The 121896-nt window shown below is 49.1% G+C and overlaps 2 protein-coding genes across 2 annotated transcripts; one reads left to right on the top strand and one right to left on the bottom strand.

Moving 5' to 3' along the window:
- Positions 1 to 64115: 64115 nt before the first annotated feature.
- Positions 64116 to 71014, bottom strand: LOC138294015 (calphotin-like). Its single transcript, XM_069233267.1, has 5 exons — positions 71003 to 71014; positions 67980 to 68141; positions 66884 to 67861; positions 65704 to 66723; positions 64116 to 65543 (listed from the first exon to the last, which is right to left on the bottom strand). The coding sequence occupies exons 1-5, from the start codon at positions 71012 to 71014 to the stop codon at positions 64116 to 64118; spliced, it is 3600 nt and encodes a 1199-aa protein (XP_069089368.1).
- A 2070-nt stretch (positions 71015 to 73084) lies between these two features.
- LOC138293689 (transmembrane protein 176B-like) lies at positions 73085 to 120225 on the top strand. Its single transcript, XM_069232997.1, has 7 exons — positions 73085 to 73263; positions 80982 to 81188; positions 83257 to 83367; positions 89773 to 89829; positions 93128 to 93364; positions 117542 to 117661; positions 119950 to 120225. Exons 2-7 carry the CDS (start codon positions 80991 to 80993, stop codon positions 120046 to 120048), a joined length of 822 nt encoding a protein of 273 aa, XP_069089098.1. The 5' UTR covers positions 73085 to 73263; positions 80982 to 80990; the 3' UTR covers positions 120049 to 120225.
- Positions 120226 to 121896: the final 1671 nt, after the last annotated feature.

Raw genomic sequence — 121896 nt, forward strand, 5'->3', positions numbered from 1 at the left:
GTGTAATGGTGTCCCCGCACTCACAAAGTCCGGGGAATTGGCCCTGAACAATGTGGGGGCACCTTGGCTAGTGCCAGGGTGCCCTCACACTAAGTAACTTTGCACCTAACCTTTACCAGGTAAAGGTTAGACATATAGGTGACTTATAAGTTACTTAAGTGCAGTGTAAAATGGCTGTGAAATAACGTGTACGTTATTTCACTCAGGCTGCAGTGGCAGGCCTGTGTAAGAATTGTCAGAGCTCCCTATGGGTGGCAAAAGAAATGCTGCAGCCCATAGGGATCTCCTGGAACCCCAATACCCTGGGTACCTCAGTACCATATACTAGGGAATTATAAGGGTGTTCCAGTAAGCCAATGTAAATTGGTAAAAATGGTCACTAGCCTGTCAGTGACAATTTGGAAAGAAATGAGAGAGCATAACCACTGAGGTTCTGGTTAGCAGAGCCTCAGTGAGACAGTTAGGCACCACACAGGGAACATACACATGCACACCTATGAGCACTGGGGCCCTGGATGACAGGGTCCCAGTGACACATACAACTAAAACAACATATATACAGTGAAAAATGGGGGTAACATGCCAGGCAAGATGGTACTTTCCTACATATATAATGAAACAAAAAAACGTAAATTGGGCCTGCTTTTTGTTCTATACAAATATATCATTGTACATATTTTGTATATATAAAATATGTCTGAACTTGAAATTGTCAGGGCACTTATTCACTTCATTCTAGTGGGAGGTTATCATCGCTCTGGACACACAAATACCACACAAAACATATTTGTAGGATGTAGTATGTGACATTACTGCCAGATGTGCTGCATCATGAACCTAGATTTTTGCCCTAGCGGTTTTGCAGTCTTTAGAACTCTGTGCATTTTACCCCTGCTAACCAGCAGTAAGGTGTCTGCGCATCCCCTAAACCTGGGTGAATTTGCATACTCCTAATTGGCATTTCTACTTTGACTATAAGTCCCTAGTAGATAGTAAAATTATACCCAGGGCCTGGAAGGTAATTGCACTAGTGAACTGCAGCACCATTTTTCCCTTCAACTACAGTGGGAGAGCAAACGTCTTCATGCCTGCCATTGTAACCTGACTATAGCAGTGTAAAAATACAATTTAACCTGTCAAAATAAACCTTTTTGCCGGACCAAAATCATCCTGTCAAATGTTAATATGTCACCCATATGCAGGCCTTGTAGCCCACACAGCAGGTTGCATAGTATTTAAAAGTGACTTATTACCAGTTAAGTTAACATGTCCTTATATTGACTAGCACCTCAGAGCCATTTTCACTGCCTGAAGGCTTCCGGGCTCATGCAGAAACACTCGAACAAAATATTAAATACTATTTTATTAAACACTAGTTATAGACTGGTTAGAAATATGATTCAACAACTATTTTGAATAAATATTATGGAAAAGTCATTTTTAGAAAGTTCAGAAATTGGTCCAGAAAAAGTTCTTAGAAGGGTACTGGGGGTGACACATTTATGGCTGGCACAATCTGGTGGGTGGGGGGTGACTCTTGGCTCATCTCTAAGCAAAAGAATGAAAATTCTGAAGAGTAATTCTACACGCTTTTGCAATAGTTTTTGTGTGCACTACTGCAAATAATCCCACAACAACCTCAATCCCTAAATCAAAGATGTAGAAACCCTTCTCCCTTTGTGCAGAGCATGTGTGCCCACCCAGAGGTGTGGTAGAACTTCTGGGGGCAGCTTTCCCCTACTAGGTTTGTAGGCAGCATGACTGGAACTACAAACGAAGGACCCTGTTCAGGTGTCATTGGACATCTGCTTGTGACAGGGGAGGACCCTTTGTTGAAAAATAAGTGCCGGAGGAACAAAAAAGTAAAATACATCATCACTCCTTGGCCGTTTTCTGTGCTCTGGACACAGTTATCAAACCTCATCAAAGCTATTCAGTAGCTGGCTCAAAATTGGAAGACTCATGCAAATCAGGCTTTATGAGCTTCAGGCATGGGAAAGTTACATTACTGAAAGTCCCTTTTCATTACTAAATATTAGAATTCCATGCTGAAAATGTTTTTTTTAAATAAATATTGAAAATAGTGCTTAAGTGTTTTTCCTTGCTGGTCCCTAAACTTACAAATGCAGTTTTACTATTTAATATAGCTTGTCAGTGTTTCTCTATGGACCAGCCAGCCTTCCTTCAATGAAAGTAGCTTTTGGGCAGTAGTGACTGTAAGGACATATTGGCCGTGATTTAAAAGCCTAGCGCCACTTTAGTTCGCCTTAGCGTAATTGTTTTGGACGCTAAGGCAGCGCTAGGATGGCCTTTTGCCCGTGCCAGATTTAGAAAGTGGGCCAATGCATGAATTGCCCCACTATGTAACCCTTTTGCGCTACATTGTCCCTGCGCCAGGCATAATGTATGCAAAGAGGGTGTTCCCCCGTTACGGGGGCCAAAAAAATGGCACAAAGAAATTTAAAAGATTTCTTTGCGTCATTTTTTTCAGCACTTTTAATGCCTGCTTAGAGCAGGCATTAAACGGGGGCACACCATTGTTTACAAATGGGCCCCTACGTACTGTTCAGGGTTAGCGCCAAAGTTTTGGTGCGAACCCTGAACAGTACATCAATAGCATCAAAAATGTTGACCTTGGTGCCCCCTACCCTGCCCCATGGTGCGCTGTACCTTAGATACGGCGCACACATGGTGGCGGTATTGGATGCAGCGCCACTTTTCTTAAATCAGCCCCATTATTTTAAAATTGTAGTACATCATATACTTCGGCTTTATGTTATTTATGCCACTTACGACTGAGCCAATTTATACATGTTTTAGGTGTGCAAGCACCTGCACTCTTCCTACAGTATACTAATGTCAAATCTTAAATTAAGACTCCCAACAGAGTTAACATGAACTTTATGCAGAATTATGTGTTTTTTTGTATTACTAAATGTTATATTGCCTAATTGATTAATTCCAGTACAAAAACTATTCCTTAGAGAGCGCACATACCCCTGAACTATGGTGCAAGAGTGTGTGTTGACAACGCATGGCAGCCAAAAGTGTACTAGCACAGGGAGAGAGGGAACAGCATCACACCTTAGCAGATATTCTGGTCTCTCCCTTTCACTCATCGCTGTGCTCTGTTGCACTACTTGTTAGTAAATCTGGGCCTTGATTTTCATAAGGAACATTACTACCAAAAAACAGATTTAGGAAAATTCTGTAGATATCTCAGTAACATTACTTTAATGTTAGAATGTTCAGAATAAAAAATATACAGATTAGGAAGAAGTATACTAAAATGCTTGCAGGAAAACATTTAAATACACACAATTACTGCTTTTGATTACTATCACTTTTACATTTTAAAGAACCTTTGAATCTTCACAATGTGACAAGTAAGAGGAATCAATCATATGACCAGGCTACAATTAAGGTGATAAATCCAAAAACAAAAGAGCGTACTAATACTTTTTTCAGATAATTGTAAAACAGGCTTTGCTGACAATGTTGCATATGCTGTCTTGTACTACGTGGAGCTATGTGAATTTTAAGAAATCTTAAACAAAATATGAGAAGATGTATGTTTTATATACAGTTACCCTGAGATGTTGTAGGAACGTACCCTCTTTTTGCCATGGTTACCCCCATTTTCTGCCTGATGTCAGTGAGCTTGACTGTGTTCACTGGGTTCCTGCTAACCAGGACCCCAATGATTATGCTCTCTCTCATCTAAATTTGGTTGTTGCATACTGGTAACCCAGTATTTCACCCACAATTGGCATACTGGAACCCCCATATAAGTCCCTAATATATGGTACATAGGTACCCAGGGCACTGGGGTTCCAGGGGATCCCTAAGGGCTGCAGCATATCTTTTCCTACCCATAGGGAGCCCATGCAAAGGCTTCTGCAGGACTGCCATTGCAGCAGGTGAAAAGGTGCATGCACCCTTTCACTGCCATTTAAACTGCACCAGGTCACTTATAAGTCACCCCTATAGCAGGCCCTCCAGCCCTGAGGGCAGGGTGCAGAGTACCTGTGTGTGAGGGCACCCCTGTACTAGCAGAGGTGCCCCCACGACCTCCAGGGCCATTTTCCCAGACTTCATGAGTGCGGGGATGCCATTTTACGCATGTACTGGGCATAGGTCACTACCTATGTCCAGCTACATAATGGTAACTCTGAACATAGGCATGTTTGGTATCAAACATGTAGGAATCATACCCCCATGCTTTTGCAAGCATTGGTTGTATGATTCCATCCACTCTGGGGGCTTCTTAGAGGACCCCCAGTATTGCCATTCCAGCATTCTGAGGTTTTCCAGGCAGCCACAACTGCTGCCACCTCTCAAACAGGTTTCTGCCCTCTTGTTGCTTGAGAAGCTCAAACCCAGGAAGGCAGAACAAAGGATTTCCTTTGGGAGAGGGGTGTTACACCCTCTCCATTTGGAAATAGGTGTTACAGGCTTGGGAGGAGTAGCCTCCCCAAGCCACTGGAAATGCTTTGAAGGGCACATTAGGCGGCCTTCTTGCATAATCCAGTCTACACCAGTTCAGGGACCCCCAGTCCCTGCTCTGGCGTGAAACTGGACAAAGGAAAGGGGAGTGACCACTCCCCTGTCCATCACCACCCCGGGGGTGGTGCTCAGAGCTCCTCCAAAGGGTCCCTCGGTTTTGCCATCTTGGATTCCAAGTTGGCAGGGAACTCTGGGAGCATCTGAGTGGCCAGTGCCAGCAGGTGACAACAGAGCCCTCTCCTGATAGGTGTTTGCCTGTTTACCTGACTAATCCCCCTTTCAGGGCTATTTAGGGTCTCTGTTTTAAGTGGTTCTTCAAATTCGGATTGCAAGACTCCAGCAGGAATCCTCTTCATCCTCCAGTTCACCTTCTCACCGAAGAAACTGCATCTGGACCCTCCAGGAACTCTACAAACTGCAACACACAAGCAAAGACGACTTCTGCAACATTGCATCTTCAGCTCCTACCAGCAACTGCAACTGTTTCCCGGTTGTGCATCCTCAGATGACAGCCTGTCTTCAGCCTGCACCAGAAGAGTGAAGGAATCTCCCTTGGAGTGAAGGAGTCACTCCCCTGCTCAGCAGGCACATCACTGCATCGACGACCGGCTGCGTGGATCCCCTCTCCTGATGAGCTAAGTAGATCCTGTATCACGGATGTTGGACTGAAGTGGTCCTGACGTCCTACTGTCCAACTTTGGTGGAGGTAAGAGCTTGCCTCCCCACGCAAGACCGTAATCCCATGCACCGCGTGTTTTGCTGTTGCTAGGGCTTGTTGGCATCCTTCCATGAAGTTCTTCGTGCACCGTGCAGCTGTGGCCCCCAGCACTCTATCCTGTGACACACATCTTCCTGAGTGGTTCTGTTGCAGCGTGGGAGCCTTTGTTGTAGTGCTGCATGGGCCTTCTTTTGCACCTCCTTTGTCCCCGTGCCTTGGGACTTGTGTGCATGCTGTCTGGTCTTCTGTGGGCTCTTTGAGTTGCTGAGAGCCCCCTCTGACTCCTTCTCCTGGGTAGAGTCCACCCGGTCCTTCCTGGTCCCGGACAGCGCTATTTTCCGCTAACCACGAGCTTTGCGTGTGCCAAGGCTTGTTGACGGACTCCAGAGATGCAAACCAGACTGCAATCCTCCATCTGGCGTGGGACATCATCTACACCAACCAGGAACCTGATTCCGTCTTCTTGGGTGCAGTACTGACTGTTCTTCTTCAACAGCACCTTCTTCTTCTTTTGCACCTTTATCCGGGTTAGCAGCGGCTCCTGTTCTCCCTGGACTCTTCAGTGCTTCTTGGACTTGGTCCCCTTCTTCCACAGGTCTTCAGGTCCAGGAATCCACTGTTGGTGTCTTGCAGTCTCTTCTGGTTCTTGCATAATCTTCTTTCTCGTGTTTCTGTGTGTTCTAGGAAAGTTACTGTGTTTTACTCCTGCTTTCCTGGGCTCTAGGGTGGGTTCTATTACTTACCTTTGGTGTTTTCTAATACTCCCAGCGCCCCTCTACACACTACACTTGTCTAGGTGGGAAACCGACATTCACATTCCACTTTCTTAGTATATGGTTTGTGTTCCCCCAGGCCCATTTCTAACTATTGTGATTTTCACTAATTGCACTGTTTTCTAACTGTTTTTTATGTGCATTTCTGCATACTAGTGTATATAATTGTGTAATACTTACCTCCTAAGGAAGTATAGTCTCTATGGTATTTTTGGCATTTGTGTCACCAAAATAAAGTACCTTTATTTTTGTAACACTGAGTATTTCCTTTCATTTGTGTGAGTACTGTGTGACTACAGTGGTATTGCCTGAGCTTTGCATGACTCCTAGATAAGCCTTGGCTGCTCATCCAGAGCTACCTCTAGAGAGCCTGGCTTCTAGACACTGCCTACACTACACTAATAAGGGATACCTGGACCTGGTATAAGGTATAAGTACCTGTGGTACCCACCACAAACCAGGCCAGCCTCCTCCAGATGTTGGTAATTCCTCATGATTGGCAGTGTCTGTGCCTTCTCTGCCAGTACCCACCTCAGGGGCAATGAGTGCTGCCACCAATACTTAATTTGGGCAGTTGGTTTCTGGTGCTTGGTGCTAGCACTTTATTCTCAACACCGGCTCTAATGACAGTTCACCAGATACTTCTCTTGTTTTATCACCCAGAAATGTGCAGGCCAGCCCAAAGAAATCAAAATGTAATTCTTCTCCTCAGTGGAATTCACCTTTGTTTTTCTGCTACGCTCCTGGGCAGCACCTTGTTCTTGATAAATATTCTCCTAGGTGGTAGGCTCTTCCTTACTTGCCATGGTGAATGTGCAAAAATGTTGCATCAAATTTGCGTTGTTTTCAAAACTGAAAAGTGATGTGAAAACCTCTTGTGTGATGCAGCACTGGCTTTCAGCATGCAGGTCCTATTTGCAGCAAGGGTGAGTTGTGTTACTACACGTTGTGCTACAAGGCAGGGCTTAGTGTGCCGCATGGTAGACATGGCACTCTCCTGTTCCAAAAAACACAGCACAACTTTTTCTGATGCAACACAGCATTACATCACTTTTTGTAAATTTGGGCCTAATTGATTTTGCCCAGAATGCAGTATGTTCCACCAAGACCACGATTCGAACATGGGGGCATATTTAAAAAGTGGAGCAGGGCAGTGCATGCGCCACAGGGTAAGGGCAGAAATGCACAGTATTTACAAAATACGGTGCATTCCTGTCCTTTCCCCCTGTGCTGGTGCCCTTTTGGCTGTCTAGCACCAATGCAGGCACCCTTGCACCATGATGCAAGGGTGCCTGTGTTACTTGCAGGATTGTTTTTGTGCTGGAAAGGACACCTTCCTGCACAAAAACTATCCAGGGAGGTGTTTTTCTCTTCCTGTGTGTGCTGCAGCACGCAGCACACATTGGAAGAGGAACAATTAGGAGCGAGTCAGACATTTCTCCTCGTTACGGCTCCCCTGAGGCGGCGTGCAGTTTTGACGCATTCCCAGGATTACACGTCCTTGTAAATCTGGGAATGCGACTTGTGCTGCATTGCCTTACTCCATATCTACGAGAGAATGAAAAGGATCTTGTAGATATGGGTCTGCAATCTGCGCTGCCAGAGCGTCAATAAACCTGATGCTCCAGTGGCGCACGGGACTTGTAAATATGCCCCCTGATTTCTGAGGTCCAGAGTCGACTGCTTTGGCTGTTATGCAGCATCTCCTCATCTGTGTGCAGGGACAGCGAAGACCAAGCCTTGCCTGTCTTCTGTGGCTGTAGTGAGGCCCAAAACCTCCAGATCCAAACTGCTCCACCCCAAACTCTTCCCCTCCCCACCATACTTCTGGTCGCTGTTTTCTGTTCATCAGTCATGTTGTTTGTTATTTTCTCTGGCTATCGAAGTTTCTAAAACTCTTATTTTCTATATAGCTAATAGTATCGACATATTGTGCTTCTTTTATGTATGACCAACATGTAACAGTGCATCCTTGTGGCACAGCAACACCAGATGACTTTTCGCTTCTCTCTAATACTTCTGCTCTCTACTGATGGAGGGTTAAACCCAGAAACACGTGTCTAGTGATAACAGCACTAACTGCAGCAACTTTGGTGAAAAACTGCAGCAACTTTAAAGTAAGCGCAATTCATTTACCGGTGTGCACTGGAGTGAACTGTGCTGGGATGAGAGGCAGTGTGCTTCCTCCCCCTTGTGGGACAGAAAATAGGTCCGGGCACCAAAATGAAAGTGGCTCCCTTTAGTAAATTAGAAGGCTCAAAAAGTGTTTCACATTTGCAATTCGGTCAACTTTCATGCTATGTATGCATGCATTTTTGCTTGCTGAAGGCAATGTTTGTGGTACTATCACGAAAATCAACAATAACACGCATTTGCGGGTCTCACATTACATTGAGTTAGCGCTATTAGGGTTGTAAACTCCGAACCGGACTTTTCTTGACTCATCAAATGAAAAAAAAAAAAATGAGCGCCATCACGCTGCGAAATAAAGAGAAAAAGTAGTCCAGAAACCATACGGAAAACATGGAGCCTTGTACGTTTCCAGTAGTTGGTCCGTGCTCTCGAGGAGGGCTAAACACCGGAAAAGGTATGACATACGCATGCATTTCACGAATGAAAACAAGCCGATTTTAAAAGGCAAGCCCACGATCCAATGAAAGTGACTGAAGGTTAAAATCCCCCTAAAGAGAGATTATAAGAGGGACGGAGCGCTTTGCCCTCGCCCCTTAAAACAGGCCCACAAACCCAGACCGAAAAACAGCCCAGACACTGACCTGTCAGACCAGCCCCTTGGGCACTGCCTGCTTTCCTTATAGGCCGATTTAACTGGGGCAGAACCCCAAAACAAATGTCAAACTTGGACAGAACATTCCAGCTGAAATGCCACAGGCTGGATACCTACTCATATATCGTACTTTGTTATCCATAATTAGCAAGAAAAACAGTGATAAGGACTTTTCATTCACAGGCATTACCACAAAGAGTGTATACAAAGTTGGTATATTTGTGGCGCGTTCACGCCCTCTAGCGGTCAATTTCCAAATAGTTGTGTTTTTCAACTACTGGCTATTTCAAGCCAAATTTATCGCGTTACATGTAAATTGAAGTATTAGAAAGTTCTTACATTTAACAAAGGGTTACAATTATATAGCCTGGTACAGTTTGACTTTTTATTAAACACATTTGAGGCCAAATAGATTGAGAATGTTTACCCCTGTAAGAAATGTTTGTCTTGCTTTATTTGTTACATTTTTTCGGGATTTTTCCGCTTTAGTTCGAGCCTGCCAGACAGCATGTCTGCCTGGTTGGAAAAGGCACTTTGTGGGCTTTCGAGGAGCACAGAGGGGCTGGCAGCAAACCCATTTCTATTGCTATTACGTTTATAAAGTGCGCGATTACCCGAAGGTGCCCTGGCGTGAAAAAGACAGATCTAGATAATGGCAAAAAAACTATGAGAGTTGTTAAACAAAAAAGTTTTCAAAAACTTACGGAATCTTAACAGGCTGACCTCTGCCGGAATGCCGATAGGAAGTTTATTCCAAGCGTACCCTGTAATAAAAGAAAGCTTGTCCACGTCACCTCGCCTCTATTACACACAAGTGCGCCATGCGCAAACAGAGAAAGTGCGTCCTATCACATTCCCCCAGGAAAGCTGCGCACTCGCCCTTCTCGGAGGGCAGCGCAATCAAATGAGAAATGGAAGTGCATAGAGCAGCCGCTCCGTGCATCACTGTGCAGTCCGCAACCCGTCTGCACTTTTAAGGGGGATTTGAGATCCCCTTGGAGGCGAGTGCAGTGAATGGCTGCACCTGTCTGCAAGGGGATGCTTTCCAGAGGGCTGCCATCAGGGGGCGCACTGACAGTGTGCCACCTTTTTAGGTTGCGCACTATCAGTGCGCCTCCTGACTGCTTCTTTGCCTCTGGACCCACATTTATAATACAGGGCAGGCGCAGAGGCTGAGAAGCAAGAGATTTGCAGATTTTGGCAGGGCAAGGATCTAACGGAGAGCCTGAGTAAATCTTGTTTATTTTAGGAAGATGGATACCATCTGTCAGGTAGCAAACATTGGACCAGGTGGAAAGAACTGAGCAGCAGATCCTGTTTGTGTATCCAGCATTGGCTTCAACGCCGGAGACGATAATAAATTAGAGATCTCATTAAGAAAGATTCAAGTAAAGTTTATGGGGGAGGGGGTTTGGTTTTGTTAACTTCTCCACCCGCCAGAGATCTATGGACCAATAGTAGCTCTTTAGTCTGATTTGCAGCTGAAAAAACTCTCATTTGGTAGCACTGAGGTTGGACAGTGGAGTAAATTCTTATACGACCTCAGTTCAGCTGGGTGGGCTATTTTATCTTCATGCGTAAAAGTGTGCCTCCTGGCTCTTTCTAATTTTTTACTCTTGCTTTTGCTGAATACTTAGGGGCCACTTTTCTTGCGCCCTTTAGTGCCCCCCTACTGCCACCATGTCTGCGCCGTATTTAAAACACGGCACACCATGGCACAGTGTAGGGGGCAATAGCGTCATTTTTTTACGCTATTGATGTACTCTGCAGGAGTAATGCCAAAATGTTGGCGCTACTCCTGCAGAGTACATAGGGGCACTCTTTTAATGCCTGCTCTGAGCAGGTGTTAAAAGTGCCGAAATAAAGAATGCAAGGGAATCTTTTAGATTTCCTTGCGCCATTTTTCGGCCGTCCTAACGGCCTAGTGCAGGCATAATATAGTGCAAGAGGTTACAAAGTGGCGCAATGCATGCATTGCAACACTTTGTAAATATGGTGCAGCGTTTCTGGCCTTCTAATGCCACATTAGCGTAACAAAATTATGCTAATGTGGCGTGAGAATGGCGCTAGGGGCTCTTAAATATGCCCCTAAGTCCGATGAGTACGATGGGGGAGAGGGAGTACTGTGGTGTCAAGTACCTGGTTTAAAAGGAAAGACTTCATCCTGAGTTATGGTAATCTAGTTGGTAAATTGATCTACTGCAAGATTAAAATGTATATGAAATTGCATATCTGGTTTCAATGCTTGTAAATGAATGCTTACCTTTGGTTGGCTTTACTGTCACTCTCATGTGCTGACATTTTATTCCATGGCTTGCCTTGTCCATCTTGTGACTGTCCTTCCCTGAATTTACTTGTGTTCTTCCTCTGCTCATTTTTAGGGAACTACTTTTCTTTTGTCTTAAGCACTCCATGGGATTGTATTTGCTTCCTAGCTGTGTCCAGAGTGTGCTGCTTCGGTCCTGTGTTGCTGTTTCACCTGTGTGCTTTTCTCCTGCCCCCTTCGTGAAGCGCTCGTCCTCGTGTGCCTCTACCCCGCATTGCTTTCTCGCTCATGCGATTCTCCCTCCCCCCCCCCGGATTCATGTTGCTCTCTCTCTTGCTCATTTGCTCTCTCTGTCTCGTCCGTTTGCTTTTTTCCACCCTTCCACCTGTGCCCTCCGCGTTGCCTCTCCCCACCTGCACCCTCCATGTTGCTTCCCTCTCCCACGCCCCCTCAGTTATTTGCACTCCTTCCGGGCCTCCTGTGTTGCTTCCACCCCCCATGATGATTTCACCTACCTGCTCTCAAAAACAAAACCACTTTCTCATGTTTTTCTCTTTATTTATTGGTCCAAATCAGATTGGAGTTTCTGTGCTGCGTGATTAAAAACATTGTCAATGCTAGTAGGACCTATTGGCTTTGCCAGTGTTTGCCAGTTTTACTAGAGACGGCTTCAGGTGTATGGTGCAAACCTATTGTTTCCAGTACTTTACACTATGACAATCCTTTAACATATGCTGGGAGTGGGTTTTGGATTGGCCAGCTCCTTGCTCTGGATTGGATGGCCTTGTTGTGTATCTCAGGTCCCTGTTCCTGACTCAGTAACTGTCTCCCATCACTGTGTCCGCCCAAGGAGCAGCGCTGAGTTGTATCATTCCTCTGCTGACACCAAGGAACTACTTTTCCTTTTGAACATTTCTGTACCATGTTACTTTTAGCAGTTGATGGCAGTGCATGTAGTTCTCTATTTTGTATTGTTAGCGCCTCCATCAGGGCTGGCATCAGCTCACAGCATTGAACACTTACGAAGTAGCTCACATACACAATGATTTCATTCCTTCATTATTTTTAAATTATTCTTAAGAGTTGTCGACCCCCACATCTGTCTTTCTGCTAGCCACATGCCTACACTTCTGCAGCCTACCTTCCCACCTACCACGCTCTGGTGCTCACCCTGCTCTGCGTTTTCTGATTTCATTTTTTTCCAAGTGGCCCTCTAACTGCAAAGTGCTACTGGGCCATTCGCTTTGCCTTAAAATGATCCACCTTCTTTAAAGCCCCTGAAAGGCTTGTGCCAAATAGTGCCGCCTGCACATGGCATGCACAGCAGTGCCAGGAGCTGTAGCCTGCGTCGAGCATGGCAGCGCCAGGAGGTGTAGCCTGTGGCATGCGTGAGCATACCAGGAGCTGTAGCCCATGGCATGCATGGCAGTACAACGGGCTGTAGGCTGTGGCGTGCATGGCAGCACCCGCAGCTATAGCCCAGGGCATATAAGGCAGTACCAGGAGCTGTAGGCTGTGGCAAGCATGGCAGTACCAGGAGCTGTAGCCCACGGCATGCATGGCAGAACCAGGAGCTGTAGCCCATGGCATGCATGACAGTACCAGGAGCTGTAGCCCATGGCATGTATGGCAGAAGCTGTAGCCCATGGCATGTATAGCAGAACCAGGAGCTGTAGCCCATGGCATGCATGGCAGTACCAGGAGCTGTAGCCCATGGCATGCATGGCAGTACCATGGGCTGTAGACTGTGACATGCATGGCAGCATCACGGGCTATACCACATCGCATGCATGGCAGCACCGGGAGCTGTAGTCCATGGCATGCATGGCAGCACCAGGAGCTGCAGCCCATAGTGTGCATGGCAGTACCAGAAGCTGTAGCCCATGGCGTTCATGACAGCACCAGTAGCTGTAGCCTGTGGCGTGCTTGCAGCACCAGGAGCTGTATCCCGTGGCGTGCATGACAGCACCAGGAGCTGCAGCCCATGGCGTGCGTGGCAGCACCAGGAGCTGTTGCCCATGGTATGCATGGCAGCATCAGGAGCTGCAGCCCATGGCGTGCATGGCAGCACCAGGAGCTGTAGCCAGTGGCATGCGTGGCCATACGAGGACCTGCGGCATGCATGGCACTACCAGGAGCTATAGCCCACTGCTTCTCTCCTATGGAAATCTAGGGACTGTTAGCAGCTTTTACTCATCTACAAGTGCCCTTCATCCAGGGGAGGACTGGCTTGGATGCTGAGGACACCTTTGTGTGTGGGATTAATATGTTTGTTGAGCTCTCCCATCACAACTCTGCCAGACCCTGAAGAAGGCATTAAAGGTCCCGGAATGAGACACACATTTGTTCAGTAAAGACAGGAGTAGGGGAGGACTGACATGGCACCAGGTTTGTGTGCAGTGAAATAGAGATTTCCTGACTGATCATTGAAAGCCTAGTGGGGCTGGGACATTGTCAGTCATATCTAAGTTATGTGTTCTAAAGTGATACGCACAGTAAAAGTGCTGTCCTATCTTTAATACTTTGTACACTTCCTGAACTATAGAGGAAAGAAAATTGGAGCCCTAATCACTGTATAGGCAGAGGGGCACTCCAAATCGGGGCATGACGTCCCTCAACAGTTTCTTCTCAAGCGGTACAGCATCCGCACATACACAGGGGTTTCCCTCAATCCACCCCAAGAACATGCAGACATTTACAAGAACACAGGAATATGAGCCATTCTTAGGCATTTGAATGAAGATCATATTTAGATGGACAAAGGGGAGTATGTAACCAGAGTACTTGATAGTACCCCAGTGATGGAAATTTAAAGGTTCACAACTCTGCGGCTTCTGCCAGTAGCAAACCACTGCTGGAAACACCAAAGGCAAAAAAGCACGGCATCAATAGCTGTATTCCCCCAAACTTCCTATATGGTGCATTTTTAGAGTAAATAAGAGACATATACACATGATCGATGGCCTTGGGAAGTGGTTGAACTCATCGCTGTGGGTCAATTATAAGAATCCTGTTCCTTAAGCACATTTGAGGAACTCCATTCTCGACACTCTGTGACAGTAGACACAGATATCCATGAGTTTTCAAAATATACATAGCAGCTTCACTGTTGGGAGATAAGACAAAGCTCTTTCGGCTGCCTGTTGATAATTAGTTCCCTTGAGACACTTCATCTTGGGTAGATTGATGAAAAGCACACTTTACCACTGCAGTCCTGAGGGTCAACAGAAGGGCATGCAACAAGTATTGAGGGACAGATATTCTGTTTTTAATTGGGGTCCCTGCAGAGGGTAGGAACCCCCATCATATGTGCAATAGCCCATAGTCACACGCCTTTCCAAAAGAATACTTGGAATATGCACATTTGGTAACATTAAGTTTTCATGACAATGGCGTATTCTCAGATTGAAGCAATTAGTTCAATTGTGTGTAAGAAATTGGGTTTTTGATTGAGGGGGTGAAAACCTTTCTCAAGCAACAACCACAATCCTTGTCAGGGTACAGCACAAAAGTCACTAAATTAACCTGTGCTTAAGCCTCTAGTGGCTTGGCATAAAAGGAGTCATGCTTAACTTAGAGGCACTGTGTTAAGTATTTATGCACTATACAAACAGTAATAAAGTGAAACACAACACAAGGACATTTCCAAACCAATTTAGAAACATAGTATACATTTTAGTAGATGAAATGAGATCAAAACTATAAAAAAATCGGTAGAACCAGAGATGTTCAGTTTTAAAGATTTAAGCGAAAGATAGCACCAAGAAGCAGAAAGAGCTAACTCTGGTCATGCTAGAGCAGGACAAAGTCACACGTTCAGACTGACTGCGATGGAGTTGCCCAGATACAGCAGCCAGGTTAGTCCTGCTGGAAAAGTCACCTTCTTAAAGTCTGACGGACTTCAAAACTCAGGATTTCACAGGAGGAGCTCAGCTGATGCCAGCCAAAGGACCTGCAGAGGCATCTCCTGGAGATCAGGAACTCCAGCAGAAGCCAGCAGGGCTCAGGTAGGTCCAGTTATAGGTTCAGGCAGGTCCAGTTGCAGGTCTAGGCTGGGCCAGTTGCAGCAGGCCAGCTGGACAATTGCAGGGAGGCCTCTGGGCCTTGTTGTGTCTCTGTAGCTCAGTGCAGGAGGTCAGCCAAATTACCCTTGGAGTCATTCTGGTAGTCCTGGGATCAAGGCGATGGTCTTCTTTCATTCAAGCAACAAGGCAGGGCTCAAGCAGTAGGGCAGTTCTCTGAAAAACAAGGCAGGCCTCAAGCAGAAGGATGGCAGTCCTTTTAGGAACAAGGCAGACTTCAGGCAGCAGATCAGTCCTTTGGTAGCAGCCGAGCAGTCCTCTGAAAAACAAGACTGGCCTCAAGCAACAGGCAGTCCTCTGAAGTACAATTCAGGCCTCAAGGAGCAGGGCAGTCCTCTGGAATCAGCAGGGCAGTCCTCTGAGAAACAGGCAGGCCTCAAGGAGCAGGGCAGTCCTCTGAAAATAAGGCAGTACTCAAGCAGCAGGGCAACCCTCTGGAGTACAAAGCTGTTCTTCTGTAGTCTTCTGCAGACCCAGGAGTGTACTGGAGAGTGGGTCCGAGGTCCTCTTGCTGGCCCCCTAACTGCAAAGCATGCCCCGCCCACCTGAGACAACCTTGGGGAGTTGTGCTAGCCAGGATGCCAGCAGCACAACTGTGATAGTATGTCCATGACGTATCTGGGCTGCAGATGAATGCTATTTGTATCTTTGTGACTAGAACAATGGATATAGTTGGAATTGTATTTGATGATTGTTATCATGTGGGTATTCTACCACAATCTGATAATAATATGCAGTATCTGTAATGTTCATATGTGAGCAATAATGACCTTCAGTGTCAAAGTGGGTGCAGAATAGGTCTAGAGCGGGAAAGACATTGTAACCCAAAATGGTTAATTAGCGTGGACAGTGTTGATGAGTGCAAATGCATGCAGAAAAAAACCTGCACCGAGTTTGCATGATTGTTTTCGACATTCCACAGGTGCAACCACTAGCCAGGATATTATGTTCACTCTACCAGGCTGCACTGAGCGTATGATGGTTGTTTTCAACGTTCCATAGACACCACTATCTTATTTACTGTACCAGGCAGCCATGTGCATTGTGGAAAAGACATACCGTTGAGGGTGTACTGACCCTGAAAGTGCTTGGGAGAAATCTGACGTCCCTGAAAGAATGATTAATAAGTACAAGTAAGAGCAAAGTTGGACACAGATAACAGGAGGAGAACCTGAGAAAAGGGAACAGAATGTTGTTGAAGACAATTTTTGGGATATAGAAGGAGAGGTGGCAGCTACCTCTGGGAAGGTCACAGACAAATTCATACAGAACGTCTGTCACCCGCAAGCTACTGCCCCCGGTCACCCAATTGAGAGAGGTTGATTGGCTCAGGCTTCCTGGTGTTGTGGAAAGTTATGTCCCATGAGGGGTGAAGGGCCTGACTCTACTGCTCTCTCTTGATTTATGCATTCTTGATTAACTACATTGTGATTGCAATGTGCATGTAGATATACTTCTGTGCTTATTTTACTATTGAGTTCAGCAATACAGTTCTAGAGTGAAAGCCTAAATTCTCCTGTGTTAGTCTAAGTGACAGATGTACTTTTGCACCTTTAATTTACTGCATCCTGTAACTGCACAGGGGGACTTAGAGGTAAATCCAGTGGGTCCATTTTGAGGGGGAGGGTTGCAGGGGGTTAGGAACCCCTAGATCACAGTTGGTTCTCCGATGCAGGGGCCAGGGAAGCCGAGTGCAGAGCTGATAGGTCAGCCAAGGGTTGTGCGTCAAGGAGCCTTTTGAGCCAGGTGCAGGTCACTTGGAGGGTGGTTTTCAGGTCAGCAGGGCCTCTCAGGGGGGTGATTCTTCGGTATTCTGAAGTCCCTCGACTGGTGCTTGCTCCTGGTCTTTGGAGAGTCTGGAGTGGATTTTTCAGCTGAGTGTCCGACAATAGGGTCCAGGACCCCTGGCTATTGCTCAGTTCCTCCACTGGAGGTCACAGTACCACCATACTTAGCACACTTACAGGGTTTGTCCTCTGGGTCCGTCGGGTGAAATTTGGTCTGGCTGCTGTGTCCAGTTTGTTGGTCGGCGGCTGGTCAGTGAACTGGAATTCACTGAATCATGCTTGCTGGTTGATGCCTTCACTCTGAAGGGAAGATCTTGGCAATTTTTAGAAGGTTGGAGGTCCTCCGGGGTTTCTTAGGCACGTCCAATCGACCCCTCAGTGGCGATTGTCAAGTCCTGAGTGCAACAGGCAAGGTTCGGCTCCTTTTTCTTTTTGCAGCAGGACTTCTGTTCTCAAGCCTTGGGCCTTCTTTATCAGTGGTCTTCTTGTGTCTGTCAAATCTGATCTGCAAGTCTAAGTACTGCATTTAGTGAGCGTTTAGAGTGCTACCTGGTAGTGGCCAATGGGCCACTTACCGTGGGGTGGCTACACCCACTATGTGACCACTTCTTGTGGGTAGATGCCACATCCCTAACCCTGATTGGCTATTTTCCTGCCATCCAAGATGGAGGAACATTAAATGGAGTGGTCACCTTGCCTGCCACACCTGAGGGGTGGTGCACACTGAGGATGGTCACTCCCCCTATCATTTGTTGGTTTTCCTGCTGTTCCTCCCACCAAAAGTGGGGTCTGGGATGGGAGGGTGGCCATCTGCTGCTAGCAGCAAATGGCGGGAGCGATGCTTCAAAAGTGGCATGGCCTTTGAAGCTTCCTGCCAGAGCAGGGCACATTCCTGGGGAAGGAGGTGTGATAGCTCCACCCAGGAAGGGCTTTGTTTTTTGGTCCCAGAGAGCAGAGGCTCTCACCCCAGGGTTACAGATTCGTGTCTGGTGGTGGAAGGCTGGTTTGAACTAGCCAGCAACCATGCTGGGTGGTGTATTTTGCAGGGGCACCTTTAAGATGGCCCCTGGGTACATTTGATAATAAATCCAACACTGGTACCAGTAAGGATTTATTAATCTGAGTTGTTTGATACCAGACAACCCAGGGTTCAGAGTAGCCATCATGTAATTGGGAAACTCGTAATGACCAATGTCCAGCATATGTACTTGCTATGGCTCCCCTGTACACTTACTATGCCTTAAGGGTTTGTAGAGACACAGTAGGGGCATATTTGCTCATGCAAACATATGCCCTCACATGCATTATAGTGCACCCTGCCTCAGGGTTGTAAGGCCTGCCAGAGGGGTGACTTACCTATGGTGCATGCAGTGTTAGTGGACAGGGCACTCTTGGTGAGTGCCATGTTGAGTTTGCAACTTTTAAACACACCTTATCATGTGCTTGCAATGGCAGTCTGCACGATGCAGTAGTGGGGCCTCTCAGAGTGGCACAATTGGTGCTGCACCTCTGGGGGGCCCTCTTCAACACCCATGCCCTGGGCACCAGTGGTACCATTTACTAGGCACTTACAGGGGTGACTGAAGTGCCAATACATAGTACAGTTTTGGGAAAAGAGATCTGGCCCTAGGAACCTGTTTAGCAGGAGCCCAGGGCATTTACAACTTTGAAACCACCCCATATTTCAGGTAAACAGTGGGGGCTAACCATGCAAAAAGAGGCCTCTCTCACAATTGTTTAATAATTCATAACTCTAGGTCTACTGATTGGAGTTGTGTCATTTTAAACTTGTTTTATTTATTACATGTTGCTCTATTGTTCTAACCTGGTGTGGGATCTTTTTGTGTGGTGTTTTCACTGGTTTTGTGTTTGAAGTTTTGCATAAACACTTTACACATTGCCTCTAAGTTAAGCCTGAGTCTTTTGTGCCAAGCTACCAGAGGGTGAGTACAGGTTAATTTGGTGTTTGCTTGTGCCTTACCCTGACTAGGATTGTGGTTGCTGCTTGACCAGGGCTCAAACCCCAGTCAACCAATAACCAAATTTCTAACAATAATAAAGCCTCATAGGGATACCCTGGCTGTAGAAAGGATTTGTCTTTTTTGTAGTAAGTGGGACAGCTACAACATGGAAGACTGCCACAATCAAAGTGGACCCTAGCTTCAAAGTGGGCTTCAGTGGCATCAGAGCACAAGCAAGGTGGGAGCCCCACAGCCTTGGGATCAGGGGTGGTGGAGTAAGAAGCAATGGTCACTGTGACCTTGTACCAGTCATCTAAGAGCATATAATGTTTTGGTTTATGAAAATACAATGTAAAATGTTTACCTTAATCAGGGAGCCCTAGTACGAGAGTGGAGGTTAGTACCTGCTTTTCCTGCACCCAGACTTGCATTGCATCCTCAGCCCAATGGAACGACTTTGAGACGTTCTTTCGACATAATCTTGGAGGACTCCAAACATAGCAGCAAAGCCCAAAAGCCCCAGTCTAAAATATCCCACCATTCCCAAGTGAGTGTATGCCAGGGAGACAATTACGAGGTAACTTATGGGCAGCTTCAATTTGGTCATCCAGCAAATACAAATACTACCCTTAGCGTTTATGTCTATCAGATCCCACCCCAAAACCACCAAGAAGAAAATTAAGTTGAATATATGTGAAATCTTCAAGAGCAGAGCCACAGTTCTTCCTGCTACCTCTCCCATTAATCAGGCTTTACTTTATTTGTATATATCTAATGATGAATCTCAGATTAATTCAAACAACTTATTTCCCTATGTCAACAGGTTCCATCCTCAGGTTTAAGTTGCACTACCCACCACTCTGACTGTAATCTATCAGGATTTTCACACCCGGCAACTGGATTCACATCAAGATCCACTGGCAGAAGTTGATTCTCCTGCCTTGGTGGCAAGGCCCTTATCACGTCCTGTTCACCACCAACACCACTGTAAAGCGATGTGGGCTGCTGACCAAAATTCACACTGCAAACCGCAAGAGAACCACTAAACTGGAAGATGCTGGCCTTGCTAACTGAAGTCTTCATGCTCTTCCACGTGCACTGCAAAGATGTCAACAGGATGGAGCCCCTTCTCCTACCCTTGACTATGGCCTGTGGCCCTCTTTGCTGCAAGCTTGTTGGGTTGGTGTCAGGCCTCATTCCAATGGCCAGAGGGCAGCCACAGACTACTGGGTGGCAGCAGCATGGGTGTCCAGGGTTCATCCTTCTGTTCCCCTGCAGACTGGGTCAAGTACAACCCCTTCTGCACAGACTCTTAAGGTAGTGAGCAGTCACAACTTTCTCACGGAAATAGTGTGGTTTACTCCAGCTTAGCATGCAAAAATCAACCAACAGACACAATAATTACAATGTTCAGCAGAGTGCTTATCTTTTAAAAGATAATAGTTTAATAAAACAGTTGTGCCAAATAATACACAATTTCAATAGCCACACAAGTCTACACCCGTCCTGCTTCTTCTGACATTTGCGCTTGGGTGACCCCCTAGCTCTTGGTTCCCCTTCTAGTTAATCAAGAGATAGTTTGAACCAATCATGGGTGCAACTTTCAGTCCCACAGTAAAATGAGCACTCAGTCCTTAAGTCTTACCCCATCAGTGAGCTGGCATGTTTGAGTCCTCATTCTCCTTTGGATGATCTGGTGGTACTCTAGCATGTGTCCTGCTGGGACTGTTGTCTGCTGGGCAAAACAGGAAGCCAGGTGCCGGCTCAATCTGTGGTGTCCACAGCACCAGTGTAAGTGCAAACTTGGCTACGGCAGTCTCAAAGGTTTGCGGTGATGGGGCAGCCCAGCTCGGGCCAACGGTGGTCATGACAGCTGCAGCCCAATTGCACCAAAAGTAGGTGTAGTTCCGGTTGGACCCACAATGATCCCCCATCCAGGCCTATGAAGATCATGGCAACTATAGCTCTAATCCAGGCTTATCACAATCATGCAATTGCAGCCCCCCACCCAGGCCTAGGACGTACAAGCAGTTGCAGCCTTGTGTGAGCCTACGGTAATCACTAAGTTCGGGTCCCCACTGGGGTGACGATCACCACACACTTGCAGCCCTGACCAGTGATCATCATGGCATTGCTGCTCCTGTTGGGAACTGTGATGAGAGACTGAGGAGCCTTATTGCACCTGAGCCCTCCCTAGCTCACTAGATCTGGATGCCTCACAGCACTGGAAACAAGTTGTCTCTTTGTTACAGACAGTACCTGGTATGCGTCAAAAATATCATGCATGTAGACCGCAGACGAGGAGATGTATGGAAAAATAGGGTGATACGTCGGATTTTCCAATGCAGCACAGACAATGCGTCATTTTTTTCCATGCTGCAAGGGGTTTGCTTCATTTTTCATCACGCAGCCTTGGTTTCTCACTGCGATGCAGGGATCTTTTGATGCCCAGGGACGATACGGGGAAATGCTGGGTGCACTGGAAGAAGTCACAGCCATTACATCGATCTAGTAGAGCGATGCACCGAATTTTCTGTCGCAAGGCAGGTGCTGCGTCTAATTTCCTCTCATCATTCCGGTTCGGCTGTGCGGCAATTTCTCGGTTGCATGGCAAGCTGTGCGTCATTTCCGGCTGGCTGTGCGTCGATTTTAGGTGCACAAGGAGTTTACTGAAGGCATGAAGTCTTTTTGGCCCTGAGACTTCAGAAAACAGGAGGCAAGCTCAATCCAAGCCCTTGGAGAGCACTTCTCAGCTAAATCAGGGGTCATTAGGGCAGCAGGGCAGCAGCCCTTCTCAGCAAAGCAGTCCAGGTGAGTCCTTTGGGCATCCAGGCAGTTGCTCTTGACAGGTTGCAGGGGCAGGTCCAGAAGTGTCTGGTTTGGTGCCTTTGAAGTGGGGGAGACTTCAAAGAGTAGTTCTGAAGTGCACAAGTTCCCCTTTCAATGCAGGCCTGTCTGCCAGGGTCCCAGTAGGAGGTTTGGCAGTCCAATGTGTGAGGGCAGAAATGTAAATGTCAGGCCTTCCACCCTTCCAGCCCAGGAAGACCCATTTAGTATGCAGACGAGTGCAGGTGTGACTGAGTGTACTGTGTTTGTGGTTGTCTGGGTGGAATGCACAAGGGAACTGTCAACCAGCCCAACCCGGACGTTGATTGGAGACAGGCTGTAAGGCACAGATGGTTTTAAGTGCAGAGAAATGCTCACTTTCTAAAAGTGGTATTTCTAAAATAGTAATATATAAATCCAACCTCACCAATAAGCAGGATTTTCTATTACCATTCTGGCCATACTAAACATGACCTGGTTACCCCTTTCAGATTAGAATCTACAACTCAAAAAGTACATGAGGGCAGTCCTAATGCTAGTCTATGAAAGGAGCAGGCCTCACAGTAGTTGAAAACGAATTAGGAGTTTTTCACTACCAGGACATATAGAACACATAGGTACATGTCCTGCCTTTTACCTACATAGCACCCTGCCCTATAGGTTACCTAGGGCTTACCTTAGGGGTTTCTTATATGTAGAAAAGGGGGAGTTTAAGGCTTAGCAAGTACTTTAAAATGCCAAGTCGAAGTGGCAATGAAACTGCACACACAGGCCTTGCAGTGGCAGGCCTGAGACATGGTTAAGGGGCTACTTATGTGGGTGGCACAATCCGTGCTGCAGGCCCACTGGTAGCATTTAATTTACAGGCCCTGGGCACATGTAGTGCACTTTACTAGGGACTTAAGTAAATCAAATATGCCAATTGGGGAGGAACCAATGTTACCATGTTTAAGGGAGAGAGCATATGCACTTTAGCACCGGTTAGCAGTGGTAAAGTGTGCAGAGTCTTTAAACCAGCAAAAACAGTGTCAGAAAAGTGGAGGGAGGCAGGAAAGAAGTTGGGGGATGACCACCCAAGGCTGCCACGTGTAACAAGTCCTTTGAGTAGTCTGTGGAGCACGCCCTTCCCTGGCCATAAAGGATTTAGAACTGTAACAAAGGGTCTCAAAGTTTACAACCAGTTTGGGGTGGTTCTTCTTTCAAGTGTCCTTTTCGGGCCGTTCTCCAGACACAGCCTTTGTACAGGGTGATACTTCTCACAGAAGGGAGCGCGGGGTGGTGCCCTACTTGGAGCCCACTCAACAGAGGCACAACATCAGCCCAACTGAAGGAGTAATCAGTGACGGATAAAAGGGTCGGCCTCTGCTAGAAATTTCCTCACCTGAACAACAGAGAATGTAGTGCCACACATCACACCAAGCATCCATGAAATCAAGACTGATAAGCAGTGTCTTGCTAACAAAAGGTCTCAAGGATTCTCTACAGGTAGCCCTGTCTCCATCCTCTTCTCCCCAGTCTCTGGATCATCTCACCCCAGCTTCAGGAATGCAGGCTGGAACTGTATGGGTGTACAGTCCTTACCCTCCATTTTGTGCAATGCCAAGCTATGGGCAACTGAAATGGATCCCTCTGGCATCCATTAATTGGGCTCACTCACACATACAGCTTATGACTACACCTGTGTTATACACATTACACATGTACACGCACTTCACACACACACAGACTACACCTAACACATATACACACACTTCACACAAACACACACACAGAGGATTCCAGCATAGGATTCTGGGCATACACAAAACAATGGCACTTTACACAACTGAGCCACTAGGCCTCCCTCCCAGGAAAAAAAGACCAGGTCACACTACTGATAAACAGCATGTGTACAACAACTTTGAACCTAAAAACAAAGCATGCTGCCACCACCCCTTTAAGTGCTGTACCTAGGACAGAAATAGTCCACTTCCCACCCTGAGGGCACAGTTGGTGCACCCCACTACATCATTGGACAGGTCCAAGATATCACATAGTCAGGGAAAGGCCTTGGCCTCTGTGTACACTCTTAGATTAGAGTAAATTGCTATATGTCCATTTCAATGAGTAGGCATATAGCCATTTTTAATGTCTTCAATGCCAGGCAAACCCTGTTGGTGAGGGACAGTAAAATGCAAATAATGCACTCCCCGCCGTGGGAGATGATTCCCAGGATGATGGGAGCATTACTATTTTTTATTTACAAGAATAAAATCCTATTTTCTTATTGTAAATAAAAAATTAATACCTTTTGGCACAGGAATGTGTCCTGCTGATGCAGCCCTGAAGCAAAAAGTAAAATCCATTGACAGAAACCGCGGTGATGGTGGTTCCTGCCAATGCTTTTATAACTAACCACCTGCTTTGCAGTCATTTATAAATTAGGCAGACGGCCCCTCATATTTTACTCCATCCCCATGGCGGAATGATGGGCTGTCCGTCTAAACATAAATTGCCCATCAACGCTTCCTAAGATTGGTCACTTCACTTGTGTTAATATTTAAATGACTGGAAACATTACATAAGGCCCTATATTCTCAAATTCCATCATTCCTTGCTAGAATGTTTTTATGGCACGCTTCCATTCGAACATTACGGTCCAACTATCAATTCTTTGCTGTAATTCCAAAAACCAGGACAGTAAGCTTTGGTGATAGAGCCCTCTCTGTAGAAGTAGTGGAAAATATGGAATGCCCTTCCAATTTATGTCCATACCAAACACAGGGGGTCATTCTGACCTGGGAGCACCGCCAACAGGCTGGCGGTGCTCCGCAGGGCATTCTGACCGCGGCGGTTTGGCCGCGGTCAGAACAGGAAAACCGGCGGTCTCCCGCCGGTTTTCCGCTGCCCTCAGGAATCCTCCATGGCGGCGCAGCTTGCTGCGCCGCCATGGGGATTCCGACACCCCATACCGCCATCCTGTTCCTGGCGGTTCGCCCGCCAGGAACAGGATGGCGGTATGGGGTGTCGTGGGGCCCCTGGGGGCCCCTGTAGTGCCCATGCCAATGGCATGGGCACTGCAGGGGCCCCCGTAAGAGGGCCCCACAAAGAATTTCAGTGTCTGCTTAGCAGACACTGAAATTCGCGACGGGTGCAACTGCACCCGTCGCAACTTCCCACTCTGCCGGCTCCATTCGGAGCCGGCTTCCTCGTGGGAAGTGGTTTCCCGCTGGGCTGGCGGGCGGCCTTCTGGCGGTCGCCCGCCAGCCCAGCGGGAAACACAGAATCACCGCGGCGGTCTTCAGACCGCGGAGCGGTGTTCTGTCGGGGGAACTCTGGCGGGCGGCCTCCGCCACCCGCCAGAGTTAGAATGACCCCCACAATCTCTTTCAGTTTATAAAACTTTTAAAGACTCATATCTATAATCGATAAATGTCTCTGTACAAACAACATGTTCATACTTCTCACTAAACCTACGTTTTTACTTTTGCACCAAGGTATATGTTGCACTTCTCAAGTAACACCTCACAGACCATAAACTAGAAGGGGCAGCAGTGAGTTGGAAGAAGTCAACCACATGGAACCCACTGCCCACTTCTGTAATAAATGTTTGATTACCAAGAAAATAACTTCCTGTAAGTTTAGGATCAATATAAGCTGTATCTGAACCCCTCCTCATGCTGGCTGTGCTTCCAGTGGGGATTGCCAATGATCCCAGTTTCTTTGAACTGGAAGGAGTAATGCAATGAATTACACCTACAGAGGCACTCCTTCCTTGAATGTGATAACTACAACCCCATGTAACTCTTGTGTTACTCTTGTGAACCTGACAATGCCCTTGCCCGGTCAATAGATTCTGCTCCCTACTGTGAGTCTTGCTTCAACTGCACACAGAGTAGATTGATAGTTTGGCAACAGAAGAATATTTGTGGGTGCAATGTGTCCATTCCCAGGCACACTGCCCCAATCCCTTTTCCAAGCTTGATATGCCATGAACAACCTTTCCCTCAGATATATTATTCAGCTGCAGGGGTACTGTTGATCAACTGGAACTTACTACATCTGTGGAAACTGGACTGTGTTTGGCTACCCAAAGACTAGCCTGGATCCTGTAACGCAGCTGATGGTGTGGTGGCCAACACACATTTCCCTGCACAACCGCATGTTCTGTGTAGGAGATGGGTCAGAGAGATTTCAGAAACCACATGATTTTTTGCCATCCTAATCCAGAGCTATGGAATAAAACATTGAGTTGCCAAGATGTTGGAGGAGGTAGCAAATCCAAATGCAGATGCCCTACAGTTATTTACCACCCAATACGTTTTTCAGTTAAATTTAATTATGCAAAATAGACTGCCTCTTAACTTTATCCAGGCTGTTCAGGTGGTCTTTGTGCTGTAATAGGAGTTAAACATTCTACCTGTATTCTAACCATTACAGTTTGTATCCATGAACACATTAATAAAATATGTGAAAACATTAAAGACTTAGGACCTGATTTATAACTTGGCGGACAGGTTAGTCCGTCACGGCAGTGACGGATATCGCATCCGCCAAAATCGAAATCCCATTATATCGAAGTACACATATATTGGGGACAAAATATCAAATCCAAAATATTAAAGGGAAATTAAGTGTAGATTTTCTACACCTTACCCTACATATATCTAACTTGACAGTCTATATATCTTGAACGTACGTAGTTGTGGAATTAGGAATAGTAAATCGATACTTCCTTTATATGCACATACCTTTTGATATTTTGGCCTTCGATATTGTACAATCCATCAATTGATGATGCGTTGGAGTTTGTATGGAGGGATCTCTAGTCATGGTTGAGAAGTGTTTTTGGAGGATGAGGTATGGAAGTCATGAAAGATGTTTTGATAAATGTTGTCACTCTCTTACTGATTCACATCCTGGTCTGTGTTACCTCAAATATAATATAAGCCTTATTGGGGCAAAGGTACTTTCCATCTTACCAATTGTCGATTCAGGATGGTAATGGTCATTTCGTTTGGACATTTGATTATGATAGTCTAGAAAGTCATGAAAATGATGTGGAATAAGATGTGTATTTATAAAGGAACACTGAAGTGTCTTTAACTGTGACAATAAATAATACAAGAGGGAGGAGTTGTAAAAAAATATAACCACAGTTGCCTCTAATAGTGTACAAGTGCTTTAGCCATGGTTTCTTGCTAATACTAACATTGCCTCAAGGAGGCGCTCATCCTTGACGTTAAGGCGCTTTGCATTTTGTTTCTTGAGGTATGCTCAGCAGAAAACTGTTTTTGTTACTAGTGAAGGTTGTTCTTCCATTCTCATGAGCTCAGCTACACACCTGCTCATATGTTTGTGAGAAGTGTACCATGTATCAGCTACTATACACTGGTGGATGCCATGGTATACATATCTGAGTCTTGGCTTCCTTCATTGAGCTTGTCTCCACCAATGATGTCAGGGGGAACCCGGATCAGGTGATTCTGTGATTCATCAGCTAGTAATATTTCTTTTGTCAATAAACCCTTTCAGACTCAGAACAAGGCATGTAAAGAGATTTCTTTGACAATAATAACCTGTACCACAGTACCTTTAACAATACAAATTCCAATATCTGAGTAATCTTCCTCAAAAAAGCTTTTGCAGTAACACATCCCTTGTTTGTCCCAGGGTGTCCTGATCATATTCTCTAATTCTTCTCTTTTCATCATGGTCACCACAGGTGTTTTCATCCTGCAGGTCTCACTTCTCCTCCGCCTTTCTGCCATGCTGCTCTGCCTTGTCCCCTCTCCTGCAGCTTTCTATTCTTTCTCTTATTTCTTCTCTGTGCCTTTCTCTTGCCTCTCATCTCATGGCAGTGGAATACAGGTAAGTCACACACACTCTACCCTTCACATATGCGCCCGAGCATCACACACAACACAACCACAACTACACACACACCTACACAAACACACGCACACACAAGCACAACTACACACATCACGACAACGACGCCACACAACAACACTCACCTGAATGGTGCATACAGTACCCCAGCACACAACACAACATACACAACAACGTACACGCCATATGCAAGTGGCACACATATTGACACAACCACATCACTCACTACATCTCCCTCCACCCCACCTAACCAGTCGCATTGCACACACACATACACGTACTGACTCACACACACAACTCGATGCACACCATGACAGGTACAGGTCCCCATGCAATGTGCACACATCGACACAGTTGACAAGTGAGACAGTACCGTCACTGTGGTGCCCGCATACATTTGCCAATGAATGCTGGCACCACAATGACAGTTGTCTATGTGTGTGATATGTGTTGTTTACCAGTGTGTCCCCACCAGTGTCTGACCAAGTTGTGTCCTTGACATATGCATGTCACAGTAATTTAAAAAAATTACTGTGACATGTACATGTCTGCAGTGGTCCCATGCTCATGTGCAATGATCCCCCTAATGTACATAGCCAATGTGGATAGCCTACCTCCGTGTCCAGCAATGGGGGGGATCATGTTTTCTCTGTGGTCCCGTGGCAGCAGCGACGGAGGGTGTTGTCCAGTCGTGTCCACCCGGAAGTACAAGTAGCTGTGGGAAAAAAGGTGACTTTTCACCATTTCCCCTAATCCCCAAACTCAGAGGTAGAGATCCAAATCTTCTCAGCGGGAAATGTGGCTGAGTCCTGCCATCAGCCACACTTTTCTATAGCCCCGTTGTGGCACTTGGCGGAGACCGCAGGACTTGGGCAGTTTAAAGTCTATGGGTCCACCAACATATCATGGTGGCAGATGTGTTTTCAGTCAGAAAACCAATGGCCCCCCTTGCACTTTACAATTCCCCGGGGCTTTAATTAGAAATGGGGGGGAGCCTGGCAGCCCCACCTCCTTAGGCTTTAAAGAGCCCAGGGGACCCCCACCTACCTTGGACATTAAGAATATATAGGAGAGGTGCTGCTCGGACCCCTCTCCATGGGCTCTAGTGAGCCCTGGGGACCACCACCTCCCCAGAAATTTACCAGCAAATAGGAGTGGGGCTACATGGACTCCCCTCCTTGGCACTTGAGGGCCCCAGGGGACACCACCTTCCTGGGGCCACAAATCCAAAAGAAATGTGGAGGGGGGCTAGGCAGCCACCCTCCTGGGCCGTTTTCAGCCCCGGGACCTCCTCCTTCCCAGGGCTCACCCTGAAGAAGAACGGGGGGCATGCGGCCCTCCCTCCCAGAGCCACTCATGGCCCTGGGGACCGCCACTCCCCAGAACCGGCTTCCTATCTCCCGAGGTGCCCATCCTTGAGATATAGCAGTTTGCTGTTGATTCGCTGGAGCTTTTTCAGGTCCCACCATGCAAGAGCAAACTGTAAGTTCGCTCCCACTGGGTGGGAGCAGGAATTATCATTTAAAAAACCTTAGAAATTCACTGAAAAGAAACAAAGATTGTAGGGACGTTATAGTTCTGAATTTACTCGCACAAAATCATAGATAGTTAGAGTTATTTCAAGTAACTATAACTCGCTCCCTAGGGTAATTATAACTCACGCTCCCGCCATGCACAGCCACCCAACATATTACATCATTACTGACATCTTCTAATATCATTGATATTCTCATTGCAACATTTGCAGTAAAATTATTGATGAGAAAACTGTGCCTGGTGAGCCGCTACTTACAGTTACTTGTAATAACTCTAACTATAACTGCTGAATTTCTACGGTTTTGTGCGTGAAAATACAGAACCTAACTATAACGTCCCTGTAACCTTTAGTTTTTTTAAGTGAATATGTATAATATACACTTTACTATGTAAATGTTTTCCCAATGACCATTGAGCAGTCAAGGCATCCTGCAGAGATTCGTCTTCTAATGTGAAAGCCATATTCTGCAAGTGTTAATAAAATATTATGAAAATGTAAATTTTTAAATATGACAGAACCCTTTTCTGTTCTTCAAAATAAGTCATTCCCTTGCCATTCTAAAATTGTTGAATAAAATGAATTGCAACTAACTTCCTCAGTCTCCAGATAAGCACCCAACCATCATTTTCACACTTTATTGTTCCATAACATAGGGTATTGACAAATATCCAAACTGGATCCACTTTTCTATGCTAAATTCTTTACCGAATATTTTGTTATAAGCAATGTGTTAAAAGTATTGCCTATCATGCCAGCATTCTAGAACAGAGTTAAAATGAAAGTGGGGGATCCTCTGTTATTCTGGCTTCACTATACGAACCACTGGGTCCTTCCAGTAGTGACATTGATAACGCACAAGTGAAATGTCAAAGTCCTGGTGGCATTTTTAAAAGCATAGGGAGCTAAAGCTTTCCTTAAATGTCGTTCCAGGTCCTTTATCACTCAAGACCAGGGTGGAGTCGTAGCTTGTATCCATCCTTGACCCATGGCTGGTCAGCCTTGAAAGGAGCCCGGTACCGACCTGGTCACTGCTCATCATTCAATGGCATTGGGATTTGATTGCTAATTGTCTTTAAAAAAAACAATGCTTCTATTACTTACCGGTAATTGCGTTACTCCGTGACCTCCTCTCCCTTATCTCCATTACACAATGAGGCCCCTGAGCCTCATAGACACACCCCCTACCAATATAAAAACAACCCGCCCCCTCCCACCTACTGTATGTTCCAAGCCGCCATAGACACAGTTGACCTGACAAGCAGGAGGGACCCATCCCGCAGTGTTTGCAGACACAAAAGAACAGGAGGTGGGAGGGGACGGGTACTTTTTATATTGGTAGGGGGTGTGTCTACGAGGCACAAGGGCCTCATTGTGTAACAGAGATAAGCGAACAGTCGCTGCTTGCCAGGGCTACAGGGGGCACGGCGTCACATGTGGTGGGGGCAGGGATTTTAATAAACAAACAAAAAAAAAATACTTACCTCCACTTCTCACCACGCTGCCGCTCCTCCGTCTTGCAGGCAGGCACAGGCTCTCAGCCTGCGATGCAGCCAATCCTGACGCTGCGCTCCCAGGCAGACTAGGAGCCTGTGCAGGCTCTCTCCAGCCCGGCAACACAGTGTCGGGCTGGAGAGAGCCTACTGCACATTGTGTGGTCGGCCGGCCTGAGACAGCCGGCCAAACATACATGCGCACTTAGGGGAGTGCTCTGTGCACTCCCCTCCGTGGCTGTCATCCCCAATGCCCCTCCCCTTTTACTACAGACCAATAATAAAGGTAGTTTATTGTTGTTTTGTAGTTAAAGGTGCTGCTGCTGGCAGGGGTGGGGGTGATGCTCCTACACCATAGCAAAGAAGCTGCCACTGTAATCGAGAAGGCCAAGGAGTTAATGGGAAATCCCTCCATCCAATTGGTTTCACTTGTATGTCATGGTGCTCTTTAAATTATGTTATTTGAAACTAAATTGGTTTGTGAATTTCACTGTATTATGGTTTCGGTGCCGCACTCCATGTCAGATCTGGAATTGTCACTGCTGAAGGTCTTGCTGCTTGTGACGAGGTGTGTGCTTTAAAGGAAACGTTTTCCAAAACAGTAAATAGATTGCTTTGAATATGTGAGAGACCAGCCACAGCTGTTATTCGGACTGTAAACTCTCACACCCATTGTTTAAAAATCTGGTTTACTACTGATGCTGTGAACATTTGAAAGGAGCATTGGCAAAGCCAATAGTTCTCATCCATACAAGAGCTATTGGCTTTGCCAATTTCTTTTAGCAGTTTAGAGGTGTAGAGTGGAGTGTAAACGGCAGACTAATGTACAGTGGACTGGCAAGGAGTAGAGTGACATAGAGTAGACTGGAGTAGTGTAGAGTAGAGTGGCTTAGAGTAGAGTGGGGTAAAGTAGAGTGCCACAGAGCAGAATGAGTGGAGTGGAATACAGTGGCGTGGAGTAGAGTGACATTGAATAGAGTAGCTTAGAGTGGAGTGGTGAGGTGTGACGTGGCATGGAGTACAGTGCAGAAGGCAGAACAGAGTCATGTAGAGTGGCATAGAGTAGAGTGGTATAGAGTAAAGTGGAGCAGAGTAGAATGGGGTGATGTAGAGTTGTGTGGCCTGGTGTGGAGTTGTTTAGAGTATAGCGGCATAGAGTGGAGTGGCGTAGAGCAGAGTGGCATTGAGTAGAATGAGTGGAGTGGCATAGAATGTTGTGAAGTGGTATTGAGTATAGTGGCATAGAGTAGAACAGAGTGGCATAGATTAGAGTGGCATGACGTGGTGTAGAGTGGAGGGGAATAGAGTAGAGTGGCCTAGAGTGGAGTGGCATAGAATGGAGACAGAGAGAGATAATTTATTTATTAGTCAATTAAAACCATACACATATGTTGAAATATGCAGTTACCATCGCACAAACAAAAGCTAAAACAAACACATCACAGAAGTATTCTAAAACCAACTCCCTGTACCCATGGGACCTTCAATGCTTTGGGGCTGGGGTGACTACCATATATAAAGCACCATAAACCTTGATAAAATATGCAGTTTTCATCATAGAAATGTGCCACAATGAACACATCTAAACAACATCATAAGAGCAGCTCCCCTTCCTCCCCGGGTCCTTTGCTTCTCAGGGGCTAGGGTGCCTACCATGTATAAAATGCCAAAGTGTGTTCCATCTCCAAACTAACAGTCACTTCCCCAAACAGCCCGAAAGCTCATAAAGTGCCAAAGACTTGGATAGATTATTAGCGTGGTTGAAGTGCTAGGTTACTAGAGTTCTAAGCAAGGAAGCACTAGGAACTAGTTTTTTTTTAACTAGGACCTTTAGAAGAAAATGCATAAATAACTAGACCTTTCCCATATGTGCAAATATATGCAACAGCCACACTATACTGGAACTGTCACCCAGTAAGGTGGGATATGAAGCTAAGAAGTCCTAATCTTCCCTAACAGCCCACCGTGAGATAGGCTATCACCTGATAGACGGGATAGGAACCTAATGAAACCTAATCCTCCCTAGCAACCCGCCATCACATGGGGACCTTGTGTGAACTGATGGAGAAGCCCCTCTTAGTCATTAACCTTGGCCCTACAGTATATTTGGGGATTCTCTTAAACAAGGGTCTTGAAAACATCTCAGAATTGCACAAGAAGGATGTCAAGCATTGTGTTCCTAGGGTCCACTGGCTCTATTACAGCAGCTCTGCATGTCCTGATCTCTACAGCCTTGAATTCCTTCCTCAGCAAGGTTCTCCACTGTTGTCCAAGGTGAGAACCAATACAAAGGACATGCAGCAGTGACTCCTTCGTCTGGTGGCACAAGCGACACTTCATGTCCCCCCCTTTGATCTTTCTCTTGCCACTTGGGTAAGAAGTCCAAGGTGGGGATCTTTCCCAATCTCAGCAACAGAAATTCCTCTATAACCTTCTGTGAATAGATGGCTTCCAAGAGAGGGAGAATCATTTGATCGTCATAGGATTTCAGCAACGGCCACCCATGTGTTCTTTTGATCGCTGCTCCTTTGTTCACCAGACAGCTTTGCAGCTTAATGATTTTATATAGTGTCCTAGTTGTGTCTAGGTTCCATAGCCCTACCTTGATGAGATTTTCTATACTTCCCTCAGGATATTTTTTATATTCACCCTTGCCTCTTTGGAGGTTGATTTCTGACCAGAGCAGGCTAGATGGTGAGTCTTCAGCGGCAGATCTCAGCTTATGGCAGCATTTGACAAAAGCACCAGATCAACAAGGGTCTGACTTATCAGGGAGAACTCCAGCCTAACCTGAATGGGCGATGTTGATCTGGGCAATCGAAATGCTTGCTTGTATGATTTTGTTATGATTTTATCCAATAAAGTGGCGTTTGTACCATCATAATCTTGCCTCCTTATGTTAGAGTCGGTATCAGTCTTGCCTTCGTTACTTCCACCACTGGTTGGAGATCGTGCCCCCGGAGGGTTTTTGCTAACATTGAGAATGCAAAATTAGTTCCAGTGTTTTTGCTCTGATCACCTCCCTTTGAGGTGCACACGAGGACCTTGAATCTATTTTGTCACCCAGGTAAATGTAGGTACATGTCATCAATTGTGGCTCCATTAAGATACCATTGGGGTTTATTTAAGATACGGAGATTTAACAAGAAAACTTTTATCTTCTTTAGGTTAATCTCCAGCCCATTATCCTCCACCTATGTTGCCAAATGATAAGAATTATTCCCTGCAAACCTATCCTGGTGTTGCTGAGCAGTAACAGATCATCCGCGTATAAGATGTTCGACAGCGGGAGGCCGCCGAGGGTTGGGGAGTGAAATACAGTTCATCTAGCACCAGAGAGAGGTCAGAAATTCATAGGGTAAATAGAAGTGGCTCAAGAACTTATCACGTCGAACCCGGTCAAATGCTGCCTTAAAGTTAACAAAGCACATGTCTTTGCTCTGCTGAGCCTTAGACCTACTGCCATAAGGTTGGCTACCGTTCCTTCGATCTTCAGGAACCCTGTCTGATCCAGCGGGAGCCTGCCCGTGTCTAACGCCCGTGCTTCTAGGTCCTGAAGTGGTAACGCTGAGAAGTACTTGAGATCTACATCCAGGAGAGCAATAAAAGGGTAATTACTTGGTGATGAGGCGACTCCTCCTTTAAAGACAGGGTGGACAATTGAGCCTTCCTGGGATGGTCCCTTCTGCAAAGATGGTATTAAACATTGCTGCCAAGAAAGCGGCCCACCTCATAGTGCACTGTTTGAGAAGGAATTACAGGCCAGATGTGTCAAAGATTTTTGTATTTGCAAACGGTGCGAATCGCAAGATACCACAGTTTGCGAATGCAAAAATGCCTTTCAGAATGTATGAAAGGCATTTGCAGTGCAATTTCAAGGAATCGCTAAAACAGCGATTCCCTGAAATTGTGACTCCATTTAGGGAATCGCAAATTGCGATTCCCTAAATAGGGAATCAAAAATAGGGAATTCCTATTTGCGATTACCAGTGCACATGTATCATGCATTTCCTAAATGCGAATTTGGCATTTAGGAAATGCAATTACCACAAATTGAAGTTTGGTGGTAAGCATGTGCAATTTTTAAAAATGCATTACAAATGCATTTTTCAAAATTACATGTAGCGCACACATGCCCCTAGGGAATGTGTGCGCTTTACATGTCCACAAATATTTTTGTTGGGGTGCATTAAAGGGGGCCTTAGGCCCCCAGCACCCTGGGGTTTGCATTACCTAATTTGCGAATTCCTAACAGGAATTAGCAAATTAGGTCATGTAAAACCATTCTCACCAATGTGCCTACAGCCCCATAGGAATGAATGGAGTCCCATTCCCTAATTGCAGTTCACTAATAGAGATTGGGAATTTTGAGTAATCACTATTACCGAATCGCATTTTTCTTACATCCCATTTTGCATTTCTTAAATAGCGATTTCTTAAAATCCGCTATTTAGGAAATGCAAACCGGAGGCTTGATACATCTCGCCCTACGTTTTGACCTGCAGCTGTACATGCCAGTGGCTCTGTGGCATTATTTACCGAATTGTTTTCCTGGGACCACTCTGGGCCAGCTACCTCGGGTGTTTTTCCTGTAAGATATAACTTCAGCTGCTCGACCCAGCCCTCCTCCATTATGTTAGCATTACAGGCTGCCCTGTGACCATTGTTGATGTTGTTGATTAACTTCCAGAATTTCTTTGGGTGTTTTCGCTTTGACGCATACATGAGTATGTCTCAAGGGGTTTCTTGTTTATACTTTTTAAAGGCCCATACCTCCTTTTTCAATAATCTTCTCTCCTTTAGCATGGGCTGTAGTAACTCTGGGTCCTCTGGGGAGCACCGTAGCTGCCTAAGCATTATGCCAATGGCCGTTGAAACAAATTCAAGTTAAAGTCTCCAGTAACTAGCAGATTAGATGAGTAGCACATGTTTTTTAACTACAACATATTTGTGATGAGTTTACCACTGTTGCTGCTTTTCTGTTTGGATTGATGTACACGTTCACGAGCACCAACGATTCACTTGATTGCTAGGCCCAATTGTCTAGGCTTGGGGCCAAAAACCAGGATTCATTCATATTTAGTTCAGTGATCTTTACAGACAGGTTAGAATTGACATAAATTGCCAGGCTGCCCGTTGTCCTTCCGAAGGAGCTATTTTTCTTAGCCAATTTGCTGTGTCCTACGAACACAGTAACTTGGGCCCATGTTTCTCATGTCATTATTATCAAAAAAGCTAAGGAACTCCACTACGGAGGCATCTTCGATTTTTGACTGCAGAGCCCTCCATATTCGATGATCAGATGGACCGGTCACCCAATTTGTTAACAATAGGTTGAGTTGCTAACAAAAAACCAACACCAAAAAACCTCTCTGGTTCTCTGACACCCTCAAAGAATCAAAGAAAACTTGTCGCGCCCTCGAGAAGGCCTGGCGCAAGGACCACACCGCTGACAACATGGCCGCCCTCAAGAACGCTACCCGCGAACACCACCACCTGATCCGCGCTGCCAAAGGAACTTTTTCACCGACAGACTGGACAAAAACAGCCACAACAGTAGAGAACTTTTTAGCATCGTCAAGGAGTTCTCCAACCCCAACGCCAATGCCAACGCCGTCACGCCCTCACAGGATTTGTGCGATTCCCTCGCCACCTTCTTCCATCGCAAGATCAGCGACCTCCACCACAGCTTCTGACACCAGACCCAACCAAGCATCACCGAAACCCGCACCCCCGGCCATCACCCTCAACGACTGGACCCACATCAACACTGAAGAAACCAAATCCATCATGAACTCTATCCACTCCGGTGCCCCTTCGGACCCCTGCCCTCACTTCATCTTTAATAAAGCCGACGACATCATCGCTCCGCACCTCCAGGCCATCATCAACTCTTCTTTTTCTTCTGCTACCTTCCCCGAATGCTGGAAAAACGCCGAAGTCAACGCTCTACTAAAGAAACCTACGGCTGACCCGAGCGACCTGAAAAACTTCCGCCCCATCTCTCTCCTGCCCTTCCCAGCCAAGGTAATAGAGAAGACCGTCAACAAACAGCTGACCACCTTCCTGGAAAACAACAACCTGCTCGACCCTTCACAAACCGGTTTCCGAACCAACCACAGCACGGAAACCGCCCTCATCTCAGTCACAGACGACATCAGAACCCTGATGGACAACAGTGAAACAGTCGCCCTCATCCTCCTCAACCTCTCGGCTGCCTTCGACACCGTCTGTCACCGCACACTAATCACCCGCCTCCGCTCCACCGGGATCCAAGGCCAGGCCCTGGACGGGATCGCCTCCTTCCTCTCAAACCGTTTCCAAAGAGTTTACCTCCCACCGTTTCGCTCAGACCCCACCGAGATCATCTGCGGCGTACCTCAAGGCTCATCGCTCAGCCCGACACTCTTCAATGTCTACATGAGCCCCCTCGCCGACATCGTACGCAAGCACGACATCATCATCACCTCCTACGCCGACGACACCCAACTTATACTCTCCCTCAGCAAGGACCCCGCCAGCGCCAAGACCAACCTACAAGAGGGTATGAAGGACGTCGCAGATTGGATGAGGCTCAGCCGCCTAAAGCTGAACTCTGACAAAACGGAAGTCCTCATCCTCGGCAACACCCCATCCGCTTGGGACGACTCCTGGTGGCCCACGGCCCTTGGCACCGCACCGACCCCCGCAGACCATGCCCGCAACCTCGGCTTCATCTTGGACCCTCTTCTCACCATGACCAAGCAAGTCAACGCCGTGTCCTCCGCCTGCTTCCTCACCCTCCGCATGCTCCGCAAGATCTTCCGCTGGATCCCCGCTGACACTAGAAAAACCGTGACCCACGCCCTCGTCACGAGCCACCTGGACTACGCCAACACCCTCTACGCTGGGACCACCGCCAAACTCCAACATCGCCTGCAACGCATTCAAAACGCCTCGGCCCGCCTCATCCTCGACGTACCCCGCAACAGCCACATCTCCGCACACCTGAGACACCTGCATTGGCTCCCAGTCAGCAAAAGGATCACCTTTCGACTTCTCACCCACGCACACAAAGCCCTCCACAACAAGGGACCGGAATACCTCAACCGACGCCTCAGCTTCTACGTCCCCACCCGCCTCCTCCGTTCCTCTGTCCTCGCGCTCGCTGCAGTCCCTCGCATCCGCCGCTCCACGGCGGGTGGGAGGTCTTTCTCCTTCCTGGCAGCCAAGACCTGGAACTCCCTCCCCACCAGCCTCAGGACCACCCAGGACCACTCCGCATTCCGGAGACTCCTAAAAACCTGGCTTTTCGAGCAGCAGTAACCCCCCCCCCTTTCTTCCCCTAGCGCCTTGAGACCTGCACGGGTGAGTAGCGCGCTTTATAAATGTTAATGATTTGATTTGCTATTCAATCTTTGGTGGTTGTTGTCCTGGGTACAGTGGACGTCAACCAACTCCAGCCATTCGGAAGGTCTGGCATCCTTATGATTCTTCGATGCTCTGCATATTCCCCCACTCTGCTTTTTTGAATGGTCAGAGTGGCATGCATCACGGAGCTTAGGGGTAGCATCGTGGGTAGATAGCCCCCCAATGCGCCTCTCAATACAGATGTTGAAGGGTCTGTTTCCTTCACAAAGGGCTGCTGCTCTATCAGCGGATGTGGGTACCGATGCCCTTGGAACGCTATCACTTCAATTCCCCAGATCTTCAGTAACATCTTACTCTCCAAGACCTGAACTGGAAGATCCAGTGTGGAAACATAACAACCACTGGTTCTGAGATTTGCCTTCCTCTAGCTGATAGGAATGTAATAGAAAGAATGTCATCTGATACACCATTGGTCCAGGCCTGGTAGTGCTGGGCTGGCAAAACAGCGGTCTTGAGGAACAAAAGAGGGGGTTTTGGGGAGAGGAATGGGAGAGGTGAACACTTGACCTCAACCTTGTTCACTCTCACACGACCTTGCCTCTTTTCCTCCATTCTCTATCATGCCAGACTTCAACTTCCAGCCTCGGACCTCGAGCAGCTGCGGTGGCCACCGCAGCCATTGTTTCCCTTACCTGGCTCCGGCAGACACGCCCGACTGTGTCCAACTGACCCGCGGCTCCACAGGTTCTTCACTGGCCTCCCTCGCAGACTCTGCTTCCTCTGACCGCTCTGCTCCGCTTCCCAACTCCTTCAAATCTCCTCCTCCCTCAAGTGCTCTTGTGGATCAAAACCAATGAAAACAAATGGAGTGGAGTGGTGTAGAGTGGAGTGGTATAGAATGGAGTGGCATAAAGTGGAGTGGTTTGGAGTAGCATGGAGTGGTGTGGAGAGGAGTAGAGTAGAGTGTGTAAGGTGGAGTTGTGTGAGGTAGCTTAGTGTGGATTGGAGTGGCGTAGAGTAGCTTGGAGTAGAGTGGGATAGAGTGATGTCATGATGTGGAGTGGCGTAGAGTGGAGTGCCATAGAGTAGACTGGTGTAGAGTAGAGTGGAGTGGCATAGAGTGGCATAGAGTGGTGTGAAGTGAGGCAGAGTAGATTGACATAAACTATAGTGGTGTAGAATGGAGTGGTGTAGAGTGGAGCGCATGGAGTGGCAAGAGTGGCACAGAGTGGAGTGGTGTTGACTGGGGTGGAATGGAGTGGTGTGGTTTAATTTGGTGTAGAGTGAAGATGCATAGAGTGGCACTATGTGGAGTGGAATGGTGTAGAGTGCGAGAGAGGGGCACTTTCTGGAGTACAGTAGTGTAGAGTATAGTGGCTTGGAGTGTCGTAGCATGGAGTAGAGTAAAGTGGTGTAAAGTAAAGTGAAGTAGCAAAGAGTAGAATGATGTAGAATGGAGTGGAGTAGAGTGGCATGGAGTGGCATGGAGGGGCATGGAGTGGCATGGATTGGCGAGGCGCAGAGTGGAGTGGCAGAGAGTGGAGTGGCAGAGAGTGGAGTGGAGTGGCGAGGCCTGGCATTGCATGGAGTAGGTAGATGTTGAGTAGAGTGAATTGGCATTGGATGGAGTGGCATAAAGTGGAGTAGAGTGGAGTGCAGTGGCATAGTGTAAAGTTGTGTAGAGTGTCATGGAGTGAAACATAGTGGCGTAGAGTAGAGTTGCATGGAGTGGAGTAGAGTGGAGTAGCATAGAGTGGAGTGACAAAGAATACAGTGATGTAGAGCAGAGCATTGTGTTGTAGAGTGCCATGGAGTGATGTAGAGTAGAGCAGAGTAGAGTAGAGTGACTTAACGTTGTGTAGAGTGATGTAGAATGGTGCGGAGTGGTGTAAAGTGGTGTAAAATTGAATGGAGTGGCATAGAATGCCATGGCGTAAGGTGGAATGGCATAGAGTGAAGTGGGGTAGCATTGCATAGAGTAGATTGGCATAGGGTGTAGTGGCATAAAGTGGATTGGTGTTGAGTGGTGTTGATTGGAGTGGAATAGAGTGGAGTGGTTTGAGTGGCATGGAATGGTGGGGAGTGAAGTGATGTGGAGTAGAGAGGCATAGAATGGAGAGGTGTGGAGTTATGTAGAGTAGCACAGAGTAGAGTGGAGTGGCATAGAGTGGCATGGAGTAGAGTGGCATAGAGTGGTGTCATAATGTGGAGTGGCATAGAGAGGACTGCCAATGCAGTAGACTGGTGTAGAGTAGAGTGCAGTGGCGCAGAGTAGAGTGGAGTGGCGTAGAGTGGCATGGGAAGAGTGGCATAGAGTGGGCCTAGACTGGGGTGGAGTGGACTGGCATAGAGTTGTGTATATAGAAGCTGCATAGAGTGTCCATGTGTGGAGTGACATAGAGTGGCACTGTGTGGAGAGGCGCAGAGTAAAATGGCATGAAGTGGAGTGTCTTAGGGCCAGATGTAGCAATGTCCGATATTGCGAATCGGAAATTGCGAGTCGGTGCGACTCGCAATTTCCAAGTCGCAATATCGGATGCAGAATGGTGTCTCAGACACCGTCTGCGAATCGCTATGGGGTCCCAAAGACCCACCTCATTAATAATAATGAGGTGGGTCGCATTTTCCGACCCCATAGCAATTCCCTGCACTCACAGGGATGGTGGCCTGCTGAAGACAGCAGACCTCCATGTCGGCTTTTTAAATAAAGCAGTTTTTTTTTTGTATTGCAGCCCGTTTTCCTTAAAGGAAAACGAGTTGCAATACAAAAAAAATAACGAAACCATTTGGTTTCCTTTTTTCAGAGTAGGCAGTGGTCCATTGGACCACTGCCTGCTCTGAAAAAACATTTCTGGCAACGTTCACAAACGGGAAAGGGTCCCATTGGGACCCCTTCCCTTTTGCGAATGGGTTACCACCAGTGTGACACTGGTGGTAACTGCGAATTGCTTTGCGACCGGGTTCGCGGTCACAAAGCAATTTAGCATCGCGGTGCGAGTCGCAAATAGGAAGGGGACACCCCTTCCTATTTGCGAGTCGCATTCACATTTTGCGAGTCGGTACCGACTCGCAAAATGTCAATGAGCATCGCAATGCGCGTTTTGCATGGCGCAAACTGCGATTGGAGTTTGCTCAGTTTCCTGTATTGCACTGAAGACATGGAATGTCCTTTTTCAACATATCATAGCCTTCTCCTCACTTCTTCAGTTCTGCAAGAAGCTGAAGTCATGGCTCTTTGCATAAGCACTTTGAGGACCACTACTGATTTGTTTGCTACAAAATGGGTAGATTGAGGAGGATAGGGGTGGAGTGGAGCAGAGTAGATTGAAGTGGTCTAGACTGGACTGGAGTGGTGTGGATTGGGGTGGAGTGGGGTAGACTGGAGTAGAATCAGGTAGGTTGGGGAGACTGGAGTGGAATGGGGTAAATGTGGTGCACTGGAGTGAGATAGATTAAAATGGAGTGGGGTAGATTGGGTTACATTGTATTGGAGTGGGATAGATTGGAATGAGCAGGGTTGATTGGAGCAGATTTGAGTGGGATAGATTGGGGCAGTGGTGGCTGGTGAAGCTAAAAAATGGTGAGGCGTAAAATTAAACCATAATTTTTCCATTAGTGACCAACTAAGTATAGGCTAAAAATGCATGCAGGGTATAGTTTGGAATGGGGTAGATTGGAGTGGAGTGGTGTGGATTGGAGTGGAGTGGGTTAGATTAGGGCCGAGTGGAGTGGGGGTAGATATGGGTAAACTGGGGTGGAGTGTGGTAGATTGGATTGGATGGATTGGGGTGGAGTGAAGTATATTGGAATGGAGTGGGGTAGATTAAAGTGGAGTGAGGTAGGTGGTGGTAAAGTGGAACAGGGTAGATTGGAGTGGAGTGAAGTGAAGTGGGGTAGATTGGAGTGGAGTGGGGTATATTGGCTGGATTGGAGTAAGGTTTATAAGGGTAGATTTGAGTGGGTAGATTGTGGTAGGTTGGAGTGGGATAGTGTGATGGGGTTTGGGTGCAGTATCCCTTTGTACAAGGACAATCTAGGGGTCACCACAGGGCACAGTCAGGTAGTTCCCAAGTTGTTTCATTTCTTTTCTTCTCTACTATTTTCACACACTGTATAAATGAGAAGATGACAGGTGTTACTCCACAGTCTTCTTTTCTTCCTGTATGTACTTGGACCTCCTGGGTCTTCCTGGTCCACCTCCTGAGATGAGTGCCTCGGAAAAAAGAAGAGGGACAAGGACACAGGAAAGTCTTTTCTAGGTCTACGGTTGCTTTCTCAGGGAAGTAATGGTGAGGGGACTAAGGCCCTCATTCTGACCTTGGCGGGCGGCGGAGGCCGCCCGCCAAAGTCCCGCCGTCAGATTACCGTTCCGCGGTCGAAAGACCGCGGCGGTCATTCTGACTTTCCCGCTGGGCTGGCGGGCGGTCGCCTTCAGACCGCCCGCCAGCCCAGCGGGAAAGAGGCTTCCACGATGAAGCCGGCTCGGAATCGAGCCGGCGGAGTGGAAGCTGTGCGACGGGTGCAGTTGCACCCGTCGCGTATTTCACTGTCTGCACAGCAGACAGTGAAATACATGTAGGGGCCCTCTTACGGGGGCCCCTGCATTGCCCATGCCAGTGGCATGGGCACTGCAGGGGCCCCCAGGGGCCCCGCGACCCCCCCTACCGCCATCCGGATCCCGGCGGTCCGACCGCCGGGATCTGGATGGCGGTAGGGGGGGTCGGAATCCCCGCGGCGGTGCAGCAAGCTGCGCCGCCGTGGAGGATTCAATGGGGCGGCGGTACACTGGCGGGAGCCCGCCAGTGGTGCCGGTCCGACCGCGGCTTTACCGCCGCGGTCGGAATCCCCATTGGAGCACCGCCGGCCTGTCGGCGGTGCTCCCGCGGTCCTCCGCCCTGGCGGTCAAAGACCGCCAGGGTCAGAATGACCACCTAAGGGTTTAACATGCTTTGTTCCAATATCACCTATGTAGCTGTTACTGTATTTGTGCCCCAGTTCCTTCTGTATTTAATGTCAATGCCAGGAGTAACCCTCGGGCAGGCCTCAGGGCCGGTAGAAGTTAGTGTTACTGAGCCCAATCATGCACGGGCAACATTCTGCTTTAACTAGTCTCACTTTCACCTCCACCCAACCACCCCCAGTGCTCACTTATGTGGGCCCATACCTGAGCTAGCCAAATTCCTCCAGGAACGTGGCAGGACATCCCGCTCTGTAGACTCTGTGGCCTCACTCCTCCGATCCTAGTCTTTTCCAGCTGATTCTCTCTGTCTCGCTCCCGCTGGTTCCCTCTGTTCAGCTCCTGCTACGTTTTCTTCCTCCTTCTCCTTTTCGCGTACCTTCATGACCAGCTCAGTCCTTCTATGAGCTGCTGTAACCCGGTTGGAGGGTGTGACCTGGGGAGTAGCTTGAGCGTCACTCGAGCTCTCTGTCGTTCCCAAGAGGCACCCGCTGTCAATTTCCACCGTCTCTGTCATGTGACCACCCTCATTCCCTGATGCTTCTCTTGCTGCACCATCACAGATAGATTGGAGTGAGGGTAGATTGGAGTGGAGATTGGAGTGGGGTAGATTGGAGTGGAGTGGATTGGAGTGGGCTAGATTAGGATGGAGTGGGGTAGATTGGGATAAATTGGACTGAGCTAAATTGTTGTAGGTTGAAGTGGGTGACTGGAGTGGAACTTGGAGTGAAGCAGGGTAGAGGAGAGAGGAGTGGGGATAACTGGGGTAGTTTGAAGTGGGGAAGATCAGGATAGATTGGAGTGGGATAGATTTGATTGGGGTAGATTGGAGTGGAGTTGGCGTAGGTTGGGGTGAAGTGGGGGAGATTGGGGTGAAGTGGGTAGATTGGGGAAGACTGGGCTGTAGTGGAGTAGAGTGTAGTGGAGTGGGGTACATTGAATGGAGTGTGTTAGATCAGAGTGGAATAGGTTAGATTAGAGTGGAGTGGACTAGAATGGAGTGGGTTAGATAGGGTAGATTGTGGTGGAGTGGGATTGGGGTAGGTTGGAGTGGAGTGAGGTAGAATTGGAGTTGAGTGGGGTGGAATGAAGTAGATTAGAGTGGGGTGGGGTAAATTGGATTGGGATGCATTGGAGTGGGGTAAATTAGAGTGGAGTGGGGTAGATTGGAGTAGGGAAGGTTGGACTGGAGTGGAGTGGGGTGGATCTGGGTGTGGTAGATTGTAGTGGAGTGGGATAGACTGGGTGGATTGGAGTGGAGTAATTTGGAACCTACATTTTGGTAGGTTGGAGTGGAGTGGGGTTAGATTAGAGTGGAGAGGGGTAGATTGGAGTGGGATGGATTGGAGTAGAGTGGAGATTAAGGGGGTCATTCCAACCCCGGCGGTCGGTGATAAAGCGGCGGCCAACCCGCCAACAGGCAGGCGGTCAAAAAAATGGAATTCTGACCCTGGCGGGAACCGCCAACACAGCCCGCCACTTTAACACTCCGACCGCCACAGCGGGACAAACAAACAGCGCGGCGGTCACCGCCAACAGGCAGGCGGCAGACAATGTACCGCCCACCCTATCACAACTCACCAATCCGCCACCTTTTCCGGGGCCAGAGCCCCGCCGATAAAAACACCGCGGAAACAGACTACGAACGGGAAAACGCTCACCTCTATACACTCCACGAGGAAGGAGGACAGCATGGAACCCGAATTAAACATCCTACCAGCTATTGTCTACTTGCTCATCTACCAGGAGTGCGAACGCCGGCGCAGACAACAACGGTGAGTACTGCACCTACGACACACAGGAGGGGGGAGGAGGAAAGGTTACGGGCACACACATACGCGATACACCCACCCCCCCACCCCAAATACCTACACACCAATGCAGAGCAACAAGTCAGAGTGACACCCCCCAAACCCCACGGAATAATGCAAAGACAAAATTAAAATGATCCTTAAACTTTAAGTATATTATAGCTCAATTGAAGTTATGGGAAATATGCAATATGAAATATACATATTAAAGAATTAACATAGTGAAAAATATATACATAGACAATAAGTCCTGCACATTTTGGCAAAGTTCCATAGTCCGTGGGCCAATGTGCACAAACACATGGGCAAAGCCCACACACGAGACCAGATACCATTGGAGAGAACACTGCTGGGGCATCAGATGATAAAACTACAGGCACCTCAGGGGGAAGGGAAGGGGGGGGCACCTCAGCCACATGAGTCCACGACGCCAGATCCACGAGGGGCCTCCATGCCCACTGTACCATCCTGGGGAGTGTAAAGCCACAGTCTCTCAAGTCTCTACAGTGGGTGGCTTGCCCACTGTTCCATTCTGGGGAGTGCAAAGCCACAGTCTCTCAAGTCTCACAAGTGGGTGGCTTGCCCACTGTTCCATTCTGGGGAGTGCAAAGCCACAGTCTCTCAAGTCTCACAAGTGGGTGGCTTGCCCACTGTTCCATCCTGGGGAGTGCAAAGCCACAGTCTCTCAAGTCTCATAAGTGGGTGGCTTGCCCACTGTTCCATTCTGGGGAGTGCAAAGCCACAGTCCATCAGATGGATTACCAACTCCACTGGTAATGGAGGAGGCATGGTGGCCACAGTGCTTCGTGAAGCCCTGCTCGACACAGAACCGGCACTGCCAATGGGCCAGTGGTGCTTGAGACGGCGGTGCCCAGCGGAGCGGTGCTTGAGACGGCGGAGCGGAGCGGTGCTTGAGATGAAGGGCCCAGCGGAGCGGTGCTTGAGATGAAGGGCCCAGCGGAGCGGTGCTTGACAGGAAGGGCCCAGTGGAGCGGTGCTTGAGATGAAGGGCCCAGCGGAGCGGTGCTTGACAGGAAGGGCCCAGCGGAGCGGTGCTTGAGATGAAGGGCCCAGCGGAGCAGTGCTTGAGATGAAGGGCCCAGCGGAGCGGTGCTTGAGATGAAGGGCCCAGCGGAGCGGTGCTTGACAGGAAGGGCCCAGCGGAGCGGTGCTTGACAGGAAGGGCCCAGCGGAGCGGTGCTTGAGATGAAGGGCCCAGCGGAGCGGAGCTTGACATGAAGGGCCCAGCGGAGCGGTGCTTGAGATGAAGGGCCCAGCGGAGCGGTGCTTGAGATGAAGGGCCCAGCGGAGCGGTGCTTGACAGGAGGGGCCCAGCGGAGCGGTGCTTGACAGGAGGGGCCCAGCGGAGCGGTGCTTGAGATGAAGGGCCCAGCGGAGCGGTGCTTGAGATGAAGGGCCCAGCGGAGCGGTGCCTGACAGGAAGGGCCCAGCGGAGCGGTGCTTGACAGGAAGGGCCCAGCGGAGCAGTGCTTGACAGGAAGGGCCCAGCGGAGCGGAGCGGTGCTTGAGATGAAGGGCCCAGCGGAGCAGTGCTTGACAGGAAGGGCCCAGCGGAGCGGTGCTTGAGATGAAGGGCCCAGCGGAGCGGTGCTTGAGATGAAGGGCCCAGCGGAGCGGTGCTTGACAGGAAGGGCCCAGCGGAGCGGTGCTTGACAGGAAGGGCCCAGCGGAGCGGTGTTTGAGACGGCGGCCCCTGTTCAGCGGTGCTTGTCTTGGCGGGGCCCTGTTCAGCGGTGCTTGTCTTGGCGGGGCCCTGTTCAGCGGTGCTTGTCTTGGCGGGGCCCTGTTCAGCAGTGCTTGTCACGGCGGGGCCCTGTTCAGCAGTGCTTGTCATGGCGGGCCCTGTTCAGCGGTGCTTGTCACGGCGGGGCCCTGTTCAGCAGTGCTTGTCACGGCGGGGCCCTGTTCAGCGGTGCTTGTCACGGCGGGGCCCTGTTCAGCGGTGCTTGTCACGGCGGGGCCCTGTTCAGCGGTGCTTGTCCTGTGTTTCTAGGGAACCAGACCTGGCCAATACTTCCCGCTCAGTCGCCATCCGACCTTTCGGTTGCGGGGCCCTCCTGTGATGGAGTCCTGGGCCCGTGGGTGTCGTCCGTCACACCCGGAATAGGGCTGGTGGGGCCCTCCTGGTCAGCTCGCCTGCTGCCTGACTTGTCCGCCCTGCTGCCCTTGCCCTCCTTCGCTGAAGCTCTGTGGCCCTTGCCTCCCTTTGTTGATGTGGCAGGTGACGGGGCAAGGCTACTGTCCTTGGTGGCAGCCGTCTCAGGCTTGTCGCGCCGGCCCTTCGTTTTTTTGGTCCTCTTCCCAGGGGGTGGGCTGGCTGTCCCCTTGCTGCTGGCCGATGTTCCTGCCCTAGGAGCTGGTGGACTCCAATAGCCCTGAACTATGGTCCTAGTAGATGCAGGGCTTGTGGTGGCTGAGGTGCTGTTTGTACTCTTACCAGATGGAGGGGGTGGGTCAGGTGATGCAAAGAGGTTAATTTTGGAGAGGAAAAGTTTCTTAGGAGCAATGGGAAGGGTAGGTGCAGTGGGTATGGGAGTGGAGGAAGAGGATGTGGTTGTAGGAGAGTCAAGTGTGCTGGCTTTGGGAGCAGATGCTTGTGACGGAGGCTGTCGTGAGGTGGATGGCTGTTGGGTGGGTGGCTGCCTGCGTTTGTGTGGTTTGGAAGAGGGGGTGACAGACACACTGGGAGAGGACACAGGGGACGTGTAAATGGCAGTGGGGGTGGTGACTGCACGTGTGCGGACTGTACTGGAGGGTGTGCTGGTGATGGAAGTACTGGATGATGGTGGTGTGCATGCAGGTGTGAGTGGAGACGTCACAGGGAGGGAGGAGGGAGACGAGGAGGTGGGGGACACAGAGGTGGTAGTGACTGTTGGCATGTCTGCATCTGGATGTTGCTTGGGTGAATGCTTGTGTGATCTGTGGTGCTTATGTCTGGATGAGCTGCCCTTGGGTGTTGAGGTGTGTGCAGGCTGGTCTGATGGTGTGGATGGGATAGGCAGAGGAACAGGAGACTGGGACTGGGTGGAGGGAGTTTGAAGAGGGAGGCTGGAGACAGGGACAATGGCTGCCGTCAGTGCTGAGGCCAGAGCGTTGAACGATCGCTGATGGGCAGCCTGACCCGAATTAATGCCCTCCAGGTATGCATTGCTCCGATGCACCTCCCTTTCTACACCCTGGATGGCATTCAAAAGGGTAGACTGCCCAACAATGAGCGTCCTCAGGAGGTCTATGATCTCCGCACTGAGGGCAGCAGGGGTAACTGGGGCAGGGCCTGAGGTGCCTGGGGTGAAGGAGATGGCCGGCTTCCTGGCCGAGCGGGCACGGGGCGAACGCTGAGGGGCTGCTGGGAGGGCGGAGCTGGTGCGCTGGGTGGCGGCTGCACCTGTTGTGGCGGTGGGCACGGATGTTGCCGCCACCGCAAGGGAGCTCCCTTCCGAGGACGTGTCGGTGTCGCTGACGTCTCCACGGGTCCCCGTTGTGGAGCTCCCCTCGCCCTCCGTCTCACTGGTGTACTCGGAGTCGGTTGCATGGCCCTCCGGGGCCATGTGAGATGCAGCTCCCTCGTGCGCCGATGCCACTTCTCCTCCGCCTGATGATGCTAATGCACACATGAACAGGAAGACAAAGAAAATGGGGGGGGGGGAGAAATGAAGACAGGTTGAGTGCATGCATTGGCAACACCGTTGTCGGAGAGGACAGACACAGAAGCCCCCAGCACTAGGCCGCGCAATCGGGGTACACTACTCAGTTATTGTGACTAGGCCTACAGGTCTATGGACGACAAATGCACACATAGGTGAGGCCGGACCATGGATAGCTGTACTTGGCACCCTACAGAGGTGGGGGGCGGGGGCACAGGGCCATGTCTAACGGAGGGGCCTAGCCTACAGAAAGCACCCTGGCCTAGAGATAGCCACAGCCCTCCTCCCCCACCCAGACACCTCCACCGCGCAAAGATAGCAGAATGTGCTGATACTCACCCCCTTGTGTCTGCTGTGATGTCCTCACGCGCCCATCCAAATCGGGGTAGGCCACCGCCAGGATCCGGAACATCAGGGGGGTCAATAGGCAGCTGGCACCCCTCCTACGTTGGGAGGCCATCCCCAGCAGAGCCTTGGCGGTCTTTCTGGTCCCGCGGCAGGATGTCCTCCCACCTCTTTCGGCAGTGGGTGCCCCGTCTGTTGTGGACCCCCAGGTCCCGGATGTCCTTGGCGATGGCACGCCAAATTTCGATCTTCTGATGGGCGCTGACCTATGTGACATGTACAGGGTGGGAAAGGAAATATCATCACTTTTCTGCATGGTCAATGTGAGTGGCCCCCCCTCACCAACCTTGCCATGTGGCACATGCTCTCATCTCTCGTGCGTTGCACTCCTCATTCGCTCACCTCCCCACCATCTTACATCCACCCCACTCAACACAGGCATAGCCCATACAACGTGCACCCTGTGTACTAACCTGTTGGTCTGGAGGACCGTAGAGTAGCGCATACTGGGGGAGGATCCCATCAACAAGTTTCTCCAATTCTTCAGAAGTGAAGGCAGGGGCCCTTTCCCCAGCAGCCATTGTATCTTCCAGACCGAGGTCACAGCAGCACTTGCAGTATAGGTCCTCTCCTGTGGATGATCAGGTCTCGAGTGATTAATCTGATAGAAAAACGCGAGCGCCGGCGCACATCGTCATTGGCTCCTGAAACCTATAGGGTGCAATGTTAACCAATGCGGCTTTGCACCGCGGTCTTCGACCGCCTACCGCCACGGTGTGCCACGCCAGAGCATTGACCTCACATCCCATTGTCACACTTCACAGGTCAGGCAGCCGCCATTTCAAGGGCCCACATGGCATAATTTCTACTGCGTCACACAGGCCTAGGCCTTGCATTGCCACTCATGCAAGCCTTTCAATGCATAGCGAATCGTGTTCTGTGCAAGCTGTGGTTACGTACCTGTGGGTTGCTTGACTCTGTGCTCCATGTTGTCCTTCCTAGGCACCGTCCGCTGGGACTTGCGAGGAGACGGATGAATCCTCCCGTGTACCGACCGCTGGTGGACCTGTCGACAATGGAAGAACGACATATCATACTTATATACAGGCTTGACAGAGCCACTATACATGAACTGTGTGCCCAGCTGGAGCCAGACCTGATGTCCCCCATCCGCCAACCCACAGGGATTCCCCCTCTGGTGCAGGTTCTGTCAGTACTCCATTTTTTGGCAAGTGGGTCTTTTCAGACAACAGTGGCCATGTCCTCAGGGATGTCTCAGCCTATGTTTTCTAAGGTTTTGTCCAGAGTGTTGTCTGCCCTGATGAAATACATGCGGAGCTACATTGTGTTCCCTGAGGTGGGCGATTTGGCTACAGTGAAGGGTGATTTCTATGCCCTTGGACATATTCCCAACATCATTGGTGCCATTGATGGGACCCATGTGGCTTTGGTTCCCCCCAAAGAAAGTGAGCAGGTGTACAGAAACAGAAAAAGTTATCATTCGATGAATGTCCAGGTGGTCTGTTTGGCTGACCAGTACATCTCCCATGTAAATGCCAAGTTCCCTGGGTCTGTGCATGACGCGTACATCATGCGAAATAGCAGCATCCCTTATGTGATGGAACAGCTACAGAGACACCGTGTGTGGCTAATAGGTGACTCTGGTTACCCCAACCTGTCGTGGCTACTGACCCCAGTGAGGAATACCCGGACCAGGGCAGAGGAACGGTACAATGAGGCCCATGGGCGAACTAGGAGGATCATAGAAAGGACCTTCGGGCTCCTGAAGGCCAGGTTTAGGTGCCTGCATATGACAGGTGGATCCCTAATGTACTCACCAAAGAAGGTGTGCCATATCATCGTGGCCTGCTGTATGCTTCACAATCTTGCTTTGCGACGCCAGGTGCCTTTTCTGCAGGAGGATGGTCCAGATGGTGGTGTTGTAGCAGCTGTGGAGCCTGTGGAGAGTGAAGAGGAGGAAGACGACGGGGACGAAACGGACAACACATCACCCCCACAAGCCACCCTCACAAAAGCCCCCACAAGGGAATGCCTGCACTTGGGTACACGGCCACCCACCCATCACACGAAATGCCACACACAGAAGCAATAACCATACCCTTATACCCCTGCAGGACCCGAACGGCACCACACCGCCACAGAGGGTACAGAGATGTCCATCCCACCCCCAGAAGAGGCCCCCAGCGATGACAGCAGCTCTGTCTCCCTGGACCCAGATGAGGGAGAGAAACATCCTGGTCTGTGTACCTAGACAGAGTTGAGAATAAAGAAGCTTTAAAACACTTTTTGGAGTGGCATCTTTACTACAAAATGGCGACGAGTTCAACTCTGTCATAACAACTTTTGCATGCAGCTGCCGAGCTGGAAATCGAGGGCTGGGAGAAGATATTAAGGAAATATATCATCAGGAACAAAAGTAATCGCACTGGCGATTCAAACTCGTATTATATTGATGTACATATAGTGAATGTTAATTTTGGCAAATTTAAGGTGAATGCTTACCAAAAAAATATTAAGTGTGAAGTGCAAGTGATGTTACTGAAATCCTTGGAGTAATGAGAAGGAAGAAGACGGATTTGCGCAAGTTATTTGAGATATTGGCTGAGCGCCATCAACTATACCTTGAATGCCGATTGTTTCACATTGCCATGAAAGGTATCATTTGACAGTACGTATGGGGAATGCTGTGATCAGGTTAATCCGGCTCGTTCAACTGGTCATCAGATCACGAACGTGGTGATCTAATTGTCAGCATGGGGTGTGGTGGTGATGGCCGGGTGCTCAATAAAGGGTGGGGGTGTTCCCCTTACGGAATAGGTAGTCTCATACACATTATAGTGTCATCCTTCATCATTTGACCACCTATCTGCACCCAGGTAAGATTTTACCACCTGGGCGGACTCAACCTCGTTGTTAAAAGAACTCTAAGGGAGTGCTGAAATTAATCTTTCTGGATAAAGTGGGGATCCAGTTGAGTGGCAATATAGCTAAAATTACCTAACAAATCACAGGTGTATCTTATTCCTTTAATGATGGTGTTTGTTGGTAAGTTTAAAAACAATTGGGACATTCTTGAATATAATGGTTCAAGGTGTCGTCTAAATCTATATGGCCAACATGTTTGTGCCCTCTCCTATAGCCAAACTAGTCTGGGGCATTCGTCAGGGCCTAGGATCCCTCCTATGTATGGGGGTGGCTGGCTAAGCTAAAAAGTGAGCAGATACGTTGAAATGCACACTGGGCCTACCTGATTGAAAATTCAGTTAAGGAAGGCCACACATGAAGTGGCAAGAGTGGAAGGATTATTTCACAAATTACATGCACACTATAGATAATGAATCACTCACACCTGAAACAAAAAAAGGATTTTGTTACATTCATTGGGGCCTGAAGGTATTAGACAATGTAACAAAACCGAACAGAAACAAAGAAGCCCTGAGGAAAACGATGTTTATGAAAATGCTTTATATGACTTAGAAAAATATTATGGCCCAACTGTGTGCATCTCCGTTGATAGATGTAAGTTTTTCCTTCAGAAGCAAGAGCAAAAAGAAACAATAGATGATTATTTATCTGCATTAAAATAAAATGGCTATTCCGTGCAGATTTGGTCAATTACAGGAAGAATTACTCAGGGACCAAATCATTATGCATACGAATGATAAAAAGATTCAGGAAAGACTGTGGGCCAGTGAGGATGCTACGTTGAAAGAGGTGGTGGCTGTTGTGAGGAAGGCAGAAATAGCGAGCAGGTGTGCTAAAGCAGAATTGGAGGAGAGCAAAGAAAACAAGGAGATTTGTGTTGTAAGTGGCAAGAAAAATAATAAGACAAACAAAAACTACTCAGACAAGAAAAAGGCTTCAGAGAATAAGAATTCTAACATAACTGATTCTTATACAAGAGGTATGAGTAAGGAGAGTACATTAACTTGTTACAGATGTTGTAGTCGGGAGCTTCTAGAAAACAGTAAAAAATGTAGAGCAGGAGACCAAAAATGTTCTGTATGCGGTTAATTGGTCACTTTGCGAGAACATGTAGAAGAAGGGACAGGAAAGATACAGTCAAATGTGTATCAGAATCGTAAAGTGAGACTACATCTAAGGAAGAACAGTCTGGAGGGGATGACAGCATTCTGGTTGCGAATAGGGAAGTGTTGGAAGTTGACACCAAAAGTAAGCCCAAATGTGAAGTAGTGGTAGCAGGCATTCCGTTATATTGGTAGCAGATTCAGGATCGCCTTTAACAATTATAAATTTGTACATGTCGACAAATAAGTTTGAAGGTGTATTGGAAAATATTTAAAATACACGGATATACACCCTGAAAGCTTCACGTGGGAGCTATACGCATGGTAGCTTATAGAGAAGTGTCATTCAAATTTAAAGGTAGGGAGGCAATTTGAAAGATGTATGTGGCAGAATATGGCCCCTGTGTATTGGGGTGGAGAGCGCACAGAGGTTTAGACATCATTCTAAATCCAAACAGTGAGGAGCAAGTGTTACTAATAGATGAGACTGACAAAGTGAGAATAAAGATGTGCAAAGAATTTCCATAAGTGTTCTCTGGGAAAATTGTAACATTAAAAGGATTTAAACATCGTACTGTGGTCAAGGAGAATACAGTACCAGTAAACTACAAGGAGAGAAATGTGCCAGTGGTGGTCAGAAAAGAAATGGAGATGGAGTTATTGAAGTTGAAGTGTTCAGAGATTATTGGGTGCATTAAATCTTTGGATTGAATGTCTCCAGTTGTAGTTGCTCGAAAGACTAATAGCAAAATGTGTTTATGCATTAGCCTTAGGGGTATGAGCAAACAAATACAGATTGAAAAATATCCTTTGCCAAAAAATAATGAATTGCTATCAAAAACAAAAACATGAAGTGGTTTTTCGACAGTGGACTTGGCTTCTACATACACCAAGTGCAATTACATAAGAAAAGCAGAAACATTACAGTGTTTGTAACAGCTTCTTGGAGTTTCCAGTTTATTAGAATGCTGTTTGGTGTGGCATCTGCCGCATCAGGGTTTCAGAGGTTAGCGGGAGAGATTTTGAATGGAGTTAAGTAGGTGTTGTATTTTCAGGATGATGTTCTAATAATGGGAAGAAATAGACAAGAGCATGATGAGAGGTTGAGATGTGTATTAAAAAGGTTATAGTCTAAAGGTTTAACTGCTGAGTATGTGAAATGTAAATTTGCAAGAGACAGGGTAACTTATCTGGGGCATTTAATTAGTGGTGATGGTATTTCACCTACAAACGAATCAGTAAAAGCAATGAGAGAAGCTCCATCACCATCCAATAAGGAGGTAGTGTGATCATTCTTGGGGATGGCGGAGTACTACTCCAAATTTGTAAGGAATTTTTCAGAAAAGACATGCACTTTAAGACAATTGTTGAAGTGCATGAATACGTTTGTGTGGGATGAGAATGTGAGAAGCAGTTCGAGAATATACAAAAGAATTGTGTACAACAACACCTATAAACAGATTTGATCCAGCTCTGAGTGGCATAACAACTGTGGAAGCAAGCAAAAAAGGTAGGGTGCTGTGCTGACTCAAAAAGATGAACAGAAAAAAGAATGGGCGATTGGTGTTGCATTGCAAAGTCTAACAGCTGAGAAAGCATATTTAGTTATTGAGAGAAAAACATTGGTGTGTATATGGAGCATGGAACATTTCAGATCTTTTGTATGGGGCTCAGAGTTCCTTGTAAGGACAGACCGCAAACCTTTTGTAAAATTGTTTACTACTGAAGATTTTTTGTAAAGCATCTGCAAGAATTGTACGATTTTCTATGAGGATACAGGATTTCAATTACCAGATACACTATGACCCTCATTATGTCATTGGCAGTCAAAAACGCCTACTGCTGCGGCGACGGCTGCCAAAAGACCGTCGCCATGGCTACCAGCCATCCACCCTATTATGACCACAGCCGGAATTCCGCCAGAAGGATGGCGGAAATCTGGCAGTGGCCATGTCGGCGGATGGCGGTAAGGTGGCGCTGCTGCTACCAGCAGCGCCACGCCACTAGACCGCCGCCAGCCGTATTATGACCCATAATATGGGCTGGCAGTGTTCTGCTGGTGGACGCTCCTGGTGGCAGCAGCGCCCCATCCCGTCTCCTGCCGGGACATGTAAGGCACCCCTAAGGTAGGCCCTAGGTAACCCTATGGGCAGGGTGTAGTGTGTGTTAAAGGTTAGACATGTACTGATGTGTTATACATGTCCTAACAGTGAAATACTGCCAAATTCAGTTTTCATTGTTGCAAGGCCTATCTCTCTCATAGGTTAACATGGGGGCTGCCTTTAAATAACCTTAAAGTGCAGTTTCCCTTTGGAAGCAGGTAGAGGTTTTGAGTTTAGTGTCTCTAAACTCAAAATGTAAAAATACATCTTTTAGTGAAGGTGGTTTTTAGATTGTCAGTTTGAAAATGCCACTTTTAGAAAGTAGGTATTTTCTTGCTTAAACCATTCTGTGACTCTGCCTGCTTGCTTATTCCCTGTGTGAGACAGACTGACAGTTGAGCTGTTTTTGAATCCCCTCTAGACAGTAACACAAAGGGAGCTGGGGTGTAGCCTACTGTCAGAAGATTACCCATTAAATCAAACTTCCACAGGAGCAGATGCCTTTTACCCAACTCCCTCCAACATATGAGTGCTCAGACTTTAACTGATTATCTGAACCCTGCATCCGCTAGGGCAAAAGTGGAATGAGAACAGAAAAAGAGAGACTGCCTCCAGATCCAGTTAAAGCCTGTGTTTCCCACTTGAAGATAGGATATTCAGTGTGTGTCTCTGAAAACCTGCTCCTTTCTTCTTATTGGGATTTCTTTAAAAGAAGGACCTGCAGTCGGAGATAAGAGCATAGATAAGTGCATTCCTACTGCGGATTCAACTGTTCAGCCATTCACATTCACCCAATTCTATTGTTCTCCTAACCTGGATCTTTTGAGAGACTAGCCTCTCTCTAAGAGAACAATGTTAACTTAATATCTTCTTTTCTCCAGGAGTCAGAGGTTTCCAAGGTTCTCTGAAGAACAGTTCAAAAGTTCACACAAATGCAAACTACTAATGTATTTTACAGGAAATGAAAACTCAAGGTTCTGTTTTCTCAATAACAGTCTCTAGGAATTAGTCTGAGCACTGAGGTTTGTCTCTAAGACTGACAAGTCTGCAAAGCAAAGAGTTCTTGAGTATATATGTACATATATATATATTGGCAAATCTGGAAATCATACAAAAGGATTCCTTACTGCAGTTGCTTGAAGTTCTGTTTAGCCAAAACGAATTCTCCTCAGAAAGCCGATAGCCAGTTGTTGGAAGAAGGTAAAAATTCAGCTTCTTCAAAAGGGAAAAAGTAGCTGGTGTACACACTGTAACAAGAAAAATAATTAATTACTCAAAACTGGAAGAATTCTCTATGAAACAAAGCGCCTCAGGAACACTGCTCATTCTCCTCAGGATGACAGTTGAACTGCAGGGCTCCCGGAGAGAAACAGCTGGAGGGAAGCTTCAGCACGAGACTAAGGTAGAAACACTAGAGCGCTGACCTCACAAGGATTTGCGGCCACCTTCTTGAGTGGCAGTTAAACCTAAAGAAGCTTGTTCTAAGAACAACCTCCACAAAAGCCACCAGGAGTGAAGACGCGGCTGCAACCAACGTGGGTACAAGGAAAAGGGGAATCGTTTTTGCTAAGGGAAGAACTTAACAATGCTGGCAATAGTTTTCCTGACACCTACATATCCTGATGAGCCATCTGAGCTGAAGTGGAGGGAGGAGTGGTCTCTTACACCTGAAAGTGCTCTGCCTGCCCTCACACAATGCAGTCTCCAGCCCCCTGGTGTGTGTGTGTGGGGCCAGGCCTGGGCGAGGCAGGATCCTGTGAACAACAGTGACTTTCCTTTGAAGTTTGCCTACTTCAAAGGCAGAATGGGGTGTAAGTAGTGGACCACAAACCCCAGATTTTCAGATAACTTCTGGACCTAAGAGGTTCCTCTGCCAAGGAGAAGAGCTGAAGAGCTGGAGGAGGAGTACTGCCCCTTTGACTGTGACTGTGCTTTCCTGGGTTGGCTTGCAGTTGCTTCTTCTGTCTTTAAGAGGACAAAGACTGGACTTTGTGGTATATTCCTGCTTGTGAAGAATCTCCAAGGGCTTGAACTGAGCTTGCCTTCTGTTTTGAAGTCTCAGGACCATCAAATACCTCCTCTGTTAGCACCTGGGCTCTCTGCTGAGATTCCTGCCCTGCCAAGTGGTGCCCTATCCAGTCCCTGGGCCCTTGAAAGGTGAAGCTGGTAGAAAAAGGATGGAAATCCACGCACAGGAAGCCGTGCGGGGGAAATTTTGATGCACCACCTGCAATGCTGCTGAAAAACGACGCATCACCCGCTTCACGGTTGAAATCGATGCTCCACCTTCATCGCGGCTGGGAGACTGACGCATTGCGGCTGGAGAAACGACGCAACACCCACTTGTGGCTGCTGATAACAACACAAACCCCACACAGCGCAGTTTTTAAAGACTGTGCAACTGTATTTCTCACGCATCATTGCTGGGCGTCAAAGTCATGATGAACCTGCCCGGATCAGAGATACCCTGTCTGGAAATCGACACATCGCTCTCTTGCGGGGGAGAAAAACAACTCATCGCCTACCCGACCGGAGAAGAAATAACACATGATCTCACTTGCGTGAAAGGAATCGGTGCATTGCGTACTGTTCTGACGCATGCTTGCCTGTGTGACTTTATTTTTTACGCAAACCAGGTACTTAGTGTAAAATCAACATTTCCATGGTTTCCTATGGAGTAAGACTTTTTTCTTTGAAAATTCATATCTTGATTTGTGTATGTTGGATTTTTGTCATTTTGGTCTTGTTTGATTTAGATAAATATTGCCTATTTTTCTAAACAGGTGTGGTGTCCATTTCATTGTGTTTTAATTGTATTACTGTGTGTGTTGGTACAAATACTTTACACATTGCCTTTGAGATAAGCCTGATTGCTTGTGCCAAGCTACCAAGGGGGTGAGCAGGGGTTATCTTAAATGTGTATCTCCATTGCAGCTGAAGAATCTGAGACCCTACTTGTTTAGGACTCACTTCCAGGTTAAGACAGACAGATTCTGCTTGTGAATTTCCTGTCTGGGCCAGACTGACAGTTGGGCTGTTTGTGAATCTCCTCTAGACAGTGACACAAAGGGAGCTGGGGTGTAACCTGCATATCCTGAAGAGCCATCTGAGCTAGAGTAGAGGGAGGGATGGTCACTTACACCTGAATGGGCTGTGCCTGCCCTCAAACAATGCAGTCTCCAACCCCCTCGTGTGTGTCTGGGACCAGGCCTGGGCAAGGCAGAATCCTGAGAACAACAGAGACTTTCCTTTGAAGTTTGCCTACTTCAAAGGCAGAAAAGGATATAAGTAGTGGACCCAAAACTCCAGATTTTCGGATCACTTCTGGAATGAAGAGGAACCTCTGCCAAGGAGAAGAGCTGAAGAGCTGGAGGAGGAGTACTGCCCCTTTGCCTGTGACTGTGCTTTGTTGGGCTATCCTGCAGTTGCTGCTTCTGCCTGAAAGAGGACAAAGACTGGACTTAGTGGTATATTCCTGCTTGTGAAGAATCTCCAAGGGCTTGAACTGAGCTTGCCTCCTGTTTTGAAGTCTGGGGACCATCAAAGATTTCCTCTGCCAGCACCTGGATTTTCTGCTGAGACTCCTGTCCTACCAAGTGGTGCCCTATCCAGTCCCTGGGCCCTTAAAAGGTGTACCTGGTAGATAAAGGATGGAAATCCACGCACATGAAGCCATGTGGGGAAATTTTTGATGTGCCACCTGCAGCCCTGCTGAAAAAAGACGCCCCACCCGCTTCGCGGCTGAAATCAACTCTCCATCTGCATCGCGGCTGGGAGATCGACACATTGCGGCTGGAGAAATGACGCAACACCTGCTTGCGGCTGCTGATAATGACACAAACCCCACACAGTGCGGTTTTCCAACACTGTGCAACCGGATTTCTCACGCGTCATTGCTGGGGGTCAAAGTCATTGTGAACCTGCGTGGATCCGAGGTGCCCTATCCGGAAATTACCGTATCACTCTCTTGCAGGGGAGAAAAGCAATGCATCACCTACCTGACTGGAGAAGAAATGACGCACGGCCTCACTTGCGAGTACGGAATTGATGCATCGTGGACTATTTTGATGCATGCTCGCCTGTGCTGCTTTATTTTTGATGCAAAACAGGTACTTTGTGTAAAATCAACGTTTCCATTGTTTCCTATGGAGTAGGACTCTTTTTTCTTTGAAAATTCATATCTTGACTTGTGTATGTTGGATTTTTGTTGTTTTGGTCTTGTTTGATTTAGATAAATATTGCCTATTTTCCTAAACTGGTGCGATGTCCATTTTGTAGTGTTTTCACTTTATTACTGTGTGTGTTGGTACAAATACTTTACACATTGCCTTTGAGATAAGCCTGACTGCCTGTGCCAAGCTACCAAGGGGGTGAGCATGGGTTATCTAAGTGTGTATCTCCATTGCCCTGACTAGAGTGAGGGTCCCTGCTTGGACAGAGTGCAAACTGACTGCTAACCAGAGATCCTATTTCTAACAGTGTCTATGAGCGATGTGTGGTATTCCCGACTGAAGAAGATTAAGTCTTGGCAGCATCATTTAAAAACTGTAAGTGTCTCCAAATATCAGAGAGCTGTGTGTAATTTCAGGTGAGCGATCGCTGACCGGGGTGGAGGACTTGACTCACTTTGCAGAAAATGTTGTTAAAGTTGTAAACATCAAGGTGTTTGTTATTGTGATATTCAGTATTTAAGTACTATGTCATGTTATACAATTTTTGTGCAGGGTTATGAAATGTGTGTTGCCAGAATACTTTTGCTTAAGCATGCATGTGTGTGCAGTCGTGTGTATAGTAGAGAAGTGAGTAGGCCCTGATTTTGCAGGAAATAATTGTTAATGTTGTTACGGCCATACTGAGTTGAATTTTATAAATGCCATATTGAAATTCCACATGCAGGAGGGGATGCGAGTGTGTGCAGTGTTCTTGTATAAATAAGGATGAATGAGGGTGAGAGTTATTTGTCGACTTCAATGTAGTATCTAGTGGTGCAAGGATGAGCGAGGGTTGGAAGGTACTAGGGGTGGGCGAAGAATTCCGCTCCGCCGGTGGAGTTTGCTGAGTTTTCTCCACTCCCCGTGGAGTTCCGAAAAACTCTACGAAGTGATGCGGAGCAGAGTTTTTTCCCTCACTTGCCAACATTAAGTTGCTGAGCGAGACAAATCGCTAAATTCGCAAGCGCAAGTGAGATTTCTGAACGTGAGCGGTCGGGATAGGCCATGACTGCTTCTGATGAGAAGGCTGCCGCTCGTTTTGAGGAAGCTGCCGCTCAAATAAACAATCTACTCGAGCGGCAGAAAGAAAATAGCACCCTTAGGTGCTCTGCGTGATGCCATTCATGCTGATTTTACAGTGCAGGAGAAACTCCTGGCACTGAAAATCAGTGCAAACTGCGTGACTTACCCAAACTGCGCTGCTCGCAGAACTTCACGCAGTGGAGTTTTTTGGGCATTCTGTGGAGTTCTGCATAGCAGAACTCCACGAACTCAGCCCAGGCCTAGAAGTTACTCTTTGCCTACTGTAGTTATGTGTGAGTGTGGTTGAAATACGCCTTTTATTAATTGCTACCCTAGTACAAAGGGTTGAAAGATACCTGTCTTGCTACGTGTGATTGGGGGTTGTTTCTAAGTTTAGGTAGTGTCCTGTGGCAAGAATGAGCGAGGGCTGAAAGATACTCTTTGCCTACTGTTTGAGTGAGGGGTGAAATATACCCGTTTTGTTATTAGTGTATGTGGGTTGAGAGAGACCCATTTCCAAATATGTGTAGTGCCCTGTTCATGACGAGCGAGGGTTGGAAGATACTCTTTGCCTACTGTTTGAGTGAGGGGTGAAGATACCCGACTTTGTTATGCGCAAGATGCCATGTGTTGGGATGATTGCTGATGGAAGAGATTCAATATTTGTTTTCTATATTCACAAGATGCCCTGTGTTGAGATGAGTGTGGGTTGGAAGAGACCCTTTGCCTACTTCTTGAATGAGGGTTGAAAGATACTCATTTTGAGATTGAAGGAAATGATGCTTTCCGTAAGTGTGTTTGTGATTTCTGATGTGAAAAGATTTTCTATCTTTCGTGTCCTGAATGACTTTATTATTTCTATCTCACATTTCTTGATGTATAGTTTTTATTAGTTTCTATGAGGGGAAATGTGTTATATCCTGATTTTAATGTAATGCATTCTCTCTCGATAGTTTCCCTGATACCTGCTGCTCACCCGGAGTGGGTGTGATGTCATAGAATGTTTATCTATGCCTGTAGAGATCAGTCGGAGAGAGTGGGCTGAGCACCAGGATGCTGCTCCTGGTGGGCCTTGATATAGCATTGAGATGACACCTGTAGCTAAGCCTTTATTCTCCCAAATAAACTTCATCATAAAACCTATGTTACCTGCCTACCCAGGATCAACCTTTGATTGCAACAGTGAGGTAGATTGGAGTGGGGTGGATTGGAGTGCGGTAGATTGTGGTGAAGGGGGTAGATTGGAGTGAAGTTTGGCAGATTGGGGAAGATTAAAGTGGAGTGGGGTGGGGTGGGTTCAGTGGAGTAGGGTAGATTGGAGTGGAGTGGGGTGGATTCGATTAGAGAGGAGGAGATTAGAGTGGGGTAAATGAGGTTGGTTGTACCGGTGTACATTGTGGTAGGTTGGAGTAGGGGGGGGGGGGGTCGATGGGAGTGGAGAGAGGTAAATTGGAGTGGAGTGAGATAAATTGATGTTGGGTGGAGATTGGAGAGGAGTGGGGTAAAGGGGAGTGGGGTAGATTGTAGTGGGGTAGATTGTGGTCAAGTGGGTAGATTGGAATGGAGTTGGGTAGACTGGGGAAGATTGGAGTGGAGTGCGGTAGTTTGAGTGGAGTGAGTTAGACTGTAGTGGAGTAGAGTAGACTGGAGTTGAGTGGGGTGGACTAGATTAGAGTGGGGTAGATTGGACTAGATTGGACTGTGGTAGATTGTGGTAAATTAGAGGGAGGTAGATTGGAGTGGGGAAGATTGGATTGGAGTGGAGTAGAGTGGAGTGGGGTGGGCTAGATTGGATTGGAGTTGGGTAGATGGGGTAGATTTGGGTGGAGTCAGATTGGGGTAGACTGGAGTGGATGGGGTAGACTGGAGTGGAGTGGGCTAGATTAGAGTGGTGTAGATTGGAGTGGGGTAAATGGGGTAGATTGTGGTAGGTTTGAGGGAGATAGATTGGAGTGGGGCTGAATGGAGTGGAGTAGAGTAGAGTGGAGTTGAGTGGGGTGGAGTAGATTAGAGTGGGGTAGAGTGGACTGGGGTAGATTGTGGTAGGTTAGAGGGAGGTAGATTGGAGTGGGGTAGATTGGAGTGCAGTAGAATGGAGTGGGGTGGGCTAGATTGGATTGGAGTGGGGTAGATTTGGGTGCAGTCAGATTGCGGTAGACTGGAGTGGATGGGGTAGACTGGAGTAGAGTGGGGTGGACTAGATTAGAGTGGGGTAGATCGGAATGAGGTAAATGGGGTAGATTGTGGTAGGTTGGAGGAAGATAGATTGGAGTGGGGTAGAATGGAGTGGAGTAGGGTAGAGTGGAGTAGAGTGGGGTGGGCTAGATTGGAGTGGGGTAGTTGAGGTAGATGTGGGTGGAGTCAGATTGGGGTAGACGGGAGTGGGGTAGATTGGACTGGAATGTTGTAAGTGTTGTGGAGCGGCACAGAGTGGAGTGTTGTAGAGTGGAGTGGCGTAGTGTGGAGTACGCATGGAGTGGTACCACACTCTCATTACAGACAACACATTTTCAATTTAAATGCCCATTACATGTGCACAGACATGCAGTTTTACTTATAAAACTATACAGCGGACACCCGATAATGTGTGGAAGTGTCATTGCGTAGAGTATTTATGTGTTTTGATTATAGTCAAAAATGTGTTCCTACCACACTTAAGAATTACAAAACAAGTGCGTAATTTGTACTTTCCTAATTCTGAAATCTTCTGAAATAGCAGCACAGTTAATTTACAGACATTTAACTTTTATTGTGTGCTAGAAAAGAGCCTTTCCTTTCACAGCAAGATTGTCACACAAATCCTCTCACTTTGAAACCAGAGAAAGAAACGCCAGGCTCCCTCGGAAGACAGAGCCTGAACTCTGTTCAATGTTGGAACGCACAGCAGATGTGACAAGACAACAAGATTTGAAGGCCTGTTTACAGAAAGGAGCACTCTGGGAAAAATACAGTAAATCCACAGAATGGAGGAACTCAAGGTAGACAAAAAAGCACTACAAGTCCCAGAATGCAATGCAAATCCCAGGCCTACCCGTGCAACGCGAACACGTACTGGTAAAACTTGAATTTCTTGCATTTGTCCCCCTGTCTGTTGCTTTTAGAGGCCGCTCCTCCCTGGCAGGGATTGGGCTGGGGGTGAAGGTACAACTCCCTGATGGCCTGAAGTGCGCCAGTTGCTTGTGCTTTCAGTGCCCACATGGAGGAGGGAGCAGTGGTCCCTCCCACCAGTGCCCGCCCCCTCTCCTCCAGAGTCATCATAAACTCCCTGGCTGCCAGGGGCATCTGTTCCGCTGCAGGAGTGGGGGACCATGGAGTCTGCAGACGCCCCGCAGGTACACGCGCCTGCTGCAGCGCGGGCGGGGGGCAGGTCAGTGCTTAATATGAGCCGGTGGTTTCCTGTGCGGGGCACCGGCACTTATTTTTATGCATCAGGCACTTACTGCGAGCAAAAGACACACATGGGAAAGACGGAGGAAGAGAAAAACGGAAAAGCGTCACAAAGGGAGAAAGGGGAAATCTGTAAGAGTGAGCTGAAGGGGCAGGGAGTGGCTGTGAATGGATTAAAGAGGACCGAGATGGCTCTCACATTTAATGGCAGCAGCCGCGTGTTTCAGAGGAAAGTTTTGGGCACCAGCACGTTTTTATTTACAAATTAAGAACTGGGTCAGCTGAGCTGGTTCCGGCGCCTGTTGCAGTGTGGAGGGGGCAACTGGGCAGGTAAAGGCTCCTGGTGTAGAGTGGAGGGGGCAGCTGGGCTGGGACAGGTGCCTGTTGCAGGTGGAGGGTAGCTCGGTTGGTACACGTGCCTGCTGCAGAGTGGAGGGTAGCTGGGCAGGTACAGGCGCCTGCTGCAGTGTGGAGGAGGGTAACTGGGCTGGTTCAGGTGCCTGCTGCAGAGGACGGTAACTGGGCTGGTTCAGGCGCCTGCTGCAGTGTGGAGGAGGGTAGCTCAGCTGGTACAGGTGCCTGCTACAGAGTAGAGGAGGGTACCTTGGCTGGTTCAGGTGCCTGCTGCAGAGTGGAGGGGGTAGCTGGGCTGGTACAGGCGCCTGCTGCTGGTGGAGGGTAGCTCGGTTGGTACAGGTGCCTGCTGCAGAGTGGAGAGCAGTTGGGCTGGTTCTGGCGCCTGTTGCAGAGTGGAGGAGGGTAGCTGGGCAGGTACAGGCGCCTGCTGCAGTGTGGAGGAGGGTAACTGGGCTGGTACAGACGCCTGCTGCAGAGTAGAGGAGGGTAGCTCGGCTGGTACAGACGCCTGCTGCAGAGTAGAGGAGGGTAGCTCGGCTGGTACAGGTGCCTGCTGCAGGGAGGGGGAGGGTAGCTTGGCTGGTACAGGTGCCTGCTGTAGAGGAGGGTAGCTCGGCTGGGTCAGGTGCCTGCTACAGAGTGGAGGTGGATAACTCGGCTGGTTCAGGCACCTGTTGCAGAGTGGAGGAGGGTAGCTGACCTGGTACAGGTGCCTGCTGCAGAGTGGAGGGGCAGCTGGGCTGGCAGAGATGCCTGTTGCAGTGTGGAGGGGGCAGCTGGGCTGGTTCAGGTGCCTGCTGCAGAGTGGAGGGTAGCTCGGCTGGTACAGGCACTTGCTGCAGAGTGGAGGGTAGCTCGGCTGGTACAGGCGCCTGCTGCAGAGTAGAGGAGGGTAGCTTGGCTGGTACAGGTGCCTGCTGCAGATTGGAGGAGGGTAGCTTAGCTGGTACAGGTGCCTGCTACAGAGTGTAGGTGGATAGCTCGGCTGGTTCAGGTGCCTGCTGCAGAGTGGAGGGGCAGCTGGGCTGGCAGAGACCCCTGTTGCAGTGTGCAGGGGCAGCTGGGCTGGTTCCGGCGCCTGCTGTAGAGTGGAGGAGTGTTGCTCGGCTGGTACAGGTGCCTGCTGCAGAATTGAGGGCAGCTCGGCTGGTTCAGGCGCCTGCTGCAGAGTGGAAGGTAGCTCGGCTGGTTCAGGCGCCTGCTGCAGAGTGGAAGGTAGCTCGGCTGGTACAGGTGCCTGCTGCAGAGTAGAGGAGGCTAGATGGGCTGGTACAGGTGCCTGCTGCAGAGTAGAGGAGGCTAGCTGGGCTGGTACAGGCGCCTGCTGCAGAGTGGAGGGCAGCTGGGCTGGTTCAGGCGCCTGCTGCAGAGTGGACGGTAGCTCGGCTGGTTCAGGCACCTGCTGCAGAGTGGAAGGTAGCTCGGCTGGTACAGGTGCCTGCTGCAGAGTAGAGGAGGCTAGCTCGGCTGGTACAGGCGCCTGCTGCAGAGTGGAGGATAGCTGGGCCGATTCAGGCGCCTGCTCCAGAGTAGAGGGTAGCTCAGCAGGTTCAGGCGCCTGCTGCAGAATGGAGGAGGGTAGCTCAGCTGGTACAGGTACCTGCTGCAGAGTGGAGGAGGGTAGCTCGGCTTGTACAGGTGCCTGCTGCAGAGTGGAGGAGGGTAGCTCGGCTTGTACAGGCGCCTACTGCAGAGTGGAGGAGGGTAGCTCGGCTTGTACAGGCGCCTACTGCAGAGTGGAGGAGGGTAGCTCAGCTTGTACAGGCGCCTGCTGCAGAGTGGAGGAGGGTAGCTCGGCTGGTACAGGTGCCTGCTGCAGTGTGGAGCGGTAGCTCGGCTGGTACAGGTGCCTGCTGCAGAATGGAGGAGGGTAGCTCAGCTGGTACAGGCGCCTGCTGCAGTGTGGAGCGGTAGCTCGGCTGGTACAGGTGCCTGCTGCAGAATGGAGGGTAGCTCGGCTGGTACAGGCACTTGCTGCAGAGTGGAGGGTAGCTTGGCTGGTACAGGCGCCTGCTGCAGAGTAGAGGAGGGTAGCTTGGCTGGTACAGGTGCCTGCTGCAGATTGGAGGAGGGTAGCTTAGCTGGTACAGGTGCCTGCTACAGAGTGTAGGTGGATAGCTCGGCTGGTTCAGGCGCCTGCTGCAGAGTGGAGGGGCAGCTGGGCTGGCAGAGACCCCTGTTGCAGTGTGCAGGGGCAGCTGGGCTGGTTCCGGCGCCTGCTGTAGAGTGGAGGAGTGTAGCTCGGCTGGTACAGGTGCCTGCTGCAGAATTGAGGGCAGCTCGGCTGGTTCAGGTGCCTGCTGCAGAGTGGAAGGTAGCTCGGCTGGTTCAGGCGCCTGCTGCAGAGTGGAAGGTAGCTCGGCTGGTACAGGTGCCTGCTGCAGAGTAGAGGAGGCTAGATGGGCTGGTACAGGTGCCTGCTGCAGAGTAGAGGAGGCTAGCTGGGCTGGTACAGGCGCCTGCTGCAGAGTGGACGGCAGCTGGGCTGGTTCAGGCGCCTGCTGCAGAGTGGACGGTAGCTCGGCTGGTTCAGGCACCTGCTGCAGAGTGGAAGGTAGCTCGGCTGGTACAGGTGCCTGCTGCAGAGTAGAGGAGGCTAGCTCGGCTGGTACAGGCGCCTGCTGCAGAGTGGAGGATAGCTGGGCCGATTCAGGCGCCTGCTCCAGAGTAGAGGGTAGCTCAGCAGGTTCAGGCGCCTGCTGCAGAATGGAGGAGGGTAGCTCAGCAGGTTCAGGCGCCTGCTGCAGAATGGAGGAGGGTAGCTCAGCTGGTACAGGTACCTGCTGCAGAGTGGAGGAGGGTAGCTCGGCTTGTACAGGTGCCTGCTGCAGAGTGGAGGAGGGTAGCTCGGCTTGTACAGGCGCCTACTGCAGAGTGGAGGAGGGTAGCTCGGCTTGTACAGGCGCCTACTGCAGAGTGGAGGAGGGTAGCTCAGCTTGTACAGGCGCCTGCTGCAGAGTGGAGGAGGGTAGCTCGGCTGGTACAGGTGCCTGCTGCAGTGTGGAGCGGTAGCTCGGCTGGTACAGGTGCCTGCTGCAGAATGGAGGAGGGTAGCTCAGCTGGTACAGGCGCCTGCTGCAGTGTGGAGCGGTAGCTCGGCTGGTACAGGTGCCTGCTGCAGAATGGAGGGTAGCTCGGCTGGTACAGGCACTTGCTGCAGAGTGGAGGGTAGCTTGGCTGGTACAGGCGCCTGCTGCAGAGTAGAGGAGGGTAGCTTGGCTGGTACAGGTGCCTGCTGCAGATTGGAGGAGGGTAGCTTAGCTGGTACAGGTGCCTGCTACAGAGTGTAGGTGGATAGCTCGGCTGGTTCAGGCGCCTGCTGCAGAGTGGAGGGGCAGCTGGGCTGGCAGAGACCCCTGTTGCAGTGTGCAGGGGCAGCTGGGCTGGTTCCGGCGCCTGCTGTAGAGTGGAGGAGTGTAGCTCGGCTGGTACAGGTGCCTGCTGCAGAATTGAGGGCAGCTCGGCTGGTTCAGGCGCCTGCTGCAGAGTGGAAGGTAGCTCGGCTGGTTCAGGCGCCTGCTGCAGAGTGGAAGGTAGCTCGGCTGGTACAGGTGCCTGCTGCAGAGTAGAGGAGGCTAGCTGGGCTGGTACAGGTGCCTGCTGCAGAGTAGAGGAGGCTAGCTGGGCTGGTACAGGCGCCTGCTGCAGAGTGGACGGCAGCTGGGCTGGTTCAGGCGCCTGCTGCAGAGTGGACGGTAGCTCGGCTGGTTCAGGCACCTGCTGCAGAGTGGAAGGTAGCTCGGCTGGTACAGGTGCCTGCTGCAGAGTAGAGGAGGCTAGCTCGGCTGGTACAGGCGCCTGCTGCAGAGTGGAGGATAGCTGGGCCGATTCAGGCGCCTGCTCCAGAGTAGAGGGTAGCTCAGCAGGTTCAGGCGCCTGCTGCAGAATGGAGGAGGGTAGCTCAGCAGGTTCAGGCGCCTGCTGCAGAATGGAGGAGGGTAGCTCGGCTTGTACAGGTGCCTGCTGCAGAGTGGAGGAGGGTAGCTCGGCTTGTACAGGCGCCTACTGCAGAGTGGAGGAGGGTAGCTCAGCTTGTACAGGCGCCTGCTGCAGAGTGGAGGAGGGTAGCTCGGCTGGTACAGGCGCCTGCTGCAGTGTGGAGCGGTAGCTCGGCTGGTACAGGTGCCTGCTGCAGAATGGAGGAGGGTAGCTCGGCTGGTACAGGCGCCTGCTGCAGTGTGGAGCGGTAGCTCGGCTGGTACAGGTGCCTGCTGCAGAATGGAGGAGGGTAGCTCGGCTGGTTCAGGCGCCTGCTGCTGCAGCATAGCTGACCTGATACTATCTGTATGAGGGGACACGTTAACAAACTGAATTTGAATTGTTTTTCAGAGAGAGAACGTGGGGCGGGGTCAGGGGGAGGGGTCACGTAAACTTTATTTACTTCTAGTGTGGCTGCCTTTTCTTTCTAGGACAGGGTTTATCGCACACTCCACCGACTTTAATGCCCCCCCCCCCCTTTTGTTACGTGCCTGACACATTGTGTTTGAGAATCATTTGAATAGGAGTGTCTGTCTGTCTTTAGAAGACGAAACAGTAGTAACTCGTGAGTCCCTGCGTGTCTGATAATGTCTGAGGCTGTCACCTCTTGGTCTCTATCATAGATAATACCTAGCACGTTAGGGCCTCTCGGCCTCTAATATTGCCTTGTGGTGTGGGCTGCTTGTTCTCTAGGTGTCTGATAATGGCTAAAGCCTAAAGGCCTCTTCCTCTCTAGGTGTCTATTAATGTCTGGAGTGCGGGCTTCTTGGCTTCTAGCTGTCTGATACACCCCAAAGGTGTGTGTTTTTGGTCTCTGATGCGGTCAGCCTATTTCTGGGTGGCTTTTGTGTTTCGGTTTCTTATGTCTGGATATTCGATTACCTTTGGACATGTGGGTCACCCTGTCTTATGATATGTGACTGTCTCTAGCCGTCGCTTGATGTCATGGTGTTTGCTTGTTTTTATTGGTGTCAGTGATTTGTTGAGTGTCTGATAAGGCCTTGGGTCTTCTAGCTGTGTTTTCTGATATGTGGATGTCTCTTGGTATCTGGAGCACTATGGGTCCTTTGCTGACCCTCTGTGTTCAGTGGTAGCTGGGTGCTGCAGGTCTGTAAGTGCCTTGTACTGCCTGTGGGTGCCTGGTGGCACCTGGGTACTTACTTGTCTGTAGGTGCCTGGTACCGCCTGTGGGTGCCTGGTGGTACCTGGTACTTGCTGGTCTGTAGGTGCCTGGTACTGCCTGTGGGTGTCTGGTGTTGCCTGTGGGTGCCTGGTGGTACCTGGGTACTTGCTGCTCTGCAGGTGTGGGTGCCTGGTGGTAGTTAGTAGCTTGCTGGTCTGTAGGTGTGTGGAACTGCCTGTGGGTGACTGAGTACTTGCTGGTCTGTAGGTGCCTGGTACTGTCTGTGGGTGCCTGTTGGTAACTGGGTACTTGCTGGTTTGTAGGTTTCTGGTACTGGCTGTGGGTGCCTGGTGGTAGTTCGGTACTTGCTGGTGTGTAGGTGCCTGTGGGTGCCTGGTGGTACCTAGGTACTTGCTGGTCTGTAGGTGCATCGTACTGCCTGCGGGTGCCTGGTGGTAGTTGGGTACTTGCTGGTCTGTAGGTGCCTGGTACTGCCTGGTGGTACTTGCTGGTCTGTAGGTGTCTGGTACTGTCTGTGGGTGCCTGTGGTACCTGGGTATTTGCTGGTTTGTAGGTGCATCGTACTGCCTGTGGGTGCTTGATGGTAGTTGGGTACTTGCTGGTCTGTAGGTGCCTGGTACTGCCTGTGGGTGCCTGGTGGTACTTGCTGGTCTGTAGGTGTCTGGTACTGTCTGTGGGTGCCTGTGGTACCTGGGTATTTGCTGGTTTGTAGGTGCATCGTACTGCCTGTGGTACCTGGGCATTTGCTGGTTTGTAGGTGCACCGTACTGCCTGTGGGTGCTTGGTGGTAGTTGGGTACTTGCTGGTCTGTAGGTGCCTGGTACTGCCTGTGGGTGCCTGGTGGTACTTGCTGGTCTGTAGGTGTCTGGTACTGTCTGTGGGTGCCTGTGGTACCTGGGTATTTGCTGGTTTGTAGGTGCATCGTACTGCCTGCGGATGCCTGGTAGTACCTGGGTACTTGCTGGTCTGTAGGTGTCTGGTACTGTCTGTGGGTGCCTGTGGTACCTGGGTATTTGCTGGTTTGTAGGTGCATCGTACTGCCTGCGGATGCCTGGTAGTACCTGGGTACTTGCTGGTCTGTAGGTTCTGGTACTGCCTGTGGGTGCCTGGTGGTACTTGCTGGTCTGTAGGTGTCTGGTACTGTCTGTGGGTGCCTGTGGTACCTGGGTATTTGCTGGTTTGTAGGTGCATCGTACTGCCTGCGGATGCCTGGTAGTACCTGGGTACTTGCTGGTCTGTAGGTTCTGGTACTGCTTGTGGGTGTCTGGTGGTGTGGTGTGTGGGATAGCCAGGCTGACAAGTATCACACATGTTGTGCCCCCAATGTCCCCTCCGTACCCATGAAGTGCCTTTTGACTCCCCCCACTCTGTGGAGTTTTATTTTCTGGAAGCCGTCAGGGCGACCTCCGTTAGTTTTCCTAAGTTGGTCCAGTGAACTGGGGGAGCAGTGACGTCAGGACCAGCGCTGCCTACTTCGGAAGTGGGGGGCCGGACACCAGACCCAGTGTAACCTCAACATCCTACGACTCCGGGTAAATCACTGAATCTCCCCGAGCCCAGAAATTAAAAACTAGAATCTGATCTCGTGTGTTGTGACTGGTGCGCACATAAAGCGCTCCACTGCCCTGGGCCGAGTTGGCGCTATATACAGCTGCAAACAATAGCGGTCCCTGCGTGCGGAGGGGCCGCCCCCTTGCTGCAGGTGGGGCAGGTTTATCTGCGCAGTTTCCAGCCTCGGTTTCCTCGTCCGGTAACAAGGTTAAAGCTGAGATCTGGGAAAGTCCCAGTTGCACAATCTGGGGCGGATGAGGGAGGGAGGGGGAAGATGGGAGGAGAGTGAGGGGAGGCACAGGCCAAACAAGTGGGGAAGGTGGCCGCAGGACTTCAAGCCTTGATACAAGCAGACTAGAATTCATTTGTTTAAAATAATTAATTCTTTTCAGACCTTCTTAAAATGTCTCTTAATGTACCTGCTGCTAATTACCCCTAAGATTGTGTGAAGTTAGTAATGCACCTCTTACGGGGCTGTCCATAGTCGTGGCGCACATTTCATCAACCTCGAGATGATGAAATGCGGAGCAACGTCCCGGTGATAAGAACGCGTCATTGGAGATTACAAGTGGATTTCAGCAGCTGGTCCTTAGCCCGCTATTAACTCCTTCATAGGTCAGTTTTTAACCCGAGGCCAGAGGCGTGTTCCACTCGTGGAGATGGGTAAACTGAACTTTGTACTTTTTTTTCAAAAGTTGTCAACCTCTTGCCTAATTTCGCACAACCCCAGTAAATATTTTGTCCCCACAAAAACATTTTTGCACGAAAATTCTCCTGCAAGTAGATTGAGAGGCTACTTTATGGCAAGAAGTCAAACAAGCATTGGAAAGCTCACGAGGCTGGCTTCAATGCGCTAATGCAGGCGAGTACACAGACGACCTGAGCTTTACTACCGTGTGCCCTGGTGCATGCCACCACGTGCAGGGGGGGATGCAAAGAACAGGGTGAAGTCATGCCAGGCACCGAAATAGGAAGATGGCCAGGGATGGGGCACGAACAGACATGCGCATTTCTGGATCCCCACTTATTAAAAAATATATTTTAGAACATGAAAGCCCGACCTATCGACTTTGCCAGTGCTTGTTTGTTTTCCTGCTTGAGCGCTGTCAGGGATGTTCCTTACACGTGTATGCGGTGGTACAGGTCTCACACGGCACCTCAGCAGGCTGACACTGGTCGTGGGGGGGGGGGGGGGGGGGTTGTCCGTTCAGAGGGGACACCGTTTAGAGATTCGGGGTGGATTCTGGAGCTGGGCCAGTTTAGAGATTCGGGGTGGATTCTGGAGCTGGGCCAGACTGGTTGCATATAGCGGATCCCTTCATGCAGTGGCACAATGAGCAAAAAAATGATGGGCTGGAATGTGACCTTGCGGCTGCTGTGGTAGCAGATGTGGTTGGTGCTATGCACGGTGACTTCTCTGCTATTGCTCACTACATGGGTGTCGTAAGTGGCACCACAGGGAGGGCGACCAGAGACGATTAAGGCATGGTCAAAGTGGGATCTGCCCGAGGCCCCCAGTCCCCTAATAGACCCACCTCTGTTCTGCAGAATCGTGCTCTGATGACCTTGAAGAATTATGAAACAGATTTGTTTTTAAAATGGTTTTCCTTCAATTTATTTTCATTGTGGGTGATGTTTGAGAGTCTATTGTGCACATTTTGCTGCGAAATGTTTGGATCTAAACTATTTTTAGTAGATGTATGAAACAATCAGGACCTCACGTATGAGAAATGGGAGGTGTAACATAGATTATTTGCAGTAATATTAGTGAGCTGGCGCTGTTACAATATTGAAAACAGTCCCTATCCCTGAATATTAGTCACACTGGTCCAAATTCAAAACGTGTTTACATCTGTCAGTGTCCTGGGCAAAGAGGGCATGAAAGAGCTGAAACGGGGTCATAAATTCAAAGCTGTTCCGAACAGGGGCCCCAAAGATGCATTTGGCCCGGGCCCCCAGAGTTCTTACGATGTCCCTGAGGGCGACGCAAGTAGGCAGTGGCCTGGGGAAGTGATGCAGGCGGTGGCGAGGGGAGAGATATGAACACTGAGGTATTTGGGCGAGGTGCAGTGCCTGTCAGACTCCAGAGCTCCTTGTCACAGGCCATCACTTTTCAGTTGCTGAACTGCTTTTAAATATCAGTTATCGGGTTTGTGGTCCAACAATTGGCTACATTTAACATCTCCAAGACTACAACTCCCAGAATGCTCCAATGTGTTAAATCAAGACTCAGGGCAGGAAATTTTTGTCCTGGTGACACTGGGCCACGTCCCAACGGCGGCAGGCAGAGGCCCAGGGTGATAGAGGGAGGCAGGCAGAGGGAACTGGAGATAGAGAGAGGCAGACAGAGGCCCAGGGTGATAGAGGGAGGCAGAGGGAACTGGAGATAGAGAGAGGCAGACAGAGGCCCAGGGTGATAGAGGGAGGCAGAGGCACAGTAAGGCAGAGAACAAATGGAGACAGTGGCAGAGTAAACAATGCTGACACAGCGGCACTACCAGCGACGGACGCTGGAGGGCGCCAGAGCGTTAAGAACTGAGGGCTCCGCTCCTCCTCCTTCCAGTTCCGGCAGCTGAAGGCAGCAGGAACTGGCCACAAGCCCCGGTCTACTGGCCCCTCGTCTGATCAGAGAGCCCGAAAGAGGAGAGGCCCCACCCGAGGCAGAGGTAGCCCAGAGCCGGCCGAAGTTTACGGGAGGAGAGCTGTGCAGGTAGAGAGGAGAGCTGTGCAGGTGAGGAGGGGTCCCGATGGAGAGAGGAGAGCTGTGCAGGTGAGGAGGAGAGCTGTGCAGGTGAGGAGGGGTCCCGATGGAGAGAGGAGAGCTGTGCAGGTGAGGAGGAGAGCTGTGCAGGTGAGGAGGGGTCCAGGTGAAGAGCAGGAGAGCTGTGCAGGTGAGGAGGGGTCCCGATGAAGAGAGGAGAGCTGTGCAGGCGAGTGGGCTGGTGGTCTAGGGCAGGAGAGCTGTGAAGGTAAGGAGGGGTCCCGGTGAGGCGAGGTCCCGCTGACGAGCAGGAGAGCTGTGGAGGTTTCGAGGGGTCCAGATGAGGAGGGGTCCAGGTGAGGAGAGCAGTGCGGGTAAGGATGAGTCCAGGACAAGTGCAGGAGAGCTGTGCGGGTGAGAAGGGGTCCAGATGACGAGAGCTGTGCAGGTGAGGAAGGGTCCCAGTGAAGAGCAGAAGAGGGGTGAGGAGGGATCGCGGTTAAGAGAAGGAGACCGGTGCGGGTGAGGCGGGGTCCAGGACAAGAGCAGGAGAGCTGTGCAGATGAGGAGGGGTCTCGGTGAGGAGGGGTCCATGTCAAGAGCAAGAGAGCTGTGTAGGTGAGGAGGGGTGCAGGACAAGAGCAGGAGAGCTGTGCAGATGAGGAGGGGTCTCGGTGAGGAGGGGTCCATGTCAAGAGCAAGAGAGCTGTGTAGGTGAGGAGGGGTGCAGGACAAGAGCACGAGAGCTGTGCAGGTGAGGAGGGATAGGGGATGAAGACCAGGAGAGCTGTGCAGGTGAGGAGGGATCTGGGGTGAGGAGCAGGATAGCTGTGCAGGTGAGGAGCAAGATAGCTGTACAGGTGAGGATGGGTCCAGGTGAAGAGCTGTGGAAGTTAGGAGGGGTGCAGGACAAGAGCAGGAGAGCTGTGCATGTGAGGAGTGGTCCATGTGGAGGGCTGTGCAGGTGAGGAGCAGGAGAGCTGTGCAGGTGAGGGGGGATCCGGGGTGAAGAGCAGCAGAGCTATGCAGATGAGGGGTCCCGGTGAAGAGGAGCAATGCAGGTGAGGAGGGGTCCAGGTGAAGAACAGGGGCGCTGTGCAGGTGAGGAGGGGTCCAGGTGAAGAACAGGGGCGCTGTGCAGGTGAGGAGGGGTCCAGGTGAAGAGCAGGAGAGCTGTGCAGGCGACGAGGGGTCCAGGTGAAGAGCTGTGCAGGCGAGGAGGGGTCCAGGTGAAGAGCTGTGCAGGCGAGGAGGGGTCCAGGTGAAGAGCTGTGCAGGCGAGGAGGGGTCCAGGTGAAGAGCTGTGCAAGTGAGGAGGGGTCCAGGTGAAGGGCTGTGCAGGTGAAGAGCAGGAGAGCTGTGCAGGTGAGGAGGGATCCGGGGTGAAGAGCAGCAGAGCTGTGCAGATGAGGGGTCCCGGTGAAGAGGAGCAGTGCAGGTGAGGAGGGGTCCAGGTGAAGAGCAGGAGAGCTGTGCAGGTGAGGGGTCCAGGTGAAGAGCAGGAGAGCTGTGCAGGTGAGGAGGGGTCCAGGTTGGGAGCAGGAGAGCTGTGCTGGTGAGGAGGGGTCCAGGTGAAGAGCAGGAGAGGAGGGGTCCAGGTGAAGAGCAGGAGAGCTGTGCAGGTGAGGAGGGGTCCAGGTGAAGGGCTGTGCAGGTGAGGAGGGGTCCAGGTGAAGGGCTGTGCAGGTGAGGAGGGGTCCAGGTGAAGGGCTGTGCAGGTGAGGAGGGGTCCAAGTGAGGAGTGCTGTGGAGGTGAGGAGGGGTCCAGGTTGGGAGCAGGAGAGTGGTCCAGGTGAGGAGTGTTCCAGGTGAGGAGGGGTCCAGGTGAGGAGCAGGAGAGCTGTGCAGGTGAGGAGGGGTCCAGGTGAGGAGCAGGAGAGCTGTGCAGGTGAGGAGGGGTCCAGGTGAAGAGCAGGAGAGCTGTGCAGGTGAGGAGGGGTCCGTGTGAAGGGCTGTGCAGGTGAGGAGGGGTCCGTGTGAAGGGCTGTGCAGGTGAGGAGGGGTCCAGGTGAAGAGCAGGAGAGCTGTGCAGGTGAGGAGTGGTCTTTGTGAAGGGCTGTGCAGGTGAGGAGGGTTCCAGGTGAGGAGCAGGAGAGCTGTGCAGGTGAAGAGTTGTGCATGTGAGGGGGGGGGGAGGTGTCCAGGACATGAGCAGGAGAACTCTGTTGGTAATGAGCTGTCAGCCAGAAGTGTGAGAGGAAACGATGGGGTGTGTGTGAGGTAGCAGGGACCCCACAGAAGGGCGAGGAAGGAGAGCTGGGATGCAGGGGCAGTGAGGGGTTGGAGAGAATCGAGGTTAAGTGAGGCAGTACCTTCTCATCAGTGGGGAGACGGCGCAGGCGCTGCGAGCATCGCAGGAGCACCTTTAATTCCTGCCAGTCAAAGGTCAGGACTACAATTCCCAGAGTGCACCAGTCGCTCCTGCTGGAGAAGGCATCTATCTGCCTTGGTGGTGCACACTGGGGGCCATGGGCAGCTCAGAGCCCTCACGTGACGCCCATTTGAAGGCCAGACCTTCATTTTGCAAAACACCTTTTTTATCCGCCCAGCCTTAAACCAGAAAAAACTAGGGGTGCCCAGTACTCCAAGAGGGAACCCTGGACTGTGAGGGACAGTATGCATTAGAAACCATTGTTCCCTCTGGATTAATTCAATAAGGAACTGCAATCATTTACTAAACCCAGCATGTGTAAAGCCCGTCCTATTGGCTTTGTCAAATATATTTTTATTTTACATGGCGGCCATCCTGAAAGCGTAGGTAATACCATGTTCTATCCATTTAAAGACGGCTGGACTCTACCGTTGGCTTTACCAATGTGGTGTAGTTTTAAGGCAGACGGAGACGGGGTCGCGACCCCCAATAACTTCAAACAAAACATCCAAGTCTCCATCACTCCAGAGAGTCGTAATTTCGGCCCCGATCGTCGTGGATGTTTTGTTTGAAATATATATATATATATATATATATATACACACACACATTTACAAGACTACACATATAAAATTAGCCTTGGCATGAACTCCCACCCACCTCTCTCTGCTCCCCACTCTATCTCTCTGCTGGGAGCAGACAGGGGACTGTGTTGCCTGACAGTAACAGATAAATTACTTTAATTATTGCATACTTTGTAGGCGTCCGTTAAAGGAGAGCGTACCTTGAAGTTATGCTTCCCTAGATAATCTGACCTTTGTCCCAAAAACTGTGACATTTGTTTAAAATTAAGAGAAGTGTCTAGACACCAGGACGTCCTCTAAAAACCGGGACTGTCTGGGGAAATCCGGGACGTCTGGTCACCCTACTTGAGTGAGGCCCTGACACCCATCCAACACGAGGGGGGTGGGCTGGAAACACGTATACCTGAGAGCAGTCGATGGATACTACTCATCCCTTCAAAACGGAGGATGAAGCAAAAGTGTTCTGGGGGCAGAACAAACAATAGGGAGGGAAGCCATCGAATCAGGAGCAGGGATTGTAATGGACAAGCAACCCAGCCAATCACCAGCGAGGTGCTGACCCAGAGCCCACTACACAGTATTGTATCCACTGGTGTCTACTGAAGCTGTCTGTAGCCGGACTGAGAAGTTGCCACAGTAAGCTGAATAGTAATTGGTTTGCGACCCCTTTAGAACTGGTCGGGGACGATGGAGAGGTGGAGATTGCAGTCAAGTGGATTCACGCTCACAAGGCTCTCCATGACGCCGGACCTGCCTACCTCAACGAGCGTCTCAACTTCCACATCCCGACACGCCATCTCCGCTCCGCCAGACTCTCCCTCACGACTGCCCCCCCGCATCCACCGGACCGCAACCAGCGGCAGATCCTTCTCTCACCTTGCTGCAAAAACCTGTAACTCCCTCCCGTCAACCTACGTCTGACCCAGGACCTCCTGACCTTCAGGAAGCAAGTGGGAACCCAAAGGCCATTATTCTGTTCTCAAACATGCACGGAATAGCTGTATAACAAGGTGCCCTGAAGAGCAAACAGGAGCCTTAGGGCAGTAATCCAAGAGATGTCTTCTTTAATTAGACCTCTTCTGCACCTAAATTATCTAAGCAGGCTATCATGAGCACATTAGTGCGTGATCACACCTTGTGGAGAGGAATGGCACGGCTCAAGTGGAACACTGGAGCATTTCAGAGGACCCCTCAGTACTGTTTCCACCGCGGCACACCCCTTTTCAGAGCTGGGAACAAGGCAGACATGAAAGTCTCCATGGGGCTCGCACATCTAAATCTCCGCACCCTCAGTGTGTCTTTGTGGCTACACTTACACATCTGTATCACAGCTGCCTGTGGTACTGTTACCCTAAGTCATCAAGGTGCTGAGTGTCATCGCTAGTAAGGACAGTACTGTACCTTAAACTGGTATCCCTTCAAGCCCTGCTGTGCAGGGGGGGAGATAGTGGGGTCCACACGGTCACCTCTAGATGTGAAAAGGGCAGGTACCAAGATGAGTTGCTTCGAAGCCCAAAACCTGCAGATCGGCTGAACCGAAGGATCCAATAGAAAGTATGTGAATGCACCTGATAAATTTTCTTTGGAGATTCTTTGGCCCGTACACATGGCCCTGAATAAGGCCGAGCAATTTGAAAGCTATTGTTTTGGCTACAGGAAGCTGGTATCATTTGGCTAAATGAGGTAATGGCAAGTCCATTTTTTTTTCTGTCCCAAGAGAAACCATGATTGCACATCCTGGACTACTTGTAGCCTGCAAATTAAAAAGTTTTGGTAGGCCTAAATAGACGGTATCTCCTCAACTCCGTCTTGGCGAAACGTTTGCTTGGATGACTAGCCTTGTCGCGTAACTGCTGATCAAGGAAGGGGGTGTAACCACTATGTTGATCCGAGCGCTAAACCATGAGCTGGAGTTTAAACTTATGCTTGGGTTGGGAACCGGTCCTTACTTGAAGGGCTGACATTCTGAAGTCCATACTGATGCTGTCCATCCATTATGTATGTGGTATTTCTGTAGCACAAGTTTTGTACTTCTAAGCCTGCAGCGTGGTGCTGTCCGTCCATTATGTATACATCTAAGCCTGCAGCGTGGTGCTGTCCTGGCTGTGGGGTGGTGAGCTTGCCTGCAAGATGAGCAGGAGTTCTAGTTGTGATGGCTTTGTAAGAGATACAGCTGGTTTTGAAGATATTGCGAGCCGGCAATGGATTTCTATTAGGATGTGGGTGATGTGATCATATTTCTTCAGGCCCTGGTTAAGATGCGCTGCAGTGTGTAGGATGCCCTTCATGTGTGCCAGTGTAAAGTCAGGGACGTCGTGGAGTAGGGCAGTACCACCATCCATATGCAAGGGTAGAAGGGCTTGAACACCAGTTTCAAAGTCGCTTTCTAGAAGACAAGGTTTTGCTGTCTTTGGAAGAAAGAGCTGCTACAGGCTGTCTTTGGGTGTTTCAGGGAGTGCTCTCCTTGAGAGGGGGAGCGTGTTTCTAGTGTGAATCTAAATAACTTTCATCCAGTGAAAGTTGGGTTTTTGAGCCAGGTCTGTACTGTTTCTTTTCCTTGGCAAAGTATAGGAATTCTCTCTTGGTTGGATTGAGCTTCAGGTAGGTGCTTGACATCAGAGTCAGGGAGATGTGCGGGCTGTGTCTGAGGCATTGCATGTCTAAAGCAGAAGAGGCGGTCAGGTAGGGCTTTGCTTCATCAGCATATTTGTGTAGCTTGATGAATTTCCGATGAGTATTGCAGTAAGCATCTTCATGTGGTCCATGAAGATGGCGGGGACAGTATGGAGTCTAGTGGACTTCAGATGATAGAGATCTTCTTGAACCTTAAGGTGCCCATGTGAACAAACTGGTGTTGGGTCGAAAGGGAGGAGTACAACTGGTGAAGGACATTGTGGGTGAATTCTGTTCGAGACTTACATGTGCACATGAGGGTGGGACGGTCGACTGTGTTGAAGGCAGTTGAGAAGTCCAAACTTCTCACTAGGCAGGAGGGGTCCTCTTCATCTGTGGTCAGTACGGCATTGTGTACATTGTATTAGGTAGCAGTATCAAAGCTCTAGCAAGACAGGAAGCCAGATGGGTAGTTGTGCTGGAAATAGTTGACGTTATTGTAATTGTGAAGCTGAATATAGACTGTTTTCAGTGACCTTTCCGATGAATGAGAGGTGAGTGATGGGCCAGTAGTTGGCAAAGTTATCTGGGTCTAGTGTACGTTTCTTTAGTACTGGGAGGCTCTGACCTGGGTTCGAGAACTTCTGGGAAGATTACTTGAGTGATGGAGGCATTGACAAAGGAGTGTGTGGGTAAGGGAGCGTCTCTCGAAGGGTTGGTGGAGCATAGAATGGGAGCACCAGATAGAAGGCGCATTGGACCACATGATGTAGTTTACCTAGTTGGAGGTGCAACTCCCCAGACATAGATGGGCACACTCGGTAAAACAGGGGAGACAGAACGAGTTCTATAAATTATAATTAGGGCTCCCGGTTTTATGGTATTTAGTTTTTGGACATTTCCATCTTTATCCCTATTTATTTTTTGCTTTTTTTCTGTTTATCCATCTATTTTGTTTACTCTATAAATGACGCTGCAATAGGTATTTTTCCACATTTATTTAATTGGTAAATATATACTCATTTGAATGTCCAAAAGGCTTGAGCCTTATGGAGTGCAATAGTGTTATCTAAAAACACTTGCATTGTAGAATAACATCAATAACTGTAGATCTGCACTTTATTAAGGCTAATTAGGAAATCTCTTTTCTTTTTTTCATCTCCCCTACTCTCAAGGTGTACCCCTACTAACCTGGCACTCATGATTGACAGTAGAAAGAATCGTACAAAGGAGGCCTATTTTCTGTATTTTTCTGTATGTAAAAATAAATACACACCCAAATATAAATAGTTTTCTGCCTGTATTTATCTGTAAAAATGGAAAACTGAGAGCCCCAATTATAACATGAAGTGCAGTTGGTCGGGAAAGGAGCTACATTTAACATTAATTAAGAAAAGCAGCTGCATTAATGTGGGATGCACTGTGAGCGACCTATGCGGTGATGCACGTACAGCGAGACTGTGCTAAGAACAAATAGAAAAAAGTTTTAAAGGGATGGCCTATAAGAGCTGCCAAAGCTCATATGTCTGGCATTGGCCACCGGTCTCTTTAATCTGGTAGTTTTTGGTTTGTTTTGTCATGGTTTTTGCAAACATTTTAGTGGATGCTGCATGGCTAAAAGCAAACCTTGTATTTGGTCTCAAGAATCAGTCTAAGTGTAGTGGCCCCTGGCACTTAAGGGAACGTGGAAGCCCCTATAAGTAAGGATATTATACATATCATTTTAGTAAAACGAAAGTTCTTCTCTTACGCTGGACAAGGCCATCTCAAAGAAGTTATTGACTAATTTAATATGAAGTAATAAAGCATTTAATTGATAATTCACTCACCGCCTTATCATGGCAACCACCCCATCCATAGTCCTTTATCGAGGTTTCAGATTGGCTTGGCCAACCGTGTTCTAGCTGCCATTTTATGTTTTTATATATATATATTTTTTCTATTCTATCAGGTTGTGGTGATATTGCATCTTTGAGCCCCTCATACTTTCACTATAGACAAGTCCTATGAGCAGGGCAAGGATACCTTCCCGGCTGAGTTGTGCCCTCATACAAATACACATAACATAACACTGCGCACCAACTGCCTTCCAGCGGGTCACTCTTAAACTTGACTGGTCTGCTCTTCTCCGGGTTTGACTTGGGCTTGTGTTAACACCATATGTTCATTTCTCCTTCTAGGTGGGCACCATGTCTTCCAGCGTCATCCGAGTGAATGGGGTCGAGGTGGACGCGGACACCTCGAAGCCGGCAGTAATTAACATCAACATTAACCAGCCCTCCGGACTCTACAGCCTCGTCGAGATGGTGAAGTCCCAGTGGAAGGGGCAGAAGACTGGGCAGGCCACCTCATCAGTCGTATCCAAAGGGGAGCAGAAGGTGTTGGGGGTACGTATGACCATAGGTGGAATTAGCAAAAATGGTGAGGTTGCGTAAAGGATAAATCTCAGCGTGAAGGATAAATCTCAGCGGAAGAATGGAATTGTACGTAATAGAGGTAGTTTTTGGTGTATGGCTTTCATGGGACACATTGACCTTCCATTGTAAGATCTATGGAATATTAATATATGAAAACTGTAGGGTGCCGGGTAACTGGCTACAGAGGAGGTCGTTTTCATCAGTTGACGAGGAGCACATGTGGTTCTTTTCGATTTTGTAAAAGTTCACATTAACTGATATATTACTTCATGTCTGTAGCGTGTTCTTCGTAATGCTCAAGACTCTCTCAGATACAGACTCTTTCTACAATATCTTTGAACTATTGGGTAGCATTCACAACATCAGGTGCTCAATGAACAGAGCATGTTTATAGCTTGAGGAAACTCAATCCATTTGGTTAAAAAAAAATACATACAGTAAAATATGTTGACAGCTAAACGTGCCTTGGCATGTAGCCTGCCAAAATGTGCCATAAACTCAAAATGAGTCAGTTTGTTCAGAAGCAGGTAGAACATGTGCTTGTTTAATATTTTATACATTTTCTGCAATCCCATCCAACAACATACTTGTCGTAATTTCTAGTGCTCTTGCAAATATAACACAACATAAAAAACAACAAATTATAAAAAAAATACAACTGTTACGGGAAAAAAATTACTATGAAATCCAAATACTAACGCAAGAATATTTCAGTATTAAATGTATATTCCTGTGATCCATTGTATTGTGCAAGAACAGGCTAGAAATAAATATATAAGACTTCTCTCCCCATATTTCCAATCGAGAAGACTCCTTAGGTCCCCCCTCGGTACTTGAACCTCTGTCACAGATAATCCAGTCTATGAATAGAGAAGAAGGGATATTCGCCAAGGCCACTGGGTGCATCGTACCACTGTATGCCGATGACCTACTGCAGGCGATTGAGAATGTGGCTACAACTGGTAATGACCTAGAGCAGCAGTTCCCAACCTTTTGGTTTCTGTGGACCCCCAATTTATTGTTACTGGAATCCGGGGACATCCATTGAATCATTATTGGAATCCCGGGACCCCCACTGAGTTGTTACTGGAAGCCGGGGACCTCATTGAATCATTATTGGAATGCAGAGTTTTCCAATGAGTCATTATTGGAAGCCAGGGACCCCGGCCTAAACATTGTCGATGATTTGAAACTCAAAACAATACACAAAGTACAAAAACAAGAATTCATCAAACACATACACAAATGATAACACATTTTAATTAATTTGCAAACAAATATGCTGCTCCCATGAATCAACCTGAGGATACTAATTTAATTTTTAGCCTCCAATTTCAAATTTCTTGGCATTCACAGTATGTTTTAAAATTTTCATTTGTACATTTAGCCACTTACTGTCTGTACACTTTATTAGTCTGTTAATATTATTTTTCTAAGCAGTCGAGGACCTCCTGAGGAGGCTGCGTGGGCCCCAGGAGTCCCCGAGCCACATGTTGGGAACCACTGGCCTAGAGAAAACAGTGAGGGGGAGACACTCGCAGGTTTACAATTGAGTGTAACCAGTTTGGTCATTTACTGGTGTTGATTCTGGAGACCTCACAGGAGTCCAGTTACAAGCGCAAACAACCGTATAAAAGTTTGGGCATACAAATATGTCAGGATCTATGAAGAGAATTTGGAAATAACACAGCAACACTCTTTGAGGCAAGTGCAACCAAATGGTTAAGGTTTCCAGTGTCAATAATGGATCATAATTCGGTCACTAAATTGCTCTGAGCAAATATATAGTAACTCCACAAGTACTATTCATTGTGCAACACATGCCTATGTAAACCCATGTTAAATCTTTCACAGACTAGACTTGTTGATGTTACTGTTATGGGGTGTGGGTGATTTATTAGCGCAGCTAAGAACATGTTTAGAGCAGGAAAAATGGATTGAAGTAAAAAAAAAGTCATTTCTAATAGAATACGGTGCACATTTTTAAGTTATGTAGGAGCCTGAATATAGTTACTGACTCCTTTTCTTGTCCCAACAGGCAGTACTGATCATGCTCGGCCTTGTGTGTGTGTCCTTCGGGGTGCTCCTCTGCTTCCTGAGAGAAACTAGCATGTACTGGAGTGGCTCCTGCTTCTGGACAGGTTTTCCGGTGAGTATGTGTACTGTGGTCTTTGGGGAGCTAAGAGGCGTCCTAGAGTCCACAGAAACAACCCTTGTCCATTGAAGCTCTGGCCAGGAACAGCCAAAATCTTTACTCCTGCTAAGCAGCCATCTTCTGCGTGGTTGTGAACACTGTAGTGTTGTGACCTGGGCTGTGTCAGTGATGGAGATGAAAGGTGGTTTCCTTGGGATCAACTGAAGCCCAAATCAAGCTGATGGAGAGCTGCGTTTGTGACTGCGATTTCACTGACTTGTTTCTACTTCAGTTCTGCTTCATGCCATGGATGAAGAGTGTTGGTGTTACAACCATCCAGAGATGCAGTTGGTTCTTCCCTGCAGAGTCTGGGCGCTGAGAACCTCAGCTAATACTTGATTCAGGTTTAAGTTTGCATTTCAGACAGTGTGTATTTTCAATGATATTGTAATGTAACCGCAGGGGAGAAGTCAGGTGTACTCAATAGTAAAACCTTGTTTTCCAGAGCATTTCTTTTAAATGAACACATCAATAGTGTATTTCCACGAGAGGAACAGTTTTACTTTAAAAAGCACTGCTGTCATCAGCAATAGTATCTTCATCGCATCTTCAACCAACATGAACTTTCCACCTTCAACCAACATGGCCTGTCCACAATAATACACATTCACTTAGAGATAATTGAATGTCGCAAGCGCAATTATGTTACCCAACAATTTCTCTTCGAATATGAAGAGTCCAATGGTTGACCAGTATATACATGTTTCATCTTAGTTTTTATTTACAAAGCCTTCTTCAGGACATCGGAGACTTTAACTTAGCTACTGTTTCCCATGTCAGCACTAACCTGCTGTTTCGGGTCCTACTGTCATAGTTCTGTAGAGGTTTCAGCTCACCACTTGCCACTCAGTGGCTGAAATCCAATCTCCTGAGTGAAATATTGTTTTGTCTATTAAAACAATCTGAGGCACTCTGTGATTTGGGCAGAGCTGCATCACAGTCATATATTTCCACTTGTCAGGTAATTAAACAGTGCATCCATCAGGATAACGTGAAATAAACTTAGCTTATGGCACCTAAATATTAAAACAAAGTTATTGGTATTATTGGTAACCCTTACATATTGGTAACAGTTAGGTACATTTGTAGGAGGCTGGCCTGGTTTGTTGTGGGTACCTTGGGGACTTACACCTTATACCAGGTCCAGTTATCCCTTATCAGTGAAATGTAATGGTGTTCTAGCAGCAAAGACTGATCGAGGTAGCTATGGCAGAGCAATTTAGGTTGAACTAGGAGACATGCAAAGCTCCTGCAATACCACTTATTATTACACAGTACTTATGCACAAGTAAAGACAATACTCTGTGTTACCAAAAATAAAGGTGTTTATTTGGGTGACACAAGGCCAAAAATATCTTAGAGGCAATACTCCTTCTGGAGGTAAGTATTATACACAATATATACACTAGACACCAAAATAAGATAAGTAATTAGGCATGAGGTAGTGCAAACAATAGGAAATGCTCTAGAATGCAATGGGAGAAAATAGGTCTAGGGGCAACACAAACCATATACTAAGAAAGTGGAATGCAAATCACAAATTCCCCCCTAGACAAGTGTAGTGTGTGCAGAATCGCTGGGAGAGTAAGAATACAGTAAAGGTAAGTAAATAACCCCACCCCAGAGCTCATAAAAGCAGGAGTGAAGTACTGCAAGTTTCCTTAGGGCACAAAACACCTCGTGATTGGGATTTTGCAGCAACCAACCAAGTCTGCAAAGAACAACTGCTGGATTCCTGGACCTGAAGACCTGCAAAGGAAGGGAACCAAGTCCAGAAGTCAAAGTTCCAGGAAGGACAGGAGCCCCTGCCAACCCAGAAGAGGGTGCAAAAGAAGAGTCCCCAGTTGGACGAAGACTACAGAAATGCACCCTAGGAAGATGCCACAGGGTTCCTGCTTGATGCAACAGATGTCCCACGTGGTGAAGTTGGATGCAGGCGAGTTTTGGCGCTGGATTCCTCCAACAAGCCTTGGTTCCGGCAAAATCAAGTTTTGTGTCAACTAGGCACTATCTGGACTCAGGGGAGACCTTGGAGCCTCAACTCTGTGTGAGGAGGAAGAGGGGGCTCTCAGCACTTCAGAGAGCCCTTAGAGCGCCAGATAGCACCCACGGGAGTCCCAGGATACAGGGACAAAGGAGGAGCAAAATACGGTTGCTGCAGCACAGCAAAGGAAGGTCCCACGCCGCTGGAGAACAACTCGGAGTTCAGCATTGCAGGATAGAGTGCTGGGGACCTGGGCCAGGCTGTGCACAAAGGAATTTTCCAAATAGTGCACAGAGGCCTCAGGAGGTGAAGAAGACGCGGTGCACAGGGGTACTGTCGTCCTGGGGGAAGGCAAGGTCTTACCTCCTCCAAATTGAAACAGCAGGACCTCAGGACAGTCTGTGTCGATGAAGTCCACCCTCTGTGTTTCTAGGAGCATGCTCGTCGCTGTGAGAGGAGTCCAGGAGTACCAGTCATCGACTTAGAAGATGCCTGCGTGAGCAGGGGAGTGACTCCGTCACCCCACGGGAGATTTCTTTGGTCCTTCTGGTGCAGGGTAAAGACAGGGAGTCCTCAGAGTGTGCATACCGTGGAAACTGTTGCAGTTGCTGGCTGGAGCTGAAGTTGCAGAAGAAAAGTATCCCTTGTGGATACTTTGTTGCTGTTATAGCGGTTCCTGGAGCAGGCTGCGGTTGATCCGAGGTCAGAGGAGGAAGTAGTAGTTACAGAGGATTCCTGTTCCTGCTGGAAACTTGCAATAAGAATCTGAAGAGAACCCACAGGAGAGGCCCTAAATAGCCCTGAGAGGGGGATTGACTACCTTATCAGGTAAGGACCTATCAGGAGGGGTCTCTGACATTACCTGCTGCCACTGGCCACTCAGAACCTTCCAGAGTGCCCCCACACCTTGCAAAGCAAGATGGCTGAAGTCTGCGACACACTGTAGGAGCTCTGGGCACCATCCCTCGGGTGGTGATGGACAGGGGAGTGGTCACTCCTCTTTCCTTTGTCCATTTTCACGCCAGAGCAGGGGACGGGGTCCCTGAACTGGTGTAGACTGGCTTATGCAAGGAGGGCACCATCTGTGCCCTTTAATGCATTTCCAGAGGCTTGGGGAGGCTACCCCTCCCCAGCCTGTAACACCTATTTGCAAAGGGAGAGGGTGTAACACCCTGCTCCCAAAGGAAATGCTTTGTTCTACCTTCCTGGGACTGAGCTGCTCAGACCTCAGGAGGGCAAAACCCTGTCTGTGAGGTGGCAGCAGCTGTAGCTGCAGTGCACGCCTCAGAACTGGTTTGGCAGTACTGGGGGTTCATAGTGGAGCCCCCAGGATGCATGGAGTTGGCTCCCCAATACCAGATTAGGAATGGAAGGACAATTCCGTGATCTCAGACACCTTACATGGCCATATTCAGGGTTACCATTGTGAAGCTACATATAGTTATTGACCTATATGTAGTGCACGCGTGTAATGGCGTACCCGCACTAACAAAGTCCCGGGAAATGGCCCTGAACTATGCGTTGGCACCTTTGCTAGTGCAAGGGTGCCCTCACACTTAGTAACTTTGCACCTAACCTTCAGCAAGTGAAGGTTAGACATATAGGTGACTTATAAGTTACTTAAGTGAAGTGAAAATGGCTGTGAAATAATGTGTGCATTATTTCACGCAGGCTGCAGTGGCAGTCCTGTGTAAGGGTTTGTCTGAGCTCCCTATGGGTGGCAAAAGAAATGCTGCAGCCCATATGGATCTCCTGGAACCCCAATGCCCTGGGTACCTCAGTACCATATACTAGGGACTTATAAGGGGGGGTCCAGTGTGCCAATTAGAATTGGTAAATTAAGTCACTAGCCTATAGTGACATTTAAAAGCAGAGAGCATAAGCACTGAGGTTCTGATTAGCAGAGCCTCAGTGACAGTCAAACACTATATACACCTCATACATTAGGCCATAAACTATGAGCACTGGGGTCCTGACCAGCAGGATCCCAGTGAGACAGGCTAAAACATACTGACATACAGGTAAAATTGGGGGAAACATGCGAAGAAAGATGGTACTTTCCTACAATATTTAATTGACAAAACATGCATAAGTAATTTTGAAAAATATTTCAAGAGCCGTACTTTCAGCTATAAGCTGTCCTCTCAGAATAGCCTGTGCTTTCCTTATCCATCTAATTTAGTCACATGATGGCTAATTGACGAGTTAACAGCGTCATACCAAATGGACACGCCATGAGTCATGCGTGCAGTCATTAACACTTGTGCATGCACCTGGAAAAAAACAGACCTGTGGAACTCCTTCCCAGGTTATGTTCTCATCCACAATATCTGAAATATTGACCTCCGGTTTTCACTTCCTATGCACTTTCTCCAAAGAGTACTTGTACCTTACTGAGGCAGAGGTTTTCCAAATTATATTCATAGCATTAAACCTACATCGGGTCACAATAGTCCATTCATCCATCAGTCTGCCCACTCGTGAGCCCTGAAGCTGTGCCCAGGGTGAGGCACGCTGTTTCCCTCCTCACGCCCACCCCATCGTCTGCCTCGGTGTTGCATCTCAGCTGTGCACTTTTTGGGGTGACCGACCTATTATGTGTGAAACCATTTTTCTTCTTTGCCACTAATTGTATTATAATCAGTTTAACAAGTGTCCACTTGTTGTGCTTCCTGGTCCGAAATTCCCCTGTAATTTTTACAGGTAGTGTTTGGCCCTGGTGAGGGACAGCACTGAGCTGTGAGGGGGAGGTGGGTCACAGTGTGTCGGGTTCACTACAGTTTTCCTCCTCCTACTGCTTGGCTGTCCTCTGGATTAATCTTATTATAGTTATGCACAGCTGATGAACAGCACAGCAGGAGCCTAGGGGTGTCTGGGTGGCTCCTGTGCCTGCTGCAGAGCTCCTTCAGTTGCAGCAGGAGCCCAGGGGTGTCTGGGTGGCTTCTGTGCCTGCTGCAGAGCTGCTTCAGTTGCAGCAGGAGCCTAGGGGTGTCTGGGTGGCTCCTGTGCCTGCTGCAGAGCTCCTTCAGTTGCAGCAGGAGCCCAGGGGTGTCTGGGTGGCTTCTATGCCTGCTGCAGAGCTGCTTCAGTTGCAGCAGGAGCCAAGGGGTGTCTGGGTGGCTCCTGTGCCTGCTGCAGAGCTCCTTCAGTTGCAGCAGGATCCTAGGGGTGTCTGGTTGGCCGTTGTGCCTGCTGCAGAGCTGTGTCAGTTGCAGCAGGAGACTAGGGGTGTCTGGGCGGCTCCTGTGCCTGCTGCAGAGCTCCTTCAGTTGCAGCAGGATCCTAGGGGTGTCTGGGTGGCCGTTGGGCCTGCTGCAGAGCTGTGTCAGTTGCAGCAGGATTCTAGGGGTGTCTGGGCGGCTCCTGTGCCTGATGCAGAGCTGCTTCAGTTGCAGCAGGATCCTAGGGTTGTCTGGGTGGTTCCTGTGCCTGCTGCAGAGCTGCTGCTTCAGTTGCAGCAGGAGCCTAGGGGTGTCTGGGCGGCTCCTGAGCCTGCTGCAGAGCTCCTTCAGTTGCAGCATGATCCTAGGGGTATCTGGGTGGTTTATGTGCCTGCTGCAGAGCTTTTGAGCAGCACAGCAGGATCCTATGGGTTCTGGGTGGCTCCTGTACCTGCTGCAGAGCTCCTTCAGTTGCAGCAGGATCCAAGGGGTGTCTGGGTGGCTGTTGTGCCTGCTGCAGAGCTGCTTCAGTTGCAGCAGGAGCCTAGGGGTCCCTGGATGGCTCCTGTGCCTGCTGCAGAGCTGCTTCAGTTGCAGCAGGATCCTAGGGGGTTCTGGGTGGCTTCTGTGCCTGCCACAGAGCTGCTTGAGTTGCAGCAGGAGTCTAGGGGTGTCTGGACGGCTCCTGTGCCTGATGCAGAGCTGCTTCAGTTACTGCAGGATCATAGGGGTGACTGGGTGGCTCCTGTGCCTGCTGCAGAGCCGCTTCAGTTGCAGCAGGATCCTAGGGGTGTCTGGGTGGCTCCTGTGCCTGCTGCAGAGCTCCTTCAGTTGCAGCAGGATCCTAGGGGCGTCTGGGTGGCTCCTGTGCCTGCTGCAGAGCTGCTTCAGTTGCTGGAGGAGCCTAGGGGCGTCTGGGTGGCTCCTGTGCCTGCTGCAGAGCTGCTTCAGTTGCTGGAGGAGCCTAGGGGTGTCTGGGCGGCTCCTGTGCCTGCTGCAGAGCTTATGAGCAGCACAGCAAGATCCTAGGGGTTCTGGGTGGCTCCTGTGCCTGCTGCAGAGCTCCTTCAGTTACAGCATCATCACCCCTCCCCACTGCATGGCTGAATTGCAGCTGCCCCTTCTCTGAGCTCTGTGTAGTGTAACAAGTCTTTCACTGAATGAGTGTTCTTTCAATTGTGTGTTTCTCTCACATGTAGTCTGTTTCCCCATCAGTTTATTGTCACCGGAGCAGTAGCTGTACTTAGTGAGAGACGTCCCAACTGCTTATGGGTAAGTGTGTGCATCACGGCTTGTTCTTTCTAGCTGTCTCTGGTTTCCTCCCAAGCCTTCTGTCCTTTTTCCCTTCTCTCTGACAACATTAACCACCTTATTTGCCTACAGGAGTCTTTCACTGCTTCCTTCATCATCTGGTGTCGTTCTCTGCCCCTCTTCTCTCTGGCATGCTTCTGTGCCCCTTTGTATTTCGAAGTGTTTGTGCTTCTTTCTCCCTCTGACTGTGTCTGTGCCCCTTACGCCCTCTGGCCTGTTTCTGTGCCCCTTTTGCCCTCTGGTGTATCTGTGCCTCTTTGGTGTGTGTGTGTGCGCGTGCTCGTGTGCCTCTCTGGTGTGTGTCTGTGCCTCTCTGGTGTGTGTCTGTGCCTCTCTGGTGTGTGTGTGTGTGTCTGTGCCTCTCTGGTGTGTGTGTGTGTGTGTCTGTGCCTCTCTGGTGTGTGTGTGTGTGTGTGTCTGTGCCTCTCTGGTGTGTGTGTGTGTGTCTGTGCCTCTCTGGTGTGTGTGTGTGTGTCTGTGCCTCTCTGGTGTGTGGGTGTGTGTCTGTGCCTCTCTGGTGTGTGGGTGTGTGTCTGTGCCTCTCGTGTGGGTGTGTGTCTGTGCCTCTCGTGTGGGTGTGTCTGTGCGTGGGTGTGCCCCTCTCTGGTGTGTATTTGTGCCCCGTGGTGTTTGTCTGTCTATGCCTCTCTGGTGTGTCTGTGCCCCTCTGGTGTGTGTGTGTGTGTGTGTCTGTGCCTCTTTAATGTGTGTGTGTCTATGCCCCTCTGGAGTGTATGCGTGCCTGTGTGTGTGTCTGTCTCTCTCTCTCTCTCTCTCTCTCTCTCTCTCTCTCTCTCTCTCTCTCTCTCTCTCTCTCTCTCTCTCTTGTGAGTGTCTCTCTCTCTCTCTCTTGTGAGTGTCTCTCTCTTTGGTGTGTGTGTGCTCTTTGGTGTGTGTGTGTGTCCCTCTGTTTTGTGTGTCTGTGCCTCTTTGGTGTGTGTGTGTGTGTCTGTGCCCCTCTGGTGTTTGTGTGTCCCTGTGGTGTTTGTGTGTGTCCCTCTGTTCTGTGTGTGTGTGGCTGTGCCTCTCTGGTGTGTGTGTGTGTGTGTGCATCTGTCTCCCTCTCTCTGGTGTGTCTGTGCCTCTTTAGTGTGTGTATGTGTGTGCGCCCTTCTGGTGTGTGTGTGTGTGTTTCTCTTTCTGGTGTGTGTGTGTGTGTGTCTCTCTCTCCCTGGTGTGTGTCTGTGCCCCTCTGTGGTGTTTGTGTATGTCTGTGTGAGTGTGTGTCTCTCTTTCTCTGGTGTGTGTGTGTGCTTCTCTGGGGTGTGGGTGTCTCTCTTTCTGGTGTACGTGTCTGTGCTTCTCTGGGGTGTGTTGGAGTTTTTGTCTCTCTGGTGTGTGTCTTCCTCTCTCTGGTGTGTGTGTGTGTGTGTCTGCGCTTCTTTGGTGGGTGTGTGTGTCTGCGCTTCTTTGGTGGGTGTGTGTGTCTGCGCTTCTTTGGTGGGTGTGTGTGTCTGTGCTTCTTTGGTGGGTGTGTGTGTCTGTGCTTCTTTGGTGGGTGTGTGTGTCTGTGCTTCTTTGGGTGTGTGTGTGTCTGTGCCTTTTTTGGTGTGTGTGTGTCTGTGCCTTTTTTGGTGTGTGTGTGTGTCTGTGCCTTTTTTGGTGTGTGTGTGTGTCTGTGCCTTTTTTGGTGTGTGTGTGTGTCTGTGCCTTTTTTGGTGTGTGTGTGTGTCTGTGCCTTTTTTGGTGTGTGTGTGTGTCTGTGCCTTTTTTGGTGTGTGTGTGTGTCTGTGCCTTTTTTGGTGTGTGTGTGTGTCTGTGCCTTTTTTGGTGTGTGTGTGTGTCTGTGCCTTTTTTGGTGTGTGTGTGTGTCTGTGCCTTTTTTGGTGTGTGTGTGTGTCTGTGCCTTTTTGGTGTGTGTGTGTGTCTGTGCCTTTTTGGTGTTTGTGTGTGTCTGTGCCTTTTTGGTGTTTGTGTGTGTGTGTGCCTTTTTTGTGTGTGTGTGTGTGCCTTTTTGGTGTGTGTGTGTGTGTGTCTGCCTCTTTGGTGTGTGTGTGTGTGTGTCTGCCTCTTTGGTGTGTGTGTGTGTGTGTCTGCCTCTTTGGTGTGTGTGTGTGTGTGTGTGTCTGCCTCTTTGGTGTGTGTGTGTGTGTGTGTGTGTCTGTGCCTCTTTGGTGTGTGTGTGTGTGTGTGTCTGTGCCTCTTTGGTGTGTGTGTGTGTGTGTGTGTCTGTGCCTCTTTGGTGTGTGTGTGTGTGTGTGTGTGTGTCTGTGCCTTTTTGGTGTGTGTGTGTGTATGCCCCTCTGGTGTTTGTGTCCCTCTGTTCTGTGTGTGTATGGCTGTGCCTCTCTGGTGTGTGTGTGTGTGTGTTCATCTGTCTCCCTCTCGCTGGTGTGTCTGTGCCTCTTTGGTGTGTGTATGTGTGTGCGCCCCTCTGGTTTGTGCGTGTGTGTGTGTGTGTGTCGCTCTCTGTGTGGGTTTCTCTTTCTTGTGTGTGTGTGTGTCTCCCTCTCGCTGGTGACTCTGTGCCCCTCTGGTGTTTGTGTATGTCTGTCTCTCTCTCTCTCTCTCTGGTGTGTGCATGTGCTTCTCTAGGGTCTCTCTCTCTCTCTCTCTCTCTCTCTCTCTCTCTCTCTCTCTCTCTCTCTCTCTCTCTCTCTGGTGTGCATGTCTGTGCTTCTCTGGTGTATGTTGGAGTTTGTGTCTCTCTGGTGTGTGTGTGTGTCTGTGCGTGTGTGTGTCTCGTTCTGGTGTGTGCGTGTGTCTGTGCTTCTCTGGTGTGTGGTAGTATGTGTGTGTGTGTGTGTGTGTCTCGTTCTGGTGTGTGCGTGTGTCTGTGCTTCGTGTGTCTGTGCTTCGTGTGTGCGTGTGTGTGTGTGTGTGTGTGTGTGTGTTTTCTCTCTCTGGTATATTTCTGTGCCCCTTTTTCCCTCCGGTGTGTTTCGGGTCCTTCTTCGTCCTGCCTTGTGATGCAGCCTTCACTGTCCTGAAGTTTTCATCTTAAAATCTTACCTGCCATTTCTTCTCTCTTATCTGCCATGCTTGGATTGCGATTTTCACACAACACATGAGTCTAGTACAGGAGGATACAATAGAAAAAATTAAATGACTTCACTTTGGCGTGTAGAATTGCAGAAATCATGACCTGGGCTGTTATGTAAAGATAAACATTTTTTTAGTTTTCCTAATGGAAATGCAGTTCCTAGGAGTTTGTTTCATGAAATTGGGGCGCTGCACAAATCTTTCCAAACCTGCAGGGATATTCCGTATCTGTGTTCCTGTTGCCTTATTGGTTCCCTGGTTCTTTCCGTCTCTGCAGGGCACGGCTGCCTACCTCCTGCACCTCGCCAGCCTCGGTGTGGCCATTGGAGGGCTTGTTATGGTTTCAGGTGATCTAAGCCCATACAAATGGTCAACTGGGTGGCCTTTTGAGCCCAATGAGCTGTGCAAGTCTCAGCGCAACGATGGTTACTACAGAGGCTACTATGGAACTACCACCCCGGAGCCCTATGACTACAGGGTGCAGGAGTGCACGAACGCCCTCAACAGACTCCTGGTAAGCCGAGGCCTTGGTGCCTTCACTCTGTGTGGGGAGGCAGTGGGAAGTGGCATCATCTTATCTCCTTAATCATAGGGCAGCTCAAAGGTGGGCATGTTTGGAGCATTGTGTCTGGCTTTGGCATGGGGCAGTATTCTCCCAAACTCTTTTCACAATGGGAAAGAAACTTTGATTTCCTATATTAAGGGTGGGAGCATTGTCCTTCTCTGACCACCTGCGCTGCGTCTCAGAACCAGATTATGCCCTTGTCCATCGGTGGCATTGAGATGTGGGCAGTGGTATGGCACTTTGACATGCAGTAGGGTGAGGCTGCAGGTTCAAGACCAGAGCTCTTCCAAACAGACCTGCTATTCCTCCCTATACTGAGGTTATGGTAGTTGGGAGATGCGAGTGTAGGGTTTGTGGGCAGAGGAGACTGACTTAAATGGGATATGAGGTCAACTAGAAGAAAATGGGATATGAGGTCAACTAGAAAATGAGATGAGCTGCGTCATGTTTTCAATTTTAGGCCCCTTCTTTAGTAAGCATTTCCCATCAGAGGGTACAAAAGGAGACAAAGTCCGGAGGGAGGCAGGTGGACTATGGCAGGATAGACGCGTCCCACCAAGATGAATCGTGATGGGTCAGGCATTGAGATGTGAAGATGTCTTAGCACCAGGGCATGGTGGCATGCACTAGTGTATATCACGTGGATTCTGACGATGGCAGAGTGGCGAGGACAGAAGAAAATCAGCCTGAGATGAAATGTAGGGATATTAAAAAATTAGAGAACATAGTTTGTGGTAAACAAGAGGACAGTAGGGGTTAGAGTTGAGAGAAAACGAAGGTGTGGAGGGACAAGATGATATGATAATGCAAAGGGAAGAACATTTAATCATTGGAGGGTTGGCGGTATGTGGAGAATAAAGGGATATAGTGAGTAGGGGGAGACACAAATTGTGATCAAGAAGCAGAGAGACTGTACACACAGCAGGAGGTTTGTAATTAAGTCTGAGACCAGCATTAAGAGAACAGAGGGGCCGAGACCTTATGAAGACTGAGTAGAAAGACTTTTAAGCAAGCAAGAGCTTTAGTAAACTGTTTTAAATTTTCTGCAGTGTTTTACTAGGTGGGTTTTCATGCAGTGCATGTGGATGGCCAAGGGTGTGCTAGAACTGTCTGCAATTCTTGTTGGGGGCTGTCCGTTACATCAGATCTTTGATGTCAACAGGAAGGTCCACTATGGATCAGTACCCGCTTGTTCTGCGGAATCTGCACTGTTACAGGGGCAAGGAGTTTGCAGGCTAAGATCACACATAGTCAAGACTGACAGTCTGGTTTAGGTCACGCTGCAGCACGGAAACAGCTACCTTACACATTGTAGACGATGCCCTCTTGTCCACAGATGAAGTTGAACCCTGCCTCCTTTTTTTTAATTTTAATTTTTTTTAATTGATTTTATGTTTCAGATATACTTTACAAGCGTTGTCAAATCTGTTATAGGATCACACTTATCTGGTTAATGATGCTTAGAAATAACCAAACCCCCCCAAATACACACTCTTAAATACATTATTACATTCAGTAATTTTTTTATTTTCTGCTGCTAATCTCTTGGTGCCACGCTGTGGTGCGGTGCGGGTGGGCCCCCTGTGAGTCTGCTGTAGCACCCCAATTTTTGTTGGATCAGGTACCAGGGGTGATTGGATGCGTCCGTTCGAGCGTTTGGGTTGGGGAGACAGTGGGTATGTCTCATTCTAGCACATTTCTTTTCTTGTATTCCTAAGATATTTCCCACGTGCAAGTTATTTTCGGGTGTGAGTGGTGTGAGGGAATCGCTCTTATCAATTATTTTATCACCACAGTGGTCTCTTCTTAACTGATTATCAGTATAGGGTCTGGTGAGTGCGACTTGTGTGCTCTACCGCCCCCCTCATGGAGGTTTATCATTGTTTTTTGTCTCGAGCTTGGCTACCAGTGCCTCCCAGATGTCGCATCCCGTGTGTGGCTGACCGTCCCATGCTAATTTTTTAAGCACCTGGTGTTCTGTGCGGGCCCAGTGGAGTATCAGGGTGTGCCATGACTTCTGGTCAGGGGGATTAAGCGATTTCCAATGCATTGCTATTAATCTTTTATACATCACGTAGGCCAAGTCCACAAACTTGTGTAGGTGTCTGTTTTTTTGCTCTGGGCCACAATCCCAGTAAACAAGATCTAGGGTCCACCACCAGCTCAAGCCCCGTATAGTCTGAGGTCTCCCTCACCACCTTTGCCCATTCTGTTTGCACCCGAGGACAGTCCCAGACCACATGGTAAAAGTGAGCCTTTGGTTCCAGGCACCTGGGACATGTCGGAGCCGAGTCGGGGAACATCCTCTGTATCCTAACTGGTGATAGGTACGTTTGTTGGATAAAATTGAACTGGGTATAGCGGAATCTAGGGTTCCTTGATACCCCCCTGGCATAAGTTAGTGCTTTTAGCCAGTCTATTTGAGGGATCGGAGTAGGGAGGACAGAGTTCCATTTCTCCCTAGCCCTCTCCAGATGGGGCTCCGAAAGTTTACTAAGTGTCTTGTATAGGTTAGAGATTGCTTTATATTGTGCGTCACCTTTTAATATTTGATGTATTATGGGAGAGGTCTCTGGTTCTAAGACGCCTGCTCCCCATGTTTTTTTGATTGCATGGGACATTGCGTGATATGTTAGGAATTGCCCAGGGTTCACCATAGTGAGGGCCTGGATAGCTTCGAACGACATTAGTTTGCCTTAAAAACAGTCGCCCACCACCTGTATCCCTGCCTCTGCCCACTGTGAAAATGAGTGCAACTCAGTCGCGCGTTGTCCCGGAAGACAGTCCAAAGTGATATGGGGGGTGTATGGGAGTCCTTCATGTCCCTTCTGGACATATCTCCTCCAGCAAGCATGTGCCACCGCTAGCAATGGGTTGATAGATTCATTTTTGGGATGCTTGCTGGATAGCCATGTCAACAAGTGGATTCCTTTTAGCCGAGTCTGCAACCATGCAGACTCGGCTGCCTCTGATCTATGGAGCCACAGCTGTACCCACTGGAGCTGTGCTGCTGCATAGTATAGTTCGAAATTGGGGGCTCCCAATCCGCCCGAATCCACCGGGCTCTGCAATGTGGTTAGTGCCACTTGCGCTCTCCCACCCCCCATATGAGCTGTAACAGTGTTGTATTCAGATTTTTGAAGAAGCTCCGTGGAAGGGTAAGTGGCAAAGCCGCGAAATAATATAGCAACCTGGGTAGTATCAACATGTTCGCTACCGCCACCCTACCCGGTGGAGAGAGCGGCAGTTTATTCCAAAAGCGCAGAGAACCTTTCATGGAGGCTAATGCTTTCCCCAGGTTGCCGTCTCTGAGGTCCTCTGTACTATGGTATATGTGAACCCCCAGGTATTTAAACGTTTCGAAGCACCATTTTAAACGTCCGCGTGGGGCGTCTTCTTGTCTTCCCGGTGGCCACCTTACCAACTGGAAGACACACGATTTTTCCCAATTTACTGCTAAGCCGGACAGCGATCCAAACTCCTCTAAGAGTGACATTATGGAAGGCAACAATTCCGTGCCTTTACGGGTGTATATTAGAGCATCATCAGCATACAGCGAAATTGCATGTTGCGTTCCGTGCCTATTTACGCCCCATTCATTTGCCATAGATCATACTTTAGATGCTAGTGGTTCCATGGCTATAGCAAATAGTAATGGGGAGAGGGGGCAGCCCTGTCTAGTGCCCCTAGATATTGGAAAGCTGTCAGAGATCACTCCCCCCGTTTTTACTCTAGCTCGTGGGTTTGAGTACAGTGTGCGGACCCAGCGCATGTAGTTGGGGCCTATTCCCATCTGTCGCATTGTGGACATAAGGAAGTCCCACTCCAGCGTGTCAGACGCCTTCTCGATATCTAGTGATAGTACCAATTCTTCGTGTGCCTCGGGAGGGGTATCTCCCATTACGCTCAGGAGTCTGCGGATATTTAAGAAGGTGTTACGCTTGGGGATGAAACCATTTTGATCGTCATGGATTACGGTATGTATGATAGGAGCAAGTCTATTAGCCAATATTTTACCGAGTATTTTGCAGTCTAAATTTAACAAGGATAATGGTCTATAGGATTTGACATCAGCTGGGTCGCGCCCTGGTTTGGGGAGTACCACTATCATAGCCTCTCTTTGGGATGAGGGCAGTAATTCACTGGTCCATGCCTCTTCAAAAACCTTCAGTAGATAGGGCTCCAATCGGGATGAGTATTTTGAGTAGTACTCTATTGGGAGGCCATCTATTCCCGGTGATTTATTCCTGGGCATCTGTGCTAGGGCTAAATCTATTTCCCCTGTTGTGAGGGGAGCTTCCAATATGTCCCCATCTATTTGGAATAATTGTGATAGGAGGGATCCGCTCAAAAAGGACTCGAATTGGTCGGTCGTGCACGAAGTGCGCTTAGAATATAATTTCCCGTAGTACTCCTTGAACGTTTCGTTTATTTCTACTTGTGTAGTGGCCATTTTATGATTATTGACCCTAATAGCTCCTATGGGGGAATGTTGTCTGTCTTCCCGCAGTAGCCAAGCTAGCATTTTCCCTGATCTGTCACCTTCCGATTGCAGTCGAGTTAAGTGGTAATTGTAATCGTGGCACCGCAGTCTATTATCTGCTTCGTTGTATTTTGCACGGGCTGCTTTTAATACTGTGTATGGAGTTTCCCCCCGCGCAACTGCTATTTCCACTATTCTGAGTTCCTTTTCTAATTTGGCAATTTCGACCCTCAGGGTGCGCCTCACTCCCCCAGCTTGCGGATAGACACTGGCCTCTGATCACCGCTTTGTGGGCGTCCCACTCCGCAGCCCTCGTGTTTGCGGTGAGGTCATTTGTTTCCCAATATTGTAATGCGGTGCTTAATGGATCTGTGAATGCCGGATCCTGAAGCGCTTCCACCTGTAGGTGCCAAGTGGATATCCCCTGCAGGCTCCTGCCCCAGTTCAATGTCACCCTCAGCGGTGAGTGGTCTGACAGTGTCTTCGCTAGATATTCTGTCCTGTTGGTCGTGTCAGATATGTACTGTGTGCCCCAGATTACATCTATTCTGGTGTGTATTTTGTGCGGGGGTGAGTAAAACGAGTATTCCCTCTGGTTGGGGTGTCTTAGGCGCCATATATCCTATAGTCTCATGATGTCCGCCCAGTGTTGCACTGGACTTGTGTTACTTCTCGGCGCCTTTGAGCCCACCAGTGGATTGGATCTATCCACAGCAGGGTCTGGTGTGCTATTGAAATCCCCGGCCCATATGGCCGGTGCTGATGGCTTAGCTCGCAATGACGGCGTGAGTGTGCCCAGGAATCCCGCTGTGCCTCCGTTTGGGGAGTATAAACCAACTACAGAGAGTTGTCTACCATCTAGCTGACCTTCCACCACTATGTATCTGCCTCCTTAATCTATTCTGTGTGCCGTTTGATGGAATGGGACACCTCCTGCGATCCATATTAATACTCCCCTTGCGAACGCCGAGAATGTTGTGCCTACCAGTTGACCTCCCCACTTCGCGGGTAGTTCCCGAAGGTCTGGTTCCATTAGATGTGTCTCTTGGAGGATGGCTATATGTATTCCCAATCGCTTAAGGTGGGTATAAATTCGAGATCTTTTGCTCAGTGTGCCCATGCCCCTCACGTTCCAGGTCAATATATCATATTGACTACTGTTGCGTTTAATTTGTGATGCCATGTGGGGTTATGGGGTGAACCTGTTCTTGTTCCTCTGCCTTACTCTGTTTGCATTCCCTTTCCTGGCCATCTATTACCTCAGTGTGGAGCATTCGCCCGCAACGGTAGTGTACGCTTGCTCGTGTTATGTTTAAGGTGTGTATTTTGGTTAACTTGTGACTCCCCCCCCCCCCCCCCCAACTAATTCCCCTACTCTACTAACAACTAATATAACTCTAACTCACAAAAATATAATAAAACCTGTATCCATCTGGATATCCGTGGTGGTGCTTCCATGACGGTCTTATGTGGCTCATTTGTAGGGCTCACATCTGACCGCAGACTGTCTGCAAATATTTGTGTGCACCCCGGAGCTTGTATCCCCTCGGTTTCCGTCCCCCCTCCCCCCCCTCCCACTGTGAGGCCCCCTTGGAGCAGGCACAGATTTATAAAAAAGATACGCTTTATGTTGGAAGAAGTCCGTGCGTCGGGGTCTCTCGTCATTCTAGGTTCCCCCCGCGTCGACCAGCCATGCGCCCTTCAATTTCTAGGGCGGGATTAATACTGTGAGTCAAAGTCAGAGATCATCCGCTGTTCTGGGAGTGATCCGCGGGCCTTTCAGTTCCCGCGTTATCGTGGAGGCAGAGCTGGCTGTGTCCGAGTCTGTGCTGATTTCCGCGGTCTCCCTTATTGCCTCAAAGTTATTCTGTGTCAGCAGGGGGGTTTCTTTCAAAATTTTTGCTCTTTCCGCTGCTGCTTGTTGAGCAGACAGTTGGACCTTTGTGCGCCTCCTGGAGCGCTTCTTTGACGACGTGGGTGACCATTCCTCTCCACCACCCTCGTTGTTGCTCATTTTAGCAAGGCCTTTAGCATGTAGCCAAGTCCAGGCATCCTCCGGAGAAGTAAATATGTGCGTACGTTCCTCGGAGATCACTCTCAATTTGGCTGGGAACGGTAAGGCATATTTGATGCTAAGTTCACGTAGGCGTTGTTTGGCCTTTACATATGAGTTACGTTTCCTTTGCACTTCTTGGGTAAAGTCTGGATATGCGTTGATAGTTGATTCCTCGTATTTAAATGGGCCTTTGTTGCGGAATTGTTGGAGGATTGCATCTCGGTCCCGGAAGTTTAAGAATCTAGCAATCAGTGGTCTGGAGGGTTGCCCAGGAAGCGGGGGCCTGCTCGGAATTCTGTGCACCCTTTCAACTGTAAAGAACTTTGTTGGGGTCCCACTTAGCACCTCCTCAATTAGCCATTGTTCTAGAGTTAGTTCCATGCTTTGTTGCTGCGTGTTTTCGGGGAATCCCAGAAATCGGATGTTATTACGGCGCTGTAGGAAAGTACCATCTTGCCTGGCATGTTACCCCCATTTTTCACTGTATATATGTTGTTTTAGTTGTATGTGTCACTTGGACCCTGTCACCCAGGGCCCCAGTGCTCATAAGTGTGCCTGAATGTGTTACCTGTGTAGTGACTAACTGTCTCACTGAGGCTCTGCTAATCAGAACCTCCGTGGTTATGCTCTCTCATTTCTTTCAAATTGTCACTAACAGGCTAGTGACCAATTTTACCAATTTACATTGGCTTACTGGAACACCCTTATAATTCCCTAGTATATGGTACTGAGGTACCCAGGGTATTGCCTATGGGCTGCAGCATTTCTTTTGCCACCCATAGGGAGCTCCGACAAATCTTACACAGGCCTGCCACTGCAGCCTGAGTGAAATAACGTCCACGTTATTTCACAGCCATTTTACACTGCACTTAAGTAACTTATAAGTCACCTATATGTCTAACCTTTACCTGGTAAAGGTTGGGTGCTAAGTTACTTAGTGTGAGGGCACCCTGGCACTAGCCAAAGTGCCCACACATTGTTCAGGGCCAATTGCCCGGACTTTGTGAGTGCGGAGACACCATTACACGCGTGCACTACATATAGGTCACTACCTATATGTAGCTTCACAATGGTAACTCCGAATATGGCCATGTAATATGTCTAGGATCATGGAATTGCCCCCTCTATACCATCCTGGCATAGTTGGCACAATCCCATGATCCCAGTGGTCTGTAGCACAGACCCTGGTACTGCCAAACTGCCTTTCCCGGGGTTTCACTGCAGCTGCTGCTAACCCCTCAGACAGGCATCTGCCCTCCTGGGGTCCAGCCAGGCCTGGCCCAGGATGGCAGAACAAAGGACTTCCTCTGAGAGAGGGTGTTACACCCTCTCCCTTTGGAAAATGGTGTGAAGGCAGGGGAGGAGTAGCCTCCCCCAGCCTCTGGAAATGCTTTCATGGGCACATTTGGTGCCCATTTCTGCATAAGCCAGTCTACACCGGTTCAGGGACCCCTTAGCCCCTGCTCTGGCGCGAAACTGGACAAAGGGAAGGGGAGTGACCACTCCCCTGACCTGTACCTCCCCTGGGAGGTGCCCAGAGCTCCTCCAGTGTGCTCCAGACCTCTGCCATCTTGGAAACAGAGGTGCTGCTGGCACACTGGGCTGCTCTGAGTGGCCAGTGCCATCAGGTGATGTCAGAGACTCCTTCTGATAGGCTCCTTCAGGTGTTGCTAGCCTATCCTCTAACCTAGGTAGCCAAACCCTCTTTTCTGGCTATTTAGGGTCTCTGTCTCTTGGGATTCCTTAGATAACGAATGCAAGAGCTCATCCGAGTTCCTCTGCATCTCTCTCTTCACCTTCTGCCAAGGAATCGACTGCTGACCGCGCTGGAAGCCTGCAAAACTGCAACATAGTAGCAAAGACGACTACTGCAACTCTGTAACGCTGATCCTGCCGCCTTCTCGACTGTTTTCCTGGTGGTGCATGCTGTGGGGGTAGTGTGCCTCCTCTCTGCACTAGAAGCTCCGAAGAAATCTCCCGTGGGTCGACGGAATCGTCCCCCTGCAACCGCAGGCACCAAAGAACTGCATCACCGGTACCTTGGGTCTCCTCTCAGCACGACAAGCGAGGTCCCTTGAATCCAGCAACTCTGTCCAAGTGACTCCCACAGTCCAGTGTCTCTTCAGTCCAAGTTTGGTGGAGGTAAGTCCTTGCCTCCCCACGCCAGTCTGCATTGCTGGAAACTGCGACTTTTGCAGCTACTCCGGCCTCCGTGCACTTCCGGCGGAAATCCTTTGTGCACAGTCGAGCCTGGGTCCACGGCACTCTAACCTGCATTGCACGACCTCCTAAGTTGTTCTCCGGCGACGTGGGACTCCTTTGTGCGACTTCGGGTGAGCACCATTTCACGCATCCTCGTAGTGCCTGTTTCTGGCACTTCTCCGGGTGCTACCTGCTGCTGAGAGGGCTCCTTGTCTTGCTCGACGTCCCCTCTGTCTCCTGACGCAATTTGCGACATCCTGGTCCCTCCTGGGCCACAGCAGCGTCCAAAAACCCTTACCGCACGATTTGCAGCTAGCAAGGCTTGTTGGCGGTCTTTCGGCGGGAAAACACTTCTGCACGACTCTCCACGGCGTGAGGGATCCGTCCTCCAAAGGGGAAGTCTCTAGCCCTTGTCGTTCTTGCAGAAACCTACGCTTCTACTGTCCAGTAGCAGCTCCTTTGCACCCACAGCTGGCATTTCCTGGGCATCTGCCCATCTCCGACTTGCTTGTGACTTTTGGACTTGGTCCCCTTGTTCCACAGGTACCCTCGACTGGAAATCCATCGTTGTTGCATTGTTGGTTTGTGTCTTTCCTGCAGAATTCCCCTATCACGACTTCTATGTCCTTTGGGGAACTTTAGTGCACTTTGCACTCACTTTTCAGGGTCTTGGGGTGGGCTATTTTTCTAACCCTTGCTATTTTCTAATAGTCCCAGCGACCCTCTACAAGGTCACATAGGTTTGGGGTCCATTCGTGGTTCGCATTCCACTTCTGGAGTATATGGTTTGTGTTGCCCCTATCCCTATGTGTCTCCATTGCATCCTATTGTAACTATACATTGTTTGCACTGTTTTCTAAGACTATTACTGCATATTTTGGTATTGTGTATATATATCTTGTGTATATTTCCTATCCTCTCACTGAGGGTACACTCTGAGATACTTTGGCATATTGTCATAAAAATAAAGTACCTTTATTTTTAGTATAACTGTGTATTGTGTTTTCTTATGATATTGTGCATATGACACTAAGTGGTACTGTAGGAGCTTCACTCGTCTCCTAGTTCAGCCTAAGCTGCTCTGCTAAGCTACCATTATCTATCAGCCTAAGCTGCTAGACACCCTGTACACTAATAAGGGATAACTGGGCCTGGTGCAAGGTGCAAGTACCCCTAGGTACTCACTACAAGCCAGTCCAGCCTCCTACAGGCGCGATCTGCTTTCAGCCTCTTCCGCCCTTCTCCATAGTGCCTTGAGTTCTGCATCCAGACGTTGAATCTGCTTCTGGTTGTCCTGAGCTATAGGGGTCAGTTCAGCCAGTCCCTCTTCCACCGTTTTGACTCTTTCTGACAGTTTGCGATGGTCTACCCGGAGTAAATTCAGGTCTTGCGATACCGCGTTTTTTATATTTTCTAGTGATGTTTTAGTGTCCATTATCGCCTGTAGTACCCTCTCCAGCTGCGCGGATTGTGTCGTGAGTGTGCTCTCCAGGGTTTGTAGGGTCGGGATAGTGTGTTGGTCGGTGGACGCTGCTCCTTGTGCTGTGCGGTCTTGGTTTTTAGCTGATTTAAGCCTGCCCGCCATCATGTGCACGCGTGATTGGTCCCGAGTTCAGGCAGTAATGGTCCCCGGGTAGGTGGTGTCTGTGCGAACAAGTTGCGGGGGTCCCCGTTGGCACGAAGGGGGCGGGTCTTCCAGCTCTGCGAAGGGCGGCCTGTGCTGCTCCCCGTTCCCACGAGGCTTGCCCACGCACCCCCTGGATCGCCAGTTCGTGTATTGTTCGGTATGGGGCCCGATTCAGGATGGGCTCCCCGCCGCTTCTCTCACCGGTGGGGAGTTTAGCGAGGAATTAGGGGGGGAGAAGGAGCGGCAAGGAGAGGGGGGCGCACCCCACGCCGTAGGACGCAGCGCGCTCTTTGTGCCCCCTCTTACTGCCGTGTATCTCCAAGCCAGGCCGTACCGCAGTCTGTGTAGGGGACAGGCCCCGAGGCGCCTCAAGCAGGGCGTTCGGATGGGGAGGGTCTTCTCACCCCGGTGCCAGTTCGGGCTGCCTGCTGGGGATTCAGGGAGTGTCCCGGATTCATCGAGGGGTGCGTCGCTCGGTGTGCGCCGGTTCCAGTCCGGCAGCCGATTGACAATTTCGAGGCGGCAGGGCCCCGGGCAGATCGCCCCATCTGATTTCTCTTCTTTTTTTTTTTAATGTATATGTATGTATATGTATATGTGTGTGTGTGTATATGTTTATATGTGTGTATGTATGTATGTATATGTGTGTGTATGTGTATATATATATATATATATATATATATATATATATATATATATATATATATACTTTTTTTTATTTGCCCCCCCCCCCCCCCCGAGTCCCGCCCGTATTAATCCGGTGCACAGAACGCCAGAGCGCCGGTCCCGTCAGCGGGGCGATCACTCGCGCTTGCGGCACCATCCACAGCGCCTCAGTGTCCGTAACGGCCGACGCTTTGTTTGCCAGCACCCGATCTCTGGGTCGGCGACTCCCTCAGCGACGGCGTCTGGCACGAACGGGTCACGCTGGTGTCCTGGGGGCCGTCCCCCCGTATGTTGGAGCCGCTCCGTGGGTCTGCTTCAGGATTTTAACGGCGAGTCCGGGACGGAGCGCGCACACTAGCCGTCCATCCCGGTCGCCATCTTGGCTCCGCCCCCTGACCCCTGCCTCCTGATATTGCTGGACCTCTCAACTGCCTTCGACACGGTCGACCATTCCACCCTCATATATGTACTCTGGATTCCTGAATGGGATTCACTGGCTATGTCCCTCACTGGTTCTTCCCCTTCCTTTCCAACCAAAACCAGTTTGTTCAAATGGGCACATCAAGGTCACAAAAGATCCTGATTATCTGTAAAATCCTGTGGGGTTCCATACTACCCCCATCATGTGGCTTCTTGGGGCTCTAACAGATAACTGCATCAATTTTCAACAGTACTGCTTGCACATCCTACATACCTGGATGTTCAGCGCCTACCTGAGGCTTAACCCAACCAAAATAGCATTCCTGTTATTTGCCAAGAACAACCACACTGAACAGGCTTTCACTAATGACCGAGCTGACAAAAATCTCTGGAATGCACTTCTCACTTCAAAGAAGACATTTATTATTATTTTACCACGAGGTTCCTAAAAAGGAGGTTAGCATGTTAAAAGCACATGTTTAAAAATAGTCACAGCAATGAAAGGAAAATATACCAAAATGATTCTCAACTGCAATATACACAGCAAATATATTTAGTTATGATTATGCAAAGCAAATAATGAAGTAAAAATTCATCACTGTATGGCCTGTCAGATGATTCATCTTTCTCATGCCAGCAAGAAGATGACCCTGTTCAACTGCAGCAAAGAGATCTCCACCATAAACGGGACAGGTGTCAGGCATTTGAAGTCTGATCCTGACCGAGGTCTCGGAAATTCGACCGCTACTGAGCAGGGCCATCTTTTTATATCTTAAAGAACCGGAGAAGGGCTTTCTGGAAAAACCCTCTCATAAAAAAGAAATATTCAAACATGCTGGCTAATGTAGGTCACAGTTGAAAGAAACAGGTTGGAACTGGCCAGTTTCACAAATTGTCTCTCCCAAGCCCAAACCGTTCCCTGCTCGCACTATAAACATCAGTCTGGTACATTCTTATCGTACAGACTGACTACCTCCTCCATATTATGTACTAGCTGTTCGGTGATATGTCCTAACTCTTCGTTGAGAAAGAATACGAAAACAAGCAGTTTACAATGTGGAATAATACCAACATATTTAACATGGCAGTGTCTAACGCTACAATAAAGTCAATAGGCAGCTAAACTGAATACAAAATGTAATCTGCAACTTGTGAACACTAGACACCTAATCCAGGTGCAAAGTGGTGCAACACAAAGTCAGTGGTCAAAAACACATATTTCACCACACCCGGCTCGATTAAATGAACCTTGACGGCTCCAAACTTCAACTTTCACTGAATTCCAAGTCACTGGATTTAACCTGGATAATTATCTCACATTCAAGGAACACATTCCCTTAAAAACAAAAAAAAACAGCCTGCTGCCAACTTTGGCCCTCATTCTGACCCTGGCGGTCGGCGGAGAGGCGGCGGTCGGACCGCGAACAGACCGGCGGTATTAAAAATGGCATTCTGACCGCGGCGGTCCCCGCCGCGACCGACCGCTACTTCTCCACTCCGACCGCCACGGCGGTCATGACCGCGGGGCTGGAGTTTGCGCACTCCGGCCCGGCGGTCGTCCCAAGACCGCCAAGGGTATTATGACCCTGCCTACCGCCGCGGTTTCTTGCGGGCGGGAACCGCCGTGCGAACCATGGCGGTAAGCACTATCGGGGCCAGGGAATTCCTTCCCTGGCACTGATAGGGGTCTCCCCCACCCCCCACTACCCAACCGAGTCCTCCCCCCACACCCTCCACCCCCCTGCCACCCCCCAGAGGTGGTACGAACCCCCTCCCCACCCCGACATGCACATACATGTACCCCGACATGCACACACCCCCAACATGCACATATACACACCCCCTACACACACATACACAACGGGGACACATACCCGCACACATACATGCCGACATGCGCACCTGCCGAACAGCACACATTACCCATAGACACAGCAGCACCCCCCGCCCGCATACACGCACTCACACACCCCCTCTACACACTCACACGCACACCCCCATGCACGCCCACATCACACAACACCCCCCCACCCCCTCCCCTCACGGACGATCAACTTACCTTGTGCGTTGGTCCTCCGGGAGGCGACGGGAGCCATAGGGACGTGACCGCCAACAGAAGACCGCCAACAGAAGACCACCACACAGAAATGTGGGTCGTAATTCTGTGGGCGGTGTTCTGCTGGCGTGGCGGTGGAGGTTGACCAGTCTCCACTTTCCCGCCGACCGCCAGTGTGGCTGCTGGCGGTTTTCCGGCGGAACGCTCCCAGCGGTCAGAATGCGCACAGCGGCACACCGCCGCGGTCGGCGGTCTTCACCGCGGCGGTAACTCGGCGGTCTTGCGAAAAGACCGCCAAGGTCAGAATGAGGGCCTTTGTCTTCTGAAGAATGGCAAAGCATTCCTTTCAGAAAGACCGCTTCATATCTGCAGTTCAAGGTCTCGTACTTTCATTGCTGACGGTCACTGAGGAACGGATGTTGTTCTTATGGGAATCCACAGGAAGAGTGGGACCGAGAGCCGTGAACAGTGATGATTACACACGGGCACGAAAGTCCAGTAAGTGAGGTAAAGGAGAAATGAGAATGAAGCCCTATACCCGCCAAAGCCAGTCTTGGCAAAAGTACGATGCAACCTATTGGCAAAGGATCTTGAAGCCTGCAGCTGGAACCAGACGCAAGTGGAGAGCAACCATAATAATAATTATTATTATTATTATTATTATTATTATTTTTTTTAAATAGATGCTCACACTCCGGAAAACCAGGTAGAGCAAGCCCTGGGGCCAGGGCATAGCTGAAAAGCAACCAGAATATTTCAGAATAGCTTTTGGCATTTGTCACTGTTTGTTGCGCAGACTATAAAATCAAGAAAGACATCCTTTGGCCACAATCTGGGTATGAAGGCACCATAAGGTTGTAATAGCTGTTTGGAGAAATGTAACCAATTTGATTATTAGTAGAGCACATGGACTGACCGCACTTGAATGCATTGCACAGGAACAACACGCATGCAAGACAGTATGACCAGAAGGTTTTTGTCACGTGTAACAACTTCCTCAAAGGTGAAAAATCATAGTTCCATTACAAAGATGCGGCTTGTATTTTTAAAAATAAGTTACTGCGAAGGCGTTGAATTCTACGTCTTTTGCAGGCCGGATTTGTTTCCTTTTTACTTCAAATTGTAATTTGCTAACTTTTGTTTTTAGCCTTTTATGTTGTTGTTGTAGCTATGTTCAATATTGGGTGACATGAGGGGTTGTATTTTGAAATGTTTAACTGAATGTGTATGTGGGGGTTTTGCCTTAAGTGTGTTCATAGCAGTTTTTTACCCTACCCCACTCTCCCTCCTCCCCCATTATTGGCTGCAGTTGATGCTACTAATAAATTCCAAATTAAGGTTTTCTGGCTCTAGTATATTATCAAACCATTCCTTTCCTTTATAACCAAGCGAGACCATTTGACATTGCCAATGCTTGTTCTAATTAACATGAATTCAAAGGCTGGGGAAAGACACTAGCCAATTAATGGATCTGGATAGTGGGAGTGGTTGGGGTGCAAAGATGGGTTTGGGTTCATAACGGTAATTCTTGCCAATGCCAGGTTCAGTGACTGGTCCAGGTATTGCATGATCTGAGTTCTGCTTAGTGTTAGACAGCGTAGCGTCTCTCAGTGAGTAACTATCATCCCTTACCCTCCTCGACCACTCTGTTGTGGCTTCAACCCGCAAGTCATGAGGGCTAGTAACAACCACTTGTGATCTGACCACCCCACCTGAAGTCAGTGATGCTATAAACATTTGATATGTTCTTTCTCTCTCTTAGGTTATCATTTAGCTTGGTTGATGTTATTTCATACCGAGTAACCTAGTACTTTACTTTGTGCCAGCTGAGACCGGCAGGTTACCTTTTATCGCACGTGCCACACATCAGTGGTGGTAAGTCCTTTGCTGTTCAGCTAGCACACTTCTGAAATTCATTGCTGGCGTTCATAACAGCAACTGAAGAGCACCTGGAGTTTTCGAAGTCACTGAAAATATGACTCTTAAGCGTGTACAGCCCGGAACAATACTACATGTTTGTTCTTCACAAGACAAAAGTATTTAATGTTAAGATGCTGATGATGCTGTGGCTTTCCTGTCCTACAACTGACGTGGAGAGGTCTTCGATTCTCCTACGATTAATCACTGTCATCTTAGAATCCCTCAAGCTTTTAACCTTAGGATTTTAAGATTTCCTGTGCCTAACCATGGTTTTGTCTCATTGTGGCGTTGAAGTCCTGACCTTAGATTTTGGTGGTTTGGAAACCATTGTGTTGGATCAGAGTGACCTTCAGAACCATGGCCTTTGACCATTGTTATTAAAAACCCTCGGGTTGGGTCATGGTGAACTTGAACTCTGGCTCTCGGTCCTCGTGGTCTTGTAGGCCTCTCTTTTGATGGCTCTTGTGGACTGGCTTTGTTGCTGTCATCACAAGTAGTAATCAGTGGTTATTCAGAGCAATTATTCACCCTTGGATAATGTGATGACATGGCTGGACTAGATACCCATATTTCTAATATGGGTCACAAGAATAACAAGTGGCTGTACAATGGGGTTTAACATACGGTGTGGCGTTATTGTGCTGTGGTGTAACATGATATTTGTTTTACTTGTGATATCGCATTCTTGAATAATTTCAGAGTTTGTGCTTGCCACACGTGTGATCTTGTTCCGAGTGGTGGTGGGTGTGGTATTGGGTGGTTCGGTGATGCCTGTAGTAATCCATAAGAGGGTCATTTCTGTATGAAGTACAACATGAGGTGGTTCCCACACAAGACCTGTATGGAGCCGAGCTATTGGCATTAAGCTCTTAGGCAAGCTCGGAAAAGAATAAGGGCAAGTGTTTGAAAAATTGCTTGGTCTGTCTAAAAGTGCGATGGACCCGCGATAAGATTGGAAGCAGATTTGCAGGCTTGGAATTTCTTGGCCTTCAAATCTACTTTGAGGTTCTGGGATAAACTGTGGACCATGGAGGCCCAAAAGGTATCGCTCCTTTGTGCAAAGGAAATTGTAAAGAGTGAGCTAACTTGGGCAGTGCAGACAAGGAATAGGTTAGGGAAACTAGCTGTGGCTATACAAATGGGAAATTTTAAGCTGGCAGCGGCCTCCCACCTCTCGAAAAGCAAATGGAAAAAGGCATGCAAAAGGGAGACAAGGCTATATGACTTAAGGTATGTAAGAGGTAAACCCTCATGTAATTATATGTGGGATTCCTGGGATAATCAGAGGGCTTTCCCGTATTTAGCTGCTGTTGGAGGCAGCTCAGTCCGGTTGACTCAAGTATTGGCCCAGCCTGGCAGAGCGCGGTACTCCTGTCCTGTACACCCACTAGATAACCCGTGCTCAACCTTATGTAGCTTGGCACAGAGCAGTCCGGCTTATCTCGGAGGCAATGTGTAAAGCAACAGCACTGCATGTTCCTACAACACCCCGGCTGAACAACCCCAAAAAGATTTCACATGGGTTGTATGTATAGTAAACTTGTATTCAACACACACACACTTGATCAACGCAATTCAATCATAGTGTGCATGCAGCGCATAATAGACAATGTAAACGTAGGCATGAATCTCAATGAACAAAGCAACACATGATAATAGGCCCTACTGTGTTAAACATCAATCACTGTATATACGTTTGGAGAAAATGCACATTCCCTCCCTGCACCCACATAAGATGCCCACCCGGTGTTAGCACTAGGCCCACCCTCATGTTCCCCCACAATCAGTGTAACCTATGTAAATCAGGGTGTTCCCCGGGGCTGGCAGCAGGAAAAAATGTATACCGCAGTGCTCGCACTCTCCATCCCAGACCCACGGCCTCAGCCACACTAGTAAAGTGCTATGTCAATCTTAGGACCTCGCTGGCAGAACCAGAACCGTTTCTCCATTCTGGAGGTGCTGAACTTGGTTACTATTTTGCAGCATTGGATCTTCTGGCAGGGCTGGGCACCTCCGAGTCTGTCGACTGGTCTCAGGGACCACAGTGCACTGGGCCAGGGTATCAGTTGGCACAGGTGCGCACCCACTCACTCTTATACACACTTGCTTCTGACACCCTAATGGGGTGCCCTGATAACTAGCAAGTGGATGCCCGTCTGCTTTCAGACTCCCTGTGCCCCAGTCTGCCCTCCACCTGCCGCCCAGCACTCTAGTTGCCCTCCCCACTGCAACCCCCATAGTATTGTAGTTTACCCTGGGCACCTAGCCGCTCCCAGCTAAGTCACTCCCCAGGTGTCTGGGTTAAGATGGGAGATGAGAAAAACAAAGGCCAGCAGACAAACAAGGCAGAGATGTTCAGTCTCCAAATAGGAGGTTCACTCAAGTCTACTAAACTTGGATGGTGTGTGAACTTTCACCCTGCATTGCAAGAGGGAAAGGACTCCGAGTCCTAGACTGTTTGTAATATGGTGCCCCGATGCAGCTTTATGCATTGGTTGGGCCTCTGACTTGGTAACCGCACATGTGTATGGAGCTCCCCAGCACCCCTTAGTGGGGTCTATCCAAGGCCCGGGGCACCTTATGCAGGTCGGTGTGGTCTCCACATTTGGGTAGCACCCGCACTTGCCCCATACACACAGGAGGTTAGAGCCTGTGGCCAGGGCCACTTATCAGGGGTCTGTCTCCTCCCTGGGGTCCTGGGCTGCTTCCCTCCAGAGGAGACCCCCCTTTTAGGAGGTCTTTCCTACCTGTCAGATCCTTTGGGATGCACCTGTCTGGCTTTACCTCTCCTTGTAGCCTCTCTATCTGGTCCCTACGTTGATTGGATAGGGCGCCCTCAGAGGTGGCCCCCCTTCAAGGGTTACTCATCCTGGCCGCAGGCCTACTCCATCAAGCCATGGACGTGGCCACAGGTGTTGGCAATAGGGGCAGCAAAGGTGCCCATACTTCTGGCAACCAGGGTTTCTCCCCAGTGCCCTCTGCCACGGTTAACCGGTGTGCTGTGCCCGCCGTGTCTTCCTACTACAGGTAGGGCAGGGGACTTAGTCCCCTCTGCCAGACACCGGGGAAGTTTGCTGAGTCCTAAGACCCAGCACAGGGAGACAGTATAGGAAGAGGGGAAAAAGCTGAATGTTTTAGGATCATTGCCTAAGGAGAGCCATGTCCTACAGCGGCCTTGCCCAGTGCCCAGTTACGCCTAATTCTCTTAAAATTCTGGGTAGCTCTGAATGAGCGCCATCTAAGGGCAGAGGAGTTTAATGTCGTTGTGAATGCTGAGAATATTTGTGCATGTGGATTAGGATTCCAAAATGTTAATGTTCATCTTTTATTAGATTGCTTGTACTTTTATAGGTCACGTTTGTGATTTTTAAACTACTTTTTATAAAATAGAACATTTCTTGTCGGACTGAAGCACCAGCACTTTTGACGAAAAATTGAATTCTTGGATGTGGCATGTGCCCCTGCAAGCAAGCTTGAACTAGAAATACTGTGATGACAATCATTGGGTTTAAGTTGCACGTGAGGGATTGGCTGGCAGAAGTAATGGGAGAGACCTGAGGAATTTGCTTGTTTGGGCAGAGTGCTTTGCTAGGGCCCTGTGGATAGTAGGGGTTTCTGTAGTGGGTAGTGTGGAGTGGGGAAAGGGGGTACTATTTTAAGAGTATGTATTTGTTTTGAAGAGTTTAAAAAAAAAAAAAAAAAAAAAAATCTAAACATAAAAGAACTTGAACTGTATGGAGCGGTGATGTGTGACTTTGTAAGGGTTGTGTATTCCTTGCAGAATCTACAAAACAGTAGTCACAGCTCATGAAGTTCTACGAGAGTGGAACTTTCATATAAAATCTAGTGTTTTCATTTTGTACGAGTGCAATTTGTGTCAAGTCACTTGTGGGATCAGTCTAAGTAGTGTATTCAGGAAATGTGGGAAACTCGACAAACTACTGCTCAATAATCAGGAGCTACAGGAGTCTGTGCTCACCTAATAATCTTTGCACACTCCTTGCGTAACCCCCGGTTTGTAAATTTTTTGCAAAATTTGTGATATGAAGAACATTAAACTTTCAAAGGTGAACGCTCTCTGCCTGAGCTTTCCTTCCAGAGAGATGAGTTTACTTCAAACTAATCTTACTTTAAATCCAAAAATATTTTCCATGTGCTTCATCAATCAATCAATCAATTAGGGAATTTGTAAAGCGCACTACTCACCCGTGAGGGTCTCAAGGCGCTGGGGGGCTGCTATTGCTCGAACAGCCAGGTGGGAAGCGTGTTCCTTGTCTTGGCGGAGAGGTGCGAGAATGATTTGCCGCCGGTGGTTGTTCTGCAGATGCATGGGACTGTGGTGAGGGCAAGGTCGGCGAAGCTGTCGGGGTGTAGAAGGAGAGACGTCTGTTGAGGTATTCTGGTCCGGTGTTGTGAATACCTTGTGAGTGTGGGTGAGGAGTTTGAAGGTGATTCTCTTGTTGACGGGGAGCCAATGCTGATCTCTCGTGGGCTGTGATGTGGTGGGGGATGTCCAGCATGCAGAGGTGTTCTGGATGCGTTGCAGTCTTTTCTGGAGTTTGGCCGTGGTTCCTGCTTAGAGGGCATTGCCGTAGTCCAGTTTGCTGCTCACAAGGGCTTGGGTGACTGTTCTTCTGGTTTCAGTGGGGATCCATTTGTAGATCTTCTGAAGCATGCAGAGGGTGTTGAAGCAGGAGGAGGAGATGGCGCTGACTTGCTGGGTCATAGATAGTGAAGAGTCCAGGATGATTCCCAGGTTGCGTGCGTGATCGGTGGGTGTCGGTGCGGTTCCCAGTGTGGCAGGCCACCCGGAGTCATCCCATGCGGTGGGGGTGGAGCCGAAGATGAGGACCCCAGTCTTGTCGGAATTCCGTTTAAGACAGCTGTTCTTCATCCATTAGGTGATGGCCTTCATTCCTTCGCGGAGGTTGGTCTTTGCGGTGTTCTTGGTGAGGAAGAGGATCAGCTGGGTGTCATTGATGTTGAGGTTGTGAGAGCGGGTGATGTTAGCGAGCGGAGCCATGTAGATGTTGAAGAGGGTTGGGCTGAGGGACGAACCCTGGGGTACGCCGCAGATTTTGGTGGCTTCAGAGCAGAATAAAGGGAGGCGGACTCGGAGTTCTGCGGGTGAGAAAGGAGGATATCCAGTCCAGGGCTCTGTCACTGATTCCTGCGTTGCTGAGGCGTTTGCGTAGGGTGTGGTGGCAGATGGTGTTGAACAGGGCTGAGAGGTCCAGGAGGATGAGGGCTGCGGATTTGCCGTTGTCCAGTATGGTTCTGATGTCGTCTGTGGCGGCATGAAGGCAGTTTTGGAGATGTGGTTGCTGCGGAATCCAGATTGGGATGGTCCAGAGTGCTGTTCTCCTCAAGGAAACGGGTCAGTTGTTTGTTGACAATTTTCTCTATGACTTTTGCCGGGAAGGGGAGCAGGGAGATGGGCCAAAAGTTCTAGAGGTCCTTTGGGTCCGCCTTAGGTTTCTTGAGGAGGGTGTTGATCTCAGCGTGTTTCCAGCTCTCCGGGAAGGTGGCGGACTCAAAGGAACTGTTGATGATCTTCTGCATTTGCGGTGCGACAATGGAGCTTGCTTTGTTGATGATGTGGTGAGGGCAGGGGTTGTGTGGTGAGCCAGAGTGGATGGTGTTCATGATTTCGATGGTGTCGTTGTTGACGTGGGTCCAGGAGAGCAGGAGGCTGGTGGGTGGTGAGTCTGTGGTGTCAGTGGTTGACGGGGGGGTCTGAGTGCTGAAGCTGTCATAGATGTCTGCGATCTTGCGGTGGAAGAAGGTGGCTAGGGAGTTGCAGAGGTCTTGTGATGGCGGATATCGACATTGGAGCCGGGGGTTGGAGAGCTCCTTCACGATGTTGAAGAGCTCTTTGTGGCTGTGTGCGTTGTTGTTGATGCGTTCTTTGAAGGTGGTTATTTTGGCGTTTCGGATGAGTTGGTGGTGTCTGCAGATGGAGTTTTTGAAAGTTGTGTAGTTGTCCAGTGTCTGATGTTGGCACCACTTCTTTCTGAGTCTTCGGCATGTTTGCTTAGATTCTTGAAGGTCGGCGTTGAACCAGAAGGCCTTTCTGTCGGTGCGTCGGTTGGAAGGAATTTTGATCGGGGCAAGAGTGTTGGCACAGTTGTCGATCCATTGCCTGAGATTGTGGGCTGCTGTGTCAGTGTTTTGGTGGTGTCGATGGATGGGTTCCGGGAGAGGGTAGTGATCAGTTGGTCTTTGGGAATCTGTTGCGGTGATTTTGTGTTGTGGGTTTCTCGAAGGAGAAGTGGATGTAGCGGTGGGCAGTCCAGTGGAGTTTGGTGGTGTGGCTGAAGGAGACGTGTTTGCTGGCAGAGAAAATGGGGGCAAGTATGTGTCCTGCAGAGGTGGTGGGTGTTGTGATGAGCTGTTTGTGGCTGAGGTTGGAGAGGTTGTCGAGCAGGGTGGTAGAGTTGTTATCGTTGGTGTTCTCGAGGTGGAAGTTCATGTCCCCAAGGAGTATGTAGTCTGTGGATGCGAGAGCGTGCATTCTGATGACGTTGGTGATGGAGTCGCTGAACTGCTGTCGGGGGCTTTGTAAAAGAGGGTCCCTCGGAGGGTGGTGTTTGGGTCGGTGTGGATCTGGGAGTGCAGGTGTTCGGCGGTGTTGAGGGTGTCTTCGGTGCTGGTCGTGATCCTGAGGGTGTTCTTGTGGACGATGACAATGCCTCTTCCTGGTCTGTTGGAGCGGTCCCTGTGGGTGATATTGTAGCCATCCGGGATGGCTATGGCGATGTTGGGTGCTGAGGAGGGGTTCATCCAGGTCTCGGTCAGGAAGGCGACGTCTGGGGAAGCTGAGTCAAGTAGATTCCAAAGTTCAACAGCGTGTTTGTGGACGGAGCGGGTGTTGACTAGGGTGCATCTGAGATGGTTGCGTCCTGCCTGGGAGGGTCGTTTGGGTGGAGGCTGGTGAAGCTGCAGTTCTGGCAGGAGAAGGGTCCGCAGGGGAGCTGCGGGGTGGCTTGATGGCAGGCGGGTGAGCAGCCGGTGTTGAGGGCGTGGAGGGTGATGGCGTCGTAACGAAGATGGGTGTAGTGGCGGTGGGGGAGCGAGAGCCAGGGGTTCTGGTGCTGGGTGCAGTTCAGGCACAGACGGGCTTGCCTTTGGCGTGCCGGCTGCGTGCGGCCGCCGCCATTAAGTAGGGAGGGGAGAGAGAGGACAGCTGGTAGGCGGGAGCGGGGGTGAAAAAACGGCGCAAAAAAAGGGGGCTGGGGCAGCATCGGCGGGAGTGCAGCACGTGAGAGAGGGGAGAAGAGGAGGGGGCAGGGCCGCAGGGGCAGCAGCGTTGGGGGGGGGGGGGGAGACAGGTGGAGCGAGAGTGCGAGAGAGTGGAGGGAAAAGCGTAGAAGTAAAGCAAAAGTCAGAAAGAGCACAGAGGAGAGTGAACGGCAAAATGGGGCACAAGGGGGCAGACACGGAAGAGAGCACACAGAGAGCGAAGCAGAGAAAAGGAGGAGAGGGGCAGCTTAGTAGGAAAGCAGAGCTCTTCCACTAGACAACAGGAATGAGGCGCAGGCAGAAGCTTGCGGGTGGAGGAGGGCCTCGAACTCCTGACAGGGGTCAGGAGTTCAGAGGAATGAGGGCTCTACTTAGCAGGATGAGCTACGGGAGGCAGAGCAGTTGACTGACCAGGTCAGTGATATTTCTCATTTTCATCCAAGAGAAGATGATTCTGGGTCAGTGTTTGTTTGTAATACGGAAAGATGTGATGCCCAGTGGAAGGCGACTGAGACCAAAAGTCTTGTGTCGCTACTAATAATATGAGGTCACTACTGTAATAATGTAATGAGGAAACTGTTGGCCTTTAATATTGTTATTCAAACTTCAGTCACTGCAAATGCCCAGCAAAGTTCTCTAGCCTACGCTAAGGTTTGTTTGTAGCCAAGGTGTCAGGGCACCAGGATAGAGTCCACTCTGAGGTTTGTAGCCAGGGTTTCTGAGGGTCAGGGCATCGGGACAGAGTCCCCTTCTTAGGTTGTAGCCTGGGCTCCAGAGGGTCAGTGCACTAGGACAGAGAGCCCACTCTGAGGTTTATGAAGGGGGAAGGTGTGTGTGTGTGTTTTTTTTTTTTTTTTTTTTTTTTTAAACCAAACGGGATTATTTTCCTATTGTGACCTTCCAAAACATCCAGTCCAAAGCCTTTTAATACAAAGATGCCATTTTGCTGTCAAATGTCCTCAGTTCAGCTGATTGAGGGAGGGCTAAGGGTATAGAAGGTCTGTTGATACTTTGATTCTGAATTGGGGACGGAAGTGGGAATAGCAACTTAAGTGACACTCTTAAGGGCTTATAATGTGACCCGGAGGCTAGAAAGTGACACCGTGCCTTGACCCCACTCACATGGGGATGAAGTTAATATATGGAATAGAGAACCCCCAGCATTATGTAACCTGAATACTGCATCATCAGAGTTTGACAACTTTTGAAATTCATTCGGCCTGCGCTACGCGTTTTACCAGGTTTATGTTTACAATACATTCCTGGTAAATTGTGGTATCTGGATCACTCGTGGTCAGGGCACTTTATCCCACATAGGTTTGTGCTGCAGTGCATGACTCGTGCCCATTTATTGGCCGCATGAGTTATAGACGTGTCTTCAGTGCGCTGTATTAATGTGCCTAGAGGTGTTGGTGATGCTGCTGACTTGATATTGTTCATCGCATCTTTTGCAGAACATGTTCAATGGCGTGAAGGTGATGGTGCTGGTGGCCACCTGCCTGGCTCTCTGCATTTCCCTGTACTCTCTGGGCTCTGGAATCAAGCGCCTGTGCTTTACATGTGCCCCTAATACGGTAATTATAAGAATGTTTTCTATTATATCTGTAAAGTTGACAGGTCGGAGTGGAGAGCGCAGCCGAATTTGGTAAATTGTAATTGTAATCGTATTTTATATAGCGCTTACTACCCCTGACGAGGCGTCGAAGCGCTTTTCGATGAGTAGCACGCTACTCCGGTACCCAACAAGAATTAGTGATGGATTAGTATAATTTAATAAGGAGTACAGTTTTAGTATTATTATGAGTTAATTTGAGTTGCGGATATGCGAGTTTGTTAGTTAGATTGACTGGAGTAATGGAGGGGTGGAGGAGGAAAGAAATCCAGAAGTGTTAATTGGGAGTTTATCCTTCATTTGCTCAATCCAAAGGCTTGAGATGAATAAAAGGGGGGCGGAGGGGAAAGAGGATGTGGAAGGGTTAGGGAGAGCATAGTAGCAGGGTGAGATGAGTGCAGGAGAATTTAGTAGGGTTGTGTGGGAGGTCACAGAGGTAGAGTGAGGTTTGGTGAGTTAGATGTGGGGGTGGAGGGATGAGCTTAGGCAGAGATATTTAGGAGATGAAAGTGGTTGAAGGGATTTGGGATGAGTCCGAGTGAGAATGGAGGATAGTTTGATAGAGACATGACATAAGAGCGATGAGTAGATAAGTGTGATAAAAAGAGAGCAGAAATTCATAGAAACATGCCAGGCACAGAAACAACATATACACATACATACACATATATATATATATTTATACACACATACACACATATCTGCACATACAATACATAATTAGAAACATGGGTAAAAAATACTTAGTCGTCCATCCATCATCCTGGTAAAAAGGCGGGAACTCCCCCACCTACCTCGAGGGTGGACGGGGCGTGGCCCAGCGGGCGGAGCCCACAGGTGCTCCACAAAGGGAGAAACCCTCCACTCTGTGTCTCCAGCAGAGGAAGACAGAAACCGCGCGTCCCAGTCAGACACAGACCACGCTCCAGCACATCATCAGCTCACCTCCAGGAAGGATTCCAGATCCCCTCCGCCATGGGATCTCTGAGCGCACAGCCAATGTAGGAAGTTGGCTCTGTATGTGCGATTTCAAAGTAAGGAATAGCATGCACAGAGTCCAAGGGTTCCCCTTAGAGGTAAAATAGTGGTAAAAATAGATAATACTAATGCTCTATTTTGTGGTAGTGTGTCCCCCCCGGTGCCCTACAAAACCCCCCTGGTCTGCCCTCCGAAGACGCGGGTACTTACCTGCAAACAGACCGGAACCGGGGCACCCCCTTCTCTCCATTGAAGCCTATGCGTTTTGGGCACCACTTTGAACTCTGCACCTGACCGGCCCTGAGCTGCTGGTGTGGTAACTTTGGGGTTGCTCTGAACCCCCAACGGTGGGCTACCTTGGACCAAGAACTAAATCCCACCTCGCGGTACCCTGTGAGGCGTGCAAGGTCTATGCTTCAAGACTGTACTGTGCTACCTGTGCGGAGAGAGATGCGTTTATGTGAAAACCGAACATATTCCCATATCCCCACTTTAATGTATAACGCGAAGTGCTTGTAATACAAATCTGACTGCCACTCATTGGGAGGGAGGCTGAGATCAGAAACCTCGTGTTACACATCTGCACAGTCAAGGTTAGGTTTGAATCTGTGCACCTAGTGTAGAAAGGATTATAGCACAGCACCATGTTGTGTTGAGCCACAGTGTGACCCGGCTACTGCATATAATCCATATTTTGCAAATTTACAACCATGTCGCCATGCATGGAAATTAAGGTGTCAGAAGCCTACACCGCAGGTGAGCACATGGCAGGAAGAACAGTGAGGTGTTGCAGTTTGTGCAGCAGCTGGCAGACATCCATCGACTGAATCCTGCTCTTGCATGTTCAGGTTGCATGTGGTTAAGGATGGTTAGAGCAGGTCTTGGTGCACCCTTGCTCATTCTCTTGTTCTCTGTCTTCAGTCAGGAGGTATAACGCACTCCAAGCAGGGGTGGGTGCAGTGATATTGGGCTGGGAACTTGGAGGAAATGACCTGGATTTCACTTCTCATCCTGTGTAGGGTTAGGGCTATTTTCACCACCCTCCCCCAAACCAAAGGCAGGTCTTGACCAGTCCAGACGACCTATAATTCCCACTACAGAAGGCTTCTAGGTCCAGTTCTGTGGAATTTGTATTCAGCTCTACCGCTTTGATTCTCTCCTCTGATTACCCATCCCTGCCGTCTGCTCTATGATCATGTCAGTTCCTCTTCTGTCTCTCCTTTGTCTTTACATCCGCCTCCTGCATTTAACATCCGCTTGGATTTTTTACAGGAGGAGGAGGAGCCCACCCCGGGGCAGGACCGCGAGCCGCTACTGGCAGCCAAGCCCCCGGCGTACACAGAGAAGTGCTCAGAGGTTCAGACCGTTTAGATGCTCAGCAAAGGCAGAATGTCGCTTGCTTTCACGTTAATTGCTCACTCCCGCTTTACCAATGATGATTTATAGCCCATAATTCATGATTTAGGTTAAATGTCTACTGTGTATAACTGTGTAATGCTATCCCAAAGTAGTTTGTACTTCTAAAACAATAAAGGATTTAGTTAAGCAGTCTTGTATTCTGATATTTATATTAAGTTCTTTCATCTAGTGATGTACATTTCTCACTTTGGGAGGGAGAGTGTCAGTTCCAGGCACTGAAAGCAGTGCTTCAAAGAGCATTAAAAAGTTGGGGGTGAAGGGAGGGTTCTAAATGGGATGTGCCCTAAGAAGCTGATCAAAACAATAGTCAAGGCCTCTGTAACTAAGTGCGAGGCATAAGATACTTAATATAGCACCCCTAGTCTATGCTATAGCTGAAAAACACTTCTAGGGAGTACATGGGCTCCCACCCAGTGATGTTGGGACCGCTTAATCGTGACTTCGGAGTCCTCATTGTGCATTCAGTAATGGGGCGTGTATGTGTGCGGTCTATTGTACCTCTGTTTAGGTAGTGTGTTTGGATGTCTAAGATCTGAGGAGATCAGAGAGAGCATCACCTGCAACAAAGACATGACATTTAAAAAAAGGCTCCTTTTATTTTAAAAATAATACATCATGTGTATATACATGCTGCGGGTGTGAAGGTGATGTGTGTGCAATGTAGGTATGAATGATTATGGATAGGATTCCACTCCCAAGTGCACATGTACCCACAGCGCAAGGTGTTGTTACTTACCAGTGAGCCACATAGCAACAAAGTAACTAGACTATGTGGAAGAGGTGACTGATGGAAAATGTAGCTGTCTCGTGTTCTTCCAGGAAAGTCCGCATATGCCTCCGTGCAGCAGCCCCTGGCATTACATAAACTTTGCATGTTGGTGTAGGGCGAGTGGTGTCTGTTGTGGTAAAGGTGTGCTGCGTGGTGAGGTGGTTGAAGTGCTGTGTCTGTACAGTTCGTGGGGCATACCACATGATGGCAGTGGGAAAAGGCATGAAATTTCCTTGCCACCCTTTCCGCAAGTGAGTGTGGCATGGTGATAAACTGGTGCACTCTTCTCGTTGTCCGAGGTGACTCTTTGGCACGCCCTAGTCAATTAATCAATCAAGTAATCAATCAATTGTATTTGTAAAGCGTGGCTTATCACCCCGGGGGGGGTATCCTGGCGCTTGAAGTTGTTGTTGTGTGTTCGAGCTACTCCTCGAAGAGTCATGTCTTGGTGTTTTTTCAGAATTAGAGGAGGGCTGGGTGGTGCAAAGGTGAGGGGGTGGTCATTAACAGTTCTTGGCAGCTACTTAGGAAAAGGATTGCCCTCCGCAGCTGTTGCGTCGGATTCTCATAACATGGGCGAGCGTTCTTAAGCAGAGCTCCCTGGTAGGCTGGTGGAAGGAGTCTACAGTTGATTAGCTTGGATCTGATGTTGTGGAGGGCTTTGCAGGCAATAATGATAACTTTGAATCTGCATCACTTGTGCAAAGGCAGCCAGTGTAGACCTCTGAGGTGGGGGGGGTGATGTGGGTTCTTCTGGGAAGGTCTAGTACGAGTCTCGCTGCTGTGTTTTGGATGGTCTGCAGGCGGTGGATGAGCTGGGCGGGGAGTCTGGCTTAGAGGATATTTCCGTAGTCAAGTTTGCTGGTGGTGATGCCTTGAGTGACCATCTTTCTGGTTTCCAGGGGGATCCATTTGAAGATCTTCCGTAGCATGCAGAGGTTTTGGAAGCTGACGGAAGCCACAGATTTCATCTGTTTTAAGATGAGTTTGCTGTCTGATGCCAGGGTTGTGGGCATGATCCGTCGATGACT

This window comes from Pleurodeles waltl, chromosome 4_2, assembly GCF_031143425.1.
Source record: "Pleurodeles waltl isolate 20211129_DDA chromosome 4_2, aPleWal1.hap1.20221129, whole genome shotgun sequence".
Taxonomy (NCBI): Eukaryota; Metazoa; Chordata; class Amphibia; order Caudata; family Salamandridae; genus Pleurodeles; species Pleurodeles waltl.

What these genes read in the sequence shown, in the direction of transcription:
- LOC138294015 (XM_069233267.1), bottom strand. An exon ending in CCATTCTGCAGCAGGCACCT is followed by an intron (nt 66,724 to 66,883) that starts GTACCAGCCGAG and finishes ACTCTGCAGTAG; the next exon opens with GCGCCTGTACAAGCCGAGCT. An exon ending in CCATTCTGCAGCAGGCACCT is followed by an intron (nt 65,544 to 65,703) that starts GTACCAGCCGAG and finishes ACTCTGCAGTAG; the next exon opens with GCGCCTGTACAAGCCGAGCT.
- LOC138293689 (XM_069232997.1), top strand. Translation starts at nt 80,991, where the DNA reads ATGTCTTCCAGCGTCATCCGAGTGAATGGGGTCGAGGTGGACGCGGAC. An exon ending in GGGAGCAGAAGGTGTTGGGG is followed by an intron (nt 81,189 to 83,256) that starts GTACGTATGACC and finishes TTGTCCCAACAG; the next exon opens with GCAGTACTGATCATGCTCGG. An exon ending in TTACATGTGCCCCTAATACG is followed by an intron (nt 117,662 to 119,949) that starts GTAATTATAAGA and finishes GATTTTTTACAG; the next exon opens with GAGGAGGAGGAGCCCACCCC.